Source organism: Coregonus clupeaformis, chromosome 16 (genome assembly GCF_020615455.1).
Source record: "Coregonus clupeaformis isolate EN_2021a chromosome 16, ASM2061545v1, whole genome shotgun sequence".
Classification (NCBI taxonomy): Eukaryota; Metazoa; Chordata; class Actinopteri; order Salmoniformes; family Salmonidae; genus Coregonus; species Coregonus clupeaformis.
Window position 1 is genome coordinate 36,627,006 of NC_059207.1, and position 143,602 is coordinate 36,770,607.

A 143,602-nucleotide genomic window follows, 5' to 3' on the forward strand; every position below is an offset into this window, starting at 1 on the left:
TCTCTGCTGCCAATGACTGGAACGAATTGCAAACATCTCTGAAGCTGGAGACTCTTATGTCCCTCACTAACTTTAAGCATTAGTTGTCAGAGCACCTTACCGATCACTGCACCTGTACACAGCCCATCTGAAATTAGCCCACCCAACTACCTTATCCCCATATTGTTATTTATTTTGCTCATTTGCACCCCAGTATCTCTATTTGCACATCATCTCTTGCACATCTATCATTCCAGTGTTAATACTAATTGTAATTATTTTGCACTATGGCCTATTTATTGCCTTACTTTACATTTACATTTACGTCATTTAGCAGACGCTCTTATCCAGAGCGACTTACAAATTGGTGCATTCACCTTATAGCCAGTGGGATAACCACTTTACAATATGTTATTTTTTTCTTTCTTTGGGGTGGGGTAAGGGGGGGTAGAAGGATTACTGTTATACTATTCCAGGTATTCCTTAAAGAGGTGGGGTTTCAAGTGTCTCCGGAAGGTGGTGAGTGACTCCGCTGTCCTGGTGTCGTAAGGGAGCTTGTTCCACCATTGGGATGCCAGAGCAGCGAACAGTTTTGCCTGGGCTGAGCGGGAACTGTGCTTCCGCAGAGGTAGGGGGACCAGCAGGCCAGAGGTGGATGAACGCAATGCCCTCGTTTGGGTGTAGGGACTGATCAGAGCCTGAAGGTATGGAGGTGCCGTTCCCCTCACAGCTCCGTAGGCAAGCACCATGGTCTTGTATCAGATGCAAGCTTCAACTGGAAGCCAGTGGAGTGTGCGGAGGAGCGGGGTGACGTGAGAGAACTTGGGAAGGTTGAACACCAGACGGGCTGCGGCATTCTGGATGAGTTGTAGGGGTTTAATGGCACAGGCAGGGAGCCCAGCCAACAGCGAGTTGCAGTAATCCAGACAGGAGATGACAGGTGCCTGGATTAGGACCTGTGCCGTTTCCTGTGTAAGGCAGGGTCGTACTCTCCGAATGTTGTAGAGCATGAACCTACAGGATCGGGTCACCGCCTTGATGTTAGCGGAGAACGACAGGGTGTTGTCCAGGGTCATGCCAAGGCTCTTCGCACTCTGGGAGGAGGACACAACAGAGTTGTCAACCGTGAGGGCGAGATCATGGAATGGGCAGTCCTTCCCCGGGAGGAAGAGCAGCTCCGTCTTGCCGAGGTTCAGCTTGAGGTGGTGATCCGTCATCCACACTGATATGTCTGCCAGACATGCAGAGATGCGATTCGCCACCTGGTTATCAGAAGGGGGAAAGGAGAAGATTAGTTGTGTGTCGTCTGCGTAGCAATGATAGGAGAGGCCATGTGGGATATGACAGAGCAAAGTGACTTGGTGTATAGCGAGAATAGGAGAGGGCCTAGAACTGAGCCCTGGGGGACACCAGTGGTGAGAGCACGTGGTGCGGAGACAGATTCTCGCCACGCCACTTGGTAGGAGCGACCGGTCAGGTAGGACGCAATCCAAGAGTGAGCTGCGCCGGAGATGCCCAACTCGGAGAGGGTGGAGAGGAGGATCTGATGGTTCACAGTATCAAAGGCAGCAGACAGGTCTAGAAGGACAAGAGCAGAGGAGAGAGAGTTAGCTTTAGCAGTGCGGAGAGCCTCCGTGACACAGAGAAGAGCAGTCTCAGTTGAATGACCAGTCTGGAAACCTGACTGGTTTGGATCAAGAAGGTCATTCTGAGAGAGATAGCAAGAGAGTTGGCTAAAGACGGCACGCTCAAGAGTTTTGGAGAGAAAAGAAAGAAGGGATACTGGTCTGTAGTGCAACTCTCGCTCTCTTGAAGACAGAAGGGACATAGCCAGCGGTCAAGGATGAGTTGATGAGTGAGGTGAGGTAAGGGAGAAGGTCACCGGAGATGGTCTGGAGAAGAGAGGAGGGGATAGGGTCAAGCGGGCAGGTTGTTGGGCGGCCGGCCGTCACAAGTCGCAAGATTTCATCTGGAGAGAGAGGGGAGAAAGAAGTCAGAGCATAGGGTAGGGCAGTGTGAGCAGGACCAGCAGTGTCATTTGACTTAACAAACGAGGATCGGATGTCGTCAACCTTCTTTTCAAAATGGTTGACGAAGTCATCCACAGAGAGGGAGGAGGGGGAGGATTCAGCAGGGAGGAGAAGGTGGCAAAGGGCTTCCTAGGGTTAGAGGCAGATGCTTGGAATTTAGAGTGGTAGAAAGTGGCTTTAGCAGCAGAAACAGATGAAGAAAATGTAGAGAGGAGGGAGTGAAAAGATGCCAGGTCCGCAGGGAGTCTAGTTTTCCTCCATTTCCGCTCGGCTGCCCGGAGCCCTATTCTGTGAGCTCGCAATAAGTCGTCAAGCCACGGAGCAGGAGGGGAGGACCGAGCCGGCCGGGAGGATAGGGGACATAGAGAGCCAAAGGATGCAGAAAGGGAGGAGAGGAGGGTTGAGGAGGCAGAATCAGGAGATTGGAGGGAGAAGGATTGAGCAGAGGGAAGAGATGATCGGATGGAAGAGGAGAGAGTAGCGGGAGAGAGAGAGTGAAGGTTGCGACGGCGCATTACCATCTGAGTAGGGGCAGAGTGAGTAGTGTTGGAGGAGAGCGAGAGAGAAAAGGATACAAAGTAGTGGTCGGAGACATGGAGGGGAGTTGCAGTGAGATTAGTAGAAGAACAGCATCTAGTAAAGATGAGGTCAAGCGTATTGCCTGCCTTGTGAGTAGGTGGGGACGGTGAGAGGGTGAGGTCAAAAGAGGAGAGGAGTGGAAAGAAGGAGGCAGAGAGAAATGAGTCAAAGGTAGACGTAGGGAGCGGGGCCTCCCTCACTTACGTTTCACTGAAACACCCAAATATAACTCTCCCAACTTCCACCTCAGAAACTATAATTGTTGTAACAGTGGTTCAATGTTTTCTAGGAATAGACTAACTTAGTTTATTCAGCTAGCTAACTTGGTACAGTATTCTTCCGTGAAAACCGTCCAGGGCACCTAGTCATATGACGCCACAGCCAATTAGCATGCCGGGCTCCAACAACACGGTTTAGCACCAATACTCGGCCACAACAAACCACCAGTGTGTCAACACTTTGCTTTACTTCCATAACTTGCTACATTTGCACACACTGTATATATATTTTCTGTGGTATTTTTGACTTTATGTTTTGTTTTACCCATATGTAACTGTGTTGTTGTTTTTGTCGCTCTGCTTTGCTTTATCTTGGCCAGGTCGCAGTTGTAAATGAGAACTTGTTCTCAACTGGCTTACCTTGTTAAATAAAGGTGAAATAAAATACCTAAATTACTAACGTTTTCTTTTGGTTTTTATGGAAAGTTTTCTTAACGTTCTCGGAACAATTTGAGAACATGACTTAGAACCATGAGGAAACCTGTACGAAACGTTATGCTGAAGTACTGAAATTCCCACAGAATAACATTGTTTCTTAACATTCTCTCAACTATTTGAGAACATTCCCAATGTCAAACCAGTTGGAGAACGTTCCTTGAACTTTGCCAAAATTGTAACCATGTTTAAACTTTTCGGAAACGTTCTGTTAAAGTAATGAAATACGAAGAAAATGAAGTTTTTTTGTCAAGTTCCTTAAATGTGCTGAGAATGTTCCAAAGCCAAGCAACTATCCTGCACCATTCCCAGAATGTTGTGGGAAGGTTGTATGCAAAATAACCATAGGACAACCACGCTCTCTCCAAGCTCTAAGAAACATATGGCTCTTAGAACATTATGTGTTAGCTGGGGATGTTCTTCTTGTAGATCAAATATGTTACAAGTTCCTTGATGACAACGCCTCAAATTTCACATACATATTTCAAACACAATTATTAATGGATTGGAGCACACAACCATCTTTGGATTTACTGACAAAAAATGATGCCATCCAGTTCCAACAGCAAGAGCCTTCAAAGTTTAACAGTATGAGGAGATGACAGATGAATATAAAACTAGACAGAGACATTGTATGATCATGTACATCTGTCCTGCAGCCTCTTATAGATACCTACAGTGAGGGAAAAAAGTATTTGATCCCCTGCTGATTTTGTACGTTTGCCCACTGACAAAGACATGATCAGTCTATAATTTTAATGGTAGGTTTATTTGAACAGTGAGAGACAGAATAACAACAAAGAAATCCAGAAAAACGCATGTCAAAAATGTTATAAATTGATTTGCATTTTAATGAGGGAAATAAGTATTTGACCCCCTCTAAATCAGAACGATTTCTGGCTCCCAGGGGTCTTTTATACAGGTAACGAGCTGAGATTAGGAGCACACTCTTAAAAGGAGTGCTCCTAATCTCAGCTTGTTACCTGTATAAAAGACACCTGTCCACAGAAGCAATCAATCAATCAGATTCCAAACTCACCACCATGGCCAAGACCAAAGAGCTCTCCAAGGATGTCAGGGACAAGATTGTAGACCTACACAAGGCTGGAATGGGCTACAAGACCATCGCCAAGCAGCTTGGCGAGAAGGTGACAACAGTTGGTGCGATTATTCGCAAATGGAAGAAACACAAAAGAACTGTCAATCTCCCTCGGCCTGGGGCTCCATGCAAGATCTCACCTCGTTGAGTTGCAATGATCATGAGAACGGTGAGGAATCAGCCCAGAACTACACGGGAGGATCTTGTCAATGATCTCAAGGCAGCTGGGACCATAGTCACCAAGAAAACAATTGGTAACACACTACGCCGTGAAGGACTGAAATCCTGCAGCGCCCGCAAGGTCCCCCCTGCTCAAGAAAGCACATATACATGCCCGTCTGAAGTTTGCCAATGAACATCTGAATGATTCAGAGGAGAACTGGGTGAAAGTGTTGTGGTCAGATGAGACCAAAATGGAGCTCTTTGGCATCAACTCAACTCGCCGTGTTTGGAGGAGGAGGAATGCTGCCTATGACCCCAAGAACACCATCCCCACCGTCAAACATGGAGGTGGAAACATTATGCTTTGGGGGTGTTTTTCTGCTAAGGGGACAGGACAACTTCACCGCATCAAAGGGACGATGGACGGGGCCATGTACCGTCAAATCTTGGGTGAGAACCTCCTTCCCTCAGCCAGGGCATTGAAAATGGGTCGTGGATGGGTATTCCAGCATGACAATGACCCAAAACACACGGCCAAGGTAACAAAGGAGTGGCTCGAGAAGAAGCACATTAAGGTCCTGGAGTGGCCTAGCCAGTCTCCAGACCTTAATTCCATAGAAAATCTGTGGAAGGAGCTGAAGGTTCGAGTTGCCAAACGTCAGCCTCGAGACCTTAATGACTTGGAGAAGATCTGCAAAGAGGAGTGGGACAAAATCCCTCCTGAGATGTGTGCAAACCTGGTGGCCAACTACAAGAAACGTCTGACCTCTGTGATTGCCAACAAGGGTTTTGCCACCAAGTACTAAGTCATGTTTTGCAGAGGGGTCAAATACTTATTTCCCTCATTAAAATGCAAAAATCAATTCATAACATTTTTGACATGCGTTTTTCTGGATTTTGTTGTTGTTATTCTGTCTCTCACTGTTCAAATAAACCTACCATTAAAATTATAGACTGATCATTTCTTTGTCAGTGGGCAAACGTACAAAATCAGCAGGGGATCAAATACTTTTTCCCCTCACTGTAGGTCTTCACATTTACACAGGAAGGTGACAGTCTAGTCATCCCTTTGAACTGAGGATGAAACCTTATTGAAGCTGATGAAGTGTGTTAGCACACCAGCCAATCGTCCACCCACACACAAAAACATTTCAGGTAGAAAAAAGACAGGCTTGATGCATCAGTGGTTCAAGTGAGTTCAAGGCTCACATGGGCAGACAGATGGAGGATGCTCAATGTTGATTTATTTTGATAACCAACATTTTCATGTCAGATAATATTCAACAGGTTAGAAATACAGGAGCCAAAACAGTGAATATCTCATTCTCTGTGAACCAATCACTTTAACTAAGTTTACCTTTTCTATCCATTATAAAGGAATTTAAAAAGCATCATGACACATGTTCCATGTAGCTTATGTAATGACATCTATGGGGAAGGAAAGGGTCATTATTGTTGTCATACTGTTCTATACCCACCTAAACTTAGCATACGCGTCAGACACACAGAATGCCACATCGATTGATGTCTGGGGGCCAGCAGTGAGTGTAAAGTGACAGCAGACTGGCACAGGGCAATTGCGTGACGCTGAAGTGGTGTAATGGTCAAGCCAGCGGTCAAGTCCATCTCTGAATTGCTGTAATGAAGTCGGGTCTAATTATTTTGGCTGATGGAACTCTGCCCCTAAACAGGACTCTAATTATGGCCCTGCTGCAGCTCCCTGACTGCTGTGCTATGTCACGCCCTGGGATACGGAGGGATGATACCACACACACACACACACACACACACACAAACATCCCCGGGGCTATGCTCATCTGGTATTATGCTATAACTGACTGTGGGGGAATTATGCTCTAGTAGTTATCATCTAAAATTACAACCCTCCATGTCTCCTTCGGACCAAGGACAAACTATTTTAGATGTTGACAAACTAACTCGAGCGATTTAGAGCTTGGTTTCACACATCTTTATCATGTTTTATCATATTGATGTGTTTTAGTGTCTTTATTGTCTTACTCTAAACACCAGGAGCAATATTTTTCCAATTAAAATTCCCATTATATCTGTATCTTCAAAGTAACATTTACACCACATCCTTGTCAGTGAAGTATTCCCCAGGTTACTATCAACTCTAAACATATGTTGTGTTATCTGAACACAGTGTAATTAGCTTCACATCAATACACCATTATTTAAGCTGTCATGTCCCCACATCCCAGAGGGAACTGGTGGGCCATCATTAAGTAAACACTACAGATATATTTTAGTAGCTTGAGGTCTTAATGTTTTCTCAAAAATTCTATACAAGGCAATACATGTTTCCCACTGAATTTGTTTTTTGCACTCTCTGCACTACCAGAAATCTATGCCAGAAAATGATATGGTAAAAGACTCACCGCAATGCATAATTTATATGGTGCACTGCATTGTAAAAGAGAAGATTGAGAACATTAAGCCCGGAGGAACAAGATTGCATTGTTGTTCACTTGAAAAGTGTGATGACAACACAAATAGCAGCATGTAGAAACTGTTGCATTTGTCAAGGTAGATACGTGTTGTCTCAAGATTCAAATAACTTTTTAGACAAGAGATTAATTTATTTTATATAAAGCAACACTGATGTGTATAACAGCAGAGATGGAACAGGTTCTCAGATATTGAAATCATATATTCCCTGTTTGATTCACTAAAGCACATTTAGTCGTAAGATTATTCATAATCTACTAAGCATTTACTCCATGAACGCTGTGCGTGACCCTGACAAAGCGCTCATATCACTGTTTCCCAGCTACCTAGCTGGAGGGCTGGACTGTGAGGTCGCTATCAGACACTCCTGCCTACAGGGGGCTCTCTATTTTGTCTATGTGATGGTCCAATTTTCCCAGGACCAGAGGGGCAATGTGAATAACCCAGCTAGCACATTTGGTTCCTTGGAAGTTGTGGGAATGTCCGTTTTTTGGTTTCCCATTGGTTCTGGGAATGAAGCCATACGTTTCCTGACCGGTAAAATTGAGAGTTTTTTTTAACGTTCTGAGAACGGAAGTGAACATTTTGCCTGTTCTGGGAACGCACATTTTTAGGTTGCAGGGAGGTTCTGAGAACATTTTACTATGGTTCCCTGAAAGTTTTCCTGTGAGGTTTTATTAACATTCTGAGAGCAGAAATTATAGGTTATTTGAAAGTAATTAAATAATGTTCTGAGAACATGTTTCAATAAGACTTTTAATAACACAACTAGCTTAGTTTGGGTTAACTGTTTCAAACATGTATTTTTTATTGTGGTACGGCGTCAGTGAGATTCAAACCATGATCTTCTGTTGTCTATCCATGGAATTAGTACACTGCACCACCAGGATGGCGCTAGCATGAATTTTTAAAAACTCATACAAAGCTGTTAATTTTTGTCTATTCAAACGGACCACATTTCAAAGGAAACAAGCATTCATTAAGATCAGGTGTGGCCAATTAGTGGGTGCAGCCAACACACCTGAACACACTTAACAAGATAGAGAATTGACAGAGTTTTGGTGACACTGAGAACAGAATGTAGTACGTTTTTAAATAACATTCTTAAAACATGATTTAAATGTTACTAATGTTTTCTTTGGTTTTTATGGAGGGTTTTCTTAATGTTCTGAGAACATGAGGAAACCTGCAGAAAATGTTATGCTGAAATACTGAAATTCCCACAGAACATTGATTCTTAGCATTCTCTGAACAATTTGAGAACATTATTTTAAATAGAACCATGAGGAAACCTGTAGGAAACGTTATGCTGAAATACTGAAATTCCCACCTCAGAATGTTATGTGCTAGCTGGGTATCCTGCACCATTCCCAGAACGTTGTGGGAAGGTTGTATGCAAAATAACCATAGGACAACCACGCTCTCACCAAGCACTAAGAAACATATGGTTCTCAGAACATTATGTACTAGCTGGGAATATAGTATTTTTCAGGGAAGGAAGACAATTACCCTCTATCAACGACAACTACATTAATGATTTATCAGAGGGTAAAGGTTGTGCAGTAGTTATTCTCTGTGTGTATTGCAAAATCTACCCTTCCCTCTCTGCTTTATGTGCCATCCTGGTCATCGCTGTGCGTGACCAGAGAGATGACAATCCATTGCAGGGAGAATCAGTCAGACAACCGTAGTCACAACCAGATGAACCTTCATACACAATGTCATCAAAGCTTTTGTACAAGTTACCTGGTGTGCTTCTGTTTCTAATCTCCCTGAACAAACCACACTGTAGAGGGTAAAAATAACATTGATGTCATTCTGCTACCTGATTAGAATCATCAGGTAACCTGAATAGACTGTCTGCCTCTGCCCTTCTCTGCTTTCTCTTCTCAGACCGTGTATCCACTTTATTGACCTGTGCAGAGTCATCAACCACAGCTCTTATTGCACGGACACTGGACGGATATTCAAATAGTTTGTAGTCTGTTAAACACTCTCTGAGACAGAGCCATGGTAAACACGAGCAACATCTTCTAAGAAGTGGATGGCCTTTAATTATTTATTTTTATCACCATTCATTGAAAAAGTCAACTTCTCGTATCACAATTCATAAATTGACTAAAGGGCTATTGATCTGAGGCGATATGTCATTTTATAGACCACAGTGTTCTGGACAAGATTGACCCTGCAGAGTTTAGTTTATTCTGAGGCAATTTGATGAAAACAGACATACAGCATGGGAGTGGATCGTACAAATGTAATGTACCTCAGTAAGTACGTACACTGAGTGTACAAAACATTAGGAACACCTTCTCTTTCCATGACATAGACTGACCAGGTGAATCCAGGTGAAAGCTATGATCCCTAATTGATGTCACCTGTTAAATCCACTTCAATCAGTGTAGGTGAAGGGGAAGAGACAGGTTAAAGAAATATTTTTAAGCCTTGAGACATGAATTGTGTGTGTGTGCCATTCAGAGGGTGAATGGGCAAGAAAAAGTATTGAAGTGCCTATTAACGGGGTGTGGTAGTAGGTTCCAGGCGCAACGGTTTGGGTGTGTCAAGAACTGCAACGCTGCTGGGTTTTTCACGCTCAACAGTTTCCCGTGTGTATCAAGAATGGTCCACCACCCAGAGGACACTCAGTCAACTTGACACAACTGTGGGAAGCATTGGAGTGAACATCGGCCAGCATCCCTGTGGAACGCTTTTAACACCTGTAGAGTCCATGCCACGACGAATTGAGGCTGTTCTGAGGGCAAAGGGGGGTGCAACTCAATATTAGGAAGGTATTCCTAATGTTTGGTACACTCAATGTATTTTTCATATCAGCGAGAAATAAGAATAAAAAAAGGTTAAATTACTACACACACCTTTTATAGGGTTAGGGTTAGTGTTCCCACATGGCCATATCTCCACGTTACAGTGCTTGTTTTAACGGAAGACAGAGGCGACCACCTGTGCTACTTATACCGTGGCTACACCTTGAGGTAGTTGTCAGATCATAGATGATTATACTGTACATGTTCATAGCATAGTACATAGTCATGACTCATGTCTTTCATGAGCATATGAAAAGAAGTCAAACCAACAGATGGTAACTGGGAGGGCTTTTGCAACAGTTCACCTAACATGACTCTTGATAGGCTTCCAGACCTCCAGCTACTGCATCTGTCACTTCCTGTTGTTTGTGCAAATACGATTAAGAAGCTCTGTTGAAATAACAATCAAAGCTGTTCAGGGATCACCTCCCACCCCTACACAGTTGAACAAGAGTCTTTGTCACTAAACATGAAATGGTGCACAGGCTCATTTAATCCATGTTAGACATTCATTTTCATATGATGACAGCACGTCACATTGAATTGGCCATCATTGTTATCTGAAATTATGATCGAATATGGTTATCTAATATAACATCCTTTGCTTTGAGGCTTGTACTCAAATATAGATTTCTGTGCATAAATTCAGCCTTCAGGACCATGCCTCAGGACTACCTGGCCTGACGACTCCTGGCTGTCCCCGTCCCCAGTCCACCTGGTCGTGCTGCTGATCCAGTTTCTGCTGTTCTGCCTGCGGCTATGGAACCCTGACCTGTTCACCGGACCTGCTACCTTATCCCGGACCTGCTGTTTCGACTCTCTCTCTCTCATGAGGTGCTGACCTGTTGCACCCTCTATGACCACTGTGATTATTATTTGTCCCTTTTGGTCATCTATGAACATTTGAACATCTTGAAGAACGATCTAGCATTGATTGCCATATATTCTTATCTCCACCGGCACAGCCAGAAGAGGACTGCTCACCCCACAGAGCCTGGTTCCTCTAGGTTTCTCCCTTGGTTCCTGCCTTTTCTAGGGAGTTTTTCCTAGCCGCCGTGCTTCCACATCTGCATTGCTTGATCTCTGGGGTTTTAGGCTCGGTTTCTGTATAAGCACTTTGTGATAACTGCTGTTGTAAAAAGGGCTCTATAAATACATTTGATTGATTGATTGATTGATTGATTGATTGAACGTGAAAAACCAAGCAGTGTTGCAGTTCTTGACACAAACAAGTACGCCTGGCACTTACTACCATACCTTGTTCAAAGGCACTTCAATATTTAGTCTTGCCCATTCACCCTCTGAATGCCACACATACACAATCCATTGTCTCAAGGCTTAAAAATCCTTATTTAACCTGTCTCCCCCCCTTCATCTATCACTGATTGAAGGGGCTTTAACAAGTGATATTAATAAGGGATCATAGCTTTCACCTGGATTCACCTGGTCAGTCTGTCATGGAAAGAGCAGGTGTTCCTAATGTTTTGAACACTCAGTGTACGTTCCTTATGTTTCCAAAACCGTACCGCAAGCGATGCTTGTTTTGAGCAAGTGTCGGGGCTCTTAGCAAAAGTCCTCGGGGAAGAAGATACCTTCATCAATAGGCGCTAAAGGTAGCATCTATGAATGGGCTAATGTAAACAATGCATGGGAAGAGGATGCAGAGAAGGCTACACTAAAAGCACTACAAAATCACAAAATACTGAATATAAAAGCACTAACTAACCAATAACAGCACTGTCACTATCACAATATGTGGACCTACACGTGATAGATCTATTGATTTTATGAAAAGACAGATACTGACATGAGTGTTTCCTAGCCTACCTTTTTTTGTGATCCACTTGAGCTGTACCAACTTGTTTTTCAGATGTGATACGGCACCGCCACTTAGTGGTAGGCCTCGCCTACTTCCATTCCAGTTCAGGGACAGTTCAGGGCATTGCTCAGGAGTTGTACAGACTAAAGAAGGAAGAGGGCATGAGTGCGGACGTTTTGATTGCGACAAAATTGTATGTTTATGTTTTAACTCCTGATCTGAAAAGGCAGTATCCTTCTTTCTATTTCCATTTGGTTGCAACGTAGGCTAATTATAGTGAGTCGAGAGGAGCTAACAGACTGATTTACACGCTCGTTGCAAGTTGACAACAGTGTATCTGAATTGGCAAGTGTCATCATTGTAGCATTTCTCAATATGAAATGAAACAATGTACCGGCTGCCAATGTAACAGAACAATGCAACAGTTTTAGCAAGCTATTTAAAGTAAAGATGAACGCTCGCAGCAGTGTAAGACAAGTAATACCTAACACCAAGTTAGCCATTGATTTTAATTTAACTAGTCAAGTCAGTTAAGAACAAATTCTTACACCTTTCTTTGGCCTACACCGGCCAAACCCGGACGACGCTGGGACAATTGTGCGCCGCCCTATGGGACCCCCATCACGGCCGGTTGTGGGACAGCCTGGAATCGAAGCAAGGGGTCTGTAGTGACGCCTCAATCACTGAGATGCAGTGCCTTAGACCGCTGCGCTACTCGGGAGCCCAGGTAAGGGCTTGAGTGTGCTAGAATGGGCATGGTAGGGTTAGAATATAATCTATATAGGCTTTGTCTTATTTGAAATGAACTGCCCATGGCAATTATGGGATTATGTAGCCAATAGACATAGTCCAATATTGTTATTGCATCAATCAACCCAGTATATAGAATAATGTTGTCATATCAGTATTGAAAAAAGCTTTTGGGAGGGTTTGGTGATACACAAATTACAAAAAAATGTACCATTCAATTTATTGAACTTATGTGGTATGTTGTTATGAAATAATGTTTGTCCCCCCAGTTCAAAAAGAGCCCACCAAAGGTCCCATACAAAGCCATTGCACTGGCCACCTTCCTCTTCTTGATTGACTCTCTTTTGATCACCATTGGAGCCCTCCTATTGGCAGGATACTTTGAAGTCACAGTGAGTATGAATGTTGAGAGTCCATCTGTACATTCCTGTCATGTTTCACAACAGCACAACAAATAGATTTCACATACTTAGCTTTGACACATTCCAATGTGTTTCTTAGATCTAGATTTTTTTCCGGACTGTGCCCGTTCTCATCATTGAAATCCTGGTTTTCCTTCCAGGATTCTATCACATGCGGATAGCTTACTATGCATCGAAGGGCTACTGTGGTTACTCTTATGACATATCCCAGACTTTGATGACTGAGCCACTCCTAGCTGAGGCAACTCCTTTGTTATTTTCATATAACATTGTTGAATACAGTAAACAGACTGGGATCCAGGTTAGTCTTAAAGCAGATATCCCTTTGATGTTTATGTTCATCATGTAATGTCCATTCACTTTTTGTTCTTTGACTGGATTACCACCATTGTTCATTATGAATGACTACTATATTTAGATCAGATAGGTTTGTGTTATTGTTGCTAACAAAGAACATGCACATTTTTATTTACTTTATTTAATTTTTTGTATTAACCCATCCAGCTTTTTTGCTACATATGCATACATTTTACATATCACACTTTACATATACATTTTACATACATGGTACTTTTATATACAGTGATCACATAACAATAATACATAACCGAACATGAGCTCCTTAATCCCACCTCTCAGCCACTCTCAGCCCATCCCACCTATCACTGTAGACCACCCTCGATTTTTAGTTGACTGATCAATTACAAATGTGATTCTAGGATGCATTTTTTTAAATATTTTTTTAATGATTTTAAGTTTGAGGTATACAGCAAATTGTGTTCATGTATTCCAATAGTTATGGCCTCATGTGTAGGTATACCCACGCATATCTATAAAAGGGAAGGACATCATTTCTTTGCTGATCAAATACATAGCTGTGCTGTAAGGGTTTAATTTTATTGTCCAACTGAAAGCCCAAGACCAGATCAGTGTAACCATAAATAAATATACTCTCACTCTGCTTGGTACCCCCAACAGAACTTGAAAACTTGAAATGTCACTTGTGCTTTCCTGGAGGGTTCCTGGTAGGAGTATCTTAAGTGATTAATGCCAATCCTTTGATCTCCATATGGTGTGCTGCTAGGCCTGTGAGAGTCAAGAAGGAAAAGTAGTCACGCAATAATACAGAGCTCAAAGTGTCTGGTGTAGTTTTCTACTGGCAGAGTTTGAGAGGCATTGTCACTTGCAATGAAGTCAGTAGTGTATCCATATATTCAATGGAAAGGCATTTGTGGTTGTGCACCAGCTCCAATAAAGACTGTATCATGAACAACTGTCTCCACTTGTGTGTCAACTCACGCCCCCCTGTGGTGTGCCAACGTTTACTTTGTGGGTAAAAAAACAAACCCAATATTCTACAGACAACCATTGATGTTGTCTGAACCAAAAATGTAAGATCTGTGAGTGTGAGAGCTGTTACTTATTTGATATTTTTTGGGTCAATGGTGCTACTGGTAGTGTAGTTACAAGTCTACTGAAGTTTTGCCTAAATCAACTGGGTAGGGAGTTGCTACTAGGGCAGGTCTAGGATCAGTTTACCCCAACCACTCCAGACCCCAAACAAAGCAAAGTTCACAGACATTACATGGAGTTCTTTACGGGAAACGCTGTTGCATTTATTCAAAATTTATCCCACTCCCATATTGATTGGCAAAAATGTGTGGTGAAAGTATTTTGTTGTAACTTTGTGTGACAAAGTAGCCTATTTTCTCCCAGTAATAACGGCTTTATTGATAATTGAATATACACGGAAAGACACATGGAGAAGAACAAAAGCTTAATGCAAGGACTTTTTGATAACATTTTGACCCTTTAAAAAATGTATAACGTGGATATGCAACATTACATTGCCATTGTCTATGGACGTGTTCCGTTGCATAACATTTGTCTTTTTTCAGGGACCCCGACACGTCCTCTATACGTTGGACGTTCCAACGAAAATGCGCTTTTGTATGGAGCGCTCAAACTGAGTGCATGTGGTAGGGAGGAGAAAGATACGAGGAAGGGACGAAACCGCGAGGAACGTAGTAGATGAATATACGACTATACTCTGTCTACACACTCCATCATTGCAGTGGGGGAACTGAGGGGTACACATCATTTTGGTTTTTTTTGAGTAACGTATAACTTAAATGTGCTTTATGGATTCGGAGAGTATTTTTCTACTGCTCCTTTTTACAACACTTTGGGTAACTTTGGACAAAGCAACACGAAGAAGAGCAATATAAAAGTATGCTCGGAAACTTTGAAAGGATTCTAAACCCATCTAGGTACTTCTTACGTTTTTCTCTTATCTTTATATGGGATTTATAACCTGAGAATTGAATGAGATAGTGCTACAGCTAAATCTACTAGTAGCGTTTCCTACAACTTCCCTGGTTGTGTTTAGCAACAATTATGCAGCGCGCGTGAAAGTCTGTCTGCCACCCTTTTATAAAATATGCGACCACCTGCCTTTGTCGAACACCTGCATTTTTAAGGCAATCTTATCAAACTTTAGAATAACTAATGAAAGCCCAAATACGTCAACCTGCGTGCAAAAAAAAAGCAAAGGACCTGATGGACTGATTCTATTCTGGTCAAGTCAGAGAAGTGCCTCAAGCAAGGTAAAGGGACTTTAAATCGGGCGCATCCTACATGTGAATAACGGCCTATGTGAGTTACACATGGGGTCGACTTTTAATGCACATGTAAATAGGGGCCATTCACTTATAATAGACTATTATATTAAATGTTTTTATTTCACAAACACACAATTCCTCATTCTAGTTTTAGTCGAGACAAAAATTATGCCGTTGTAGGCTATACTTTTGTCTCCTGTATTTAAGCGACCATGGAAACAGTCTGACAAGCAGAATGTCCCCTGTAGTGCATTGTGTTGACGTCCGTTCTTGTTGATTATTTAGCTCGTGACATGTTTATTTATCCACTGGTAATTAATTACAGGTTGATGATTTCTTTAGCGTGCGTTAGCATTTACTGTAAGTGAACGTTTAGAACCAGCCAGATTATTCATAGCCTTCAGTAAATTAAGATGAATTAATACATTACATCAATGCATACTGAGAACAATGGTCAATCAATCACAGCAGAATGGTAATTTTTTATTGAGGTTGGGTCGCTTTCCTATCAGTCCAGGTGACTGCACATCAGACAAAAGAGGCACCTGTTTTTGCCTGATATGGAGACTACGACATGGGTCATCGTTGTAAACAAACCATCTAGTTACTCTAATTGAGCTCTAAAGTAACAATTACAGAAATGTTTTCTGATAGTTGATTTCATTCCCATTCTTTACTTATTTATTGCATTCAGATATCAGCCTGACTGCTACACATTATCTTTTTCATTATGTTTGGAAACGGATCAATCAGAACAGCATCTGCTACTAAACCCTCACATCGCAATTGGAGGTCCCATCCCCCAACGTGGATGAAGGCAAAAACCCAACAAAATATGATGCATATTTTCTTACTTCATACTCTGAATGAGTCGCCAGTTCAATCCACACATGGTTATTGAGAGTGACTTCATTCTGAAAGACCATGCATTGTGTCTTTCATTTCTTCTGCTTGACATGGGTATGAGTTTGATACTGGATATCCTCACTTGGAGCACTGTTGGCACTGTGGCGCTTCATGAGTCATCATGACACAAGGGCATCATTGATGCAAAAAAGTTTAGTTCTCTACTATGGCACTTATTTCATGATGTAGTAACGTTTCCATTATAACATAGTGATGGGGTATTGTTATTGCTAATTGTGTAGATTTAAATTGCTTACTCAGGGTTTTGACCATTGTGACCGAAGTCCAACTGTAAAGCTCAGTTCATCCATGGGCCTTAGTGATTTACCAGACTCTGTGGTTCAATGTTCTGCACACTTGTTTAGAGAAGGTCTAACTTTTTACACTGTTTTAAAATTACTTATTTAGTATTGAGGTGTAATAAAGTTTTGGTTTCTTGCATGGATTTGAATCAAAACCGCTTTATAGTTTTTAGGAAAACCTAAAGGAGATTAGAGACAGGGAGCAAAGAAAGACCATTGTATAGACAGCCATTTCCATCTGCATTGTTGTTGGCAACTCTGAATGTGTTCCTCAGTCTTAGACGGTAAGAGTTGACCTGGTTAGGTACAAATGAACCTCCAGAATCAAATGGGTTCTTTAGTGTTATTTTAGCTTTCTTTGGATCAACCAAGACATTGGGGTAGCATCTTGATTTTGTCTCTCACCTTCTAACAAAGCTGACGTGGTCATTGCGTGTGAAGTATTCTAGCTCAGGTGCAGCAGTCAGCTATCTATGCCTTGAGACACTTTCTGTTCACCTCAGTTCAGTGTCTGTAAGCAGCTTTATGTCCCCAAGGTTTGGCCTGAATTAGGGTTTGCCTGGTCACCAGAGGTCATGGGGTGGGACAAACCACTAAAGGGCTGGTGGCTTTAAAGGAGGATGTCAGTACACAACATATAGACATAATGGGTCTCAACTGATGCCAGGCTGATCCACTTCTCCACTGAGGGTTTTATAGGCTTGATAAGAAACACACTTCTGGAGAGGCAAAATAGCACATTCCAAATGAAGTATTTCACTGTACTTGTGCATGTGACAATACAACTTGAAGTTGAACTTGATATCAGAGTGGAAATGGTGGAACCTTCAGACCTTTTCAGAAGTAGGAAATGTTTCCTCCAATGTCTCTTTTTCAGTTACATCTTGAAATAAGAGTTTGGTCACAGTAATCCCTCATTGGGTCAGTAAAGTTTAGATTGTTGGCCTAAACCCTTTTCTTCTATGAATTAGTCTTGTGGCCTGTTCTGAGGCCATGGCCCAAGCAGGATTAACCAGGATTACTAAGAAAGTAATACAGCTGCTTATCAGTTCCATCTCTGTCACCACCATCACTGATGGGCCTTGGCCGCTAGGCCGAAATGATTTTCTTAGCATGTATTGCCAGATGAGTGAAAGTAGAGAGTAAGACAGATGGATAGTGTCAAGTTGATTTTTCATGAGTTTGAGGTACACATTCACAATTTAGTCTGGGTGTGATTCTAGCTGCAAAGCTGTGATCTCAATGGAAATCCTTTTGGTCTGAACTTCACCTTCTTTTTACAGGTCTGCTTTCAGTGGGCTCACTACTGGCCTGGCCTGGGGGGGATTATTTCCCTCCACGTTTCCACCTCTTCACCTCTTAATGCAGGGCTCTTCAAACTGTGTTGCATCCTACCTGCTGGTATGAGATCTGTCTTGGCCCTGTTCATTGTCTGCTCCCTTAGCTCTACTGCAAGTGTGTGCCGCGCACGCTGTGCCACATTTGGATGGGATAAACCGTCCATGTTATTTATAATGCGATCAAAATGGCAAGCATCCCTGTAAACAGAAGGATCTAGAGGGTTAGGGTATAGTATTTGCTGACATGATTACAACTCTTTACTGAGGAGTAGACACAACAGTCTTGATAGATTATATATTTTATGTATGATGGCTCTCTCACAGGTGATGGATGGAAGGGGAGAGGTTTGGTATAGTGCATCTGTCAGCTGGATCAAAGACTGTCAGTCTGCTAGGGCAAGCAGTGCCAAATAAGAAATGCACCAACTGTTTGTACAAGCATATCCAGGACAGTGTGCTGCTGACAGATGCCCTTTAACTTTATTTCTAATTTGATTACACTATTAAGGTTGGGAGCGGCAGTACTGGATTAGACTAGGTGTTCACAAGGGTGCAGTTCTAGGTAATTTGTCTCATTGAAGTCCACTAAGAGATGCAACTAGTCTTAACGAGGTTAAAAATCCTTACACTGTCATTACAAAGGAACATTTAAAATGTAAGTGTGTATTAGTCTACTGCATTGATTGCCAGACTTATGGGAGCAAAGACCCAGACTATACGAGTGTCTGTGGTTGTGTATCAGCTTACTCAGTTTGACAGAACGGTCCGGATCACCCTCAATGGCTTCTTAGACTAGCTCCCCAGACCCCTTGTTCATCTGCTCCCTGTATTGGCAGAGCTGCATTTGTCTGCTGTTCAGGACTGTGTAAGAGGGGCTTAGCTACCACTCATTCCCAACCCTCTAAACTAAAGTCAGGTTCTAGTCATAGGAACTTAAGTTACTGTTGGGTAATAAGGACATCATCCAAAAGTAGACATCTAATCCAATAATTCATAATAATTGACTAGGTGTATTTGTATGAAACCAGCTACTCAAAAAACTAAAAGAAAAACTATTGTTGAGCAGCTCCCATAATTGCAATGATGTCTCTTGACAATATGCTTTCAGAAAGAACACTGAGTCCTCTGTTTAGTTTAAAATAGTGCGATAGTCATTGTAAATGCACCCAATTTTATTTTCTATTATGATAGGAAAGGCACTTTACATTATGCAAGATTGTGTACTGTGCATCAGCAGATGACTAGCCCTGTCATTTTACATACATACTATAAGTGACCTATGTAACCCCTCATTACTACATACGATGTATGTAGCATCTTGAGCTAAACTTGTAGGCCTCATTTGTTTGCATTTAGATTAAAGGACTTTGTGCCTTGTTCTGTTGCCATGGGAAACAGGTCATACCTGAAGCCACAGAATAGTGGTGGGGGCTGTCCTCTGTCTCTCCTGTCTACACCTGTAGACTTTGACCCCTAAAGGCTCTCTCTGCAGGGTCGGTAGTCTGGACACTCCCCTGTCAACGGCTCTCTCACAGCTCTGCCCTATTCACTATACCTGAGGTGAAACCACATACAGTTGCAGTCGGAAGTTTACATACACCTTAGCCAAATACATTTAAACTCAGTTTTCACAATTCCTGACATTTAATCCTAGTTAAGATTCCATGTTTTAGGTCAGTTAGGATCACCACTTTCTTTTAAGAATGTGAAATGTCAGAATAATAGTAGAGAGAATGATTTATTTCAGCTTTTATTTCTTTCATCACATTCCCAGTGGGTCAGAAGTTTACATACACTCAATTAGTATTTGGTAGCATTGCCTTTAAATTGTTTAACTTGAGTCAAACGTTTCGGGTAGCCTTCCACAAGCTTCCCACAATAAAATGGGTGAATTTTGACCCATTCCTCCTGACAGAGCTGGTGTAACTGAGTCAGGTTTGTAGGCCTCCATGCTCGCACACGCTTTTTCAGTTCTGCCCACAAATGTTCTATAGGATTGAGGTCAGGGCTTTGTGATGGTCACTCCAATACCTTGACTTTGTTGTCCTTAAGCCATTTTGCCACAACTTTAGAAGTATGCTTGGGGTCATTGTCCATTTGGAAGACCCATTTGCGACCAAGCTTTAACTTCCTGACTGATGTCTTGAGATGTTGCTTCAATATATCCACATAATTTTCCTTCCTCATGATGCCATCTATTTTGTGAAGTGCACCAGTCCCTCCTGCAGCAAAGCACCCCCACAGCATGGTGCTGCCACCCCTGTGCTTCACGGTTGGGATGGTGTTCTTCAGCTTGCAAGTCTCCCCCTTTTCCTCCAAACATAACGATGGTCATTATGGCCAAACAGTTATATTTTTGTTTCATCAGACCAGAGGACATTTCTCCAAAAAGTATGATCTTTGTCCCCATGTGCAGTTGCAAACCGTAGTCTGGCTTTTTTATGGTGGTTTTGGAGCAGTGGCTTCTTCCTTGCTGAGCGGCTTTTCAGGTTATGTCGATATAGGACTCGTTTTACTGTGGATATAGATACTTTTGTACCTGTTTCCTCCAGCATCTTCACAAGGTTCTTTGCTGTTGTTCTGGGATTGATTTGCACTTTTCGCACCAAAGTACGTTCATCTCTAGGAGACAGAATGCGTCTCCTTCCTGAGTGGTATGACGGCTGCGTGGTCCCATGGTGTTTATACTTGCGTACTATTGTTTGTACAGATGAACGTGGTACCTTCAGGCGTTTGGAAATTGCTCCCAAGGATGAACCAGACTTGTGGAGGTCTATAATTTTTTTTCTGAGGTCTTAGCTTATTTCTTTTGATTTTCCCATGATGTCAAGCAAAGAGGCACTGATTTTGAAGGTAGGCCTTGAAATACATCCACAGGTACACCTCCAATTGACTCAAATGATGTCAATTAGCCTATCAGAAGCTTCTAAAGCCATGACATCATTTTCTGGAATTTGCCAAGCTGTTTAAAGCATAGTCAACTGAGTGTATGTAAACTTCTGACCCACTGGAATTGTGATACAGTGAATTATAAGTGAAATAATCTGTCTGTAAACAATTGTTGGAAAAATAACTTGTGTCATGCACAAAGTAAGTGTCCTAACTGACTTGCCAAAACTATAGTTTGTTAACAAGAAATTTGTGGAGTGGTTGAAAAAGTTTTAATGACTCGAACCTAAGTGTATGTAAACTTCCGACTTCAACTGTACTTGTTGCAAAGCACCAACTATAAGTCTGGAGAAACTCTGGAGAATTTGGCAGGTGATATTAGTGCCTATAGGTGATAAGAGTGTAGAAAGAGCTATCCAAAATAAACATTTTAGCAGTCAAATTAGAATTCCCTCAATAGCAGCAGCATGAGATGAGAGGAGGTTGGTTGGCTGGGTGCTCGTTTGGATGCCATGTGGCTGGATGATGAATAACTGCTACATAGGAAGACCATTTCTACCTCAGAGAATGATGCAGTGCTGTGCAATCAGTTCCAGTGACAAGCAATAGTGTGTTTCTGTCACTTTGCAGGGATGATGACACAATAGCTAGTGCACTGAGAAGGAAAAAAACTGAATGGCACGGGGATTGTTCTATTTCATTTGGCATTTCATGCGTAAGACAGGAACCAGAGGACATCATTATTGCTTCCATCTCCGTCCTTTCAAAAACATTTTGTGAAATAATTGTTGTTGCCCCTTTTCCAATCATAGAGGAGAGACTTTTGTTTTGGTTATGACATAGCCTATGTAGCCATTTCTGCTACTCTTGTATAATAACGTCATTAATACCTTGCCCCCAAATCAGTGATGAATATCACACTGATTAAACAAACTCAGGACAGATGCCATACCCATATCAGCCAAGTGCAAATTATAACAATATCCTTATACCTATTCTTCTCAGATCTGTTTACTATGTCAGATTACTCCTATGAGACCAAAGGCTCTATTTTAACAAACCTAATGCAATGGTAAATCATAGCGCTGGCGGTACCGTTATAGGTTCGGGGGTGTTTCAGAAATACTTGTGCTATTTTACAACCGCGAAAGAGCTGGGTTTTGATTAATAAACAAGTTGTGGGTGTGTCAAGGATTGGCTCTTCACTGGGCAATCAGAACGTCCTCCATGGCTAAATATGTGGTTGTCAATTGTATCAATGCCTACGTGCAAGGAAGATTCTCAAAAACATCAGCCATTGATACAGCATTATAGGAAGACTGAATAGTTTGGAGTGTGTCTTTGGTAATCGAGTGAGTGGCGCTCTTTGAAAATGGGGATGGATAGCCTACTTCAGGGTTAAGCAGCTAGATTCAGCCGCGGGCCAATTTTTTTTTTTCTGAGTGGATATCACGACTCAGGATATGACACAGATGCAGACACAGGAGGTGGATAGTACAGTTCTCAGAATATTTATTATACAAGGGGACAGGCCAAGGCAGGTCGAGGGCAGGCAGAGGTCAGTAATCCAGGGCAGAGTCAATAAGGTACAGAACGGCAGGCAGGCTCAGGGTCAGGGCAGGCAGAATGGTCAGAACCAGGAAGACAAGAAAACAGCAACTAGAAAGACTCGAAAACGGGAAAACACACTGCTAAGACTTGACGGGACAAGATTAACTGGCAACAGACAAATAGAAAACACTGGTATAAATACACAGGGGATAATGGGGACAAATGGGAGACACCTGGTGGGTGGTGGAGACAAGCACAATACAGGTGAAACAGATCAGGGCGTGACAGTGGATGGTCGGGGGGCAAACATAATTATAATAATTTGTACACTGCCAATTGACCACAACTAATCTCAAAAAGAGATTGTATTTGAAAATAACAATCATTTCATACCTTGATTACATTGAGACACGATCACATATCTCTTTTTTTTATTCGTGGGAATACTTGGGGACAGATTTCCCAAAATTACACTCATTTTTAGCTGAATTCCTGGTGATTTTAGTCTTTTTTGACCAAAAAACTAAAAATAAATCACTTGCGGGCTGGTTTTGGCCCGCGGGCTGCCTATTGCCAACCCCTGGCCTACTTGAACAAGCGAAATTCAGATATGTGAATTGTGAGGGCAAAAACCTCCAAGCAGTAGACCATTTAAAACCCCTTTATTCATAGGGTACTTTTGGCTAATGGCCAGGATAAAAAGACTCACCTATGCGATACTGCTAAACCAGCATTGATTAAGGGGAGGGTAGGCTATGCTTGGTTTTTAATCAAATTAAACGAAATGGGGGGAAACCTATATATTTTTTATGTTTCTAAAAACGAGATTCACTGGCACAAAAGGCATATCTCTCCTTCAATGGGCACTGTGTGTCATGGCTGGATAGGCCAAGGACACACCTCAAATATTGCCACCCCTCCCATCTCAGCGCAGGGAAATTGCCAAACCTGGCGTTAGGGCTGGAAAATGCCAGTGGGCCAGTTTTTATATGATGAAATTGCAAATTAACGTGCGACACTTGCGCCTCCTTAGCACCAGCCGAAAATAGAGCCCCAAATTTGTCACGTGAGTTGAGTTGGAATATCTGTTGTTAGCTTTCCAAAAATAGCCTCCTTATATTAGTGTAATTAACTTACACTAGTGATAAGCTGGTATTAGTGGCTCTGAATAAAGTGTGTGGGAGAATACAGTGTGTGTGTGTGTGTGTGTGTGTGTGGGGGGGGTCATTCCATTATTGTCTAAGAAAGGGAAAGGAGAAAACTTAAATTGTAGATGATTTTAAGCTGTAGGTTGCAACCTTAACACATCTCGGGCCAGACAGTGCAGCACAGATTCAGTTTTCCGAGCTTTATTGACCCTTTATATTGTCAGGCTCTAAACATTTTTCTTTCTAGGAAATTGATTATTGAGCAGTCTGGTTACAGTAATATCCGGTTCACATTCAGTGGATCGGAGCAATACTGCACAATGTCAATGAAATTATTTTCAAAAACTGTGGACGATCATTTTTTACATTGAAACTCAAGAGGAGAGATTAATTGAAAGTGCATTGAAGACTAGACTGGGGTTGGGATGATGAGATAGAGCCAGTCAGTAAACAGAGATGTCCCTGGTGTTTTCCTCTTGCATGTGTCACCTGTCTATAGCTGTTAGCCCAGTTAGCATGAGACGAGACCTACAGTATGAGCTGAACCAATCAGAGGCAGAAGATAAATCTATTTGACCGTATCAGTGACAGGGACACACACGCACACACACACACACACAGGGCATGATGTCCACCAGTGGTGGTCAGTGCCGTTTAAGATGAGGGAGGACAATTTTTTTTTTCATGAGCATGGCCTTATTTCTATTACAGCATATTGGATGACTGTCATTCATATTCCATTCACCCAGTTCAATGTAACAGCGATAGGTTTAGGCTACTACATGATACTTGAATTTTCCCTATACCCACCATGAGGTTGCTACAACCTAGCCTATGAATGAAAGTTTACAACGTAGATGCACACAGGTTGAGAGAGAAATTTGAGGTGACGGACAGTGACACATTCAATACCGCCTTGCACACTCGTCTGCATCTAGCAGATATAGGGCGTAATTATTAGTCCAACAGTTGCAAACAATAGTTTATTTTGGACAAATTCAGGTATGTTCATCCCTGTTTTGTTCTGTTTGCTTCTGTTTAAGAAACGTTTTTCAACAGAATCGCGTAAACACAGGTCACTTTCATGGCAGCCACGTTGTATTCCTTCTCGCATCTATGCGCTCTCCTCCTTTCACCTTGTCCCTTCACTTGTGGACTTCAATGCACAACACATTAGCTGTATGTGACCAGGCGAAAAACCTTTCCAAGCCAAACCATATCATAATTGTTACACATAGCCTACATCGTTGTCACCATATAAGCTAAAGTAACATCATAGTCAACATAATAGAACTAACGCGTTAGTAAACCCACTACAATCATGCAGTAACGTTACGGTGTACAGTCAGTAAGCAGTTACACCGGCGGGCCCTGGTGGCAATACATTTGTAAAAGCTTACCTTGACTTGGAAGAGTTCCAGTGTTGTGTTGGATAGTCATAGCCAGCTAGCAAACATATCATTCCTCTGTTTGAGCAGGGTGTTTGAGTAGGCTAAACTAGCAAGCTGCATTTGCTAGCTAAGTAAGTGAAACTGAAAGTGAAAACAAGTGATGAAATCTCTGTCTCTATCTCTCTCTTGCTTCTCCTTCATTTTGGAAGAAATTAATTTGTTCAAAAATGTTCAACTATTGTCTTTCTCTCTCTTTGAGTCAACTACTCACCACATTTTATGCACTGCAGCACTAGCTAGCTGTAGCATATGCTTTCAGTACTAGATTCATTCTCTGATCCTTTGATTGGGTGGACAACATGTCAGTTCATGCTGCAAGAACTCTGATAGGTTGGAGGACGTCCTCCGGAAGATGTCATAATTACTATGTAAGTCTATAGAAGGGGGTGAGAACCATGAGCCTCCTAGGTTTTGTATTGAAGTCAATGTAACCAGAGGAGGACGGAAGCTAGCTGTCCTCCGGCTACACCATGGTGCTACCCTACAGAGTGCTGTTGAGGCTACTGTAGACCTTCATTGCAAAATAGTGTGTTTTAATCAATTATTTGGTGACGTGATTATATTTAGTATAGTTTTGTTTGAAAAGGATAACACTTTAAATGTTGTAAAACATTTATTTTTATGAAATTCACTGAGGGGGATGGTCCTCCCCTTCCTCCTGTGAGGAGCCTCCACTGATGTCCACTCAGAGGAAATATTTCCCCTCCCAATGCTAGTTTGAATAAGCATGTTTTCCTTAATCCAAATCCCAACCACAGATCAGACATCACATTTTGCAGTGTGCAAAGATTATTTACAGGATACAGTCAGTTATCAAGCCGTCAACAGACTGGACTGCAGTTTGATGTAGGGATTATGAAATACTTTAGGTTTGATGTTAACTTGGACGATTACCTTGGTCTTGTCTGATGCCAGATGCATTGGGAAGGTCCTTGTACAGTATTGAAGGCTGTGTGTTACTGTATGTCAGATGTTTGAATTGAATGTGTGTGTTTCTGTGTTTTCAGGTTGGGAGATGTGTGAAGGAGTGTGAGGGACGGCCATGGGATTGGAGAGACTGTGGCTTCTGGGTGTCACCACTGTTGTTGCCCTCTGTCTGCTTCGTAAGTATCATACTGTACATCTGGGAAGATTTGCTATGCTCATCCAATTTTTTTTGGTTTCTCTTCTTACACCTGCCTTGCTCTCCTAGCTACCCAAGTAATTAACTTCATAGATTCATATTACAATGGTACAACAATGTAGTTAAGTTATACAGTGTAAAAACGTATCATATAAAATTTACCTCTAGAGAAAACCTCTCTTCCAATTCACTATCTGCCTCTCACCATTTTTGTGTCTCTGCATCCTTTTCTAGTCTTAACTACCAATGTATTTTCCTCTGTAGTTTATACCACTCTCTTTAGATTCATTGTTCACATGGACGCCTATGTAATAGCAAAGAGTCCTAGCCCTTGGCTCTCATTTACTGGCTAGTGGAATTTTCTGAATGTACTCCCTAGAACATATGATTCACAGCATCATCACAGCATCATACTCTGTCTCTGACATCTGCCACTATATACACGTGGCCTGGATTGGGGAAAGTGATGAGGAGGGGTCTGGGGTTCTAGACACAAGTGTGTACAAGGGAATGGGGTGAAATCCTACTCTAAAAAAATATATCTACGGCTGCGGATTTAGATCAATCTGGGATTTATACTGGCCCCATCCCAAAGGCACGCTTCTAGGGGGAGGGGAGTTTTGTGGAGCGCAGGCCATGTGTGGACCCCAGGGGGTGGCGGACTGGGAGGGAGTGGTGAGGGGCCTGCTGCCCTGTCGTCTATCAGAGAGTGTCCCCCTTTGAGATTAGTGCTTAATCACTAGGCCAGACGAGGTGCAGAGACAACACAACACTGCCAGGCACCCGGTTGCAGGCACAGGCGCACAGGCTCTCAGGCTCTGGCCCAGGTGTTGTTAATGGAATTGAAGCATGTTTACAGAGTGGCAGTCCTACGGTCTTGTCACCAAATGGAGTGTCATTGTTTTACATGGCCTCTGTATGTCTGCTTTAAATGAAGCATACTCTGAAGATTAACACAGTCATTGGAAATATGCAGGCTGACATCCAACTCATAAATATTTATTGACATTTAAATGTGTTTATGCTATCTACTCTAATCTCTTCTCCCTTACTGCTTGTTAGTTTCTCAATGTAAAGAGGTCCTTCCAGTTGTTCTCTATCCTTGCCTTTTGGGTCTAGCTTGTCTTTGTCCTCCCCTTCCCTCTCATGAAGGAGCCAAGCTGTTGCTGGCTGCTAAACAGTTTTATCATCGGTTCTCGGCCCTGCAATAAATAAAGTGAATATTTACTCTTCCTGGAATGTGTAACCAGATATTCCACTGAATGCATTTCGGAAAAAACTCAGCATGTATCTGGCTCTGCATGAGACTCAAACCTATGTGGAACAGATCCACATAGTTTGAGGATGTTCCGGAGCTCTTAAATATTGATTGATGTTGTGGGTGTTGACTGTTGACCGTTCAGGCATCAACATGTTTTACTGCAGATTCACCAGTTATGCTCAGCCTTCCGCCATGATATTACTGTTACCTGTGTGCTTTCTCCTCAGGTACGTCCCAGGGTGTGGAGGCGGTGGTCCGAGCCAGGGTTGGGGGGACTGCAGAGCTAGGTTGCAGTCTTACCCCCCCTTCTACAGGAGCCACCACCCCAAACTTGTTCCCACTGCACGTGGTGGAGTGGGTTCGTCTGGGTTACAATGTTCCCATCCTCATCAAATTCGGAGTGTACGCGCCACGCCTGCATCCCAACTACAAGGGTGAGTCCTCTTGTCTCAGATCTATGTCTTATCACTGCTTCTTTCAAATTACGCAATGCATAGGAAATACACTGTGGTAATTGCATGGCTAAACATTTGAACCTGTTGGTTCTCACTTTGAGTCCTGGTGCAATTGAATCTTTTGTCCTGTTGGTTTATTGGGAGCCATTTGCCTGCATACAACACCCCAGTGCCGTCTCTACATTCCTCAGTGTTTTTAACGGTGCATCGAATGGGAGAAGGACAAAGGAGAGTTTAACCTCAAGACAAGGACCTGAAAAAGACTGACTATAACTGAAGAGATTCTGTGCAATAAGGTCACATTATCTTAAAACAACTTTCAATTACCTTCCTTTGATCCTTTCTTTCCCCTCATGAGTAGCTGGCTGGGAATGTGCTTTAAGTACAGCTGTTTTGTTTTGAGTGGGGGTGGGGAAGGGGGCTACACTGGTATTTATGAATGCTGTGGGGTTTCAGTGGTGAGAATACCCCAAATAGGTAATCCACCCAAACAAGAGCCCTGTAATTACGCTGTGTGTGTGGTAGGGCAGCCATAGTGCCGGGGCAGGAGACTGGGACTGGGACAGGGCCTGGGCGAGGACGGAAATATGTTAATGGCTTCAGTCAGGGGGGTGGGATGACAGACGGGGCTGTGTGTGGGTGTGTGCACGTGCATGTGTGTGTGTTTGTGTGTGCATGCTTGTGTGTGTGTGTGTGTGAGAGTGTGGGGGGGGTAGAGTAAAAGAGAGTAAGGTTAAATTGAGGCAGGCTTGGGTGGGGTGGGGGCTGGTGGTCCCAGTAAATACGTTTTTTATTGGTATTCAGAGGGGTGACCCAGTAAAGAAGTTGCTTTGCTGTAAGGAGAATGAATGAAGTGTATGGAATAATAGAGTTTTCTTGCCTAGAGTACCATAATCCAGTCATTGTCTCTCAGAGAACAAAAGACAAACGGCTATATCACATCCACCCCTTCCTCTGACGAGCCCACGCCAATACTTGTGCCTCCAAAATCCCATATTCTCTCATCTAGGTCACTGAATCTGTCAGGAAGCCTTTCAAGTCCACCTACAGTTGGTTTTCACTTAAAAACTATCAGTAGATGATTTCACCTATCACACTAAAGATCAAATGGACCCTGGTATTCACTGGACACCAACCAGGCTCTGACCATTCAGGAATGGCCTGAAGAGCACTGGCCAACAGATGTCTGGCTGTCTGTCTGATCCACCCATAGACCCCAGTGTTATTGTTTTAAGGCAATCATGTGATGCACCATAACCCAGAATTCATCACTGAGGCTATGGGGGTAAAAACAACAGAAAAGTAACAACAACAATCTAACGGTTTGTTAGAAATAAAAAAGGACTTGGTTTTGATGAGGGATATTCTCCCTCTCTGTGTGTCTGGGGTCTGCTTAACCCCTGTCTGCCTCATATCCTCTCAGCTCCCCTCCTTCTGGAGGCAGATGGCAACATGTGAAGCGTATCAGCACTGCGTATCTAATGTATTCTACCATCAAATTAAAATGTATGGGGGATTTCATATTGAACCCCAGCCCCACCTCACTAGACAGTATGAAACACAACCACTTCCTGATCTTTGTCTCTAGATGTCTATGTTCAGGGACAAACAAGCACAACTTCTTAGTCATAGGAAGAAATGCCTCACTTTTTTTCAACCTTATTTAGAGCCTATAAGACTGCTCTGTCACCTCTGTCTCTCATGTACAATCTTGCACTGACGCCATCCGCCAGTCTAGTAGTGTCTCATGAAAGAATGAGAGGAAGCGTTATCTTGGATGGGGGCATAATAAAGTAATATGTTTAATCTCTAATTGTTCAGATAGGATATCAGGTGTATTTCAGATTACAGTGAGTGCTTGAGGAGTGCGTTCTGTGTCTGTGTCTGTGCCACAGAGTAATGCCCTTCTGTTGACCCCATTAGAGGCCAATCGCTCTGAAACAGACAGATTACTTGTGCAGGCTGCTGTGCAAATATTTTATTTCTGGAGAGAATCAGAAACCATTTTGAAGGAGGCTGCCCAGTGCCACATCCTTCTTCCTCCATGTCTCTTTTCTAAACAAGCCCTGGAGGGCTGAACATCAATCACCTGACAACACAGAGGAAGAGACAAATAAAAAGTGACTGAAATACTGAAGTGCAGTCAATTGACTGGTGAAGTCTGTTCGAGTTGTGCTTTTTGAGGAAATTTGTTAGTCCAGGCTGGCCTGTGAGTCTCCCTGCACTGGCCACGCTGTCAGGGGCACTTACTCTAAAAAGGGTAGATCAAATGTGTCCTCTCTGCTGAAGTAAATTAGTGGAGACGGTATGGAGGGCACACCCTCCTCGGGGTAGAACGACAGCAGCAAAACCCCAGACTCAGCCCAGCAGGCCCCCATCATTCTGTCTCAGTGTGAGCCCTGAACACTGGGGGAGTCATGGCCTTGTTTCGCCCTTATACAAATACACACATTAAAGAACCTCAATTAATCAGCCTTGTTCCTCCACCCATCTTTTAGTTGGAATTGACATTTTCCGTTGGTCAACAACGCCTTACTAAACATGACCGTATTTCACCAACTCAGCCAGGAGATCGCCAAACAGAGAGGTGGCAGCTGAGCCTGACCCACATGATCCAGCAGCAATCTGTATTTCTGCTAAAACTGGACCAGGGAGATGTTTGCCAAACAGTGACACAATATGAGAAGAATGCAGGCTAGACCCGTGGATCTCATGTTCTCCAGCTCTGAGGTTCTCCGTCAGGACAAAGGCTCTGTTACTTAATCTCACAGCGCTGTAGGTGTGTCCCATGGGCCCGGAATCAGAGCAGGGGAATGAGCTCAGGCTCAGTATTGTGCTGCCTGGGAGCTTTTGTGTGAAATCCTTCTCTAAGGCCCAAGCACTGCCTGGGAGGTTCTACCTTATCCCAGACCTGTCCCAGACCTGGCTTGAGTTTCACACAGGAGAAGAGAGGAGCTTTGGTTGAGCCAGGCGTCTGTTACCTACAGATATAGGATCTTAATTTGACCAGTTTCTCACAGCAGGAAAATAATCATACATCAACAGGAAATGTGCATTTTTGTTTGGATTATAATAAACATTTTTGTAGGGGTTGATACAGTTTTAGATAGGGCAAATCAAGTCTGAAATGTTAAAGTGGAAATTACAGACTTTAGAAGTCTTTTTAAACCTCAAATACACTACAAGTTTGCATTTCCTGCAACCACAGGGTGATCAAATTGAGATACAACACCTGTACTGTTGGAAGAATAGTTTACAACAAGGATAGGGTTGTAAGTTAGGTTTAACCACTGAAAGGCTTGATTCATTATGTAGTATGCAAGTAAAGAGATTTAAACTGATGCATCAAGTTAGTTTGTAAGTAAAGAGGTTTAAGCTGATGCATCATGTTAGTATGCAAGTCAAGCGGTTTAAACCGTTGGTTCCCTTTCTGTCGGTCACTCTGTATAACATACAGTACTATGGAGAGTGAACAACCAATCCTATTCACCTGAAGCAAACTGAAATCTCGCCCAATGGATGCCGAGCCTGCCCTCGGAAGCCCCGCCTTCCTGGCTATAATACCGGGGCTCGCATCCATTTCCTCAATTCTTCAGCTTGCCTGAAGAAAGAACGTGTCACGTAATTTACAAACTTTTCAAGCACACGAAGGCTACGAGATTCGGCTCCGACTTACGTGTCTGTTACATTTTAGTCATTTAGCAGACGCTCTTATCCAGAGCGACTTACATGAGCAATTAGGGTTAAGTGCCTTGCTTAAGGGCACATCGACAGATTTTTCACCTAGTCGGCTCAGGGATTAGAACCAGCGACCTTTCGGTTACTGGCACAACGCTCTTACCCACTAAGCTACCTGTTAGTGGAGAGAGACTACTCGTCCCGTAGATGTTGCGAGTTTTGGGTCTTGGCATTGGTTTTTGTGTTTGCTAAAAGCTAACTACTTTCTGCTCTGCTTGTGTAGCTAATGCTTCCTGGCTTGAGTAAGATGGCCAGTGGTAAGAGTAAGTTCAAAAAGGCTAGCCAGCTGAGTTTGAACCTCCGACCGTGCCCTGGGGCATGTGGTTTCACAAAGAAAATTAAAGATCTCCACGTGCTATCAGTACACCCTTCCTGTTTGGAGTTCACGCCTGGTGACTCCAAAGTGAGGTTACGTCCTAATGCAGTTGGTCCCAAGGTTAGGCCTGTGTCCGGTGCGTGCTTTACACCCGTATATTGATAGGAACAAGGATGTCTGTGTTGTGACCAGCTTTTTGTCTGTTTTGCTAATCCAGCTCGGTGTATGGTGCTTTCTAAGCAGCGTCTTTCTCGTTGGATTGTGGAAGCTATCTCCCTGGCGTGTGACAAAAAAGGACAACGGTTGCCTAGCGGTGTGTGTGCTCACTCTACTAGGGTTGAGGCGGCTTCTTGGGCATTGTTCAGGGGCATGACAATTGGTGATATCTTTGCTGCAGCCAGTTTGTGAAGTTTATCACTTGAATGTAACTGCACAGTGTGGCTCATTGGGTTCTTAAGGCGAGGTCCGGGAGTGGGTGTTAGGCAGCACGCAGGTTGCACATTTATCCAGGTTACCACAGATCCCCTGTAGGTTTGAGCTTTGGGCTGCCGTGGTTCGTCGATGAGGCGGCATGCGATTGCGCATTATCATGTCACAGCAGGTGCCCTGTTGTTTTGGACTTGCGGGTCCTTGTACGAGTTCAGACTTTTCAGGCTCACAAGGTAAGTATTGTTCTTGGAACCATGGGATCTATGGACTTGGACCACAATGGTCGATGTTACGCAGGGTTCTGTCCGGGTTACCACAGTTTCCCTGTGGGTTTGAGCCTTGGGCTGCCTTGAAGGGCGACAACGCTCAGAGTGCGCATTATCAGGGTTACCACCGTTTCCTGTGGGTTTGAGCCTTGGGCAGCCATGGCAGTGCGTGAGTACACAGTTTCCAGGTTACTGCAGGTTCTGACATTTCAGGCTCGTAAGGTATTGTTCTTGGAACCGTGGGGTCTATGGACTTGGGCTGCAGTGGCAACATGTCAGTGTGCATTGGCAAGTTGCAGCAGGTTCTGGTTCCCTATATGGGGCTCTGACAGTTCAGACTTCTCGGCTTCTGTAACCCCTTTTTGGAGCCGGTGGAACCTGTTTGTGCTTGGGCTGCCGTGGGCCTCCTAGATTGGTACCATCTGAGCCGGCTTGGGGCGTGATTGTATGTCCCTATAGTATTTTATACAGAGTGACCGACTGAAAGGGAATGTACAGTTATGAGTATAACTACTGTTCCCTGAAGGAGGGGACGAGGTATAACATATTTTGAAGAGCGGTATTGAATTAAGGAAATGGATGCGAGCCCCGGTATTATAGCCAGGAATGCGGGGCTTCCGAGGTCGGGCTCTGCATCCATTGGCCCATTAGTCGTTCAGTTTTTGGCATTCTTTTTTAAAAATCCTATGTTTGTTGTGTAGTAAATATTTCAGCTTTTAATTTCATTGTTTTTTATTTGTTTGTTTTTTCCTGTGAAGCACATTGCGTTGCATTCCATGTCTGACATGTGCTGTATAAATAAAACTTGATTTGATTTGCACGAATGAGCAGAAAAAATTCTGCATTTACCAGTACATCATGAATGGAATACAAAAGGGCTTATGAAAAAACTCACACATGCATGAACACATGCACATGGTCATTTCTAAGTCATATGTTAGAATGTTTCAAATACAGTGTCATTAAAAACAGGTATTGGTACATTGGCCCACTTCCATGCTTTGTCACAGATTTGAATGCAGTAGACCATGGTTGACTTGTTGCTTCTAAATTGCTTGTTCTCTGATTCAGGCATGGAGGGCCATGCTATAGTTGGCCAAGTTGGCTGAGGCTGAGGTTTGGATGTGTCACTCACTGCTGCAGTGGCTTGACCATGTGATCAGAACGTGCTTGCTGGTGCAAGGGTTAAAACAGCCGGACAGCGAGAGAGGGACTGAGTTAACTGTAATCTATCGCTTGACAAAGAGCTATTCATAAGAGGGTTAAACTGATTAGGGGAGAGGAGGATTGAAGAGAGAAATTTTGGGGGGAAGGGAGGGGTGGGCTGTCAGGGGCTGGGGGCCGGTCCCAGACTTATGATTGTATTCAAATCAAAACACATCCCACAATGCACCTCTGCCCGTCTCCCTTAAACACATACGGAACGGACAAAGAAAAACAAAACTGAGGCCTCTGTAAACAGAATGATCTGTCTTCCTCCATAGGTGCCACTGTTAATTGTAGCATATTAAATTATGTATATCCCCGTGCATTACAACATGTAATTACGCGCCAGTGGGAACCACCGCTGCAACAATCACATGTCCATTCCATTTCCTCCGAACAATAGAACATTATCCCAGAGATTTAACTCTTGAGAGGCTGCATGGACCACAATGAACAACATCTGCCACACACAATCACTGCATCGGAAGTGTTGACTTCCATATGTGTGACACCCAGCTTGAATGGAATTATGTGGGTAAAATTAATACAATTTTAACACCAGTTTCAATAAAGTAAGCATGGGAGCACAGAATGATTTTAAACACAATGCAGTACACCACAGAGAGCCTCATTGTATATTAAAACTCCAGGCCATGGTTACATAAAAACTGTTGTCAGAGTACAGGCTAGCCAGTTCTCTGGCAGTGAGCGGTGCAGCTGAGAAAGAGCTGAGTGATTTTTAACCTGCCACCCACTGGGGGAGAACCTGACTCTGGCTAATGTGAAGAGGGTGGTGTGTCTTAGAGGGGCACGCTGAACTGAACGGGTGGATTAGAGTTTCCATTTTGCACCCTTCACTGCACACCAGCCAGACCTGTCAGAATAGCAGCTCGTTGTACGGTAGACTGAAGTCGTCATGTGATATCTGGGGGTGGAAAAACAGTGAGGAGAATAGACAGGAAAAAGGAGCAGCTATTGTTTCTCTGTCTCTGTGCTCCATAGAGACTAGTGTATAGGAGGATCTTTGGACATTGTGCTAATGCAGACCAAGTGGGAGTGATGAATGTGTTTGCTGGAGTGTTGCAGACTCACTGTGGTCAGTGAGGTCTCACTCATTGGTAGTACTCGGTGGATTATCGATCCAAATACCTTCCATAACCTCTCCATAATCTCTCATTGTATTCCGTGTAGAATGCAGCGATGAGCCGTTTACACATTTTTGTCAATACTTGGATTGGAAAATGTCCACAGCTTTAATATGGAACATTATTTTGAATAATGTGGTAGTGACCCGTCTGTCCATTTTAACAAAAGCAATCATTCACAGGGCACATATTTATTTGTATTTTTTCCTATTTGGGTTTTTATGAATGGAAGCAATTTTGCTTTTTGGACACCATCCATGTCTAGAAAAGTAATTAAAATAAAACTGCACTTATCACTATGTCAAGTGCTATTGTCTGACCACAGATTCAAATGAAAACATGCTTTTATCTCTCTGGCTCTCTTTTATCTCTCACACTGTCTCCATTTCCCACTGCTGGATCGGTCACAAGCCATTTACCCATTATTTAAATCCAAACATGTTTTCTTCCGTGTGTAATTTTTTGAATCACAGGCACAAACCCACCCCCTGTGATTGGCCCTCCCTTCCAAGTGTTTTTACCCTCGTCGCTCCCCGTTTCTACAGCAACTGAATTCAAATCCAAACTCCCAGCCCGGGGTATTCTTGGTTTCATCACTATGGTAATCTGAGAGAATTACGAGGGGTGGTGTGGGGGGGTTGCCGTCCCTTTGTAGTGATGGACAGGCAGGAGGGGAGCAAGAAAGGGTTAAGTGTTCGATGGTCAAACTAGAAATTCCCCAGTGGTGAGCCAGTTGGCACTGCACACTCAAGGTTTTGAAAATCAACACTTATGCGTGTGCACGCTCACGCTTGCATGTACAGTATTTAGATGTATTTGGCCATTGGGAATTCCTTGGTTTATGTTTGATTCTTAATCATCCTTAGAGGTGCTGGCAATCTTAATGAGCTTAAAATGTCCCTCAGTATTTAGCCACAAAGGCATTAGGTGTGAGAGTGTGTGTGAAGTGTTGCACGTGAAAGTGTTTTTTCTCCAGTGCAATGGGTGTAGAGTTCATTCCATTGCTGTTTGGGAAAAAGTCTGTATAGGAAATAGGCAGCTCAGGGAGGATCCCTCCCTTTGAGATAACAGCCAATGCATGAAGTCTTTGATATACCTGTTATCATTTCAGCACACATTTCCTCTCTCTGAGTGTCCTATCAGCTCTCCTAATAACACTGACCTGGGATCAGAGGTAACTTTTTATGTAAGCACAAACTGAGCGCCGCCCAGTAAGGATTGTGTCTGTGTTTAAGCATGTCAGACAATCATTACCTCTGCAAGCATACCTTACTATTAACCAAAGCAACAGCCCCTCTCAGGAATGTGGGGTTAATTGTTACTCATTGTAATCCCTTTTTAAACACAGTGTGGTGCTTCACCCTGAAGCCTCAAGGCTGTAGGTGCATTTTGCTTAATTAATCACAAGGCTACCTCTGGCCACTGCTGTCTGAAGGGAAAACATCCTGGACAGCTGAATAGTCACTATTGTGTTTTCCTCTGATGTTTTTTTGCCATAATTTCAAGGTTGAAGTAAATTCAATAAATCTTCTCTGTCATTCAACACCCTGGAGAGATGACCTCAGGAGCTGAAGTACAAGATTTTGTGGTGAAAAGTTTTAATGATAAGGGTGCTACTCTGTCTCTATTCTCATGGTTATTCAATGAACAGACTAGGTTTCAAATATGAGCTTTTTACACATTGTGGTGTCTCATTGGATTTAGTGTACAAGGTGCCTATAGTCTTTAATCCAGTTTCTGCAGGCTGTAGAATTGCACTGGTTATCTACTACAATTGCTTACTACAGAGGCTTATAAAGCCTAAGCATTTATCAGACCTCATCATATTCCTTGTCAGAGGGTTAATTGGTCTAACTTTTTCCACCTTGAAAAATATGTATATTTCCTATGTTTAAAATCCATGGGCTTTCTCCTCTGCTCATTTAAAGCTCCAAACATTATTACCTTAGAATTACATTTATGAGTAACTCATTGGTTACGTTTGTTTTGTTCTGAGGGGATGCATGAGGTTTCTCAATGGCTGCTCTGTTTATTTTCAAACTGCTTGGCTGTTGCCTGCTAAGAGCATGTGTTTTCCCCTGATTCACTATACACATCCTCCTATCATTTAAATCCCTGCATTTGGGGAAAAATAGTTCATTGAGAGACTGAATAAAAGGAGGGGGTGGGGAAAGACGGGTAGCTTAGTACCCTGAAAACCAGGCTTCAGTCACCAGGCAACCAAAAGATCACGTTTCAAAGCCCGACAAGGAGTTGTAAGAAGTAGAAAGAAAAAGAGAGGGGCGGGGTGTGGAAGGGGGGTAGGAGGGGATCGGAGAGAGAGGACTTCATAAAGTGTGTCTGTCTTCCACTTTCCACAGTGTCTCTCTCTGCCATATGCTCCTCCATGATAAACAAAAACAGGTGGTACATTTCATAACAAATCTTCAGATTCCGGTGGAATCCGGTGACATTTTAACATTGATAAGAGCTTCTCTCTTGTGTTGATGTGTTGATCATGGTACCAAACTGCCTTTACCCTTTTTAATCTATTCTCTTCATGACTCTTCGTATTGTAAACAATGGGAAGTCTAAATAATATAGTAAATCTTCCTCAACTAAAATCTTGCTCTGCTTGTCACAATTGAATCATGTGTTTGTACTTCCCTAACACAAGGTCTCTGGCTTCTCTTTAAATTACATTCTCTGCTTGTGTCACGCTCTGGCTCCGGGACTGTGTATTTTGAGCCAGGGTGTGTTCATTTGGTTGTGTTGTATTTGGTTGTGTTTCATTGTTTGGTCGTGTGACTCCCAATCAGTGGTAACGAGTGTCAGCTGTCGGCTCGTTATCTCTGATTGGGAGCCATATTTAAACTGTCAGTGTTCACCTTAGTGTTGTGGGTTTTTGTTCCTTGTCAGTCATTGTAACGGAGGACTTCACGTTTCGTCATTGTTTGTTGTTTTCGTGTGTCGGCTTTAATTTAATAAAGTCATGTTCACCTTCAACGCTGCGCATTGGTCCTCCTCATTAGACGATCGTGACAGAGGCTCTGCTGCCAGGGTGCCAGAACCGGCTGGTAACCCAACACACATTGAAATGGAGTTAGGTTAGTGGAGGAATGGCGTAGGGAATTCTGGGCCATCTCGGCCCAGGGAACGTACCTTGACCACTCCTCCGGCCGGTCCTGGCAGTATGTTCTGAGAAACCTACCCACATCCTGGTTTACGCGTTCCACCTGCCCATTACTCTCCGGGTGGTAACCCGAGGTGAGGCTCACCGAGACCCAGTCCAGGAGGCGAAGGAGATCTGTGAGGGATCTCCCTGGCGATGGCTCCTGGACACGCTGCTTGGTCCCATCTTGGTGGGTTTTTCTGTCACGATCGTCTAACAGAGTGGACCAAGGCGCAGCGTTGAAAGTGAACATATCCTTTATTCATACAGATCACACGATCAAAACAATAAACGATAACGTGACGTCTACGGTTTGACACGAACCGAAATGAAGAAAAACCCACCAAGATGGGACCAAGCAGCGTGTCCAGGAGCCGTCGCCAGGGAGATCCCTCACAGATCTCCTTCGCCTCCTGGACTGGGTCAAGCCGAGTGAGGAGGAGAAGGGCTTGACACTATGGCAGAAGGGCGAGAGGCTGGTGAGGGATATGGAGACCTGGTCCACGGGTAGGAGAGACGCCCCGAAAATTTTTAGGGGGGGGCTCATGACGTCGGACCAGCAGGAGGCCGCGATAGAGCGGCCCAGTGGGTTGCCGGAGAAGGCCGCCGGGTTACGGGGGCCACTGGTCGAAGAGGGGATGGAGGAAGTAGAGGCACGGCGAGAGGTACTGGCGTGTGTTGCCAGTCCGGTCCGGCCCGTTCCAGATCCCGGTGTAGGACCAGTGGTGTGTGTCCCCAGTACAGTCCGGCCCATCCAAGCTTCCCGCACCAAGCCAGTGGTGTGCGTCGTCAGCCCGGCTCTGCCCGTGCCTGCTCTCCGCATCAAGCCTGTGGTGCGTCTCGTCAGCCCGGCTCTGCCCGTTCCTGCTCTCCGCACCAGGTCTGTGGTGCACGTCGCCAGCCCAGTCCGGCCCATTCCTGCTACTCGCAACAAGCCAAGGGTGCGAGTCGTCAGCCGGATTCAGCCCATTCCTGCTACTCGCACCAAGCCAAGGGTGCGAGTCGTCAGCCGGATTCAGCCCATTCCTGCTACTCGCACCAAGCCAAGGGTGCGAGTCGTCAGCTGGATTCAGCCCATTCCTGCTACTCGCACCAAGCCAAGGGTGCGAGTCGTCAGCCGGATTCAGCCCATTCCTGCTACTCGCACCAAGCCAGGGATGCGAGTCTTCAGCCTGGTGAGGCCTGTTCCGGCCCACGCACCATGCAAAGGGTGCGTATCGTCTGCCAGGTCCGGTCCATTCCTGCCTCACGCGCCAAGCCAGGGGTGCGCGGTCGGCAGTCCTGATCCAGCTAACTGGGTCAGATCGGACTGGGGACACTGCGGGGGGATTGTAGTAGGGTGGTGGTCAAGCCCGAGCCGGAGCCGCCTCCGAGGAGCAATACCCACCCAGCCCTTCCCTATTTGGGGTGTAGGCGCGGTCGGAGTCCGCGCCTTTAGGGGGTACTGTCACGCTCTGGCTCCGGGACTGTGTATTTTGAGCCAGGGTGTGTTCATTTGGTTGTGTTGTATTTGGTTGTGTTTCATTGTTTGGTCGTGTGACTCCCAATCAGTGGTAACGAGTGTCAGCTGTCGGCTCGTTATCTCTGATTGGGAGCCATATTTAAACTGTCAGTGTTCACCTTAGTGTTGTGGGTTTTTGTTCCTTGTCAGTCATTGTAACGGAGGACTTCACGTTTCGTCATTGTTTGTTGTTTTCGTGTGTCGGCTTTAATTTAATAAAGTCATGTTCACCTTCAACGCTGCGCATTGGTCCTCCTCATTAGACGATCGTGACAGCTTGCCATTTTTCTCATTCCATATATTCCATTCAGTAGACCGAAAAGCCCTGATTCCTAAACCCTTTGGGGAATTGATGTAATGTATAATTTATTATTTGATACTAACTGCTAACTTTATGGGACAGTATAGTTGATGTCATCTTGAACCTAGCTGAAAACCCATGAGGTTTGACTTTGACTGTGGCCTTTTGTGACACTGGATGCCTGTGTCCTCTGCTTGGTAAGCCCCCTGTCTGCATGTGCTGACTATGCTAGTCTGGTTGTATGTTCTGACCCTGGGGGCTCTCTGTCTCTCTCTGTGCCCAGGCCGTGTGTCTCTGACCCGGGGGGCCTCGCTGCTGGTGGCAGGGCTGAGCCTGGAGGACGAGGGCTGGTTCGAGTGTCGCATCCTGCTCCTGGACCGCACCACAGACGAGTTCCGCAATGGCACCTGGACCTTCCTTTCCATCACAGGTGCAGCTCAGTGGGTCTCTGTGGCAGTCAGAGGAACTGGACCTTACAGGACAAGACATCCTCTAGCTGCTCACGACCACCAGTGTTTTCCCTTTAGAATATCCTCAACATGGGGCTGGAGCATGACAGTCCCTCTCCTGTTGATCTTCAAATGGAGTCTTATTGCAGTATATGAGCTGTTGTTGCATAATGCTCAGTGTTTTAAACAGTGCTTGCGACACGTCTCATCTTTGTCTGGGCTCGCTATTCACTGTGGGATGACGTTGACACAGGACTGTCTGTTAGGAGCCACAGGGGACGTAGACACAGTGCATGTGACCTCACCAGGATAGTGGAGGCTAAAGGGAAAACAATGTTTCGTGTTCAAGTGTTTCTCTTGTCCTGCGTCATTCTCTCCTCCTACTGTCACTCTCTCCTTATCTCCTTTTCCTATTCTGTTTTCCCATTCACACACTTATCTAAACACATGCCACTCCAATTTACTATCTACTTCCAATCCTCTCTTTCTTTCCATTTGTCCATCAAACAGGATATCACCAGGGCAAGTATTGTGTTAAATCCATGTAATGCACCTGGTTACTCAACATGTTTGGGTGATCAGAGGCCATGTAGCTTACAGATGTAGCAGTAACATAATTAATAGTTTCCCATTAGTTAACTAATTGTTACACAGTAGTTAATTAACTAGCTAGATAATTGTGTTACATTTGTTTAAAGATCATCTAATTTTCCCCCTACAGCCCCACCTGTATTTATCAAGACTCCACCTACCTTTGTGGAAGTCCTGCTAGGGGACTCCCTGACCCTCAGCTGTGGTGCCCATGGTAACCCTCGACCAACTGTTATCTGGCATAAAGATGAGACCCCAATTGAGAAACATGAAAAGATGGTGGTATGTAAAAAAGCTTCTGTTTGCTGTTGTTGGATGAAGTTGTTGGTCATGATTCAAAGCATCTGCAATCTCTTTCTCTCTCCCTCGCTCTCACAGGTGCTCAATGGCACCTTATCTTTGGCCCCCGTCACCAGAGAGACATCAGGAATGTATAAATGTCATGTGTCCAACTCGGAGGGGAATCTGACCCATACTACCCAGCTGCAGGTCAAAGGTCAGTCTGACTATCTTCTAACCATCTGGGAGAGGCAGGCAGGTCCTCTGCTGACTCCTCATAAGCCCAATCAGCTCAGTTCACTCATCTTAAGGGTCTCCAATGTATTAACCCCTAAAGGTTCATACATTAGACCTTAAAACCTCAGGCCTGGCCGAGAAGACAAACCATTTAGTTTACTAACCATTTAGCTTACGGAGTGGCTGCGGATACATATTTTCTGGACCCCACTTCCCAACAGCTAAAGGTCCCGAAGCTTCTGCGCATGTACAGGATTCTCTACTTTACTCATAGTCTCTGCTCTACTCATAGAGAACAGGTTACTCTGACAAATGTATGCACTCACTAACTGTAAGTTGCTCTGGATAAGAGCGTCTGCTAAATGACGCAAATGTAAAAATGTAAATGGTGGTCGTTTAATAAAGTTAGATCAAAGCTGAATCAATGTCTGCAAGATCACATAATGATAGTATTCTACATTACTGAACCGAATATAATATCGTAGTACACTGAATGTACAAAACATTCCTAACATTAGGAACACCAGGATTCAGTACCCCTGTCTTTCTCACCACTGTGTGTCTCTCATTGGAGAGGAGCCTGGAGAAAGGGAGAAAGAGCCTACTCTGACCACACAAAGCGGACTGTCTCCACCTAGTGTGCTTGCCTGTAGCCTACACTTCCATTTTTTCTACATAATTTCTGCAACTCCAAGATTTAAATTGTTTACATTTTAGTCATTTTAGCAGACGCTCTTATCCAGAGCGACTTACAGTTAGTGAGTGCATACATTTTCATACAGGCCCCCCGTGGGAAACAAACCCACAACCCTGGCATTGCAAGCGCCATGCTCTACCAACTGAGCTACACGTATTAGCAAGTACATACACTGAGTGTACAAAACATTAGGAATACCTTCCTAATATTGAGTTGCACTCCCTTTTGCCCTCAGAACAGCCTCAATTCGTAGGGGCATGAACTCTACAAAGTATCGAAAGCGTTCCACAGGGGTTGTCCTTTGAATGCTGGACCAATCTTGATACACACGGGAAACTGTTGAGCGTTGCAGTTCCTGACACACACAAACCATCTACTACCATACCCCGTTCAAGGCACTTGCTCATTCACCGTCTGAATGGCACACATACACAATCCATGTCTCAATTGTTGTCTCTTCTCCTTCTTCTACACTGATTGAAGTGGATTTAACAAGTAACATCGATAAGGGATCATAGCATTCACCTGGTCAGTCTATGTCATTGAAAGAGCAGGTGTTCCTAATGTTTTGTACACTCAGTGTATAACGTTACTGTAAGACAAAAAACACCACCTCATTTCTGATGAGATTTTAGGATGATTGTGCGAATGGTCAAATGTTTTGGTCATGTGGCCAAAACTCAACAACGCTCGCCACTAGGCAAAATATGTGCTTTGATTGAAACTAAACACATGTAGGCTATGCTACATTTTGTTAACACCATCTGGTCAAAAGTTCACTAACTGTACATCATTCAAAACAACACTGTAGGCTACTTCGAAACAACACTGTATAAATCCTCCAATGTCGCCCTTCCGCATATGCGGTGGAAGGTGGCAGAGCAATAGCGGTGTTTGTCAGACCAGGAGACATCCCGAAAATTGGTCTTCTCACTAAAACATCTGTAGCATCCGAACGGTTTTGCCTACACACTAATATGACCATTCTATAATTTGCTCTACGACCCCCACAAGTGTCACGGAACTCGTCTAAAAGTCACCCATACAAATGAATGGACGTATGTATGGAGGGGTTCGATCCCAGGCTGTGTCACAACCGGCCGTGACCGGGAGTCCCATAGGGTGGCACACAATTGGCCCAGCGTCGTCCAGGTTAGAGAAGGGTTTGGCCGGGGGGGGCTTTACTTGGCTCATCACGCTCTAGCGACTCCTTGTGGCGGGCCAGGCGCCTGCAGGCTTACTTCAGTCGTCAGTTGAACGGTGTTTCCTCTGACACATTGGTGCATCTGGCTTCCGGGTTAAGCAGGCGGGTGTTAAGAAGCGCGGTTTGCCGGGTCATGTTTCGGAGGATTCATGACACGACCTCGCCTCTCCCGAGCCCATTGGGTAGTTGCAGCAATGAGACAAAATCGAAATTGGGGAGAAAAAGGGGGTAAAAAAAGAAAGAAATATCTATATAAAAAAAAATATATATATATATATATCCTGAGCTTATACAGTGCATTCGGAAAATATTCAGACCCCTTGACTTTTTCCACATTTTGTTACGTTACAGCCTTATTCTAAAATGGATTACATAATTTTTTTTATTTAGGTCAGTTAATACGGAACATTTCAAGAACTTTGAAAGTTTCTTCAAGTGCAGTCGCAAAAACCATCAAGCGCTATGATGAAACTGGCTCACAGGAATGGAAGACCCAGTTACCTCTGCTGCAAAGGATAAGTTCATTAGAGTTACCAGCATCAGAAATTGCAGCCCAAATAAATGCTTCACAGAGTTCAAGTCACAGCCACGTCTCAACATCAATTGTTCAGAGGGGACTGTGTGAATCAGGCCTTCATGGTCGAATTGCTGCAAAGAAACCACGACTAAAGGACACCAATAAGAAGAAGAGACCTGCTTGGTCCAAGAAACACAAGCAATGGACATTAGACCGGTGGAAATGTGTCCTTTGGTCTGGAGTTCAAATTGGAGATTTTTGGTTCCAACCGCCGTGTCTTTCTGAGATACGGTGTGGGTGAACGGATGATCTCTGCATGTGTAGTTCCCACCGTAAAGCATGGAGGAGGAGGTGTTATGGTGTTGGGGTGATTTGATGGTGACACTGTCTGTGATTTATTTAGAATTCAAGGCACACTTAACCAGCATGGCTACCACAGCATTCTGCAGCGATACACCATCCCATCTTGTTTGGGCTTAGTGGGTCTATCATTTGTTTTTCAACAGGGCAATGACCCAACACACCTCCAGGCTGTGTAAGGGCTATTTGACCAAGAAGGAGAGTGATCGAGTGCTGCATCAGATGACCTGGCCTCCACAATCCCCCGACCTCAACCCAATTGAGATGGTTTGGGATGAGTTGGACGGCAGGGTGAAGGAAAAGCAGCCAACAAGTGCTCAGCATATGTGGGAACTCCTTCAAGACTGTTGGAAAAGCATTCCAGGTGAAGCTGGTTGAGAGAATGCCAAGAGTGTGCAAAGCTGTCATGAAGGCAAAGGGTGGCTACTTTGAAGAATCTAAAATATAAAATATGTTTTGATTTGTTTAACACTTTTTTGGTTACTACATGATTCCATATGTGTTATTTTGTAGTTTTGATGTCTACACTATTATTCTACAATGTAGAAAATAGTAAAAATAAAGAAAAACCCTTGAATGAGTAGATGTGTCCAAACTTTTGACTGGTACTGTTGTCACGACTTCCGCCGAGGCTGCCTCTCCTCCTTGTTCGGGCAGGCTTCAGCGTTCGTCGTCACCGGCTTACTAGCCACTGCCGCTCCATATATCATCATTCCATTTGTCTTGTCTTGTTAATTAAACACACCTGGTTCTTATCCCCTCATTAGTCCATGTATAAGTGTTCCCTCTGCCCCCCTTGTCCTTGTGGGTGATTGTTGTTTCGTGAGAGTAATGTAGCTCGTTGGAGCTACTCGTACATTGTTATTTCCAGGGTAGATATTTCCCCTGTGCCTGTTATTGTTGGAGCTACCGTTACCTTGTATTGCTAGGGTAGATTTTCCCCTGTGCCTGTTTCGTTTGTCGCTATCCAGCGCTATTTGTGTACGATGGAATAAACTCTGCATTCTGTGATTACCCTTCTGCGCCTGACTCCTTCTATCACACTCATCACAACTGTGATATATATATATATATATATATATATATATATATATATATATATATATATATATATATTCCTTATGACTGATGTTTTTACTGTCTTTTTTGCTATTTATGAATGTGTTATTCAGTGTGTGTCTATGGGCTATAGAGGTAAAGGCCAAATGCAATATTCTATCAAATAATTTGTACATATTTATTTTGATACCTAAAGGTGTCCTAAAATTCAAAATCAAATATCGAAATGATCCATGGTAGGACCTTCTTAAAACAATTCCATATGGCAGCTTAGAATTTCTTTCACCGGTAAAACTTGAAAAATTATCATCGACGATTGACAGTGAGAAATATGAAAGGAGGGTGACCACAAAAATGTGTGCGTAAATTAGAGGTAAAGAAACACGTGCACAGAAAGTGATTGGGATATGTTGTTGAACGTTGCGTATAGGAATGCCATGAATAGGGCCTACGTGATTCCTTGTTGAAAATGTCAGAGTGGCATGTTTGTTCTACAAAGCATATTTCTTTCTGAACATTCCAAAACGTTGCGTCCTGCTGAATGCGCCCCTGGGGAAAAGGGTTCCGGATCTGCAGCCTCTGCCTTTAGTTTAAAAGAAAGCCAACATAAAGGACATATATTTTCTGGGAAAATAGTATTTTACCTGGATGCTTAACTTGAACAATCTTCTCTTCTCTTGTCCTGCTCAAGTTTAAAGATAGTATTATTGCAAAAAGTATACAGATTTCATATTCTTGCTGTCTGAGTGCAGATCAGGTCCCGTATCCACAAAGCATCTCAGAGTAGGATTGCTGATCTAGGATCTGTCAATATAATCTTATTCATTATGATCTAAAAGGCTAAACTGATCCTAGATCAGCACTTTTACTCTGAGATGCTTTGTGGATACAGGCCCAGAGCTACTGTCACACTTTGATCTAGTGGTGTATGGTCTGTAAATGCACTCCCCTTTTACTTCAAATCCTCAGATGTTATTTGGCATCCACATACCTGTATCATTATGGTTTATCAGTATGACTCACTTGTTTTACAACCAGTGAAAAGCAGTATGCAGTAACTTAAACTCTCCCAACTTCAAAATAGGTCCTCCACTCATCATCATCGCCCCAGAGGACACCACCCTCAACATATCCCAGGATGCAGTTCTGCAGTGCCAAGCTGAGGCCTATCCCTCCAACCTCACCTATGAGTGGTGGAAACAGGGACAGAATGTCTACCATATAGAGTGAGTTGACTTCGACACATTGTAAACACACAAACTACATTAGAAACACACACAAACTTCAGTAGAAACACAAACTTCAACACAAACACACACAGAAACACAAACTACAGTAAAAACACAAACACAAACGTCAACACAAACACATGCAGAAACACAAACTACAGTAGAAACACAAACACAAACGACAGTAGAAACACAAACTACAACACAAACACACACACAGAATCATAAACTACAGTAGAAACACAAATACAAACTACAGTAGAAACACGAACACAAACTAAAGTAGAAACACAAACACAAACTACAGTAGAAACACAAACACAAACTACAGTAGAAACACAAACTACAGTAGCTACTGGGATCAGTGGCGGTCAGTGCAGTTGAAGATGAGGGAGGACAATGTTGTTGTTGTTCATGAGCATGGCCTTATTTCTATTACAGCATATTGGATGACTGTCATTCATATTCCATTCACCCAGTTCAATGTAACAGCGATAGGTTTAGGCTACTACATGATACTCAAATTTTCCCTATACCCATCATGAGGTTGCTGCAACCTGAATGAAAGTTTACAACGTAGATGCACACAGGTTGAGAGAAAAATGTGAGGTGACAGACACATGGACAGACAGTGACTCATTCAATACTTCCTTGCACACTCTTGCATCTAGCTGATCTAGGGTGTAATCATTTGTCCAACAGTTGCAAACGAAAGTTTCTATTGGACAAATTCAGGTATGTTTATCCCTGTTTCGTTCCATTTGCTTCCGTTTAAGAAACGTTATTCAAGAGAATTGGCGGAATGAATACACCCCTGATCCCGCGTAAACACAGTTCACTTTCATAGCAGCCACGTTGTATTCCTTCTCGCATCTATGCACTCTTCTCCTCTCACCTTTTCCCTTCACTTGTGGACTTCCTAGCCAAATCATATTATAACCGCTACACACCACCTACATCGTTGTCACCATATATGCTAAAGTAACATCATAGTCAACATAACTAATAGAACTAACGCGTTAGTGAACCCGCTACAATCATGCAGTGACGTTACAGTGTACAGTCAGTAAGCAGTTTAGCACTTACACAGGCGAGCCCCGGTGGCAATAAATTAGTCAAACCAAAAGCTTACCTTGACTTGGAAGAGTTCCAGTGTTGTGTTGGATAGTTATAGCCAGCTAGCTAACATAGCATCCCTCTGTTTGAGCAGGGTGTTTGAGTAGGCTAAACTAGCTAGCTGCATTTGCTAGCTAAGTAAGTGAAACTGAAAAGAAAGATGAAATCTCTCTATCTGTCTCTTGCTTCTCCTTAATTTTGGAAGAAATGAATTTGTTCAAAACTGTTCAACTATTTTCTTTCTCTCTCTTTGAGTCAACAAATCACCATATTCTATGCACTGCAGTGTTAGCTAGCTGTAGCTTATACTTTCAGTACTAGATTCGTTCTCTGATCCTTTGATTGGGTGGACAACAAGTCAGTTTATGCTGCAAGAGCTCTGATAGGTTGGAGGACGTCTTCCGGAAGATGTCATAATTACTCTGTAAGTGTATGGAAGAGGGTGAGAACCATGAGCCTCCTAGGTTTTGTATTGAAGTCAATGTACCCAGAGGAGGACGGAAGCTAGCTGTCCTCCGGCTACACCATGGTGCTACCCTACAGAGTGCTGTTGAGGCTACTGTAGACCTTTATTGCAAAACAGTGTATTTTAATCAATTATTTCATAACGTGAATATATTTAGTATAGTTTTATCTAAAAAGGATGGTCCTCCCCTTCCTCCTCTGAGGAGCCTCCACTGACTGGGATATGTGAGAAGCATACTGTCTTATCATGTGCATCTATCTTTCCAAGCCCATTGCATTGATTCTATGTAATCTCACAAAGCTTTTGGCACTACAATACAAGTTAATTAAATTATTAGTGAGTCAATTATATACCAGTAGTAGCATTGTGACCACAGGTCATTCTTAGACAATGGAGCATATTGCAACTAAGAAGATTCTCAAGGCCAGGTTGCGATGTGTGTGTTTTGTTCTCAGCTATCTCAAGACCCGTGTGAAGATCTTAGTGGACGGCACACTCCTCATCCCTAGTCTTGTCCCAGAGGACACTGGGATTTACACCTGTATACCAACCAATGGGCTGATGACCCCACCCTCTGCCTCAGCACACCTCAAAGTCAAACGTAAGAATTGTGGTTGACTATGGCTATACATGTCTTGATTTCCTGGCCTGTGTGTTATAGTCCATCTCTGGGAGAGTGACTTACTGTATATATTTCCTTTGTCTCTCTTAGACCCTGCCCGGGTGGGCCGGATGCCCAGGGAGACGTATCTACCTACGGGCATGAGAGGAGTCATCTTCTGCCCAGTCCAGGCTGAGCCCCCCATGCTCTTTGTCAACTGGACCAAAGATGGGAACAATTTAAATCTTGACAATGTAGGTATTCACACTTGGCAACATGAATCATAATATATAGAATTCATATCATTGATCTCTTTTGTATTTCATGTTTGTTTTCTCCTTCTGTCTATGTCTGCTCAGGTCCCTGGCTGGATGGTGAACTCCGAGGGTTCAGTGTTTATAGCCACAGCCAATGACGATGCAGTGGGCATGTACACCTGTACTGCCTATAACAGCTATGGAACCATGGGCCAGTCTGAACCCACTAAGGTTATCCTGCAGGTAAGGCTGGTCCCCAGGCCTCTGTTCCCTGGTCATAGAAAACCCTGCTTCCTGTAGGTCTGGATGGACTTCAAACTGTCTCTCCCTCTGCAGGATCCGCCCTCATTCTCTGTGTCCCCTCGTGCTGAGTACCTGCAGGAGGTGGGCCGGGAGCTGGTCATCCCATGTGAGGCAGATGGAGACCCCTCTCCCAATATCACCTGGAGCAAGGTGAGGTGTCCCTGATAGACACAGCTGATGGAACCCCAGAGAGCATAGCCCTCTATCTCTGTCTGTTTACGCTCATCTCTGTTGTTGCTCTAACTCATAGGTTGGTCCCACTCCTCGCTCCACATACACTGTGCTGTCCAACGGCTCCCTCCTCCTGAAGCCTCTCAGAAAAGACCACCAGGGGGGCTGGGAGTGCCTTGCCACCAACCGCGTGGCCACCATCAGCACTGGCACTGTGGTCTTGGTTCTGGGTGAGTGCCCTCTGCATGGAGCAACATGGCAAGACATGCCATTCTGTAGTACATTGGTATACAGGGTATACAGTTCCACTGGTGTATGCTAATTGCCCTCCTCATCTTCCCCCAGGCACCAGCCCTCATGCTCCCTCATTCGTGTCAGTAAGCACTGGGATGAACCAGGCCAATGTGTCCTGGGAACCTGGATTTGATGGAGGATACACCCAGAAATTTACTATCTGGTTAGTAACTCATCTCAATGTTTATCAGAATGACACTGGCCATTCTCTTCTTTGTCATGGTTCTTAAATCTCTGAGTCCCTCCCTCTTGGCCCCAGGGTTAAGCAGGCTTCCAGAGGGAAACATGAGTGGGCATCTCTCCCAGTGCCCACGTCCAAGTCCCACCTGTTGGTGACAGGGCTGCTGGCTGGCACCAGCTACCAGTTCAGTGTCCTGCCTCAGAACAAACTGGGCTCTGGGCCCTTCAGTGAAATCACCTCTGTCAGGACGCAGGGTCAGTAGAAGTTTTAACTGACAAAGCACTCTTTAATTTGTCTGTATTGGACACTGATCAAAATTTTATTGTATGAACAAGTCTGATCTTATCCTGACTCTCCTCCACAGCCCTGCCAACAGATTCACCGACAGTGGTGACCACTTTACCAACTATCGACTCTCCCTTGTTCCTGTCAGCCAATCGGACGGTGCTTGGGATTGTCCTACAGTGGTATGCTCCTGAGTCTCAGGCCACACCCCTCACTGGGTATGTCCTCCAGGCTCGGAGGGACAGAGGCCAATGGGTCATTCTCAACAGCGCTGTGAAGGCCAACCAGAGTGAACTACTGGTACAAGGATTACTGAGGGTGAGAGGCAATTATAATTTTGGACCTTGGCAGAAAGAATGATGACACTATTAGATAAATTAGGTGTAATGAAAAGTACTTTAAAGTACAATAACTGTAATCTTGTCAGCTTCCTGCCTCCTGTTTGTCTCCGGGCCTCTAGAGGTCATCTGTGTTCCCCTCTGCCTTAGTTCTTCCTTGTGTGTCCTAATTAGCTTGATCCAGGTCACCTGTGCCTTGTTTCCCCTTGTGTATTTTAGCTGTGTGTTTTCCCCTTGTTTCTCACTTGGTTATTGAGTCCTGGCTATGTGTCTCCTGCTTTGTTCCACCGTGTCTTTCCAAGTAAGGTTTTCTAAGTTATCTTTAGTTTGTTTTTCTCCCTCGGGGAGTTATTTTGTTTTGCCTCCTGTTTTGTTAATATACCTCTTTCTGAGAAGAACTTTTGTTGGACTATTTTTGAAGTGCAAGGAACCTTTGTTTTTACATTAAATCTACTTGCCTGGAGTATTGCCTTGGGTGTTTCATTTGGGTCCTACTACACCTCCTCTGTGGCTAAGGGGTATTACCCCCAGCTCTCCACATCTGAGACCGGAGTTCAAGCCCAGCATTGTGACAGAATAACCAAGTCAATCATGGACCCAGAAACACTCAGTTCCCAGGACCTGTTGGCGGTGATCACTCGACATGAGGCTTCTTTCCAGCGCCATGAAGCCGTTCTCAGCCGACAAGAGGAGCTGATGGCTAGACATTCTCAACTCCTGGCCGAAATGATGAGTTCCCTTCACCAGCTCTTTGAACGCCTCCTTGGTCCTCTCCCTTCCCCCAGGTCACCTCCCAGTGACGACAGGCCTTCTCGGTTGGCGGAGCCCCGACTACCACCTCCCAAGCCCTTTTCTGGGGATCCAAGCTCTTGCCAGGGTTTCCTCACCCAATGCTCCCTCACCTTCGAGCTCCAACCCTCAAGTTTTCCCACAGACCGTTCCAAGATTGCCTACATCATTACCCTTCTTTCAGACAAGGCGCTCGCCTGGGCCTCTGCGGTGTGGCAGTCCCAGGAGGCCTGTTGTGACTCCCACGCTGCATTTGTAGAAGAGTTCAAGCGGGTGTTCGATCATCCTGTCAGTGGGCGGGGAGGCTTCCAAGCGCCTACTGTCTCTCCGTCAGGGCCCCCGAAGCACGGCAGATTTCGCCATTGATTTTCGGACCATAGCAGCAAGGAGCGGATGGAATGATGAAGCGCTGAGGGTCTGCTTTCAGGGAGGGTTATCTGAGCCCCTTCAAGATGAGTTAGCCACCCGAGAACCAGCTGGAGATCTCGAGTCCCTCATAGCCTTGGCCATCCGCCTGGACAATCGTCTAAGAGAGCGGAGAACGGCTCGCCGCCAGGTGTCTCAGTCCCAAGTTCCTCGGAGCAGTTCTGTTTCTCCTGTTTGGACTCCGTCATTCAGAGCTTCCCGGCTCCTGAACTGGTCCAGGATTCCCCGGAGAGCATGCAGTTAGGCCGTTCCAGGCTTTCTCCCAACGAAAGGGAACGTCGCATGAGGGAGCGTCGGTGCCTCTACTGCGGGGTTGCCGGCCACTTCCGCTCCACTTGCCCCGAGCTTTCGGGAAACGCCAGTCCCCGCCCAGCTACAGGAGGGCTGTGATGGGGAGAATTAGAGCTCCTCCTACTAACGCTGTCCTGGCTATTCCAGCCACTCTGTCCTGGGAGGGCCACCAGCATCGGGTCCAGGCCTGGATGTAACCTTGGCTAAGGAACTTAAGATCCCTACCCAACTACTTCCTCATCCCCAGGCAGTTACAGCCTTAGATGGCAGACCTCTGGAACCAGGAAAGGTTACAGAGGCGACTCAGTCCCTGCGACTTACCATCTCTCAACACCAGCAGGAGGAAACCTTCTATCTCATTGACTCTCCCGAGTATCCTATAATCCTGGGTCACCCTTGGCTATGCAGACATAATCCCCAGATCGACTGGTCTACTGGCACCATTCTAGGCTGGGGTCCCACTTGCCAACTCACATGCATGCGTCAGAGTCCCTCAGCCCCTAGTACCCAGTTTCAAGAGTCTGTTGACGTCTCCCTAGTCCCCAGTGTTTACCATCGGTTCAAGGCTGTGTTCAGCAAGGCCCGGGCTACTTCCTTACCGCCTCATCGCACGTATGACTGTGCCATTGATCTACTCCCTGGGTGCTGCCCTCCTAGAGGTCGGATCTTTTCCTTGTCCTCCCCCGAGCACGCAGCTATGGACACCTACATTAAGGAGTCCTTGGCAGCCGGCCTCATCCATGCCTCTACTTCCCGGCTGGGGCGGGCTTCTTTTTGTTGAAAAGAAGGACGGGGGTCTTAGGCCTTGTATTGATTACCGGGGACTCAACAAGATCACGGTTCGGAATCGATACCCTCTTCCTCTCATGGCCACTGCTTTTGAGCTGCTTCAAGGGGCTTCCATTTTTACTAAACTGGATCTCCGCAATGCTTACCATCTCGTGCGGATCCGGCAAGGTGACGAATGGAAGACGGCGTTCAACACGCCCACGGGGCACTATGAATATCGGGTGATGCCGTTCGGGCTCACCAATGCCCCCGCAGTATTCCAAGCCCTGATTAATGATGTTCTCCGGGATATGCTTAATCTGTTCGTCTTCGTGTACCTGGACGATATCCTCATCTTCTCGAGGTCACTGAAGGAGCATGAGGGGCATGTTAGCCGGGTTCTCCAGAGGCTCCTTGACAATCACCTCTACGTTAAACCTGAGAAGTGTGAATTTCATGTTTCTCAGACTCAGTTTCTCGGGTTTATTGTCACTCCTGGGCACCTAGAGATGGATCCCAAGAAGGTCGAAGCGGTCCACAGCTGGCCCACACCTACCACGGTCAAGGAGGTTCAACGGTTCATTGGCTTTTCTAACTTCTATCGGAAGTTCATCAAGAATTTCAGCTCGGTGGTAGCCCCCTTGACGACGCTTACCAAGGGAGGAGGGACCAAGATTCACTGGGGTCCGGAAGCAGCAGGGGCCTTCGAGGATCTCAAGCGCCGCTTCACGTCTGCTCCGATTCTGGTGACTCCTGACCCAGAAAGACCTTTCGTGGTGGAGGTGGACGCCTCAGAGGTGGGGGGTGGGAGCCGTCCTGTCACAGAGGGGTGAGGATGGGAGATTACACCCTTGTGCCTTCATGTCTCGCCGCCTGTCTGAGGCCGAGCGCAACTACCACGTGGGGGGATCTAGAGTTGCTTGCAGTAAAACTGGCCTTGGAAGAGTGGCGCCATTGGCTTGAGGGGGCTCAGCACCCGTTCCAGGTTCTCACAGACCACAAGAACCTGGAATATCTCCAACAGGCTAAGCGGATGAACCCTCGGCAAGCACGATGGTCCCTTTTCTTTAATCGTTTCCAGTTCATCCTGTCTTACCGACCTGGCACCAAGAACGTCAAGCCGGATGCCCTGTCTCGAGCCTATTCTCCCGAGGTACAAGAGAAGCCCTTGGCATCGATTATTCCAAGGTCTAGGATCGTCGCACCTCTTCAGTGGGAACTAGAAAGAGGGGTACGAGAAGCCCTGGTCCATGAGCCCGATCCAGGCGGTGGTCCTGCCGGTCGCCTGTACGTTCCTCTCTCTGTTCGGGCCCGCGTCTTGCAGTGGGGTCATGAGTCGCCCTTGACATGCCATCCAGGCAGTGCTCGCACACTGGAATTCCCTCCGACGGCGGTTTTGGTGGCCGTCCATCAAGAAGGACGTGCAGGTCTATGTTGAGGCCTGCCCGGTGTGCAACCAGGGAAAGTCGACACGCCAGCGACCCCAGGGACTGCTCCATCCCTTACCTATTCCTCGAAGGCCATGGTCACACCTTTCTCTGGACTTTGTTACGGGACTTCCTCCATCCCAGGGCAACACCGTCATCCTAGTGATCGTTGACCGGTTCTCTAAGGCTGCCCGGTTTATTCCCCTGCCCAAGCTGCCCTCGGCTAAGGAGACTGCTGAGCTCCTCATGAACCATGTCTTCCGGATATTTGGCATTCCCCTGGACGTGGTCTCTGACCGAGGTCCCCAATTCTCGTCCCGGTTTTGGGGGGCCTTCTGCAGGCTTATTGGGGCCACAGCCAGCCTATCGTCGGGGTTCCATCCAGAGTCTAATGGCCAAACGGAACGGATTAATCAGGATCTGGAGACCACCCTGCGGTGTATGGCGGCCAGTAATCCCACGTCTTGGGCCACCTATATCATTTGGGCTGAATATGCCCACAACACCCTCCAGTCTTCAGCCACCGGATTGTCCCCCTTCGAATGCCAGTTCGGTTACAACCTCCATTATTTCCAGAGGAAGAGGCGCAAGTTGGTGTTCCCTCGGCCCAGCGCTTTGTCCAACGCTGTAGGCGGACCTGGAAGAAGGCCAGGTGTATCCTCCTTCGGACCTCCCAGAGATACCAAAGTCAGGCTAATCGACACCGCCGGGACGGCCCCTAGTTTCCGAGCTGGTCAGAGAGTTTGGTTGGCCACTAAGAACCTGCCCCTCCGGGTCGAATCCAAGAAGCTTTCCCAGAGATACATCGGCCCTTTCCGCATAGCTAGAAAGGTTAACCCTGTTTCGTATCGTTTGGTTCTGCCTCGCTCCCTTAGAGTTAACCCCACTTTCCATGTTTCACTCCTTAAACCTGTCTTGTCTTCTCCTTTTGCCCCCCCACGCAGACCCCCGCCACCTCCCAGGATGATTGACGGCCAGCCAGCCTACACAGTCCGCCGGATACTGGACTCCCGGAGGGTCCAGAACTCTCTGCAGTATCTGGTGGACTGGGAGGGCTACGGGCCAGAGGAGCGCTCCTGGGTTCCAGCCAGGGACATCCTGGACCCAGGTTTGATCCGAGATTTTCGCACCCTGGGGCCGGGGTGTTCTGGAAGGAACGTCAGGAGTCGTTCCTAGAGGAGGGGGTCCTGTCAGCTTCCTGCCTCCTGTTTGTCTCCGGGCCTCTAGAGGTCATCTGTGTTCCCCTCTGCCTTAGTTCTTCCTTGTGTGTCCTAATTAGCTTGATCCAGGTCACCTGTGCCTTGTTTCCCCTTGTGTATTTTAGCTGTGTGTTTTCCCCTTGTTTCTCACTTGGTTATTGAGTCCTGGCTATGTGTCTCCTGCTTTGTTCCACCGTGTCTTTCCAAGTAAGGTTTTCTAAGTTATCTTTAGTTTGTTTTTCTCCCTCGGGGGAGTTATTTTGTTTTGCCTCCTGTTTTGTTAATATACCTCTTTCTGAGAAGAACTTTTGTTGGACTATTTTTGAAGTGCAAGGAACCTTTGTTTTTACATTAAATCTACTTGCCTGGAGTATTGCCTTGGGTGTTTCATTTGGGTCCTACTACACCTCCTCTGTGGCTAAGGGGTATTACCCCCAGCTCTCCACATCTGAGACCGGAGTTCAAGCCCAGCATTGTGACAAATCTGAAGGCTATGACCTCCAAGTTTTAATGTGTTTTCAGATATGTTGCCCAGAATTGTGTCTATTGAACACTTGTCCTTCTCCCCTCTCCCCTCTCAGGACTGCATTTATGATCTGAGATTGATGTCTCGCAGTAACAAACTACTGAGTGAGCCCAGTGAGTCTGTCAATGTGAACACCACAGGTTAGTATCATTACTGTACAGCCAGCGCTGATCAACTGTATGATAGAAACACTGGTTAGGTTCATAAAAACAAACCCTAAACAAGATGTAACAGTTATATCAATTGTGCTTGGTAATAGTCATGACTCATGACAGTTGTCATTATGTTGATAAATCTATTACGCTGATTGTTAGCCAAAAGCATGGCTGTCTCTACGGTGTTGTTAGTGCATTACTAACACACTGTGCTTGGTGTGGTTGCAGGGATGGAGATGTACCCTGTCTGGCCAGGCTTCCTGGAGTTTGTCCCTGAGCCCTTATTGGCTGGTGTGTTGGGTGGAGTGTGCTTCCTGTTCCTGGCAATCATCCTCTCCTTGGTGACAGCCTGTGTTATGAGTCACAGAAGAGCCCATCGGCGCAGGAAGAGGAGAGATGGTAAAGACTGCTTTATCCTAACATTTCACTGATATTAAAAGAGAAAGAATTTCAAGCTTTCTATCCCTTGAAGTGTTTTATTAGAGGTTATCTTTAAAGGGCCAATCTGCAGTTGAAACAATAACAAAGGGATGGAAAGCTGAGGGATGGGCCTGGAGAAATGTTACCACTCTTAAATTCATAGACAGAGCTATTGATGCAATGTACTGACCATCCAAGATATCAAAATGATAGTTTTAAGCATATTTTCAGTGTTTGTTTACATTTCTAATGTTTACAAACATTGGAGTAAAACAGGCTTTTATTTTGGATGGGGTTACGACAGTTGAGCTGAGCACATGAGACATACCTGTACAGTACCAGTCAAAAGTTTGGACACACCTACTCATTCAAGGGTTTTTCTTTATTTTTACTATTTTCTACATTGTAGAATAATAGTGAAGACATCAAAACTATGAAGTAACACATATGGAATCATGTAGTAACCAAAGAAGTGTTAAACAAATCAAAAATATATTTTAGATTCTTCAAAGTAGCCACCCTTTGCCTTGATGAAAGCTTTGCACACTCTTGGCATTCTCTCAACCAGCTTCATGAGCAATGCTTTTCCAACAGTCTTGAAGGAGTTCCCACATATGCTGAACACTTGTTGGCTGCTTTTCCTTCACTCTGCTGTCCAACTCATTCCAAACCATCTCAATTGGGTTGAGGTCGGGTGATTGTGGAGGCCAGGTCATCTGATGCAGCACTCCATAACTCTCCTTCTTGGTCAAATAGCCCTTACACAGCCTGGAGGTGTGTTTTTCATCATTGTCCTGTTGAAAAACAAATGATAGTCCCACTAAGCGCAAACCAGATGGGATGGCGTATCGCTGCAGAATGCTGTGGTAGCCATGCTGGTTAAGTGTGCCTTGAATTCTAAATAAATCACAGACAGTGTCACCATCAAATCACCCCCACACCATCACATCTCCTCCTCCATGCTTCACGGTGGGAACTACACATGCGGAGATCATCCGTTCACTGACTCTGCGTCTCACAAAGATACGGCGGTTGGAATCAAAAATCTCAAATTGGACTCATCAGACCAAAGGACAGACTTCCACCGGTCTAATATCCATTGCTTGTGTTTCTTGGCCCAAGCAAGTCTCTTCTTATTATTGGTGTCCTTTAGTAGTGGTTTCTTTGCAGTAATTCGACCATGAAGGCCTGATTCTCGCAGTCTCCTCTGAACAGTTGATGTTGAGATGTGTCTGTTACTTGAACTCTGTGAAGCATTTATTTGGTCTGTAATCTGAGGTGCAGTTAACTCTAATGAACTTATCCTCTCATCAGAGGTAACTCTGGGTCTTCCTTTCCTGTGGTGGTCCTCATGAGAGCCAGTTTCATCATAGTGCTTGATGGTTTTTGCGACTGCACTTGAAGAAACTTTCAAAGTTCTTGAAATGTTCCATATTGACTGACCTTCATGTCAATAGGGCTATCTTCTGTATACCACCCCTACCTTATCACAACACAACTGATTGGCTCAAACGCATTAAGAAGGAAATACATTCCTAAAAATTAACTTTTAAGAAGGCACACCTGTTAATTGAAATGCATTCCAGGTGACTACCTCATGAAGCTGGTTGAGAGAATGCCAAGAGTGTGCAAAGCTGTCATCAAGGCAAAGGGTGGCTACTTTGAAGAATCTCAAATATAAAATATATTTTGATTTGTTTAATTAGTCAATGAGTATATACAATTAATGTATGTCCAAAAACAGATGTAGCAACTGTGGATTGCTCCTTTAATAAAGTATTTTCAAAGCCTACTAAGCTGGAGTTCAAAAGCCTTGATGACTGGACCAGCTCTCAGTAACTGTCATGTGGTTCCTTTTCATGTTATGCATGTTAATCTATTTCAGTTGCCAGCATTTTTTTCATCCCATTTTTTTTCATACCTTTGTTTATTTTATATGTGCCATTGTTTGACCTTTTCACCCTCTTCTACCTTTTCAGATCTCCCCTCTGCCTTCCAGAAGAGTCCTTCTCCAGAGTAAGTGCCCATAATTACCAGCATATTTCCCTCATTGCATTGGCTGTTTTCTAACCAACCCATTTTCCATTCTTATGTGCCCTTTTTTGAGAATCATTGCATATTAATGTGTATTTATCTGCTACTCATAACAGTAAGCATAGCAATTTGTAGCCACTGAATGCATACATATTGTTATTTTACATATTGTTATTTTAAGCTTGAGACAATAATGGAATAATGTAATAACCTGTCCTCTTCTGTTCAACTGAACTCATCACTCCTCCTATGACTCTTCTATTTTCCTCAGAGCTCGCTCGCCTTCTGACAGCCCCGACAGCGTTCTGAAGATGAAGCTGTGTCCTCCCCTGTCTTTCTTCCCCAACTCCTCATCTTCCCAGTCTGACCGTTCCTCCTTTGATAAAGGCAGCCGTGGAGAGTACCAGGACCAGCGCAGTCAGCTCCTTTCCAGCTCCTCTCCCCCACCCCACTACACCATCTTTGAGAGCCACCTGGGGGGTAAGGCCCCCTCACCCTCTGCTCTGGAGTCCATCTCAAGAGGCCCAGATGGACGTTTCATTGTCCAGCCCCTGCTAGAGGGGTCTACTCTTTCCAACATTAAGAATAACGTGAAAACAGTCTTCCTACAAACCCAAACCAATGGGGGAGGTAGCGGCACAGGGAGCAACCAGACATCTTTCAGAGACTCTCTAAAGTCCAGCAGTCTGATCTCTGAGAAGGGGGAGAGAAAGGACTCCCTCCTCACAGTGGAGGTTACAGACCTCAGCAAGCCCCCTGCTTCCCCGGGTAGAGTGAGGGCCATGGCCAGGAACTTCTCCCGTCATGGCTGCTTCTACTCTGATGACGAGCAGGGCATCTCAGAGGCTCTGCTGGAGAGAGCCAGCTTCTACTCCGACAGCAGTGAGAAGAGAGCCTGTGACTCCCTGAAAAGAAACCATGCTGGGCACCCAGAGGACATCTTCGCCAGCCTGGGCAGGAGAGCCAGACTGCTGGAGAGGAACAGGCATCACCAAGCAGGCTACCATCCCATGGGGAGAGAGAGCCAGCTGACCAACGCCAGCACACTGGTCTCACAGATTGATACAAGTGAACAAGAGCGGGATAACCTCAGCAAGTGTCTGCAGTTGGCTAAAGAGAGGGAGGAGATGGAGAGGGAGCTGGAGAACTATACCGCCAGCCAGAGGGCAAGGGAGCAGGAGAAAGGTGGGCCTGAGAAGGCAGCAAACCCTAACAGGGAACTGGGCAGTTCAGGGGCTGAGGATCCTATATGGAAGCCACAAAACATTACCTTACGTCCCAAAGCTCACCGGGCTTCCGGGCAGACCCATCAGCTGTCGGACTATAGGAGGGCCTGCTACTTTGGGAACACCAGCAGCCCAATGGACCGGCTCCCTTCCTCCTATATCCAATGGGACATCAGCCCAGTCACATCCATCAACAGCCTAATCCCAGTGCAGAGCCCCTTAGAGAGCACCACACCAAGGTTCCAACATCCTCACCAATGTCACGTTGGGCCGGCCATGGAGGACTCGCTACCTGAGGACTGCTCACGCTCCCCAGTCACTCAATGCACCTCTCTATCTCTGCTCTCCCCTACCTCAGAAAGCCCACCTATTGGTCGAGGAACAGCCAGAGGCAGACCCAGGTCGAGGAGTCCTGACAGAACTGTAGAAAGAGAGCAGGACACGTATCATAGAAGGTCTATGGTTGAGGAAGGCTGGAGGGAAAAGAAGCAGCCAGGGGGAGGTGCCTTAAAACCAAGATCGTCCTTTGCTTATGGTACACAGCATCTGGAGCCAGCAGCTGAAAGTGTCAGATCTGTTTCAGCAGATCAAGTAAGGGCCACAAGTCCTGGTCAGCCTTACCCAGACACTGCATCATATAGTCTTTCTGAGAAAACAGAAACAATAGATTACCTTAGGGAGAGAGTTTATCAGAGTCCTTCTAGTTATTCTACTTTGCCCTATGAGCTCCACAAAGCAGGGGCCAAAGGGAAAGTAAGAGATGATAAGATTGGGGATGACCCTCGGAGTTCACTGTTATACCCTGAGCAGGAGAGAGAGGGTGACAGGACACGCTCCAGAAGGAGTGATAGGGCTCTTTTTAGTGACAGCCCCAGTCGTATTTCTCCCTTAACTCTTCTCGAAGAGTGTGATAGTGACCAGTCCCAGTTCTCTGTTGCCAGAGTCTCAGAGTCTTTCAAGAATAAGCCGACAAACCAGGCTCCCAAAATGTCCCCACTGCAGACAAGTGCAATTCTGGAGTATTTGAGCCTCCCGGGTTTCATTGAGATGAGTGTGGACGACCCTGGGGATGAATCTGAACTCACAGACACTACTTGCCAAAGCGTAGAGCCACAGACAGAGACTTCTCTGGAAGGTAAGCCAGACGTGGTTCCAAAAAACTGGGAAGTTCATGTGCAGGAGAACCTTGAGACAAGTTCATGCCCCAAAAAAGTTTCTTTTTTAGAAAACAGGCACTCTGTTGGTCCAGCAGCAACTTCAGAAGCAGTTGAAAAGCCAGCCTATAGATACTCTCTGCAAGTGGAAGCAAGAGATTCAAGCCACAAAGCTGGGATTCCAGACCAGTCAACAAAACAATCACCTGCTTCAGAACTCACAGGGCATTATCGTCACAACCATGAGCAGTCACAACCACTTATTAGTCAAAAGACCACAGCCTCAGAGAGACCACTATCGAGAATGGGTTTAAGTCCAGCCCAGACGTTGGTTAGTGCAGCTAAAAGCATGGCAGACGTTGTGTCAAAACACACTGACACTTTTGCAGGTAAACCAGAGTCAGCTTCAGAACAATCCCAAAGACTTCATTCTCAGGGCAACAGGACTAATAAAATAGCCTCCAAGATCCATCAACCCCATGCACCGTTCATGAAGAAGTCTCTGAGCATCGGCCCCTGCAGAACACTCTCAGGCATGGGACAGCCTCGTCCATTTCTGAAGAAATCCATCAGCTTAGGGTCACAGAAATGGGAGCATTTTGAAAGCCCAAGGACTTATGTCTCAGAGAAATGTTACTGGGATGAGTTCCCAAACCCAGACGTCCGGGTCAAGTCCTATAGTTTAGGACGCACCCCTGCATCCTCCTTCTCCAGGCCAGGCCCCTCGTGGCGAGAAGGGGTCCCTTTTAGACGGCCAAGTGTAAGCAGCTTGGAAAGGCCTAGGTATGCTGAAAAATCATTGGAGAGGCCTCAGTATGACAGATCCTTAGCCAGCTCTTCCTATACCTACCTCAGCTCCTCCATGTACCCACCAAGGCAACCCCCAGGCTCTGCTAGACGAGACCTATCTGATCCACGTAGACAGGCCACTGCTTATCCTGATGCATCCAGGTCGCCTATCACATATCAGGATGCCCTGAGGTCTGTACAGCACAGATATGTCCCTATGGATTCCTCAATACCCCAGTACCCACCCAGACCAGACCAGTACCCACCCAGACCAGGCATGAGGGGGGACTACCCCAGACCGATCGAGTCCAAGAGGGGCCCACCGAGGCCCAACCTGCCCCGGATGTATAGCTGGCCCTCACCCTACCATGGTGGCCCTTTCCCACCCAGAGATGTAGACAGTTATAGACAGGCAGAGAGAGGGACAGGTAAGGGGGCAGGAGCTGAGGTAGAGATGAGAGACAACAGGGAAGGAGGGAGGGCCAGTTATGCCAGCCAGAGCAGTGGCAGAGGTAGCGTTGGCCTCCTCCGCCAGTCCCTCTCTATCACTCCCACCCTTCTCAGCTCCCCAGAGACAACTGAGGATAGTGAGACACAGAGACACAGAGCTGAGATGGATCTACGTGAGTGGAGAAAAAAAAGGTGAAACTACCGCACCAATCCAACATCACACAGAGATGTCTTCACAGCCAAAGAAATTCAGGATATTGCAAATATGTCATTGATATACTGTTAAATTATTGTTATTGTCCTGTGTATGTCTGACTTTGACCACTTGTTTTGTGTGTCTGTCAATAGAAGGAACACATCAGTAGATGAGAGTTATGAGTGGGATTCCGCTGATGTCTGTGTGGACTCGGAAGTCCTGGCGGCCATGAAGCCACAGGCAGGGGTAGGGAAGGGCAGGGGGGAGGGCAGGCATGATCGACCCCGTTCCGCGGCTGGCCTCCAGGACCTCCACAGGAAAGGTAAGAGAATTGTATGTTATTATTCACCACACTGAATGTATCATATCATGTTTGAATTCATTTGTGCCTTTTGTTGTGGTTGTGGTGATGTGAGTTGTACCCATGACTCTCCCATTCCATGCTGTTCCTCTCCCCGCCCCTCAGGCCCGCCTCCCACAGTCAGGCCACGAGTTTCCAACCCACCTCGCTGCCAATACAGCCGCTCCCTAAGTGAGGCGCGCTTCAACGCACTCCGCCTAGAGTATCAGGAGTACAGGCGTGCTCAGGAAACCTCCTGCACCAGTGATCCCTGCCTCCCCCCTGACACAGACTCTGACTCCAACTCAGCGCTCCTCTAACCGCCTGCCCACCCTGGTCCGTTCCTCTCTGCCTGCTACTGCTACCCCCTCACCTTCTCTTTGACCTCTCACTGTCTGCCTTTGTCCCTGACAGTCTTCATCCCTCTGTTGTGAAATTGTGCACTCACTTTTTCCTTTAATTTTAAAACTCTTTGTCTTTTTAAGCAAAGCACCAATTTATACTAGCTAATGGAATGATAATCTTACAGTATTTTGATGTTTGTCTTTCTAAATGTTATATTGTTTGTCCTGGGAATGTATTTAACGGTGTGCTGTATTCTATCATTTTGTGTTTCAGATATTTCAAACAAAGGAAGCAAATAGATTCTCAGATGCACAGAATACAGCACTGTGGTCCTCGATATATGCTGGATATATTTATTGAAGCTTTGTGATACCGCGACACCTAATTTTTATATGTACAAAATCCATATCCTCAACAGTTCAATTGGATCATCTTTGGACAGAACACTGTCAAAAGTATAACCAACTGAAAGACAGGATATGCTGCTTGATCATATGGAGCACAACGTACACAACAATTGCCACAGATATTGATACCTGTGTTGTGTGCCATCATTATTGACACAGAATAATACTTGGCCCTGTTTGAAGCCTGTTATGAGATGCTGGATATTTATATTTCTTGTGTTTTGTGTAATCAACACAAACAGTATTTTGCATTTAGAGCCACCAATCCTCTAGGTAAATGGCTTGTGCTTTGAGTGAGTGAGCCTTCATCTTTGTATTGCATCGTTACAGTGGGTAGCTCATCATTACCTGAGTAGAAAACTTTTTTTTTTTTTTAAATTAATTTCCCAATTACAATCTTGTCACAGGTGAATCTCCCTCATTTATGTGTTTGTAATCATCCTCAGTTTTCTCAGCAGAGTATTTCAGACTAACAGGAAAGTGTTGAGTGATTGCTTGTAAGAGTTAACAGTGTCAATGTGTTCATGTACTGTAGCCCTAGACAATTAAATCTTGTATTTTTGGTACCATAAAAACTCAACATCTTAATCCTCGATCATATGAAAAAGAATTCACGCTGACATTTCTTGACTTTAAAAATATCTTCTGTTGTTCATGACAGGGAAAAGTTCTGTATCATCTTTGCTTTACCTTTGTCAAAAATACGGTAGTTCACCGTTCACAAATATGGTTAAACAGATTCCCAAATTAAGCATATATTAAATTATTGGAGATCAAGAATAACAATATGGCTTGAGATTAAGTACTGTATATATTTTAATAATCTACATCTTTCTTTTTTTATATTTTGTACTACAAGCATAATTGAGCATTATTGTATATTTATTAACATGACTTTTGATATGCAACAATGTTTACATGCAAGTTCACATCATTGATGTGAAAACCACACTGTGAATATACTCCATTAAGATGAATTATATGTTGGAATAAGACGTCTCCATTTATTGTTGTACATTTTCTGCACAAAATTGTGTCCTGACTTTTGTTATGTAATGACAAAACTGTACTTTTGTACTTTATACTGGAACTGTTTTACAGTAACCAAAAAAGAAAAAAGGAAGGAAAAGTAAAAAGGAAGGAATTGAAGCCTGTATTATAATTCAGGAGCAGCTGTAAATCTGTACATTTGGAGTACATAAACATGTTTTTGTTTTGTACCAACTGGGTTGAAAAAAAATAATCTGCTCATTTGGTTGTTCTTATTATAATTTGTATATGTTTGTATTGAATAAATTGTTTTATTCTGAATGTACCAGAATGTGACATGATTTGACATGGACGTATTGAACAGGGTCCTGAACTATCCAGTTTACACTCATGTTCATTTTATTGGTCACAGTTAGTGAGGTGGAACTCAGATTGAATCATTCAGACTTTACACCTTTACTTTATTCACAGACAACACACTCGGTTCAAAACTGAGGGATGCATAATTTGTGATGATAATGCTGTGTCCTACTGCACCACTCTTCTTAGACGGGATCTCAGCACAGCTTGTGCCTTCTTCTGCCTCTCTGCTATGCTGGAGTTTAGGCTCTGTTTGATGGCTGGCAAGACTACTCTTTCTCTCATGCCAATCGGGGCTGGGGGTCTTCAGAAGGCAAAAATAATATGTTTATTTTAAGTAATACCATGGGGCACATTAATAACACTATAAATAGCATGACTGACGTACAGTCTTTTTGGCAGCGACTTGAGAGGTAGTTTTGGAAACATTCCAATGTCTTTGTTTCTGAAAGAAATAATTCAATAAGAAGACTATTTTAGGATATGAGATGAGTTTTTCCAAACATTTTGATAAATTGTGTAGACTATTTCACCTGTCTGCGTCAGAGAGGTAGGCCTTGGTCAGTGTGTAAGCCTCCTGGGACATTTTCTTGTTGTTGACTATTATGTCTTTGAGGATGGCCTTCATGCGTAACAGCTGAAACACAAGTTGAGAGAAGAGAGTTTTAACATTCTGAGATTAAATGTGACATGGCGTTCTTACATTCTGACATGGAATGAGTGCAGAACATGATACAGTAGGATCATCTCTGTAGCCTACCTCCTGGGACTGCAAGTTGTTGTTTTTACAGAGCTGTCTGATGATGACCTTACACTCCTGCAGGGTGGGGGCGCGGGGGGAGTGAGATGGACCACCATCAATCCGCAGGGGAAGCAAGGATGTGATCAACCCCCCTTTTGATTCTGCATTTAAATCTGAGCTTAAAAGCTTAGATGTGCATGCTGTATCTACTCTGCATGCCAGTGTGCAGGAAAATAAAGAGAACGTTCAATCAACACTTCCACCAAAGTGTTTTATTATTAATGATATGTAAGATAGAAAGATGTTATATACAGTTGAAGTCGGAAGTTTACATACACTTAAGTTGGAGTCATTAAAACTTGTTTTTCAACCACTCCACAAATTTATTGTTAACAAACTATAGTTTTGGCAAGTCGGTTAGAACATCTACTTTGTGCATGACACATGTAATTTTTCCAACAATTGTTTACAGACAGATTATTTCACTTATAATTCACTGTATCACAATTCCACTAAGTTGACTGTGCCTTTAAACACCTTGGAAAATTCCAGAAAATGATGTCATGGCTTTAGAAGCTTCTGATAGGCTAATTGACATCAAACTCAGTGCCTCTTTGCTTGACATCATGGGAAAATCAAAATAAATCAGCCAAGGCCTCAGAATTTTTTTTTGTAGGCCTCCACAAGTCTGGTTCATCCTTGGGAGCAATTTCCAAACGCCTGAAGGTACCACGTTCATCTGTACAAACAATAGTATGCAAGTAAAAACACCATGGGACCACGCAGCCGTCATACCGCTCAGGAAGGAGACGCGTTCTGTCTCCTAGAGATGAACGTACTTTGGTGCGAAAGGTGCAAATCAATCCCAGAACAACAGCAAAGGACCTTGTGAAGATGCTGGAGGAAACGGGTACAAAAGTATCTATATCCACAGTAAAACAAGTCCTATATCGACAACCTGAAAGGCCACTCAGCAAGGAAGAAGCCACTGCTCCAAAACCGCCATAAAAAAGACAGACTACGGTTTGCAACTGCACATGGGTACAAAGATTGTACTTTTTGGAGAAATGGTCTGATGAAACAAAAATAGAACTGTTTGGCCATAATGACCATCATTATGTTTGGAGGAAAAAGGGGGTGCCTTGCAAGCCGAAGAACATCATCCCAACCGTGAAGCACGGGGGTGGCAGCATCATGCTGTGGGGGTGCTTTGCTGCAGGAGGGACTGGTGCACTTCACAAAATAGATGGCATCATGAGGAAGGAAAAGTATGTGGATATATTGAAGCAACATCTCAGGAATCAGTCAGGAAGTTAAAGCTTGGTCGCAAATGGGTCTTCCAAATGGACAATGACCCCAAGCATACTTCCAAAGTTGTGGCAAAATGGCTTTAGGACAACAAAGTCAAGGTATTGGAGTGGCCATCACAAAGCCCTGACCTCAATCCTATAGAAAATCTGTGGGCAGAACTGAAAAAGCGTGTGCGAGCATGGAGGCCTACAAACCTGACTCAGTTACACCAGCTCTGTCAGGAGGAATGGGCCAATATTCACCCAACTTATTGTTGGAAGCTTGTGGAAGGCTACCCGAAACATTTGACCCAAGTTAAACAATTTAAAGGCAATGCTACCAAATACTAATTGAGTGTATGTAAACTTCTGACCCACTGGGAATGTGATGAAAGAAATAAAAGCTGAAATAAATCATTCTCTCTACTATTATTCTGACATTTCACATTCTTAAAATAAAGTGGTGATCCTAACTGACCTAAGACAAGGAATTTTTACTAGGATTAAATGTCAGGAATTGTGAAAAACTGAGTTGAAATGTATTTGGCTAAGGTGTATGTAAACTTCCGACTTCAACTGTAGGTGCTAAGTGTGATGATTACCTTAGATTTGCTGATGGAGATGGTAGACCATGCAGAGGATAGCTGGTCTGCTCCATGTAGCTGGGCTGTTGTGTTTGAGATCTGCATCTTGGAGATACTAAACCACAAGGGGGAAAGGGACATGAGCGAACACACAATTTGTTCCCCAATAACATGATGGCGTGGGAGGAAAAAACCTACAGAAGAAAATATCAGGCATAGGCCTACTCATACCTTCAGATTGTTGTGGGTCCATTATCGATTGATAGTGTAGTTCTGCAAATTGAATAAATCAATTAGTAGGCCTGTAACAACACTATTTAATAATACAGTAGCCTACTAGGCTACTCATGATGCATTTAACTTTATACCTTTATTTTCACGTTTTAGTTCTTCGATTTCCTCATGCAGTTTGCTCAGTGTTTCTCTGTGCTGTTTTTGTAGGAATAAAACATCATTCTTCAATGATGCCACTCGTGTAATGTCAGAATCCATGGTGCATTGAAAAGTTAAACTTTCTGAGTCCATAATTTGTGGAGGATTGGGTGGCCAGTCACGGGGTAATTGTCGGGGATAACGGGCCTCGTCAAGACAACCGAGATGGGAAAGGTGGGGCAGGTTCCGGACAGGTGGGAGACGGCTATTTTTTGAAATGATATTAGAAAATGCAACACGTTTTATATCACCTAGATATAAACAGTACCGGCACTAAACAATAACTACCAGCACCTATTTCAGTCCAAGCCCAGCACTGGGTAAAATTAGGGTACATATCTCTTAGCAGCATGGTAGCCTAAGTTTATAGCACCAAGAGCCACACATGGGAGAGGACCATGATCATGAAAAAATACGTAACTTTTCAGATAGGCCAATAAGTCCTGATTAGGCTGTTCATGCTTACATGTATCTTAAACAAACATTTAACTTTCCAAAGACTGGACTCAGTGCACTGCTCGACTTACTTCCTGATGTCTCACTTTTGCCTCCCTTCAACAACACAGTCGTTACCATAGCAACCGACAGTCAGTCTCTATATCCTAATAAATTACAAGAGGTGGGGCTATGTCATAAACCCTCATAGGTCCAGAATGGAGTGAAAATGGCAGCCATATTGGTCAGGGTGAAATCCAAATCAGTCTAATTGGAATTAATGGCAGTAGAGGCATAACCCTGATTGTACTTATTTACATATGCAGGAAAATAAAAGTAAGGCATGATATCAGAAATTGTGTAATAGAATTATTGTCAACCTAAAATATTGTCATCTAATTATAAATACAGTTTATATGGGTTTTATACACATTTTCGGTATAAATCGCCTCTAAATTATATGTAAACAGACCAATGTCTCAATTTTTGTTTTCTTGGAAAACGACATGCTATTATATGATACAATATCATTACTTGTTGCATCTACAACTTCCAAGTCCTATCATCAACTGATTTCAGCCAGTCTATTGCTGTGTCTGCATTGTTTGAATGGAATGCTGGCATGTTGGCAGTTAATTTGAAAAATTTATGGAATCTGTCGTAGTAAATATAAACTGTTATAGATTGATCTGAATATATGTTGTGTAAGATGTTGTGCAAGACCTATTAGGGTCAGGAGCTTGTTTTCAATAAATGCTGTTCCTATGCAAGAACAATGGACAGAGGACCATATCTTGTCACCAGGTGGCCAAGGACAACACCCACGCCACAGGCCACAATCACTTGTTGCTCCCCACGAGTTTCCCTTGAGACACACACACACACACACACACACACACACACACATCTCACTGTGGACGCACACTCATTCTCAACTCCCCTGTCTACTGGTCGGGTGCCAAGGGCTGAGGACTCTGCCGTGCACCAATGGGGCATCTGCTCTGGACAGAGCAGACCCGCCTCCTACGCCTCGGGAACCAATCAAGGGACTAGAAGAAGGACCCCTTCCTTTATGTTACATTGTATAAGTAATGCTGTAAACTCTGTTTATCCATCCTTCTCAGCTGACACAGAGTGCTATATGATTAGGTCCATGCATGTTAATTAGCAGGATCCCATGCATGTTAGCTAACAGTAACAGCTATCTCTGTTTTAATAAACTGCCTTTTGCTTAAGCAAATTCCTCTCTGTCTAGCGTCGTTGGTTTTGTACTTCCTCTCCAATTATGTGTTCACCAACAAATTGGTAGCAGAGGATGGTTTCTAATTCGATCTAAAGAGTTGGTGCGAGAGGAAAAGGCAAATCATCGATCTAAAAACAGACGGAAGAGTGACCTGTAATCCAGGAGACATCAACTATTCGTCTTGCCTCAGGAACCTGATCAGAGCGCTCTTCTAAAAAGGTATGCAGAGCCTGTTAAAACGAAATCTTGCATATTGTATTATAGACCAATACCAAATTTTGATCAGAAGTACTGAGTGTGAGTATGAATACTTGTTAAATAATTTTCCATCCTAATGAATGAAGGCATAAGTGAGATATCTGGTACTGTGATTTATACTGTAAAATTACAAATAAGTTAACACAGTTAAAAAGTCCTATTTAGATAGGTTGTGAGTTTCCACATTTAAAAGGTCCTATTTAGATAGGTTGTGTGGGGAGTGTGTAGTCACACAAATAAGTTAACACAGTTAAAAAGTCCTATTTAGATAGGTTGTGAGTTTCCACATTTAAAAGGTCCTATTTAGATAGATTGTGTGGGGAGTGTGTAGTCACACAAATAAGTTAACACAGTTAAAAAGTCCTATTTTGATAGGTTGTGAGTTTCCACATTTAAAAGGTCCTATTTAGATAGGTTGTGTGGGGAGTGTGTAGTCACACAAATAAGTTTACACATTTAAAAGGTCCTATTTTTAGATAGGTTGTGTGGGGGATGTGTTTTTGACGTATGAGTGGATAAGATTTGACCCATCATTAGGTGGGGGAGAATCACCGAAATTGACCAGAGGTACTAAATTCCCGGGGATGCCAGTTATCTCTGTGATTTCACACTTAAAACGTTCCATATAAATGGTTGTGTGAAAGGTACAATTAAGCTGAGACTAAGTCCTTCCTAGTGATCGAGTTGTCTAAAAAAAAACATTTGATAGGGATCCAGTTGCTTCTGTGACTTCACATAAGTATAAGGTTGTGTGAAGGGTAGCAGTCGAACTGAGACTATGTTTTAGGACGCTCTGGTAACCTAAATTTTTTAAGGTATTGAATTCTAATTGGCAGTTTTGTTTTGCTGTGTTTATATTTTAACGTGTCTGTGTTATATCTTAAACGTGTAATGGATGATGGGAAGTTATAGTGAGACTTATGAGACTGAACACCAATCTGTGGAATTGAGTGAATTTGACCTAGGCTTTCAGGAACCAGGGATTGGGGAGACTGATATTGGATCTGTGCATATTCTTGAACAAGAACTGAGACAATTGAAGCGTGTTGTGTGCTGTGTGTGGAAATTACTGCATTGGTGTATGTGATAGGAATTCTGATTTTTATGATAATGATTGCATTACACATAATATAAACAATCAGCCTCTTTATATACGAGGGTGTCGTACATGAGATAAGTTTGTATTGATACCGATAATACATCCTTGGAAATAAAACACCAGGGACGGGATAAGTGTATAAAGATAGGGAAAGCAAGATGGCAGGGCCAAACATAACTATACCCAAATTTAATGAATACCTAGAACAACGAATGACAGACAGAGCAGGGGGAAAAGAAAAGTATAAGAAAGTTAAGAAAGTGTGGGAGGAGGTAAAGTTAAGATGGACACAGGCAGGTTACCTTAGAGGGGGACCTCCTTCAGAGGAAGAACTCAAGATTATGAAGAAAGGACTAGAGGTGGCAGTTGAGAAAGCCGAGGAAGAGCTGAGAATAGGGACATGGGCAATAGTGGAGAGCAGGAGGGTGCAACCAAAGAAAACAGATACGATGTGTGTGGCCACTGAAGCAGCTTCCCCAGAGGCCAGTACCAGCACCACTCCTGGCCCCACCTCACTATACAGCCTAAAAGGCACCATGACTTTTGGCCCACAACCACAACCATGGCCTCAGCAGGGCACCCCATTAGGTCCTCCAAGAGGAGGGAACTACCTGTGTTACAATTGTGGAGGAGCTGGACATTTTAGGCGTGATTGTAAGGAACACCCACAATTTAACCATCAACCCCAATGGAGGGGAAGAGGCAGAGGTACACCACAATGGAGAGGTAGAGGAAGGGGAGGAACCCCACAACAACCATAAACCCACCTGTCTGAACTCCAGGTGCCCGTAGGCGTGATCCTCATCCAATACTACTACCACCGACATCACAGATTGAACTCAACCAAGGCGATATAGCACAGTTACAGAGCTCAGCAGCACCCTATGAACACTCAGTCTGGGCCCAGGAGGGGGCGGCAGAGGACAGGACGAACTCTGGAGGTGCCATGATGGAAGATTTGTTGCACCAGCTAGACTCTGCCCTGAACTGTTGCGTGAGAAGACCCTCCAAAAGGTCTCACACATCTGGTGGCACCCTCACATGACAGAAACTGTAGACAGGTTTTCAAAATGGGTAGAGGCAATTCCTACAGAAACTACAGAAAAAGAGGATGCTAGGTCAGTCATTAAGTGGCTACAAACTGAATTAATACCCAGGTACGGTATACCAAGGCAGATAAGATCTGACAACCACACATTTTAGCAAAAAACACCTGAAAAAGGTGGAGGTAAGATTCGGAATCATGCACGGATTCGGTTCAGTAACATCCTCAGTCCCAGGGACTCGTGGAACGCGCCAACCTAGCCAAGGGAGGGAGGTCATATGCCCGCCCTTGATGTACAACAGATAGAAATGACTGATTATGTGAAGAAATTGACGGATTTTTCTGCAGCACTCTCTTCTCAGGTGCAGAAGGCCCAAGAGGGGGAGCTGTCGGAAAGTACGCTGCCACTGAAGGTAAAGGTGGGAGACTGGGTGAGGGTAAAAGTCCACAAGAGAAAGTGGCTGGAACCCAGGTGGACTGGACCGTACGAAGTGAAGGAGGTTACTTCACACTCAGTCCAGGTCAGAGGTAAATCAGGCGCACCCTGGCACCATCTAACTCATTGCACACCAGCCCCCACTCCTTCTAGATCACTGACAGAAGTCAGGGCTGATTTGAGCAGCCAAAACCAAAATTTGACACCAAAATGAAGATGAAATAGAATTTGAACAACAGCTTTGATGTATTTAATCGTGCACTAGAGGGGGACTAACATTGTTTAATTAACTAGCCATATAATTAGCATGCTAGTTTTGTTTTCTTTCCTTCATTATTGTTTTTCTTTTAAGACTGATTCAACTATGCTTAATGCCAACATAATTAATGAATCACGTCTAGTAGACGTGAAGAGGGGGATTTGTCGTAGTAAATATAAACTGTTATAGATTGATCTGAATATATGTTGTGTAAGATGTTGTGCAAGACCTATTAGGGTCAGGAGCTTGTTTTCAATAAATGCTGTTCCTATGCAAGAACAATGGACAGAGGACCATATCTTGTCACCAGGTGGCCAAGGACAACACCCACGCCACAGGCCACAATCACTTGTTGCTCCCCACGAGTTTCCCTTGAGACACACACACACACACACACACACACACACATCTCACTGTGGACGCACACTCATTCTCAACTCCCCTGTCTACTGGTCGGGTGCCAAGGGCTGAGGACTCTGCCGTGCACCAATGGGGCATCTGCTCTGGACAGAGCAGACCCGCCTCCTACGCCTCGGGAACCAATCAAGGGACTAGAAGAAGGACCCCTTCCTTTATGTTACATTGTATAAGTAATGCTGTAAACTCTGTTTATCCATCCTTCTCAGCTGACACTAATAGAGTGCTATATGATTAGGTCCATGCATGTTAATTAGCAGGATCCCATGCATGTTAGCTAACAGTAACAGCTATCTCTGTTTTAATAAACTGCCTTTTGCTTAAGCAAATTCCTCTCTGTCTAGCGTCGTTGGTTTTGTACTTCCTCTCCAATTATGTGTTCACCAACAAATCATTCCTCTAAAACTGTCTGGACAGCTAGCTAACACCTCAGGAGGCTGAAGAAATGTGGCTTGGCACCTAAAACCTACACAAACTTTTACAGATGCACAATTGAGAACATCCTGTCGGGCTGTATCACCGCCTGGTACGGCAACTGCACTGCCCGCAACCGCAGGGCTCTCCAGAGGGTGGTGCGGTCTGCCCAAAGCATTACCGGGGGCAAACTACCCGCCCTCCAGGGTACCTACAGCACCCGATGTCACAGGAAGGCCAAAAAGATCATCAAGGACATCAACCACCCGAGCCACTGCCTGTTCACCCCGCTATCAACCAGAAGGCGAGGTCAGTACAGGTGCATCAAAACATGGACCGAGAGACTGAAAAACAGCTTCTATCTCAAGGCCATCAGACTGTTAGATATGACTTGTTAGATATTACTGCACTGTCGGAGCTAGAAGCACAAGCATTTCGCTACACCCGTAATAACATCTGCTAAACACGTGTATGTGACCAATACAACTTGATTTGAACAAACATACAGCGCAGATACATTCTTCAAATTCATTATTTTACACAATATCTTGTCACAGCACTGGCAAACCATGGTTGACCAATTCCCTGACCTTTATCCCATCATAAGAAGGTTCATGTCCATTCTAGTATTCTAATTCCTAATTATATTGTAGACCAGACACATAGCTCAAGACATCCACACATGATTGCATAAATATTGTGTGCAGCCTACATTTGAATAGCAGTGGAGGCTGCTGAGGGGAAAATGGCTCATAATAATGGCTGGAATGGAGAAATGGAATGGTATCAAAAACATGGTTTTCATGGGTTTGATACCATTCCATTCACTCCATTCCGACCATTATACTCCATTACAGCCATTATTATAAGCAGTTCTCAGCAGCCTCCACTGTTGAATAGTTTATTTCCAAAACGCCATATAGACCAATTTTTCATGTTTTTTCATCAGAAATAAATGCTTATGGGTAGCTAGCTACCTTTATGTGTCTGTAAAATATTACTGTTCTCAGATTTTTTATTAATAGATCTTAGACCGTTTTGGGGAGTAGTGAACTACATACAGTGGGGGAAAAAAGTATTTAGTCAGCCACCAATTGTGCAATTTCTCCCACTTAAAAAGATGAGAGAGGCCTGTAATTTTCATCATAGGTACACGTCAACTATGACAGACAAATTGAGAAACATTGTAGGATTTTTTATGAATTTATTAGCAAATTATGGTGGAAAATAAATATTTGGTCACCTACAAACAAGCAAGATTTCTGGCTCTCACAGACCTGTAACTTCTTCTTTAAGAGGCTCCTCTGTCCTCCACTCGTTACCTGTATTAATGGCACCTGTTTGAACTTGTTATCAGTAATTTCATAAGTTCTTTAAACAAAAAATGCTAATTTCTGAAACTGCATATAAAGCATTTGAGTGAAACTTTTCATTTTCAGTTCTTAGATTGAACGCAATTAGCTAAAACAAAATTTGACATTTATTTTTATTTAGAATATGACCAGCTTTATGTATAAACAGTCCACAATATTTTACTTAACATTTTTACACACTTATGAAAGTAAAGCAGAAAGGCAAAAATAAAATAAACTATGACAAAATAAAATAAACAATAGCGCAACAAAACACTTGTACAACTAGATTATTGACCACATGAAAAAAAGGTTGAATCCTAACACAAGTTGAGATTACTTGTGTGAAGTATTCCATCCCAAATGATTTCAATCAGATTCTCACAATCTTGAGGATCAGGGGGAAAAACTCATGCACAGACAACACACATAACTGTCACATAACTCAAGTTAAGTAATCACAAAGTACAAATAAAAATTGTCATTCAGTCAGATACATTTGAGTGAAATGATTTAATTTATGAAATTACCAATGCATTGTGGACAGAGGATGAGTCTACATCTACAATGGCGTCCAACTATTTTTTGTCAATAAAAAAAAAGAAGAGAAAATAATGTTCTTCTATTTGTCCAACATAGGAAAAATGTGAATAACGTACATTGCAAAACTATGAGACACTTTACATTTCTCATGGTTTTCCATTAATTACTTTCATAACAATGAGTGCCTCAATCACTGGCCATGTTTATGTAAAATATTTGTTATTTTTTTACTACTGACGAACCAATCTTACTTTAAATGGGAAACCTATTGACTTCCAAGTTCAGAACTGCACAACTGTTAGACTAAATAAAATGCAACAGTGCCTTGCATACACATCAAAAGAAAAAACAAGTTTACCACACCAGGGACAGCCAGTTAACAAATAATGGTCAATTTCAATTGAGAAATCAATGTCTAAAATTCAGTGTCTGTTTAACCTTGGTGCCTTTCAGGTTTAACTGATAAAATGTCCAATTATAATCACATGGCAGGCAAGTCACCAAGTTCACTCAAATGATTGCTGTTCAGTGGGCATTTAACACTTCAAACCAATGGCCCAATACTACTGCCACACTGTGGAAAGCCTAAACTTCCAAACTTAACCTTTGTCAAGCCATGACTTAAAACACTGTCATACACTAAGTTGAGTCTCACACCATATCTGATCATTCAATAAACCAGGTGTAGACCTAAACCGTACAGCAGTTCTTAAAATAACGCCCCATATATTACCAGTTTCTCTTGCTTTACATGTAAGGGTCAAGTCCTTAATGCCATTTACATGCAAATTCCTAAAAGCCAAGCTTCAGTGGTGAAAATACGAATCAAGTATTGAATCTCTGCCATTGTAAAAGGAAGCTTTCATGCACTCAAGCACCCACAATCAAGAAATAAGTGTGTCCATTTGTGTTAATGTTGATTATTGAAAGCAGAGTATTTGCAGAGAATATATCCATTTGGTACAGTTTTTGGATCACATATCTGTAGGTGTGTGTTTGAAACGAGGTCAATAGACGTGCTCATAGAGAAGCATGGATGTAAGAGAAAGAAGCGGCCGGGCTGGTTACATTAAGGTGTGTATGCAGGAGGCGGCTGGAACTGGTTGGCAATGTCATAATCAGCAGGATATGTTTCACTGCTCTCCTCCATCTCTGAGAGAAGCTCTAGAGCCTGTTCCTCCTCCTCTGTGGGGTAGTGGCGCAGCAGGTTTGCAGCTGTGGCCAGAATGGAGGCTCCACCAGCCCCCGCCACCAGGTAGAAGCTAATGGCAAAAGTGACGTAGATGAGCGAGCCGTGGTACTTCTTGTGCTGCTGCTGTAGCGACAAGATAAGCTCTGAGGCCCAGTAGCAGAACCCAATCACTGTGGCACACTGCAGCACTAAAACCATACAAAGAAAGAGCAGGCAGGGGAAAAAGGAAAGGGGTTATTTCATTTCCATTGTTTCTATTAGGGCCGGGATAATACCAGTATTGCGATACTCATTAGTATCGTGGCAAGGAAACAAAACACAAAGCGGATTTAACTTCTTTAGGAAAACAACCCTAATGTTGGAAACAAACATCAATATGTCATCCAGAGTCACATTTATACATTTTCCAAGCTATAGCACACAATATTTACATACAGCAGGTTTTTAAAGGCCCAAAGAGTTAGGTCTGCTTTGTGTTTTCATGTTTGACATGGGGGGGGAAATATTGCCATACTGGTATCGTACCAGCCCTAGTTTATACTTTGCCTTTAAATTGTTGTCACACTTTAGCTGAATAGCTAATTTCCTCTCTTGTCCACAACCCAAACCCATTCATACCTGTGAGAATGTGGGCAAATGCGTATCTGCGGGTGATCTTGAGGGCAGGGTGCTTGGGTCCAAAGACATCCAACAGGAAAGCTGTCAGGCTGCACAGGATGCCCAGGAAGCAGAAGGCAGCAATGACCCTTAGCAGCAAGATGGTCTGGGAGTTCACACAGTAATCTGAAGAAGAAGTTGGTGATAGGTAACACAAACCACAGGTCGTATGTGCTTTGAGACACTGTTGGCAAAATCATGACTTACCCTCCAGGAGTTTTGGGTCAATGTATCCCAGGACGTCAGCCACTCCAAGCTCCTGCTTGGGACACGTCCCTCCATGAACTCGGACCCAAGCTGGTTCGGCCAAGGCCGTACATAGAGCCGTGATGGAGAGTGCTCCGGGGAGGGCAGATGCCAGGCTTCGCTCTGGCTGCTTGGGCAGTGCGGTACCCCCTCTCCTTCGCCGGCTTCCGGGGACAGTGGTACCCGGTGGTGCATACATAGTCATCCAATTCCCACTTGGTCGTCAACCAGGACTCAGTGCCTGATTTATAGCTATGATAAGTCAGTCTTCAAATGACAAACAGTTTTTGTTTTGACAAAGCGCCCTTCTGTCTGTGAAGTGATCAGTTAACTTCACTAAAACCGATAGTGTAGGTCAACTGGTAACAATATGTGTCAAATAAATAGGTTTAAGTTGTTGATTCACAATGCGTAATCTCTCAGCTAAATTACTCAAAAATAGACCGATAATTTTCAGTCTAGTTAGCTAGGGGCGGCAGGTAGCTTAGTGGTTAAGAGCGTTGTGCCAGTAACCGAAAGGTCGCTGGTTCTAATCCCCGAGCCGACTAGGTGAAAAATCTGTCGATGTGCCCTTGAGCAAGGCACTTAACCCTAATTGCTCCTGTAAGTCGCTCTGGATAAGAGCGTCTGCGTAAATGTAAATACAAAGCTCAGACCTCGACGTATGCCTGTTGTTAGCAGCAGAAGCTAGGTAGTTAGCAGTAGCCAAACAGCTAGCTAGCAGTCTAAAATCCTAGTTGATTTACTTCAAACAAACAATAACGTGAACTGACACGCATAATAGACCAAATCTAAAGACATGATACTCACAATCTGGCCCAAATGAATACTTATACTAACGATTTTACGCTAAAAACAGAAGGCAGCCAATTAGCTAGCTAGCTAGCTTTCTTCCTGTAAAATTGTTTCCTTGTTCATCATCACTTCTTCTTTTTAGATTTGTTACACCAGACCAAGGTACTTTTGTGGTTATTACCGCCACCTACTGGGATATTATGCAGCTACACTTTCGCCATTTGGTACAACGTGTCCAAAAAACACGTGCAATGCTCATAATGTACTGATGGGGGCGGTAATGAGCCAGATGGACTTTAGATTGGCAGCGCTTAACTACGGAGAGGAAGAAAAAGTAGGACGTTGAGGTTAGAGTAATTTTGGCAAAGCTTTAGTTGCGAAATTTATTTACAAAAACCATATAACAACCTCGTATTTGAAGTGGATATTAGCTGTCTTCCTTGTTTATGTGTGTATTACGTTTGCATTATCCTCTTGGAGATACGGTTTTGTTGATATCATAGCTACGACTAGCTTGGTGTTTTGGTAGCAGCACATTGTGCTTTATCAGTTGCCAATAACAAGTCACTAGCTAGATAGCAGCTTGCTAGCAATGAACGACACTTTGGCCCTTCTACAGAAATTCAATGCGCATCCAGATTCCCGCTGTTGGTATGTTGCATGGAACCCTAAAGGCACATTGCTGGCATCATGCGGTGGTGACCGAGCCATTCGGATATGGGGAAGGGAAGGTAAATATGCCAAATCCACTGTGTGAAATGAACCTTATCAGCAGCATGTGCCCGCGGAAACCCAAAAAAAATTATAAGGGTGCAATTTGGGGCGTTCCTGCATGTGGCCATTCCTGCATCTGCAGGCACCTCTCTTTATACTTCTATTGGTCAATTTTTGAAGATGCAAAATGACTAAGGTCGACGATGGATTGATTGGGCTACATTGATGCGCGTCACATGAAAACAAACATGTCTGAATACAGTGTTTGATGGTCTACATAACGAAGAAATCAGTACAATTTATCGTATTGGACGTGGAGGAAATTAGAAGAGTAGGGGGAGTCGGAGGAGAAATGTCGTCCCTAGACAAGGCAAGAACTAGATGTTTGTCAGGAAAAGTGCAGTACAGTCGTGGTCAAAAGTTTTGAGAATGACACATATTAATTTTCACAAAGTCTGCTGCCTCAGTTTTTATGATGGCAATTTGCATATACTCCAGAATGTTATATAGAGTGATCAGATGAATTGCAATTAATTGCAAAGTCCCTCTTTGCCATGAAAATGAACTTAATCCCAAAAAAAACTTTTCCACTGCATTTCAGCCCTGCCACAAAAGGACCAGCTGACATAATGTCAGTGATTCTCTCGTTAACACAGGTGAGTGTTGACGAGGACAAGGCTGGAGATCACTCTGTTATGCTGATTGAGTTAGAATAACAGACTGGATGCTTTAAAAGGAGAGTGGTGCTTGAAATCATTGTTCTTCCTCTGTTAACCATGGTTACCTGCAAGGAAAAACGTGCCGTCATCATTGCTTTGCACAAAAAGGGCTTTACAGGCAAGGATATTGCTGCTAGTAAGATTGCAGCTAAATCAACCATTTAACTGATCATCAAGAACTTCAAGGAGAGAGGTTAAATTGTTGTGAAGAAGGCTTCAGGGCACCAAATAAAGTCCAGCAAGCGCCAGGACCGTCTCCTAAAGTTGATTCAGCTGCGGGATCGGGGCACCACCAATGCTGAGCTTGCTCAGGAATGGCAGCAGGCAGGTGTGAGTACATCTACACGCACAGTGAGGCAAAGACTTTTGGAGGATGGCCTGGTGTCAAGAAGGGCAGCGAGGAAGCAACTTCTCTCCAGGAAAAACATCAGGGACAGACTGATATTCTGCAAAAGGTTCAGGGATTGGACTGCTGAGGACTGGGGTAAAGTAATTTTCTCTGATGAATCCCCTTTCCGTTTGTTTGGGGCATCCGGAAAAAAGCTTGTCCGGAGAAGACAAGGTGAGCGCTACCATCAGTCCTGTGTCATGCCAACAGTAAAGCATCCTGAGACCATTCATGTGTGGGGTTGCTTCTCAGCCAAGGGAGTGGGCTCACTCACAATTTTGCTTATGAACACAGCCATAAAGAATGGTACCAACACATCCTCCGAGAGCAACTTCTCCCAACCATCCAAGAACAGTTTGGTGACGAACAATGCCTTTTCCAGCATGATAGAGCACCTTGCCATAAGGCAAAAACTCCAAGCATTGATTATGCAAGAATGGGCTGCCATCAGTCAGGATGTGGCCCAGAAGTTAATTGACAGCATGCCAGGGTGGATTGCAGAGGTCTTGAAAAAGAAGGGTCAACACTGCAAATATTGACTCTTTGCATAAACTTAATGTAATTGTCAATAAAAGCATTTGACACTTATGGAATGCTTGTAATTATACTTCAGTATACCATAGTAACATCTGACAAAAATATCTAAAAACATTGAAGCAGCAAACTTTGTGAAGACCAATACTTGTGTCATTCTCAAAAGTTTTGACCACGACTGTACTATCATGATGAGGAGAGTTATACTTGGAATACGGAGGAGGAATGGAGGGGAAAATGAGAGGCAGAGGAGGTCTAAGAGCGAGAGGGAGGAAAAGGGTGAGCTTGAGTCAGTTAAAAATGGCAGAATAAAGGGAGATGGTTTGTTAAAGAAGAATGGTAGAACGTGTAAACAGTGAGTTGAAGACAGGAGGAGAAATGCAAGTGAATGAGGGCGACGTATCGGAGATGGTAGGTGTGGTGAAGCTCTCGGAGCCCTCGGTTTGCACCGAGGGTCAGGATAAAGATGAGTCTGTAACAGTAGGAGTGAAGTTTTTGGAAAAAGTGGACCCTTGCCTTTTGGCTGATCCATTTGTGGTTTCAGGGTGGGTGAAAACAGAGTTGGGTGCTGTGAAATCGGTGAGGGTAACCAGAAGTGGTCTTGTGATAATTGTTTGTGTTTCTGCTGGTCAGAGGGAGCAGGCGCTCTGTGTTAAACGAATGGGGGCAAGAGATGTGAATTGTTTTTGCTCTCAAGAAAAATGTGCCATTGAAAGGCGTGATTACTGGGGTAGCGGTAAATGTGAAAGCTGACCAACTGAAGGGGAAGATTCCCGGTGTTTGTGATGCTCGTCGTTTGGTGCGACGCAGACAGGCTGGCATGAGTGGAGACACAGAAGAGTCATTGTTTGTTCTTTTGAGTTTTGTTGTTGAGTCTCTGCCCGACAAAGTGATGTTAGGATATATAAGTTATCCGGTACAAGCTTTTGTGCCGAATACATTACGTTGTTTCAGGTGTCAAGCTTATGGGCATGTGGCAGCAGTGTGTAGGAGGGAGCTGTGAGAAGTGTGCAGAAGGGTATGAGACAAAGGAATGTGTAGCATTGGGAAAAGTAGTGGTATTTGTTAATTGTAGGGGTGCCCATGGGGCTGGGGATCCGAAATGTCCGGTGCGAGAGAGGCAGGTTGAGGTTTCCAGGGCTAGAATAGTGCAGAAGTTGTCATATGCTGAGGCAGTGAAGAAAGTAGAGGAAGATGGTCAAGGGGGAGGGATCCTGAGAGGAATGGTGTGAGTAGTAGAGATGTACTAGTACAGAGGGATAAACCAACAAGTGATATATATTTCAGTAAGATTTGATTTTTAGTTATCAACTGTACTGCAGGGATGGAACGTACGTCGCAGAAAATAGAGGTTGTGGTGGCAGCTGCAGAGAGGTATTTGGGTGTGCGAGACTTAACATCAGAAGAGTTACAGGGTGTGTTATGTGGTGGTGTCCCATCCCTTCATTGGCCTGAAGTAGGAATAAATATATTTAAATAGTGGAGTATGGTAGTTATTATTATTATTATTATTATTATTATTATTATTATTGTTTTTAAAGCAAAGTATAAGGGAGTTATACTCCAGTCTAGTAGGTGGCAGTAACGCAACATTTATTGGCTGTCAACCGCCGTTAAACCTCCCCAAAGAAGAAGAAGACGCACAATGCAGAAATCGTTCCGCCATTTCCTGGTTGCTAAAATTCTAATAGTTCGCCTAATTGAAGTTTGTGAAAAACAAGCAGTCATTGTGTAGAGAGTCATTGTACCATCTAAACCTCTTTGAAATATATATTTACATAACCAAAAATATTGTATTTTCAACTGTTTGAAGCTGGTATACAAAACCAAAAGTAAAAGATGCAAAAACGAAACTTAAGCACGGGATGCATAGAAATAGCGCCCATTTAACAAATCTACCGCTTCTTAGACTTGCTTTCAATGAGAATGAAAGATCTATAACTCACATTTCTATGTGAATTTGGTCGGGTCGAACAAAAAGTTACATTCTAGCTCAGGGGCGGTGTGTTCATTAGGGCGATATGGGCGACGCACTGCCAAACGGGAAAAGGAAGGGATTTTTTTTCTAATCAATTATATCACGGCAACAGTAGTTATCAGTGTTCTAATCTAGACGTCTGATCTGCCACTAAATGTCCAATCAGGCTAAAGTCGTGCTTCAAATGGCCCCGCCCCTTTTGGGGCGATTTCAGTCAGGTTGAAAATCGCCCAGGGGTCTCTCATAGACTATCATGTAAAATCTTTTTTTTTCAAATATCAGAGCTTTCAATACAATCTCTATGGGTTTCTGAGGGCTTGCACTTACGCGCTTTCGTCATACGTAACATAACCATGAACGTAACTAAGAAAAGACCGGGTAGCAGCGTCAATCAATTCCCGTACTACTATCAACATGGCTAGCGTTCAGTGCAACTCGATTGTCTCTTTGAAAGAAGTTCACATCAAAGACCATTCAAAACGAGCTACTGGAGTGTATGCTAGCGGTCATGAGGGAACATATTGTGGAGGAGGTGAAGTCGGCGAACTTCGTAGCTATCCAAGCTGACGAGACCACGGACGTTTCTACACAGACACAGCTGGTGCTTGTGCTGAGGTACATAGATAGCAACCACAAAGTGCAGGAGCGCTTTTTTGAGTTCCTTCCCATCTCGGAATCAACCTCAGTCTCAATCGCCAGTGTGCTTTTGGAGAGACTGAACGGTCTTTTTGCCGACGACGTGAAAGTCAAACTGTGGTGCACTGGCACTGTACCAGGTTCTCATGAGCTACAACCTCCAGGAGACGTTCTCTGAGACTGTGACTCTGTTGAACATCCTCATAACTACTCCCATGACAACAGCTGAAGCTGAGAGATGTTTCTCAACTTTGACACGAGTTAAGACATTCCTGCGAAATTCAATGGGCCAGGAACGTCTGAATGCACTGGCCATGCTTTCCATGGAGAGGGAACTAGTCCTCGGCATGCCTGATTTCAATGAGAAAGTCATTGACCGCTTTGCTGCATTGAAAGAGAGAAGAGAACAGTTTCAGTACAAGTAATGTAGCCTCTCTCTCTCTTTGTCCCTCCCTGTCTGTCTCTTTAACACACACACGCCCAAATCAGTTCACAGTTGATGTTGTTTAAAATAGTTATTTTTCATTAAAAAAAAAGTTAAAAAAATAAAATAATCTGTTCATGTTCATTTTTACAAATCTATACAATTGGCCAGAATATGGTTGTTCATATTTACAAATCTATACAATTGGCCAGAATATGGTTGTTCATTTTTACAAAGCCATACAGATAGCTGTGTTTACCTTTTCTATAAATTATTTTCAAATTCTGTTTTCAGGCAAAATGTCTATCACTGTTCATTTTCACAAATCTATACAAGAGGGCAGAATATGGAAGTCTATAAAAATTTCTTATTACCAATAACTTGCATCAATGTTTTCAGTAGCCTCTATCAAAAGCTCCTGCTTGCTTGTTGTGAATTATGCTCAGGTGCACATATTTCCAATTCAACCATGAAGCAAAAAATGTGGTAAAAGCTCTTGTTGATCCTGCAATCTGAACAAATACCAAGATGCTGTATTTTCAGCTGATATTTCATTTGTTTATGGAAATGCATATTGTTTATGCAGTGTTGAGGAATGTGAAAGAACACCCTTGATTATTTTTACTGTGATAACTTATTTTGCTTTTGTAAGCCAACACTTTTGAGATCAGTCAATAAATGCTTCTGGCATTGACTTATATGCTGCCCCTGTCTTCATGTTGTTGCTGGACATATCTTTTTTTAAATGTGTGTAGGTCACCTAAATCATCAGAAAAATTGCCCCCCCCTGAGAATTTTTTCAGGAGCCGCCACTGTTCTAGCTTTAAGTTAGGGACAGGCGGGAGGCCAGGGCCCTCCAGTACAGTAGATGGCATTAATGCACAATAATGTTGAATGCCAGCCGCTGATTAACCCACAGAAGAAGGGGCGGGGGCAACAACAGTATCTAGCTAGCCATACACCAGTGGACAGTGTGCTAGCTTAGCTATCTAGTCCTTAGGAAGACTGGTACACAGCAGGTTGGAGCGACAGTGTGCTAGCTAACTAGCAGGCTAGCTAGCACACGGAGCAACACAGTGTGCTAGCTAGCTAACTAACTAGCTAGCTAGCACAAGGTGTCACTAACTATCAAACTAGCTAGTACACTAACCTCCAGTCTGCCTAATGAATTTATTTAAATTGAGTGATTTCCTTATATGAACTGTAACTCAGTAAAATCTTTGAAATTGTTGCATGTTGCCTTTATATTTTTGTTAGGTGTAGCTTACTGTGCACACTGTGTTGCTAACTAGCAAGCTACACTGAACAAAAATATACATTTTTACATTTTAGTCATTTAGCAGACGCTCTTATCCAGAGCGACTTACAGGAGCAATTAGGTGCAACATTTTCAAATATTTTACTGGGTTACAGTTCATATAAGGAAATCAGTCAATTGAAATAACTTCACTAGGCCCTAATTTATGGATTTCACATGACTGGGAATACAGATATGCATTTGTTGGTCACAGATGCCTTAAAAAAAGGTAGGGGCTTGGATCAGAAAACCAGTTAGTATCTGGTGTGAGCACCATTTGCCTCATGCGGCGAGACACATCTCCTTCGCATAGAGTTGATCAGGCTTTTGGTGGCCTGTGGAATGTTGTCCCACTCCTCTTCAATGGCTGTGCGGAGTTGCTGGATATTGGTGGGAACTGAAACATGCTGTCGAACCAGAGCATCCCAAACATGCTCAATGGATGACATGTCTGGTGTGTATGCAGGCCATGGAAGAACTGGGACATTTTCAGCTTCCAGGAATTGTGTACAGATCCTTGTGACATGGGGCCGTGCATTATCATGCTGAAACATGAGGCGATGGCGGCGGATGAATGGCACGACAATGGGCCTCAGGATTTCATCACGGTATCTCTGTGCATTCAAATTGCCATGGATAAAATGCAGTTGTGTTCGCTGTATGTAGCTTATACCTGCCCATACCATAACCCCACCGCCAGCAAGGGGCACTCTGTTAACAACGTTGACATCAGCAAACCGCTCGCCCACACGAGGCCATACACGCTGTCTGCCATCTGCCCGGTACAGTTGAAACCGGGATTTATCCGTGAAGAGCACACTTCTCCAGCGTGCCAGTGGCCATCGAAAGTGAGCATTTGCCCACTGAAGTCGGTTATGACGCCGAGCTGCAGTCAGGTCAAACCATGGTGAGGAGGACAAGCGCGCAGATGAGCTTCCCTGACACAGTTTCTCAGGGAAGCTAGGTGAAGAAGCTGTATGTGGAGGTCCTGGGCCTGCGTGGCTACACTTGGTTTGCAGTTGTGAGACCAGTTGGACGTACTGCCAAATTCTCTAAAACGACGTTGGAGGTGGCTTATGGTAGATAAATGAACATTACATTCTCTGGAAACCGCTCTGGTGGACATTCCTGCATGCCAATTGCACGCTCTCTCAAAACTTGATACATCTGTAGCATTGTGTTATGTGACAAAACTGCACATTTTAGAGTGGCCTTTTATTGTGCCCAGCACAAGATGCACCTGTGTAATGATCATGCTGTTTAATCAGCTTCTTGATATGCCACACCTGTCAGGTGGATGGATTATTTTGGCAGAGGAGAAATGCTCACTAACAGGGATGTAAAGAAATTTGTGCACAAGATATGAGAGAAATACACTTTTTGTGCGTATGGAAATGTATGTTGTTCAGTCTAGTTAGCACACAGTGTCGCCGGAATTTCATGCAGGAACCAATGGGATGCTCGAGGGGATGCAGGAATGCCCACATGCAGGACCGCCCCAAATTGCGGGTTGCAGTAGCACACTACTGGAAAAAATGACCCCCATTTGATTATCTGTGTAGGTGACTCTTGGGAATGCAAGACCGTGCTCCAGGATGGACACCAGAGAACTGTCAGAAAGGTGGCATGGTCCCCATGTGGGAACTACCTGGCCTCAGCCAGCTTTGATGCCACAACCTGCATCTGGAAAAAGAAGAATGATGATTTTGAGGTGAGGGGACTGTTCTTCTCAACCTCCGACAATGGTCTCTGTGAACAGCTTACTACTGTATATGCATTTATGACGATGATGGTAAGATATGGCCCTAATTGAGAGCATCACACTGTCTCTGTTTCTTTCAGTGCTTGACTGTGTTGGAAGGACATGAGAATGAGGTCAAATGTGTGGCCTGGGCCCCATCCGGTAACCTGCTGGCCACATGTAGCAGAGACAAGAGCGTCTGGATCTGGGAAGGTTAGTGCTGCATCAATATAGAAATACAAACTCATTTTATTCCTATCACATTACTTGTTTCACATAACATTCAACTGTTGTCTCTCAGTATGTAGTTTTGAATAGTCTCTCACCATCTCTTTCTGTCTTTATCAGTGGATGAGGAGGATGAGTATGAGTGTGTGAGTGTGGTAAACTCTCATACACAGGATGTCAAGCATGTTGTCTGGCACCCAACACAGGAGGTACTGCCTACATATGCTGTTTCATTCCTTATACTAATAGCAACATTATATAATCTCATGACACCCCAATGCTATTGCAAGGCTTCTCTGGACTAATCGTTTCAGTATTCTGTGCTCTGCATTCACTGTCTACCCCCACTAAAGCTAACTGATGTTCTCTACGCAGCTCCTCGCCTCATGTAGCTACGACAACAATGTGTGTGTCTATAAAGAAGAGGATGATGACTGGGAGTGCAGGGCGACCCTGGAAGGACACACCTCTACTGTCTGGGGTTTGACCTTTGACCCAAGTGGCCAGAGACTGGCCTCCTGCAGTGATGACTGTACTGTGAAGATCTGGAAAGAATGTCAGCCTGGAGGTAGTCAGGGTGAGAAAGATACACACAATGCTCCATAGATGCATAAATGTATAGATGGTGTGGGGAAAAGGAAGGTAAGGATAAATCCCCCCCTTTTTTTCTTTACAGAAGGCACAGACACGGCTTGGAAATGTGTTTGTACCCTTTCAGGGTTTCATGGACGGACAGTGTATGATATTGCATGGTGAGCATCCTCCTCTTTATATAAATATATATTTTAATCACTTTACATATTTAAAAATGCAGCCACAGATCCACCAAGTCAGTACTCTTTTGTTGTTCTAAGGTGTCCGCTGACCGGTGCCCTGGCGACTGCATGTGGTGATGACGGAGTGCGTGTGTTTAAGGAGGATGAGAAGGCTGACCCAGACCAGCCTGTTTTCTCCCTGTCTGCCCATGTACCTAAGGCCCACACCCAGGATGTCAACTGTATCGCCTGGCACCCCAAGGAGGCTGGGCTCCTTGTCTCCTGCAGTGACAACGGGGAAATAGCAGTCTGGAACTACCAGTCTGGAGTCTGAGAACATGTACAGTATGATGGGCCAGTTAGGACTTCCAGATCCAGTGTCGAATTTACCTTGTACTGTCGAGGGTGGCAACAGCACTGAAATAGTCATGCATGATGTTTATATTATTAATTCCTCTTGCAGTAACCTGTTTTAATGAGGTTAGAGTGGTTATGATTTTATATGATACTGCTACAGGGCGGCAGGTAGCTTAGTGGTTAAGAGCGTTATGCCAGTAACCAAAGGTCGCTGGTTCTAATCCCCGAGCCGACTAGGTGAAAAATCTGCCGATGTGCCCTTGAGCAAGGCACTTAACCCTAATTGCTCCTGTAAGTCGCTCTGGATAACAGCGTCTGCTAAATGACTAAAATGTAAAATGTCTAACATTCCTGCCTGTGCACTTGTTTTGTGCTTCAAAAATGAATGTAGGCCCTAAATGTGTTACATTATAACTTGTGAGCTACATGTCATAATTATGTATTTGATTAACAATACAATTTACACATTCCAATGGTGTTTTTGTAATATCAAGAAAATAAAATTGTCATGTGAAACGTTATAGATATTTAATCAAGGGATTCAGCACACTTATGTCTAGATGCTAGCTAAATGTTTCCAGAAACCTTAAGGGGAAGAAAGTGTCTTCGCTTTCACATTTTTTATAAATAAGGTCCTCATTATATTAATTTAAAGTCAAAGTCTGGTCAATGTAGATTATTTTTATTGGAAAACAGTCATGACAGCACAAAGGTATGTTACGTTAAAATCAGTCTGATCCATTAATCACACTTGATTGCATACAGGGTTGAGAGTAACTGAATATTTTTTTATAATCAGTTATGGTTGCCAGCAAAACTATTGTAATCAGATTAGATACTTTTAAAATCAGAATGGATGTTTGCTTAAAAAAAATACATTGAGACTGTTCTCAATCACATTCAACTTAGTGTTGAAAAAAGGCGCAAGCTTGTGCCACCTCAGCGAGTCTGACCAAGTCAGAGGCCACTATGACACACCAAATGTGTTTGATGGATCCTTTGTCTTTTGACTTAAGGGGAAAGTAATCAGATTGCATTATTGAGTTTGGTAATCCAATAGGTGCGTTACTGATGACAATATTTGGACAGGTAACTAGTATCTAACAGATTACATTTAGAAATTAACCTTCCCAACCCTGATTGCAGAGTTGTTGAAACAGTTACAGTAGACAAATTGAGACTCTTTGATACACTATGACTTGTTCACTAAAAAAGTAAGCAGACTCATGTACACTTCAAACCTTTTGGTTGACTTCTCTAATTAGGTACTATATACACACACACATTACTATCCTCGACTGGGGCACATTCACATTTAAACCAAATTGTAAAAACAATTGTAGACTTACAAAAAGGTCTGACCATTACCTCGAGCACAATAGAATATAACAGTCCAAAGAGAGATTCAGACTATAAACGTGACTCAATGCCTTATCTACACTGAACAAAAACATAAACGCAACATGTAAAGTGTTGGTCCCATGAGCTGAAATAAAATGATCCCAGAAATGTTCCATACACACAAAATGCTTATTTCTCTCAAATATTGTGCACAAATTTGTTTACATCCCTGTTGGTGAGAATTTCTCCTTTGCCAAGATAATCCATCTACCTGATAGGTGTGGCATATCAAGAAGCTGATTAAATGTGCAGTTGTCACACAACACAATGCCACAGATGTCTCAAGTTCTGAGGGAGCATGCAATTGGCATGCTGACTGCAGAAATGTCCACCAGAGCTGTTGGCAGAGAATTTAATGTTAATTTCCCTACCGTAAGCCGCCTCCAACTGGCCTCACAACCGCAGACCATGTGTATGGCATCGTGTGGGCAAGCGGTTTGCTGATGTAAACATTGTGAACAGAGTGCCCCATGGTGGGGGTGGGGGTTATGGTATGGGCAGGCATAAGCTATGGACAACGAACATTGGCAATTTGAATGCACAAAAACACCACAACGAGATCCTGAGGCCCATTTTTGTTTGTTTGATATCTGTAGCCAACAGATGCATATCTGTATTCCCAGTAATGTGAAATCCTTAAATTAGGGCCTAATGAATTTATTTCAATTGACTGATTTCCTCATATGAACTGTAACTCTGTAAAATCGTTGAAATTGTTGCGTTTATATATATTTTCAGTATAAAACAAAACAAACAACCCCTGCTGATCCCAGCATGAATTGAGAAATGACTTGTCGTCATCTATTGATGCCTGACTAGTCTGAATCACTGTCTCCATCGCTGTCTGCCTCCTTCACATCCACGCTGAATTTATACTCCTGATCACAGCCCATGTAGGCATCACTCATGAAGTACAGTGTGTAGTTGTGAACGCCCAGCACTGGTGCAACAAAGTCCAGCTTCACCTGCAATGGGAGAAAGGGGCACAGAGAGTGAGGCCAAGCAATGCTGACAGAGGGTATTCACCTTTAAGATTACTTTTGGGCTTTCAGATGCTAGATCAATTACGTGCTAGCCTACATGTAGGCGACTGTCAAAATATGCAGATGCCTGCATGTATTGGCTCCATAAGGTCCAGTTGGGGTGCATAGTCACTTTAACTCTACCCACATGTACGTATTACTTCAACTACCTCAACTAGCCGGTGCCCCCGCACATTGACTCTGCACCGGTACCCCCCTGTATATAGCCTCCCTACTGTTATTTTATTTTACTTCTGCTCTTTTTTTCTCAACACTTTTTTGTTGTTTTATTTTACTTTTTTATTAAAAATAAATGCACTGTTGGTTATTTCACTGTAATGTCTGCACCTGTTGTATTCGGGGGGCATGTGGCCAATAAAATTTGATTTGATTTAAACTGACCTTGGCCTTCTGCTGCAGTGTCAGCCTCTTAATGGAGATCAGGCTGTTGGACTTGGGGTCTCCAATCACCACCCACCAGCCCTCCTCACGTTTCTGAAACAACAACACAGTCAAAGGTTAAACATGGTCATTGTTGAGTTTGTGCTTTTTGAATGAATCAGTAAAGGAGTTCTGACAAGCTGGTAGTGATGATCCATACCTGGGGGAAGAGTGGGGCAATAACAGGCCCAGTCACCTCCTCTTCTCTCTCCAACTGGACCAGGACCAGCACTGGACCTCCACTGTGAGCACAAAGATATGATCAGACACCTTCACTTACTCTGCTTCTCTCTCATTTTCAATGTTCCATAGATTCAATGGGCAGTAGTAGTAAGTAGCAAACACCTCATTAACAACCTCCTAAGCAAAGATACATTTTCTTGTGTTACTAATCTCTCTATATTCTGTCAACCTATTTCCTCACAATTATTCCCCTCTACCTCTAACAGCCCCATTTAAATCACCTCTTGATGTTCTCCTTCTCTGCCACCTCGTAGGACAGTTCAATGTTGGGGTAGCGGTTACAGAAGCGAGCCACGTCTGCTATCTGGGTGTCTGAGAGCTGCAGCAGCCCACTACGATCCTCATCCTCCATCTCCATGATGTCAAAGATACTCTCCACACCCTGAGAAATACAACTAGAGATCAGCTTCAAGATCCACACCAAAGCAAGATGGCCATGATCCCTTGTCTGGTAAATGGAAGTGTTTCAAATGAATAGAGTAACAGGCAGTCGTGGATGTGTTACCTTGTCCGTGCAGCGTTTGATGTGCTCAGAGGTAAAGTAGGGCAGCTGTTTGAGGTAGGAGTCCTTGGACCACATGGCCTGGGTGACCATCTGAGCCAGCTCCATAGCAGCCAGTGCAGGGCTCAGCCAGCCGTTACTGGACAGCACATCTACACAGGCCTGGATCAGACGCACAGCCTGGACAGGACACACAACCATACATAGATTTTAAACACTAGCACACCTCAATCTGACCCACTACTTTCTGAACTCTTCAACACTAGGTCATACTACAGTCTTTCTGCTATACAGAGTCCATTTATCACAGCTTAGATTGCACCAAAGTATCTATTAATTTCTCATTCACCTTGCTGAGGATCTCCTCTGTGTCTGACTGGAGCTCAGCGCTCAGCTGCATCCTGGACAAGTGAGCCTGCAGCAGCAGGTTGGTCTTCACATGGGGATCGTTGAACTTGGGGTTGTTCAGTTTGTGGGGCACCTTCTGGGCCAGCTGAAAACACAACATATACAAGTTGATTAATGACAATGTCATAGAATGTTTCCAGATAAGTATTTGTGAGCAATGAATTCACACGTTCCATTGCTTCCAGTTCTACATGGGTATTTGGGTGGGGTAATAAGTCTGCAAAAGTGCATCTTATGAATATTGATGTGCATTAGTATGTTTACCTGTCTGAGCAGGTTGTCCTCATGGTGTCTGATGGGGATGTTCTTGTACTCAGCAGCATTGGAGATGATCTCAATCAATCCACGGATCTTGGTCTTGGCGTTCAGGGACATACTGAACAACTCTGATACGAACATAAATAAAATGTCAGTAACTCAACAAGTTATATACTGTATAATGTATGTATTCTATTTTAACATTTGTTTAGTCTATGGGGTGGTTCACAGTTTAGGTGATGTGACTGATACAGCCATATTTAGTGACAGTGGGATGTTGGTTGTGGTAGTTCTCACCGATGGTGGTGTAGTTGATATAGTAGTAGGCAGCGATCATGCCCAAGTTAAGAGGTGCCACATCCATCTCATCCTCGATGCTGATGCACTTGGACTGCTCCAGGTCATGCAGGGTGTTCTCTACCAGTTCTGACAGGTGGTCGGACAGATGACGGTGAGACATGCCTGGATGGGAGAGATGGAGAGCAGCACTTTAACATAAGACTCCAAGACAAAAACACTATAGGTCTGGATAAATATTACATGTCTAGAGTGTCAACAGTTGAGAGCATTGCCAGTGCTGTAGGTGTGCCTGTCTCACCTTGCAGGTTGTAGTAGTTGGGGTTCTGGGTCATGCGACGGTACAGGAAGGTCCAGGTCAGGTAGTCCACCGCGTCCTGTTTGTTTTCCACCGTCTTGGTGACGATCTCAGCGTTGAAGTGGTCGTGCATGCAGTGGTCCAGGTGAGATTCCACTGGCAGGGGCTCATACAGAAACTTCTTGAAGAAATCCTACATTTGAGAAAAAGAGAGTAGGTTATAAATGACAGAATAATGGAGTGACAGAGAAAAAGGGACAGTGAAAATGGAGAGAAAAGGAGGATATTGCTGACGTACCTTTTTGGAACCCTGACACATGATGACACAGCGTCCCTCATCGTCCTGCAGGGGCCGGTTGGCCTTGCCCACCATCTGGAGCACATCGTAGATAGGGTAGTCCACATAGCTGGGGACAGAGAGGACATGGTCACTAACACAGTCAAACTGAGGCAGGAGGGGGGGTCTGAGTGATATAGATTAGATATAAAACAGTGTTACTTACGCATGGATTTTGCCATTGTAGTACTGGGTGTCCATGATAACAACCAGGTGAGCAGATATGTTTGTGCCCCAGCAGAGGGAGCGTGAAGCCACTACAACCTGGACTGCACCTGCAGGCAGAGAGGACCAGACACAGCATGTCATTTAACAATCACCCTCTATACTTTCTCTAACTAGGTACTGTATCAGCAGGTCTAAGGGAGTGGCCAGTTGTACCGGAGTTGAATAGCTGCTCCACGATCCTGCGTTCTGTAGTTGACAGGCCCTCGTGCAGGTAGCCCACCCCATTGGCCAGCGTCTCCTTCAGGGTGCCGTCTGTCACCTTCTCCAGGAAGGGAGCCAGGTCCTTCTCAGTGCAGTGCAGGAACCTACAGGGAGACATCTGTTACTGCTCTGAGACCTCATGTTACAACATCTACCAACACTGTATACATAAAGAGTTTTGACTCCTTGAACCACTCAGAAAGATTAAAATGTGTTAAGGTTATGGGTCAGACCTCTGAGGGACCACGTCAGCAGCACAGAAGGTGAGGATGTCGATGGCGGTGAGGCGGGTCTGACGGCGGGACGGGACGAACACGACAGCCGGTTTAGAGGGGGAGTGCTTCATGATGGCGTGGTACACTGGCTTGGCCATGGACAGCAAGCGAGTCTGGGTGTGACTCACATTGAAGCCCTGAGAGAGGAGAGAGGCATTACAATGAAGTTAAATTGAGCAGATATGATATTATCCAGCCAGACAATAACATATTTTATGAAAAAAACCTTATTGGTGTTTTATTTGGCTAAGAGCAGGTTGATGATGATGTAACAGGTTGAGAGGACATTACAGTCATGGTACTGACCTGGATGTGCAGCTCCAGAGGGACAGGCCTGACATTGGGGTGGAAGTTAAAGGTTGCAGTGGTGCTGCATCCCAGCCAGTGGGCCACGTCTTTGGCATTGGACAGGGAGGAGCTGAGGGCCACGATGCGGATGGGACGCTCAATCTGAGACGAGATGTACCTCATCCTGGAGCAGATCACTTCCAACACAGGCTACAAGAAAGACGGAGAGTATGAATATCAATGTATTTTACTTCACATGTCAAACAAGTATTGTATAGTTGCTATCTAATCAAAGCACTAGGCAGGTGGATATATGGTTTATCAGTTTGGATCGTGGCCTTACTCCGTTCTCTCCTCCAATGAGGTGAGTCTCGTCCACGATGAAGAGGCTGACGTTCTGGACGTTCTTCCTCTGCTTCCAGCGGCGCGACAGGATGTCCCATTTGTCCGGGGTGCTGACAATGATGTCACCCTTCCCCAGCAGCTTCAGGTCAGTGCTAGTCTCTCCCGTCAGCAACACCACCTTCTTATTCAGAGCATCCTGGAACTTCTGGTGCCAGTCAACAAACACCTGGACACACACGAGTGATGTTAAACGGGGTGGAAGGAATGGGTCATATTAGTGTGAACAATCAAAAGTCAGATGAAAACAACATTATGTTAAAGTTGAAAACACTCCATATTGATAACCCTGTACCTGTTCAGCCAGGGCCTCCATGGGTGTGATGTAGACACAACGTCCCTCTGCGTTGTGCAGCAGCATCCTCAGGATGGCAAATTCAGCACAGATGGTCTTCCCACTGCCGGTGGGGGCTCCCACAAACACGTTGTCGTCACTGTTGTACACAGCGTTGAACACTGGACGAACACAGAGAATAGCACACATTATATTACTCACAATGTAAGCACAAAAGGTATAGAGGCATGTGCCTGATTGAAGTCATTGAATGGGCCACATTGGTCTTAGAGGTGAGATGGGTGCAGTGAGAAACTGTTAGCCCAAATGGTGACACTTCAGAGTCTCAGAGTGCATCTTACCCTGTGTCTGGATGGGGTTGAAGAAGGGAAACTTGTTCTGGTAGAGGGTCTCGAAGGCGGCATTACGAAGGGCGGTCACAGGCAGGGGCTGCAGGTCCAGCAGCTCAGTGGGAGGGGGGTACTTCTCTGGCAGGATCAGGTGGCGGAAAGACACCGGCAGCTGGGTCTCACAGGCTGAGAGGGAGAGACGTGCAGAGGAGAGGGATACATTTTCAATGGACATCCTCCTAAACTCTATATTTGCTTATACATTTTGAATCGACTAAGTTACTAATAAGAGCTAGCCAGAGGTGTCACACTCACACAGCCAGTGGTCCGAGGCCACGCGGATGAAATACTGCGGGGGCAGGGGCTCGAACACGGGCACGAAGAAGGTGACCAGGTGCTCGTCCTGGGCGTACTTGGCCTTGAGCAGGAAGTACTCGTGGTGTAGGATGACCTCACTGTCCACATCCTCCACCAGGATCCAGAAGGCCTCCGATGAGCCATGCACCTTTATGGGCCACAGAGAGCGGGGTTAAGGGTGTATGTGTTGGTGTGTTATAGTAAGAAAAACCCAATTTAATCTGAGCCATGTAACAGCTATAAACTAATAGCCTGAAGGTACTATACAGATCCACTGACCTTGTCATCCCACTGGAAGTCTGGTGTGATGGTGAGCTCCACCTTCAGTGTGGAGCGGGTGATGGGCTGCAGGTGAACGGCCAGGTCCAGTTTGGGGAACTGGTGCACGTACTTATGGATGGTCTTCCCCATCTTGGGCATGCGGATCAACTCACCTGAGGGACAGAAGGACTTTCAATGACAACTTCAACAACCGGGGATGAATCAATGAGCATGTAGTGTTAGTGGGTCCAGGTCCGAGGTGGGGCATTTGGGGTGCACTGCAGAGCAGACTCACCAATCTCATTGTGGTTGAGGTCATAGAGGCGCTCGAAGGGGAAGTTCTTCTTCTCAATCTTCTTGATGACTTCCTCTGGGAGCTTCCTGAACTGACGCAGAGGAGACATGGACTGCCACCTGTGTAGGAGAGGGACACATTCACACAGGGAAGGCCAGAGGAACATCACATTTCATTCTAGCCTCGTTATGTATACTGAACAAAAATATAAACGCAACATGTTAAGTCTTGGTCCCATGTTTCATGAGCTGAGATAAAAGATCCCAGAAATTTTCCATATGCACAAAAACGTTATTTCTCTCAAATTTTGTGCGCAAATTTCTTTACATCCCTGTTAGTGAGCATTTCTCCTTTGCCAAGATAATCCATCCACCTGACATGTGTGCTGGGGACAATAAAAGGCCACTCTAAAATGTGCAGTTTTGTCACACAACACCACAGATGTCTCAAGTTGAGGGGGCGTGCAACTGGCATGCTGACTGTAGGAATGTCCACCAGAGCTGTTACCAGATAATTGAATGTTCATTTCTCTACCATAAGCCACCTCCAATGTTGTTTGATAGAATTTGGCAGTACATCCAACCGGCCTCACAACCGCAGACCACATGTAACCACGCCAGCCCAGGATCTCAACATTCGGCTTCTTCACCTGCGGGATTGTCTGAGACCAGCCACCCGGACAGCTGATGAAACTGAGGAGTATTTCTGTCTGTAATAAAGCCCTTTTGTGGGGAAAAGCTCATTCCGATTGGCTGGGCCTGGCTTCCAAGTGGGTGGGCCTATGCCCTCCCAGGCCCACCCATGGCTGTGCCCCTGCCCAGTCATGTGAAATCCATAGATTAGAGCCTAATGATTTCATTTCAATTGACTGATTTTACTTATATGAACTGTAACTCAGTAAAATCGTTGAAATTGTTGCGTTTATATTTTTGTTCAGTATAATTTACTAGGACTGGTGACTAAGGTCTTCATCAGTGAAAATTAGGAATAAACAGCAATGGTTAACTTACATCCTCTTGTCAATCATCTTGCAGAGGTTCATGGTCTTGTCTGTGAGCTGGGCCCATCCCCTGCTCAGGACAATCTCAAAGATGGCTCGCATCAGTCTTCCAGCACTCTGAGGAAGGACACAGTTAACAGTCAGATGCTGGTAACATACTTAAAACATCTCTCTAATCAAACAAACAAATGGAAATAGCCTTGCCTGCGTCACATAGACCATGTCAGCCATCAGAGCAAAGCCCTCCAGTTTGAGCTGAGAGATGTAAGCCTGGAGCAGCACGTTGATCTGTAATAAGAACACACATCTCAGAACTGGCTCATAGCAACAGGACTCTAGCAATACATACTGCAGTGGTGTACCATATCATTGATCAGTGTACAGTGTCAACATTGACACATGTAGTAGTATACCTTGGCGCTGGGCTCCTCAATGCTCTCCTTCACTGGAATGGGAACTCTCTCCAGCAGCTTCTGCAGCTCCAGCTTCTCTTCCTGAAATAAGACCCCACGTGAGCATTCATGTATCTGTAGCATTTTACTGTAGATCAGTTGCTGGTTTGGTGTAGACCTGACCAAAACCATTCAGTAACATTTGTGGCCTTTTGTCATTAAATATAGTATTCCAGAGTAGGGATGGGCATTTGAAATGATTTCACCTTTTTTTCCTGGCTATCCAGACAGTCAAAATACATGTTTTAATAAAAAAAAAAAAAAAAAAAAGATATTCAAACATCAATGGTGACTTGCTCGCGCGACTTGAGATGGCCGGTGTGCTGCACTCTACTTACATTTACGCCATTTAGCAGACGCTCTTATCCAGAGCCACTTACAAATTGGTACTTGTTTCAGCAGAAGTGTGAGGGAGGGGCAAAAGAGGAGCAGGTGTGTGTGACAGTCTGTGTGGCACAGTGGGAGAGAGAGAAAGTAGCCAAACTGACTCGCACTAGTTAGATAGATAACCTATGGCAGCAACAAGTTTGTCTATCATACCATCTGATAGTGCCTGTCTTGGCTGCATCAAATCATTGTAAAGAAGCTAGCTAGCTACAGTAGCCAGTTAAGTTAGCCACCTAGCTAGCTTCTTTATAACGATTTGAGTGGCGCAGTGGTCTAAGGCACTGCATCGCAGTGCTAACTGTGCCACTAGAGATCCTGGTTCGAATCCAGGCTCTGTCGCAGCCGGCCGCGACCGGGAGACCCATGGGGCGGCGCACAATTGGCCCAGCGTCGTCCAGGGTAGGGGAGGGAATGGCCGGCAGGGATGTAGCTCAGTTGATAGAGCATGGCGTTTGCAACGCCAGGGTTGTGGGTTCGTTTCCCACGGTTGGCCAGTATAAAAATATATGTATTCACTAACTGTAAGTCGCTCTGGATAAGAGCGTCTGCTAAATGACTAAAATGTAAATGTAAATTTGATGCAGTCAAAACAGGCCCTACCAAATGGTATGATAGATAATCTATGGCAGCAACAAGTTTTTCTAACTAGCTAACGTAGCAGGGCTAGCTAATTGAGGCTTTTTTGCTGCGCTCCCCGTCCTTGTCTACAACTCCATTCATATGAAACAACAGCCTACCTGTTGGTTGATCATTGTAGCCTACTCCTTCTCATTTAGCCAACTTAATTCTGTAATTTTATTTCCATTTTGCATTGATTAGAAATCTCCCACTTCACTTGCTACACATGGAGCCTCTGACTGCAGCAGCGCTTTAATTGACCCACAATAACAACAAGCTACACGTGTGTAGGCTACTGGTGAATCTTTATGGGATGCACTCATACAAACTGTCATGAAACTGCTGTTTTATTAAAATGTTGAATGTAATGGTTTATCCTTGTAGGCTCTGTAGCAATGTCACATTATAATTGTATTTAATTTTAGACAAAGCCCTTTCATTGCTAAAGTAGGCCTATATTTTTTTATATCTCTCAAAAGTTAATACTCTCCAAAGTAATCGAATACTAACGTCCATTTAGATATTTGAATAACCGTGCCCATCCCTATTCTACAGTGCTGTATACCTCTCTGACAGTGATGTTCCTAAACTCAGAGGAGAGGGAGAAGACGCGGAAAAGCTCGATCTCACTGAGGGTGGGCTTCAGCAGCTGGTTGTACGTCTGGATGGAGTCATGGGTGATGTAGAAGTGACTGGCGATGCGACCCAGGTCCGTCACCTTCAGGGAGGGATGAGAAAAGTTTGCCCCATAAACAAAAATAATCTATCATGAATATCAATAGCATAATCTTTGTCTTTACCATCTTAGAATCTTGAAGAGATCTCAATAGGTCAGTGTCATTGCATTGCTCCCACTGGACAGAGTGCATGTGTAGAGTGGTGTGTACCTGGAAGGCGCCAGTCCGCTTGTCGTACTTGACCAGGCTGTTCTTGTCCAGCACGTTGGCTGCAGTGTGGATCAGGTTCATCCTGCGGCGCTCCAGCAGGGGGTCTGAGCTGCGGTCGTCATGGGAGACCCCGTACAGGGTGGGGTTACGGAGCATACGCACGTACAGGTAGGTGTAGCCCAGCCAGTTCACTGCGTCCTGATGAGGAGCCAACAAGAGAGGAGTGAGACCACTACAGCAGCAAGGGTTTGAATGTTAGCACTAATGGTTCTAGCTGACCAGTCTCTGTACAGGTAGTCTCAGCAGCACACTACAGCATGTCTATCGTTATTAGTGGTGAGTTGTGGGCGGTGTTGTAAATCCAGTTATACGCTCACCTTAGCATTCTGCACGTTGCCCAGCACTATCTCAGCGTTGAGCATGTCTGGCAGCTTGGACACCATCTGGCTCTCGATGGGCAGCTGCTGGTTGAGCAGAGACAGGTAGTACTGCAGCTCCCCGTGGGATGTGATCAGGATGCCCTCTCCCTTGGTGTCGTACTGAGGACGCCCAGCTCGACCAAGCATCTGAACACAGCACAGAACACAGAGGTGTCATTCAAACTCACAAAGCTAACAAACAGAGTGAGGATTATTTAGCAAATATAATATTCTGCTACAGTGAAGTCTAGCCCTGTGTATGCATCTCAGTAGTCTAATCCAGACAGTGCAGACTAACCTGTAGAATGTCCAGGGCTCCCAGCTCTGTCCATCTGCCTTTTTCTGGGCTGTACACCTGGGTGCCTTTGATGATGACAGTATGTGCAGGCAGATTCACACCCCAGGCCAATGTGGCTGTGGACACCAGCACCTGAAACAGACAGAGCCCTTTCAGTGAGATCGGTCCAGTGACATTGTAACAATAGCTCTGACTGTATTAAAGGAAAGAGGTTAGTAGAGATTTAGAAGAGACTAACCTGGATGTGGCGATCAGCAAAGAGATCTTCCACCAAGGTACGGTCCACTCTGGTCATACCAGCATGATGGATGGCGAAACCGTAGGGCAGCAAGTCCTTCAGCTCAAGGTTCTGGGGGAAGTGAGATGAAAAAAATGAATGTAATGTTCAGTTGTTTTTTAGGTGTAATATGCAGAAATCGCTCCACCATTTCCTGGTTGCCAAAATTCTAATAGTTCGACTAATTTCCGTTTGTGACAAAACAAGTGTAGAGAATCATTGCACCATCTAAACCGCTGTGAAATATATTTTCAATGACCAAAAAATATTGTATGTTCAGCTGTTTGAAGCTGGTGTACAAAACCGAAAGTAAAAGACGTAAAAACGAAACTTAAGAACGGGAAGCATAGAAATAGTGCACATAGAACAGATCTACGGCTTCTTAGACTTGCTTTCAATGAGAATGACAGATCTATAACTCACATTTCTATATGAATTTGGTCAGGTTGCCCAAAAAGTTACATATTGCAGCTTTAATAATCAGATTATTGTAAGATTTGGTTTTTAATCCAACTGCCTACTCACAGATTCGAGACAGATGTGTATAGACATTCAACAGGCTTTGGTAGCTAAAATTAGTCCCCACGTCAGGTGAACTCACCTTGCACTGCTCTGCCTCAGTCCTGAGGACCTCAGTTGAGGCTGAGCCCTCCCTCAGGAACAGCCCCAGGGTGTCTTTCTCTAGACACATGTCCCTGATGGCCCGGGCAGTCTTCCCGGTCTCCTTCCTGGAGTGGACAAACACCAGCACCTGACAAACACGGACACAAGTTAGCACAAGAATATTAGATTGTGTGGAACGTTCTGTCTGTTGATATTTCTCATCTTATAGACATTGGGATTTTCCAGATCTCATGTTTTGTGTTGGCGGCAATGCGGAGTCAGATGATGGTTAAAGAACACTAGGCTGAGTTGGCCTCACCTGGTTCTTCCCAGCATGCTCCATGATCTTCTCATAGACAATCTCATTCATGATCTGGAAGCGCTTGATGGCCTTCTTCTCAGTGATGCCCACATATGTCTGCTCCAGGGGCACTGGACGGAAACTGGAAGACAGAAAATACTATCAGTCATACTTGTGCTTACAATCCAACTGCTCACAAAACCTGTTCATCTGAAGTAGGATGAGTGTGTGGAGAGATTGATCCTCCTTCCTGAGCCCTGGCTGACCTGTTGTCGAAGTAGAAGAGTCCCTTGGCGGGGTCTACTCGCAGGCAGGTGGCCACGTCCTCGTAGTTGGGCAGGGTGGCACTGAGACCCAGCAGACGCACGTCCTCCTGGGTCAGCTCCACGTTGCGGATGGTCCTGGCCACCAGAGACTCCAGGACTGGCCCACGGTCGTCATGCAGCAGATGGATCTCATCCTGACCATCAGACACACACTCAGTCACATACTGTTCTTACACCCAATGAGTTTATAACTACAGTTTAAAAAATAATGTCAAATAACGTAAATGCTAAATAGTAATGGGATGTTTGACTAAAGGGTCTTGAAGGGTCTTGCATAAAGTCCATAAGAAGACCATTTGAGTTTGAGAGCGTGTTTGTACTTACAATGATGATGAGGCGCACTAGCTGGGTGTAGGTGCGCTCGCCTCCTTTGCGTGTGATGATGTCCCATTTCTCTGGGGTGCAGACGATGACCTGGGTGGCGTTTATCTCCTCTTTACACAGCTGATGGTCTCCTGTCAGTTCAGACACTGTGATGCCATAACTGGCCAGACGCTGGGTGGGAGAGAGAAATGCAAAACACAAATCAGAAAACAGGACAGAATTCCATATTATACAAACACATCTCTCTTGGCAATTCAAGTCCGTGACAGTATATAACACTGAGTTCTGACCCCCAAAAAAGGACAACAAGTCTCACCTTACTAAAGCTGCCCACCATCTCCTGTACCAGCGAGCGCATAGGAGCCACATAGATGATCTTGAAGTCGTCCAAGTTGATGGTTCCATCCAGGTTGATGTGCTTGCCGATCTCCCTTAGCATAGCCATGAGGGCCACGTTGGTCTTACCTGCTCCCTAGAGGCACCCAGGGGAATAGACAGAGGTAGAAAATACACAGGGATAAGTTAGAAAACAAAACATTTCAACAATGGCACATTTGAACATATGTAACATGACAAGAGTGCTGAGCAGAGAGCTATTATAGTTGACCGTGGTTTATTTACTAACCGTAGGAGCGCACACCAGCAGGTTCTCATCGGTCTCCATAGCAGTCTTGAACAGCTTGCTCTGAATGCGGTTCAGGGTTTTGAACCCTTCGAAACCTGCCTGGGCATACTTGGGCAGCTTCTCGATTGTCACCAGCACCTAATAACACAGACAATCAATTGAGGCTTGGCTGACAGTTCTTGAAAATAAGACCATTCACTTGCTAGAAGCGTCAGTACTGACTACAGTAAAAAAAAAATAATACGCATACAGAGGCTCACACACACCTCATCGTCAGCGAAGGGCTTGGGCTTGAGTGCAGGAACGTGCACCTCCTCGTAGCCTTTGCGCTGCTTGCGGAAGGAGCCATCTGGCAGCTGGCACCTCTTGTTGGCCATGAAGTGGCTTCCCTGGGTGAAGGCCAGGTCCTCCAGGTCCAGCAGCTGTTTAGGGGTCATGGACTGAGGGGTGGGGTAAATGGTACAAGTTAGTATTTATTTAGCATCAATATATTCATATTGAATGTGTGTCATTGCAACGTGTGTAATATGTTTATAGTTTATGTGCAAATCGTCTGTGGACTACACAGTGGGTAGACGGGCTATATTCATGTGTGCATTATTCATGTTCCTCCTCACCTCTCCATGGTCGATGTCCATAGACTCCAAGTCATTGTCCACGCGAGACTTCCTCACTCTCTCCCTGCGAGATCGCTCTTCCTGAAGACATGAACACCAGCCATTGTTTGAGACCAAGGGAACCAACATTAAATGTTTAGGTGATCATTTTTCTGTTTATTTATTTCAGTCTGTTCCAATACGTCTATAGTACAGTATAGAAATAATGATTTATCCAGTGACTAATTCAACAATGAAGATCGTGTCTTACCCTAATAATATCCTCCTTCTCAGTCTCCTGCAGCTGATAAAGAACTTTGGACAAGTCTGGATCTGCCTCCATCTTTCCTATGATCTTCTCCTTCTCTGCTTCGCTCTGAGCACTTGCCAACATGGTACAGTACTGGACTGTGAGGGAGCAGAGAAATTAATCAGTGACCTCTCAATTTTGGCAATGCAAGCTGTTATAGTCTCCCTCTAATGTTAACTTAATGTACATTAGTTGTGGAAATGACAGGTACTCACTCATGCGACGATGCTGACGAAGGATTTTGATGAAGTCAAAGGTGTTGAATCCCAACAGTAAGACCAGTTGATTCTCACATTCTCTGTCATCACTGGCAGTCTGTGGAATACAGAGACAGTCAGTCAGAGACCAAGGCAACCACATAGACACAGGCAGACATACTGAAACAATTAGACACACAAACACACACCTTGAGGATCTCCAGAACCTCATCTGCTTTCTTCTGAGATATTATGGCATCGTCGTAGAAACGGCTGAGCTGACGCTGGAGCCAGAAGGCATCGATGTCACGAGGATGCAGCTCCTTCTTCTTGGCTGTCATCACATCACCTGTCACACCAAGCTACAGGATACATGTTTATTAGTGCAAAGGTTAAACTAAAATGACTAAAATGTTAAAAGACACATTGTAGTTTAGTATAAACAGACGTGTGTTGTCGTGTGAACGAGGGGTCTTACATTGGCTGTCAGAGTGCAGCCCAAGTCTGCTTCCTCTCCTTCACTCTCTTCATCTGAGCCGTCATCTCGCACCTCCCCAAACTGGTCCTCATCACCCTCCTCCTCATCAGATTCAAACTGGACATTCACTCCGTATGTTTCGTCAATGTTGTCATCTGTGTGTTGAAACATTGATTCATTTTATTGCATAATAGTAGTCGCCAGAAATGAATGCATGATCCAGTTGAGTGAACATAATGTAAACATTCCTTCATCATTGTGTTTGTTTCCTTACCCATGTTCTGGAGCTCTTTGTCACCCCCGTAGTCACTGATCTTCTTGCCCAGATTGACCAGCACGTGGTAGCGTGTGTCATCTGCAGGCCCTAGTAACTGCTCCACTTCACGCCGTCTCTCCTTGTCCCTCATCTTGTCATTCTTCAGTACAGCCAGCACCTCGTCAGCCGCTCCACACAGGATATCTCTCGGCTGCAGAGTTACAGAAATACAGCACAGGCATATTCAAGTCATTGATTTGACTAGAACATTGTTAATTCCACCATTATATACAGTTGAAGTCGGAAGTTTACATACACCTTAGCCAAATACATTTAAACTCAGTTTTTCACAATTCCTGACATTTAAACCTAGTAAAAATTCCCTGTCTTAGTTCAGTTAGGATCACCACTTTATTTTAAGAATGTGAAATGTCAGAATACATTCCCAGTGGGTCAGAAGTTTACATACACTCAATTAGTATTTGGTAGCATTGCCTTTAAATTGTTTAACTTGGGTCAAACATTTCGGGTAGCCTTCCACAAGCTTCCCACAATAAGTTGGGTGAATTTTGGCCCATTCCTCCTGACAGAGCTGGTGAAACTGAGTCAGGTTTGTAGGCCTCCTTGCTCGCACACACTTTTTCAGTTCTGCCCACAAATGTTCTATAGGATTGAGGTCAGGGCTTTGTGATGGCCACTCCAATTGTTGTCCTATAGACACTTTTGTACCCGTTTCCTCCAGCATCTTCACAAGGTCCTTTGCTGTTGTTCTGGGATTGATTTGCACTTTTCGCACCAAAGTATGTTAATCTCTAGGAGACAGAACGCGTCTCCTTCCTGAGCGATATGACGGCTGCGTGGTCCCATGGTGTTTATACTTGCGTACTATTGTTTGTACAGATGAACGTGGTACCTTCAGGTGTTTGGAAATTGCTCCCAAGGATGAACCAGACTTGTGGAGGTCTACACATTTTTTTCTGAGGTCTTGGTTGATTTATTTTGATTTTCCCATGATGTCAAGCAAAGAGGCACTGAGTTTGAAGGTAGGCCTTGAAATACATCCACAGGTACACCTCCAATTGACTCAAATTATGTCAATTAGCCTATCAGAAGCTTCTAAAGCCATGACATCATTTTCTGGAATTTTCCAAGCTGTTTAAAGGCACAGTCAACTTAGTGTATGTAAACTTCTGACCCATTGGAATTGTGATACAGTGAATTACAAGTGAAATAATCTGTCTGAAACAATTGTTGGAAAAACGACTTGTGTCATGCACAAAGTAGATGTCCTAACCGACTTGCCAAAACTATAGTTTGTTAACAAGATATTTGTGGAGTGGTTGAAAAACAAGTTTTAATGACTCCAACATAAGTGTATGTAAACTTCCGACTTCAACTGTATGGTCTGCATAATGTTCTTCATTATTTTCAAATCAATGACCCTTGAGACAGACACATAATTGCACAAGTGTCTTAACAGTTGTTTCTCTGACCTGATCTCCCAGGGCAGCCTGGATGAAGCTGAGAAGGACCTCGTAGGTCTCCCTGGTCTCCTTGGTCTTAGGCTTGTACACAATGCCCACCATCTCATCAATGCCCTCTGACAGGAGGGTGAAGCCCTTCATCTTGTTCATGTCGTGCCTGTCCTCATCTCTCTTTCTCCTCCTGCACAGTTCAAAAGACAAAGGTGGAGGGAAGAGCCATACATGGGTTAGTCAGTCAAGAAGTGTTTCAGACATGCACCAGAAAATAGACATGAAGAGGCACTTGTACTTACTTTGCCCGTCTCTCCTCCAGCATTGAAGGTTTGGTCCTCTGGGACTTGTCACCCATCTTGGTTCCCACCAACTTCCCCACCAGGGACAGCACCTCTCCTGTGGGCTCATCACGCCTTGTGCGGTCAATGAGCGAACGGTCTGCTTGTAAGACCAAGTTGGAGTTCTAGTATTGGACAATAGACAAAGTTAAAAGGAGGAAGGGTACTGCAATGTAAACTTGCCTTCACCAAGTCATTCTTATGCTGGCTAGTTATACACTTACTGAGGCACAAAAACAACTTCAACTTGTTTTAAGGAATTCATGTTTGCCAACATTGGACAAACTGGCTAACTAACGGACTGGCTGGCTAGCTTCTCGCTAACTAGCTAGTAACCAAGCGCGACTAGTTAGTAACCAGTAACTTGGTCAGTTTTAGTAGTTGCAATACTGTGTCCAGCCACGTTAGCATAACGGTAATACGTTAGCTAACTAGCGAACTACTTAGCGCAAGAAAACAATACAGCATGAGGGAAAAACCAAGTAGCTAGCTAACATTAGCTTAGTTCAATTTCATACTTACCGCTTTGTACTCATACTGCAAGCTACGTGCAGTAACATCCGCCATGATTGCTTGAATGAAAGTTTACGCACTTTTGTGGTTCAACACTGAGAATTTACAGTGTGTCACGGGAAGAACTAGCTAAAGTTAGTTGGCTGAAAGTTAACTAGCGAATTTCTAGAGCAGTTGGCTAGTTTCACAGCCAATGTTGGTGTGCTTGGATCAAGAAATAAAGGTAAGCGGAAATCCTTTGTATCAATATATACACTTAGCGATACGTTATGTAGTTTTTGTTAGTAAAAGCGTTGACCATACGTTTCTGCAAACACGCTCGCTCCAACAACAAGCGGCGCTTCAGTCACTACTTCCGCTTCCGTCCGTGTCGTAGGTCAAATTCGAGATTCTATTCTTTGTACAGTGCCCTCTATCGACTCGACGAAGCATCATCGCTCTGGCCAACTTTATTATTGAAAATATTTGGTTTTCTAGAATCTAAACTAATAGTGAGTGTAGCGTCCCCATATGTTAGTGCTGCCTCTGCTAAGAAATACATTATTTTATTGCACAGCCGGTAGTGCACTTGCCCCACGAACATAGGGTCCCCGGTTCGAAACCCCAACTCAGACCGTTCCTCCTCAACCACAACTGACTGTATTATTAGCCCGGCTGGGCTTTGATGACAATTATATAATGGCAAGAGGTCATTTGGTTTGTGAATACTGCCCAACAAAGGCATAGCTAATAATTGGGCTGCTGAGCCATTCTTTTTTTTAAATGGTTATGAAATTGCTCCATTCCCCTTGTGTCTGTACATACTGCAATATACTGTAGCTGTAGTGTATAGCCTGATCTCTAATCTCTATTGCATAGCCTAGAAATCTGTGTAGCACTTGGGTAATAAAAAAAAAATCAAATTAAATGGTGGATAGTATTTTAAATCTATATGTAGGCTAGTGTGTGTATCATATTCTGGACCTTTTCCATTCCTAAATACTTCCTGTACGGCAGATCACATCAGGCCAAATCAGTGTCAAATTATCTGGACGCACACACTAGGCTACATATAGATTTAAAATACTGTACTATCCAGTGGTATCCACCATTTAATTATTATCCTATAATTTTTTATCACCCAAGTGCCGCACATAAACACATTATGTTTCTATCATTGTAATCTAGAGTTTATGGTAACCTTGATCAAGTGAATGAAAGACTAGAATAATAAAGATTTTCTGAGGATTACAATTGTATTGTATGTGCCTACGTAAACCATGATGGAGGGTATTCATCTATTATTTATTCAAACTACGTATCAAGTTGACGATTCTAAATTAACTGACATGTCAACTTTTTTACTGCACTGTATTTTCTTGCTGGTAAATGTGTACTAAGCTTATTACCACAACAGCAAATGGGTTGGTAATGTCATTTTATTTTGAATAAAAAATTCAATTACAAATGTCTTTGCTCTAGCATGATCTGTAAACTAGATACATAAAAAAATGTAAACAATTAATTACATGATAAATAGATTATCAACATTACATAGTAATCAACTTCAATGAGGCTGGGTACTGTGCAGTAAACACGTGTATAAAGAAACAAAGTCGGGACTTGGTATGTACAAATGCTGAAAATTACACGTTTTTCAACACAGGTTGAAGGCAGGGGTCATCTCAGGTCCGTTCGAACCTCACAGGATGACATAGGTGAAGAGAGCCATGACGGATGGGGACGGTTACAAACCAGGCGATGAAGATATTCCTGATCAGATGCCAGTCAACAGCCTTCCTGGAGCGCAGCCATCCAACAGCAACCACAGAGCCCACCTGAGTGCACACAATAAAAACAACTTTACTCAACACTATGCACAGGTTCACACTGGTTTCTACTAGCTCACACTGGTCAATTCATGAATTAATTTTTACTTATTTACGTGTCATGCGTTATGGTATTATAAGACACTAATTTTCCAAATTATTCAATAACAGTGGTATAGCGCTCTAGCCAGTTTCTCGTTGTCAGGCTCAGAATTTGCCAGACTCATCTATACAGTTAAACTTGAATTACCTTGCAGTGAGTTGTGCTGACAGGAAGACCAATATTGGAGGCCACTACCATTGTGAGCGCTGAGGACAGCTCAATGCTGAATCCACTAGAGGGAGCAAGTAAGATTCGCAATAATTATATACTGTGTAATAAGATACAAGAGCACATTGAATTATATTCATACTGAATAAACATTGGGAGTTTGAACAATGTGGATGAACGCAATGCCCTCGTTTGGGTGTAGGGACTGATCAGAGCCTGAAGGTATGGAGGTGCCGTTCCCCTCACAGCTCCGTAGGCAAGCACCATGGTCTTGTAGCAGATGCAAGCTTCAACTGGAAGCCAGTGGAGTGTGCGGAGGAGCGGGGTGACGTGAGAGAACTTGGGAAGGTTGAACACCAGACGGGCTGCGGCGTTCTGGATGAGTTGTAGGGGTTTAATGGCAGAGGCAGGGAGCCCAGCCAACAGCGAGTTGCAGTAATCCAGACGGGAGATGACAAGTGCCTGGATTAGGACCTGTGCCGCTTCCTGTGTAAGGCAGGGTCGTACTCTGCGAATGTTGTAGAGCATGAACCTACAGGATCGGGTCACCGCCTTGATGTTAGCGGAGAACGACAGGGTGTTGTCCAGGGTCACGCCAAGGCTCTTTGCACTCTGGGAGGAGGACACAATGGAGTTGTCAACCGTGATGGCAAAATCATGGAACGGGCAGTCCTTCCCCGGGAGGAAGAGCAGCTCCGTCTTGCCGAGGTTCAGCTTGAGGTGGTGATCCGTCATCCACACTGATATGTCTGCCAGACATGCACAGATGCGATTCGCCACCTGGTTATCAGAAGGGGGAAAGGAGAAGATTAATTGTGTGTCGTCTGCGTAGCAATGATAGGAGAGGCCATGTGAGGATATGACAGAGCCAAGTGACTTGGCGTATAGCGAGAATAGGAGAGGGCCTAGAACTGAGCCCTGGGGGACACCAGTGGTGAGAGCACGTGGTGCGGAGACAGATTCTCGCCACGCCACCTGGTAGGAGCGACCTGTCAGGTGGGACGCAATCCAAGAGTGAGCCGCGTCGGAGATGCCCAACTCGGAGAGGGTGGAGAGGAGGATCTGATGGTTCACAGTATCAAAGGCAGCAGATAGGTCTAGAAGGACGAGAGCAGAGGAGAGAGAGTTAGCTTTAGCAGTGCGGAGAGCCTCCGTGACACAGAGAAGAGCAGTCTCAGTTGAATGACCAGTCTTGAAACCTGACTGGTTTGGATCAAGAAGGTCATTCTGAGAGAGATAGCAAGAGAGTTGGCTAAAGACGGCACGCTCAAGAGTTTTGGAGAGAAAATAATGAAGGGATACTGGTCTGTAGTTGTTGACGTAATGCATTGTAAGACTTGTCATAAGCATTTAGATTTTTTATTTTATTCAACTCTTATTTTGTCACCCTAATACTGTGATGTCATCATCTCATAATTATCATGTCTGAGCAAGTCACGATTGCGGGATAGTCCCTATTGCAGCATATCACGACAGTCATTTACATACCAATATGTAGTAGCTCCATCCATTTGACCCCGTGATGAACTTTGGTTACCATGGAGAAATCAATTGTTGCACCCACAATACAGTGGGTTCCAGATATAGAGAGCTTTAAAAATGAAGCGGTCAGTTGCCACACAGCAGAACCTGTAGAACACAAGCATTAACAAAGTCTTAATTTGTTGCCCTTATAAGGATATCAACAAATGCCATTGAGACCTCTTAAATCAACATAGCATGCAATACGTTTCTGAACTCCCAACATTGATCATCATATAAGCACTCACCAAACATGGCACTGATGGAGCCTGCCATCAGCACGTGTCCGGAGCTATAGTACATGTTCACGTCGATGATGCCCTTGCAAATGGTCTCACTGACTTTGGCCCCCAGCAGCATGGAGTTTACTGTCTCAAAGACAGTGGCCAGGATGCAGGCCTCTCGTAGGGTGACCACGCCAGAGCCCACCGCCGTGCCAAATGAGTTGGCCACATCATTGGCCCCCACAGAGAAGGCCAGGATGAAGGCAATGACAAAGCCCAGGATCAGTAGCCACAGGTAACCTAACATATCGCTCGAATAGTCCACGGTGGCTGCTGCCAGAGATGCTATACTGGTAGATTCCATTGCAAAGAATGTGTGTATTTGAATCTCAAAACAAAATAACTTAACAATTATTTACGAGATAATATGATTAATAAATAATGAGGTATATTGCTTCCTTGAGATTCAATAAATAAGCGTTTCAGGTATCCTGCCTCAAATCAAAGAATATAGCTATTTTCTTACTCCTTTCCGAGCTCTGGTCAATAAGAGGCTTTTTTTTGTGTCATTTTGCAGATGCTCTTAGATGTGCAGAAGATGATGTGCAAATAGAGATACTGGGGTGCAAATTAGCAAAATAAATAACAATGTAAATAACAATATGGGAATGAGGTAGTTGGGTGGGCTAATTACAGATGGGCTGTGTACAGGTGCAGTGATCGGTAAGCTGCTCTGACAACTGATGCTTAAAGTTAGTGAGGGAGATAAGTGTCTCCAGCTTCAGAGATTTTTGCAGTTCATTCCAGTCATTTGCAGAAGAGAACTGGAAGGAATGGCGGCCAAAGGAGGTGTTGGCTTTGGGGATGACCAGTGAGACATACCTGCTGGAACACATACTACGGGTGGGTGTTGCTATGGTGACCAATGATCTAAGAAAAGGCGTGGATTTGCCTAGAAGTGATTTATAGATGACCTGGAGCCAGTGGGTTTGGCGACGAATATGTAGTGAGGACCAGCCAACGAGAGCGTACAGGTCACAATGGTGGGTAGTATATGGGGCTTTGGTGACAAAACGGATGGCACTGTGATAGACTACATCCAATTTGCTGAGTAGAGTGTTGGAAGCTATTTTGACAGAGTCGAAAGCCTTGGCCATGTCGATGAAGACGGCTGCACAGTACTGTCTTTTATCGATTGCGGTTATTATATCGTTTAGGACCTTGAGCGTGGCTGAGGTGCACCCATGACCAGCTCGGAAACCAGATTGCATAGCAGAGAAGGTACGGTGGAATTCGAAATGGTCGGTGATTTCTTTGTTAACTTGGATTTCAAATACTTTCGAAAGGCAGGGCAGGATGGATATAGGTCTGTAACAGTTTGGATCTAGAGTGTCACCCCCTTTGAAGAGGGGGATGACCGCGGCAGCTTTCCAATCTCTGGGGATCTCAGACGATACGAAAGAGAGGTTGAACAGGCTAGTAATAGGGCTTGCGACAATTTCGGTGGCAAATTTGAGAAAGAAAGGGTTCAGATTGTCTAGCCCAGCTGATTTGTAGGGGTACAGATTTTGCAGCTCTTTCAGGACATCAGCTATCTGAATTTGGGTGAAGGAGAAGCGGGGGAGGGGCATGGGCAAGTTGCAGTGGAGGGTGCAGAGCTGGTGGCCGGGGTAGGGGTAGCCAGGTGGAAAGCATGGCCAGCCGTAGCAAAATGCTTATTGAAATTCTCGATTATCGTAGATTTATCGGTGGTGACAGTGTTTCCTAGCCTCAGTGCAGTGGGCAGCTGGGAGGAGGTGCTCTTGTTCTCCATGGACTTTACAGTGTCCCAAAACTTTTTGGAGTTAGTGCTACGGAATGCAAATTTCTGTTTGAAAAAGCTAGCCTTTGCTTTCCTAACTGATTGTGTATATTGGTTCCTGACTTCCCTGAAAAGTTGAATATCGCGGGGGCTGTTCGATGCTAATGCAGTACGCCACAGGATGTTTTTGTGCTGGACAAGGGCAGTTAAGTCTGGGGTGAACCAGGGGCTATATCTGTTCTTAGTTCAGATTTTTTTGAATGGGGCATGCTTATTTAAGGAGAGGAAATCTCTTTTGAAGAACATCCATGCATCCTCTACTGACGGAATGAGGTCAATATCCATCCAGGATACCCGGGCCAGGTCAATTAGAAAGGCCTGCTTGCTGAAGTGTTTTAGGGAGCGTTTGACAGTGATGAGGGGTGGTCGTTTGACCGCGGACCCATTACGGACGCAGGCAATGAGGCAGTGATCGCTGAGATCCTGGTTGAAGACAGCGGAGATGTATTTAGAGGGTAAATTAGTCAGGATGATATCTATGAGGGTGCCCATGTTTACGGATTTAGGGTTGTACCTGGTAGGTTCCTTGATAATTTGCGTGAGATTGAGGGCATCTAGTTTAGATTGTAGGACGGCCGGGGTGTTAAGCATGTCCCAGTTTAGGTCACCAAGCAGTACGAACTCTGACGATAGATGGGGGGCAAGCAATTCACATATGGTGTCCAGTGCACAACTGGGGTCTGAGGGGGTCTGTAGCAAGCGGCAACAGTGAGAGACTTATTTCTGGAAAGGTGGATTTTTAGAAGTAGAAGCTGTCACGGTTTCGGCCGAGGCTGCTCCTCCTCCTGGTTCGGGCAGGCTTCGGCGGTCGTCGTCCCCGGAGTACTAGCTGCCACCGATCTATGTTTCATGTTCGTTTGGTTTTGTCTTGATGTTGTACACCTGTGTCTTGTTAGTCCTCGTTAGTGTCCTATTTAGTTCTCGTTGTGTGTGTTTGTCTTTGTGTGTGATTGCTCTTCTGTTTTGTGTTGGAGCTACGTACTTCCCTCCAGTGTTTTGGAGAGGTTTTTCGCACATGTTAGTGCGCCGTTTGTTTGACGCCTGTGTGCGCCGTTATTTCGCCTTCGGGCTTATTGTGCTTGTTTTCTACGTGAATATTGCACTAAAGTCTTTTGGACTGAGCTTCTGCGTCCTGCGCTTGATTCATGCACCACACCCACCTTCAGCACCCCTTGACAGAATCACACACCAAAATGGAATTAGCAGGATCAGCAGTTACACCTGAGTCGCTCGAGGAGCATGTTCGCGGCCAAGATGACCAGATACGACAACTGGGGACCGCTCTACAGGACGTCATCAACACCCTGCACCGATGGGAGGCCAGCGGGGTACCCACACCTCCACCTACCCTGCCAACCCCATCGGCCGGTCCACCAGTCCCAGGTCCGGAACCCAGGGGGATTCGGCTCTCGCTCCCGAGGGCGTATGACGGAACAGCTGCCGGGTGTCAGGGGTTCCTCTTGCAGGTGGAGCTCTACCTGGCCACTGTACACCCGGTGCCCTCGGGACACGAGAGCGTTTCCGCCCTCATCTCCTGTCTCACGGGCAAGGCGTTGGAGTGGGCTAATGCCGAGTGGAGGAAGATGGACGCCAACACCATCTCCTACGCCGAGTTCTCCCGCCGCTTCAAGGCCGTGTTCGACCATCCACCTGAGGGCAAAGCGGCGGGGGAGCGTCTAGTCCACCTGAGACAGGGGAGGAGGAGCGCACAGGCGTTTGCTCTAGAGTTCCGGACTCTAGCGGCGGACGCAGGGTGGAATGAACGGGCCCTCATCGACCATTTTCGATGTAGCCTACGGGAGGACGTTCAACGTGAGTTGGCCTGCAGGGATACCCATCTCACCTTCGACCAGTTGGTCGATATGTCCATCCGTCTGGACACCCTGCTGGCCACCCGTGGACGCCCCGAGGGGGTCCGTCCATTCCGCCCTCCGGCACCTCCGAGCCGAGCCCTATGGAGCTCGGGGTGCCGGCGCTAGAGAAAGGAGGAGGAGGAGCCCGAGGGGGCCTGTCTCCTGCACCAAGTGCGGTCGTGGAGGGCACACTGCGGCCAGGTGCTGGGGAGGGTTCTCCGGGGAGAAGACAACAGGCCACGCACTGGGGGCCTCCCAGGTGAGTAGACGTCCCACTTACCCAGAGCTTTCTGTTGCGCACTTTTGTATACCTGTGTGTTTTCCACAGGTTGCACCTCATTCCCAGCATAAGGCGTTAGTAGATTCAGTCGCAGCTGGGAATTTTGTTGATCGGAAGTTTTGTTTAGATTTAGGGATCCCTCTCCTACCTGTTGACAAACCTTTTCCCGTTCATGCCTTAGATAGCCGCCCGTTGGGGTCGGGGTTGATTAGGGAGATCACAGCACCACTTAGGATGTGTGCGCAGGGGGGTCATGAAGAGACTATACAGCTGTATCTGATCGACTCTCCTGCGTACCCAGTGGTGCTGGGAATTCCCTGGTTAAGCACCCATAACCCTGCTATTTCGTGGCAACAGAGGGCTCTCGATGGGTGGTCTGCTCAGTGCGAGGGGCGATGTCTGGGTGTTTCCGTGGGGGCGACTTTGGTGGAGAGTCCAAACCAAGTGCCCGCACTGCACCTTCCGCCTGAATATGGGGATTTAGCTCTCGTGTTTAGTAAAACTAGGGCGACGCAGTTGCCTCCTCATAGACAGGGGGATTGTGCGATTGATCTCCAGGCAGGAGCAGCGCTCCCACGGAGCCACGTGTATCCTTTGTCTCAAGAGGAGAGAAAAGCTATGGAGACTTACATAGCCGAATCTTTGAGACAGGGATACATTCGGCCCTCCACTTCTCCCGCCTCCTCGAGTTTCTTTTTTGTGAAGAAGAAAGATGGAGGGTTGCGCCCGTGCATTGATTACCGTGGTCTCAATCAGATTACTGTGAAATACAGTTATCCACTCCCTCTGATTGCGACCATGACAGAGTCATTGCATGGAGCGCGGTTTTTCACAAAATTGGATCTCAGGAGCGCGTATAACTTGGTGCGCATTAGGGAGGGCGACGAATGGAAGACAGCGTTTAGTACCACGTCAGGTCATTTCGAATATCTCGTCATGCCATATGGGTTGATGAATGCTCCATCAGTCTTCCAATCCTTCATAGATGACATTTTCTGGGATATGCAGGGACAAGGGGTGGTCGTGTACATTGATGACATTCTGGTGTACTCGTCTACCCGAGCCGAGCATATAACCCTGGTGCGTCGTGTATTGAGGAGGCTGTTGGAGCACGACCTATATGTCAAGGCAGAGAAATGTCTGTTCTTCCAGGAGTCGGTCTCCTTTTTGGGTTATCGGTTGTCCGCGTCAGGGGTGAGAATGGAGGTGGATCGTGTGTCCGCTGTGCGTAATTGGCAAACTCCAACCACTGTAAAAGAGGTGCAGCAGTTCTTGGGCTTTGCGAATTACTACCGGAGGTTTATCCGGGGTTTTGGACAGGTGGCAGCTCCCATCACGTCCCTTCTGAAAGGGGGTCCAGTGCGCCTGCAGTGGTCAGCTGATGCGGACAGGGCCTTTAGGAGACTGAAGGACCTGTTTACGTCGGCTCCGGTGCTGGCGCATCCGGATCCCGCATTACCCTTTCAGGTTGAGGTAGACGCGTCTGAGGCTGGTATAGGGGCCGTTCTCTCTCAACGGTCCGGCACGCCACCTAAACTCCGCCCCTGTGCTTTTTACTCAAAAAAAGCTCAGCCCGGCGGAGCGTAACTATGATGTTGGGGACAGGGAGCTGTTAGCTGTAGTTCAAGCCCTTAAGGTGTGGAGGCATTGGCTTGAGGGGGCTCAACACCCTTTCCTCATTTTGACTGACCATTGGAACCTGGAGTACATCCGGGCAGCGAGGAGACTGAACCCTCGCCAGGCTCGATGGAGTATGTTTCTCACCAGGTTCGTATTTAAAATCACGTACATCCCTGGGTCCCAGAATGGTAAGGCAGATGCGCTGTCCCGGCGGTATGACACGGAGGAGAGGTCCGTTGAGCCTACTCCCATACTACCGGAGTCTTGCCTTGTGGCACCGGTGGTGTGGGAGGTCGATGCCGAAATCGAGCGAAGCGTATGCGTACCGACCCCAGCCCTCCACAGTGTCCTGAGGGTCGGAAGTACGTTCCGCTCGAGATTCGGGATCGACTCATTTACTGGGCTCACACGTCACCCTCCTCTGGACATCCGGGTATTGGCCGGACAGTGCATTGCCTTAGCACTAAATACTGGTGGCCCACTTTGGCTAGGGATGTGAGGGTTTATGTCTCCTCCTGCTCGGTGTGCGCCCAGTGTAAGGCGCCCCGACATCTGCCCAGGGGTAAGTTACAACCCCTGCCCGTTCCACAACGACCATGGTCCCACCTCTCGGTGGATTTTGTGACAGACCTTCCCCTCTCTCAGGGGAATACCACCATCCTGGTCGTTGTGGACCGGTTCTCTAAGGCCTGTCGTCTTCTCCCTATGTCGGGTCTTCCTACTGCCCTACAGACCGCTGAGGCCCTATTTACCCACGTCTTCCGGCATTACGGGGTACCCGAGGATATAGTGTCTGATCGAGGCCCCCAGTTTACCTCCCGTGTTTGGAGAGCGTTCATGGAGCGTTTGGGGGTCTCGGTTAGCCTTACCTCAGGGTACCACCCGGAGAGTAACGGGCAGGTAGAACGTGTCAACCAGGATGTGGGTAGGTTTCTGAGGTCGTATTGCCAGGGCCGGCCGGAGGAGTGGGCACGGTACATTCCCTGGGCCGAGATGGCCCAGAACTCTCTCCGCCACTCCTCTACCAACCTAACCCCCTTCCAATGTGTGTTAGGTTACCAGCCGGTTCTGGCACCTTGGCAGCAGAGCCAGATCGAGGCCCTGCGGTGGATGATTGGATGAGGCGCTCGGAAGAGACGTGGAACGCTGCCCACGTCCACCTGCAGCGGGCCGTCCTTCGTCACAAGGCGAGCGCCGATCTCCACCGCAGTGAGGGGCCGGTGTACGCACCCGGAGATCGAGTCTGGCTCTCTACCAGAAACCTACCCCTCCGCCTGCCCTGCCGGAAGCTGGGTCGGCGGTTTGTGGGGCCCTTTAAAGTCCTGAGAAGATTGAACGAGGTGTGTTATAGGTTACATCTACCTGTTGAGTATAAGAATATTAACCCCTCGTTCCATGTGTCTCTTCTCAGGCCGGTGGTAGCTGGTCCACTCCAGGACAATGAGATAGGGGAGACTCCTCCGCCCCCACTGGACATCGAGGGGGCTCCGGCGTACACCGTTCGGTCCATCTTGGACTCAAGACGCCGGATGGGGGGTCTCCAGTATCTCATGGAGTGGGAGGGGTACGGCCCAGAGGAGCGGTGCTGGGTGCCGCGGAGGGACATCCTAGACCCATCTCTCCTGTCGGAGTTCCACCGGGACCATCCCGCGCGCCCTGCTCCGCGTCCTCCTGGTCGTCCCCGAGGTCGGGGTCGGCGCACGGCTGGAGCCGCGCGTCAAGGGGGGGGTACTGTCACGGTTTCGGCCGAGGCTGCTCCTCCTCCTGGTTCGGGCAGGCTTCGGCGGTCGTCGTCCCCGGAGTACTAGCTGCCACCGATCTATGTTTCATGTTCGTTTGGTTTTGTCTTGATGTTGTACACCTGTGTCTTGTTAGTCCTCGTTAGTGTCCTATTTAGTTCTCGTTGTGTGTGTTTGTCTTTGTGTGTGATTGCTCTTCTGTTTTGTGTTGGAGCTACGTACTTCCCTCCAGTGTTTTGGAGAGGTTTTTCGCACATGTTAGTGCGCCGTTTGTTTGACGCCTGTGTGCGCCGTTATTTCGCCTTCGGGCTTATTGTGCTTGTTTTCTACGTGAATATTGCACTAAAGTCTTTTGGACTGAGCTTCTGCGTCCTGCGCTTGATTCATGCACCACACCCACCTTCAGCACCCCTTGACAGAAGCTCAAACTGTTTGGGCACAGACCTGGATATCTCTACAGTAGATTGCAACTCCGCCCACTTTGGCAGTTCTATCTAGATGGAAAATGTTGTAGTTCGGGATGGACATTTCTGAATTTTTGGTGGCCTTCCTAAGCCAAGATTCAGACACTGCTAGAACATCAGGGTTGGCAGAGTGTGCTCAAACTTGGGGAATAACTCAAACTTGGGGAGGAGGCTTCTGATGTTAACATGCAAGAAACCAAGGCTTTTACGGTTACAGAAGTCAACAAATGATAGCGCCTGGGGGGTAGGAGTGATACTGGGGGCTACAGGGCCTGGGTTAACCTCTACATCACCAGAGGAACAGAGGAGGAATAGAATAAGGATACGGCTAAAGGCTTTAAGAACTGGTCTTCTAGTGCGTTGGGTACAGAGAATAAAAGGGGCAGATTTCCGGGCGTTGTAGAATAGATTCAGGGCATTATGTACAGACAAGGATATGGAAGGATATGAGTACAGTGGAGGTACACCTAAGCATTGGGTAACTATGAAAGAGATAGCATCACTGGAGGTACCAATTGAGCCGGTCTCCGCATGTAAGGGGGGTGGGACAAAGGAGCTCTCTGAGGCTGGTTGAGCGGGACTGGGGGCTCTACAGTGAAATTGTATAATAAGAACTAACCCAAACAGCAATAGGCTAGGCATATTGACATGGGAGAGAGGCATAACGCAATCACAGGTGTTATTCGAGAGGGCTAAGACAACAACTGGTAATGGCGACGAAAGTTTGGGCTGAGGCTAAACAGATAAACAGGATGGGGTACCGTGTAAAGGAACAGTCCAGCAGCCATTAGCTGTGTAGCTGAGTGATCATAAGGTCCAGTGAACAGTAATAAGTAAGTCCGGGAGCAGTTCGTAGGTGGTTGATGATGTACAATGTTCTGCAAAAAATAATAAATAAATAAAGACTTATCCACCACACTGAATCAGAAGATCAAAACCATTGTTTCATTTCAGCATTTAACAGTAATTACATACTTGAACTGACATGAAAATATTAGACCAGGAGTTAACAGACAGGACCAAAACAGTCACTATGGATCCATAATGTTACAGCATGTCTATTATTAAAGTAAATTGATACAACTTGTGTGGGGTCAAATTAACAACCATTGTATGTGTGAAAACTGTTTCTAATATTTTTACATTTGATAGTAACCCATTCTCTCCACCATGCTCACTGGGGCAGTCTCTGTCAAAGCTGACCTATTGACTTTTTTATTAGTGAACTGTTTGTGCTTTTTTTTTTTTACAGTGATCATTAATTTGTGAAGCAAGAACACATCCAATAATTGGTGGATTAATCATGGCGTGAATGATTACCCTAAGAACTATATGTTTTTGTATTTCAATTTGAGAGATGGCACTTCACAAATCATGTATGATGATAGATCGATTTAAATGTCTATCTCTGAAGTAATACAGTATAAAAGCAGTTTTTCAGTAGGCCTATATACAAGTTGTCAGTGAATCATACACTTGCATAAAAGTATATATAGCCTATATACAGTACTTCAAGAATAAAACAAGGCAACAGTAAACATGTCGTCCCCCACGAATGATGCAGCGCCCCCCGCTTGGGCCAATAAGTGTAATTTTGTAAATTACGGATCTCTATGGTAAGACGCATCATTCAGGGCCAGTGGTGTCTGAGATATTGTGTGGGTTAGCTAGATTCCTATCCCTGAGCATGTGTGCCAAATTTCATCACTCTGAGTCAAACAGATCAAGAGATATAAACATGTGCCCATAATAGCGCCACCGTGTGGTCAATGTGAATGTTTTTTCAGTGTTTGCAGCATGTGTACCAAATTTTGTTAGAATACAAATATCCTTGATTGATTTATATGCAATTATGTGCCAGACCACGCCCATGTGAATGTTTATTGGTCAGTGTTGTTTGAGGTACTAGTCTGGAAAGTATTGCGTTGAGAGAACTTTGTCCATAGATGCCACATATCAAGTTTCGTGCAGATCGGTCATTCGGTGCCAGAGGAGTAGCATTTGAAGTGTTTTTCAAGAAATTCTAAATGTCAGAAAATCCATCATAGCGTACTTTATGGGTCCTTGAGGCAAATTTGTTCCTTTTGAGGAGAGGGACCACTGTACCGAATTTCATTACCTAAGATCAAATGGGATGAAGGGCGTGACCTTTCAAAGTTAGCATTTTCAATCTCTTGTTATAGCTCCACCATCTGGCCAATCAGTGTAATTTTTTAAATGCCGGATCTCTATGGCAAGACTCATCATTCACTTAAGTTTCGTCAAAATCAGGCCAGTGCTGTCCGTGACAATTTGTGCTAGGCGATTAGTGCTTTTTGAGGTCGTTTCGGTTTTGGTTCGATTATTTAAAAAATATCACAGTTTTCGATTTCGTTTTCAATAATGTATTTTTAACATTAAATGCACTATGAATTATGTGGGTTGAATGCTGTAACAACACAGAATAAAACAATTAATACAATTCCCATGATGGTAATGACTGCCCATTACTGCTTATCACTTATCAACCATAATTTATTCACATGACTTTACTTTAATAAAATATTTCAGTTGTTGTGTATATTACATTTGTTTTATTTGATGACTTTATTATTTCATTCCAAGTCATCATCTCATCTCTATAGAGCTGCTGCCTATACTGTCTGACAAAATCACTGTTTTAGTAGTTCTTCAAAGTAAATAAGTCATACTTTTATGACTGCTGAATACCAACTATCAATCACTTAGCTCATGTATTTTCAGGTAGAGATACCTCGCAAAGCAACTGCTCTCTATCTCTCTCGATCGCGCATACTTCTATCTCTTTTCTCTCTCGGTCTGTCTGCGCCACACTAACCTAACGTAGCAGGCGTAAAAGAAACATAGAGGCCGAAAAAGTAGGCGCGCAATGGATTATGGTCATTTTGTTCATTAGCAAGTTTTCTGTGCTAAACTATGTAGAATATTCGCAAAAACTACATTTAAGAACATAGAAATAGCGCACATAGAACATATCTACCGCTTCTTAGACTTGCTTTCAATGAGAATGACATATCTATAATTCACTTTTCTATGTGAATTTGGTCGCGTCGCCCAAAAAGTTACATATTGCAGCTTTAAGGTTCTATAAATAACCGAAAGGGTTCTATATGGAACCAATTTTGGTTCAGTGATGAAGAAGGACAGCTGATTACATAGACTTATTCAGATGTTTATAATAATGGACCAACAATAAAAAGGTGGAAGGCGTCAAGCGCAACTCAGTCACGCGCAACTCAGGATAGCCTTGGGAAAGTGCGCTAGAAGACGCTACGCGTGTACGACTGTGCGGAGAACGAACGAGGGCCATGGAGAGTGGAGGGCAACAAGTATTTTTTAAGCCTACTCACTAATAATGGTCCGCTGCTCCCGTTACAATAAGTAGCCCTCAATAAGTAGCCCTAGGTGAAATTGAAGACTGCGTCTAGCCTGTGTGTCAAAGAAAGCATCCACGGTATAACTTGTCCACGTAATCTACAGTCATTGGAGGAGAGTTCTATATCAAGTGGCGCGGCCAGCGTTGTTTTGTTAAATTGCTTGTGGGCTTATATATTTGTTCGGCAGTGGGTGTAAAGGCTCATGCGCAAGCACTTTCAGTTCTAATCATAAAACTGTAGCTGCCAGAGACAAGGCTTAATATTTAGGTTTACAGGAAACCTCAAAGGCCAAGTGCACTCAAAAACATGATTTTCCTGTGTTTTATATAAACTCAGCAAAAAAAGAAACGTCCTCTCACTGTCAACTGCGTTAATTTCAGCAAACTTAACGTGTAAATATTTGTATTAACATGACAAGATTCAACAACTGAGGCATAAACTGAACAAGTTCCACAGACATGTGACTAACATAAATTGAATAATGTGTCCCTGAACAAAGGGGGGGGTCAAAATCAAAAGTAACAATCAGTATCTGGTGTGGCCACCAGCTGCATTAAGTACTGCAGTGCGTCTCCTCCTCATGGACTGCACCAGATTTGCCAGTTCTTGCTGTGAGATGCTACCCCACTCTTCCACCAAGGCACCTGCAAGTTCCCGGACATTTCTGGGGGGAATGGCCCTAACCCTCACCCTCCGATCCAACAGGTCCCAGACGTGCTCAATGGGATTGAGATCCGGGCTCTTCGCTGGCCATGGCAGAACACTGACATTCCTGTCTTGCAGGAAATCACGCACAGAACGAGCAGTATGGCTGGTGGCATTGTCATGCTGGAGGGTCATGTTAGGATGAGCCTGCAGGAAGGGTACCACATGAGGGAGGAGGATGTCTTCCCTGTAACGCACAGCGTTGAGATTGCCTGCAATGACAACAAGCTCAGTCCGATGATGCTGTGACACACCGCCCCAGACCATGACAGACTTTTTGCCAGTCCTGTCTGGTCCAGCGACGGTGGGTTTGTGCCCACAGGCGACGTTGTTGCCGGTGATGTCTGGTGAGGACCTGCCTTACAACAGGCCTACAAGCCCTCAGTCCAGCCTCTCTCAGCCAATTGCGGACAGTCTGAGCACTGATGGAGGGATTGTGCGTTCCTGGTGTAACTCGGGCAGTTGTTGTTGCCATCCTGTACTTGTCCTGCAGGTGTGATGTTCGGATGTACCAATCCTGTGCAGATGTTGTTACACGTGGTCTGCCACTGCGAGGACGATCAGCTGTCTGTCCTGTCTCCCTGTAGCACTGTCTTAGGCGTTTTACAGTACGGACATAGCAATTTATGGCCCTGGCCACATCTGCAGTCCTCATGCCTCCTTTGCAGCATGCCTAAGGCACGTTCACACAGATGAGCAGGGACACTGGGCATCTTTCTTTTGGTGTTTTTCAGAGTCAGTAGAAAGGCCTCTTTAGTGTCCTAAGTTTTCATAACTGTGACCTTAATTGCCTACCGTCTGTAAGCTGTTAGTGTCTTAACGACCGTTCCACAGGTACATGTTCATTAATTGTTTATGGTTCATTGAACAAGCATGAGAAACAGTGTTTAAACCCTTTACAATGAAGATCTGTGAAGTTATTTGGATTTGGAAAGACAGGGTCCTGAAAAAGGGACGTTTCTTTTTTTGCTGAGTTTATATTTCCACACTAGGAGTTTGGAATCATTTTACCCTTCCCTATTCTTGAAGTAATGTACAGCTACGCACATCTTACAGTGTATGTGCAAGTGTTTATGATTAGTTAATGAACCAAAATGAACTAGTCTATAAGAAAAACAATAGTTATACACTCTAAAAAGAAAAGGTTCCTGGAGTATCCTTTATGGGTTCTTCAAATTGAAACTGTGGGGGAACCCTTATAAGTTATTTGAAGAACCCTTTTAATGGATCCTCAAATAACCTTTTGAAGACCATTTTGGGGTTACTTTTTGAACTACCCCCCCTCTCCTATTATTATTATTATTATTATTAATACGCATAACAATAACAACAATAACACAATATTTTAGTTGTCAGAGTTTTTATGATTTTAGTGTGCAAAGCAGATTTTAAAAATCTAAATATGAGGTAAACTCCCAGCAGAGCCCGAAGTCCAATGCATATATCCTCTGGCATGTTGATGTTAATGTATTGATGTTCTCCGTATCCATAGCCAGAATGATTTTGCAGTGCATGGTGATTGAACAGAATTCCCGTTATATTCATCAGAGGTGTAGGGAGGGTGAAGTCTGTGAATCCCAAAAAACTGTCATTATACACATGATTAACAAAACAGTATTCATACCTTGGTTTTTGTGGTAAATGTGAATGAAGTACAGGAACCTTGTCCATAATGTAGAGGCCTATGGTATTTCCATTGAAGAGGCAAGGGAGGAGGATGGTACATGTGATCTGCACAACATACCAATACCAATTGACATACCATTGTATGCCTCCTCGCCAATATACCTGCACACAGACACAAAAGTGAGCAATTCAGTCATCTGCACCCAATACAGCTAGCCTTCAACATATTCTTATAGCCTACATATTCTTACCTCTTTGTTGATTGATATCCATTGAATTGTGTCCATTTTCTGTTTTAGAAAGATTTGATAAATATGAAAAGATATATGGTATCATCATAAAAATATATACATTTAGATCATACAAGAGACAAACCTTACCTTAAATTGAGGATATCTTTAACTGTTTCAGTTAAGTGACTGCACCTGCTGTCCTTTAAAATTCAAATCCAAATGTTTCAGTTGGGCAGTTAGGTTCCTGCAAGAACCCCCACGAACTAAGGAGGTTCCTCGATGAAACCCACTTTCCAGAAATAAGTCTCTCACTGTTGCCGCTTGATACAGACCCCCTTCAGCCCCCAGCTGTGCCCTGGACACCATATGTGAATTGATTGCCCCCCATCTATCCTCAGAGTTCGTACTGCTTGGTGACCTAAACTGGGATATGCTTAACACCCCGGACATCCTACAATCTAAACTAGATGACCTCAATCTCACACAAATTATCAAGGAACCTACCAGGTACAACCCTAAATCCGTAAAACATGGGCACCCTCATATATATCATCCTGAATAATTTACCCTCTAAATACACCTCCGCTGTCTTCAACCAGGATCTCAGCGATCACTGCCTCATTGCCTGCGTCCGTAATGGGTCCGCGGTCAAACGACCACCCCTCATCACTGTCAAACGCTCCCTAAAACACTTCAGCGAGCAGGCCTTTCTAATTGACCTGGCCCGGGTATCCTGGATGAATATTGACCTCATTCTGTCAGTAGAGGATACCTGGTTGTTCTTTAAAAGTGCTTTCCTCTCCATCTTAAATAAGCATGTCCCATTCAAAAAAATCTGAACTAAGAACAGATATAGCCCCTGGTTCACCCCAGACTTGACTGCCCTTGACCAGCACAAAAACATCCTGTGGCGTACTGCATTAGCATCGAACAGCCCCCGCGATATGCAACTTTTCAGGAAAGTCAGGAACCAATATACACAATCAGTTAGGAAAGCAAAGGCTAGCTTTTTCAAACAGAAATCTGCATCCTGTAGCACTAACTCCAAAAGGTTTTGGGACACTGTAAAGTCCATAGAGAATAAGAGCACCTCCTCCCAGCTGCCCACTGCACTGAGGCTAGGAAACACTGTCACCACCGATAAATCTACGATAAACGAGAATTTCAACAAGCATTTTGTTACGGCTGGCCATGCTTTCCACCTAGCTACCCCTACCCCGGCCACCAGCTCTGCACCCTCCCCTGTAACTTGCCAATGCCCTTTCGACTCTGTCAATCACCGCATTCTTATTGGCAGACTAAATAGCCTTGGTTTCTCAAATGACTGCCTCACCTGGTTCACCAACTACTTCTCAGATAGAGTTCAATGTGTCAAATCGGAGGGCCCGTTGTCTGGACCTCTGGCAGTCTCTATGGGTGTTCCACAGGGTTCAATTCTCGGGCAGACTCTATTCTCTGTGTATATCAATGATGTCGCTCTTGCTGCTGGTGACTCTCAGATCCACCTCTACGCAGACGACACCATTTTGTATACATCTGGCCCTTCATTGGACACTGTGTAAACAAACCTCCAAACGAGCTTCAATGCCATACAACACTCCTTCCGTAGCCTCCAATTGCTCTTAAACACTAGTAAAACTAAATGCATGCTCTTCAATCGAACGCTGCTTGCACCCGCCCGCCCGACTAGAATCACTACTCTCGGTGGGTCTGACTTAGAATATGTGGACAACTACAAATACCTAGGTGTCTGGTTAGACCGTAAACTCTCCTTCCAGAATCACATTAAGCATCTCCAATCCAAATTAAAATCTAGAATCGGCTTCCTATTTCGCAAACAAAGCCTCCTTCACTCATTCTGCCAAACATGCCCTCGTAAAACTGACTATCCTACCGATCCTTGACTTTGGCGATGTCATTTACAAAATAGCCTCCAACACTCTACTCAGCAAATTGGATGTAGTCTATCACAGTACCATCCGTTTTGTCACCAAAGCCCCATATACTACCCACCATTGTGACCTGTACACTCTCGTTGGCTGGCCCTCACTACATATTCGTCGCCAAACCCACTGGCTCCAGGTCATCTATAAATCACTGCTAAGCAAATCCCTGCCTTATCTTAGCTCATTGGTCACCATAGCAACACCCACCCGTAGTATGCGCTCCAGCAGGTATTTCTCACTGGTCATCCCCAAAGCCAACACCTCCTTTGGCTGCCATTCCTTCCAGTTCTCTGCTGCCAATGACTCGAACGAACTGCAAAAAATCTCTGAAGCTTGAGACTCGTATCTCCCTCACTAACTTTAAACATCAGTTGTCAGAGCAGCTTACTGATCACTGCACCTGTACACAGCCCATCTGTAATTAGCCCACCCAACTACCTCATCCCCATATTGTTATTTATTTTGCTCATTTGCACCCCAGTATCTCTATTTGCACATCATCTTCTGCACATCTATCACTCCAGTGTTAATACTAAATTGTAATTATTTTTGCACTATGGCCTATTTATTGCTTTACCTCCATAACTTACTACATTTGCACATTTAGATTTTCTATTTTCCTATTGCGTTATTGACTGTACATTTTTGTTTATCCCATATGTAACTCTGTGTTGTTGTTGTTTTTATCGCACTGCTTTGCTTTATCTTGGCCAGGTCGCAGTTGTAAATGAGAACTTGTTCTCAACTGGCCTACCTGGTTAAATAAAGGTGAAATAAAAATAAATAAACTTCCTATGGGGTTCTTGGAAGAACCTTTTGGGGGCAATTTTCACTGCCAAGAACCCTAAGGTTCTTCAAAGAACTTTGAGGATCTTAGAAGAACCCTTGTTGAACCCCTAATTTTTAGAGGGTAGGTAGCCTATAATATAGTATTCCTGCACATTAATATTACATGGTCAAACTTTTCAGTGTCTATGGTAGTGATCAACCTCCAATTTCTATTATTCACAATTTCTGTGAAATTCACATAGGAAGTCAGCAGAATTTACCAGGTTTGAAATGCAACATTGCCCTCAAAACTGCTGATGACTTTCCTTTAAACCACTCATAATTTGGTGCTCTGTGGTGTTGTAAGTTGTGGTAGTTGAAATGCACGTGATCTTAACCTTTTAGTCGGCATTTATGTGATCCACTTGCCCCATGGATGGAACTTTTTGACCCCTGAAAAGCATTTGGAGGTGGGCCAGGAAGACAGCTGATGATTCTCTAACTGAATTTCCAATAACCTTGTCATTTTTCTATTTCTACTGCACGTGAATTTTCAATTAAAGTGATAAACACATTGAGAATACACTGAAGACACAAGAATGTGAACAAGTGTGTGACAATTTTGGAAAGCTTGGTCATCTTTTGTGTGAAAACATGTAGGGATGTATTTAGCCCCCTTTACACAATACATCATCAAACACAGATTACAGTGGGAAGATTACAAGAGATTACATTTGTACAAGTTTTAGAAGTCATACATTTCATTGCTGAGGCTAATAATATTATCAATGGAATTTGAATGAGTTAATGCCATAAGGGCGAACTGTTAAACAGATTAAGATACTATGTATAATCTTGTGGCTAGTTAAAGGATTCATGTCACTGCACTTTTCAAATAAGTGGATCAAGCAATGGCTCCTGGGACTCTGTAAAGGTGTATGTAGCGTTCCAATTAATATGTGATCCAATATATATTTTGAAACCACTCTAATACGAACCTCATGTGTTTTTTATATTAATCTTTGGCTAAAGACAAAGCTCTGACTTTCAGCATGTTTGTTTCTGCTATGTTCTGTGATGCATGGTTGTCCTCAACCATAATCACAACTATTTTGTTGTGTATACTGTATATGTTGTAGCTGGCTTCAGGCTCTTGATACTTGTAAAAAAAAATGCGTCATCCTCTAAACATATGCTAAAAGAGTATACTAAAAGTACCTAAAAGAAAGATGTGTGATTTAGAGTCAACAGTGAAAAGATCTGAATGATATTCCACATTTCCTCCAGTCTCTCTGCTGGTAGGCTTTCCGCATGTGTCAGACTTGTTTCGGTCTGTTTTCTTTTGGTCATTTGAGAAACTTCAGCATCACATAATGTTGTCTCTGTTTTCATTACAACACCAAATTCTTCATTTGGGAAAATGTGGGGTAAAACAGGAAGAGTGTTGTTTGAAGTGTTTCACCCACACATACAGTGGCTTGCGAAAGTATTCACCCCACTTGGAATTTTTCCTATTTTGTTGCCTTACAACCTGGAATTAAAATTGATTTTTGGGGGGTTTGTATAATTTGATTTACACAACATGCCTACCACTTTGAAGATGCTAAATAATTTTTTTTGTGATACAAACAAGAAATAAGACAACAAAACAGAAAACCTGAGCGTGCATAACTATTCACCCCCCCAAAGTCAATAGAGCCACCTTTTGCAGCAATTACAGCTGCAAGTCTCTTTGGGTATGTCTCTATAAGCTTGGCACATCTAGCCACTGGGATTTTTGCCCATTCTTCAAGGCAAAACTGCTCCAGCTCCTTCAAGTTGGATGGGTTCCGCTGGTGTACAGCAATCTTTAAGTCATATCACAGATTCAATTGGATTGTGGTCTGGGCTTTGACTAGGCCATTCCAAGACATTTAAATGTTTCCCCTTAAACCACTCGAGTGTTGCTTTAGCAGTATGCTTAGGGTCATTGTCCTGCTGGAAGGTGAACCTCCGTCCCAGTCTCAAATCTCTGGAAGACTGAAACAGGTTTCCGTCAAGAATTTCCCTGTATTTAGCGCCATCCATCATGCCTTCAATTCTGACCAGTTTCCCAGTCCCTGCCGATGGATGAAAAACATCCCCACAGCATGATGCTGCCACCACCATGCTTCACTGTGGGGATGATGTTCTCGGGGTGATGAGAGGTGTTGGGTTTGCGCCAGACATAGCGTTTTCCTTGATGGCCAAAAAGCTCAATTTTAGTCTCATCTGACCAGAGGATCCTTCTTCCATATGTTTGGGGAGTTTCCCACATGGCTTTTGGCGAACGCCAAACGTGTTTGCTTATTTTTTCTTTAAGCAATGGCTTTTTTCTGGCCACTCTTCCGTAAAGCCCAGCTCTGTGGAGTGTACGGCTTAAAGTGGTCCTATGGACAGATACTCCAATCTCCACTGTGGAGCTTTGAAGCTCCTTCAGGGTTATCTTTGGTCTCTTTGTTGCCTCTCTGATTAATGCTCTCCTTGCCTGGTCCGTGAGTTTTGGTGGGCGGCCCTCTCTTGGCAGGTTTGTTGTGGTGGCATATTCTTTAATTTTTTAGTAATGGATTTAATGGTGCTCTGTGGGATGTTAAAGTCTGATATATTTTTTTATAACCCAACCCTGATCTGTACTTCTCCACAACTTTGTCCCCGACCTGTTTGGAGAGCTCCTTGGTCTTCATGGTGCCGCTTGCTTGGTGGTGCCCCTTGCTTAGTGGTGTTGCAGGCTCTGGGGCCTTTCAGAACAGGTGTATATATACTGAGATAATGTGACAGATCATGTGACACTTAGATTGCACACAGGTGTACTTTATTTAACTAATTATGCGACTTCTGAAGGTAATTGGTTGCACCAGATCTTATTTAGGGGCTTCATAGTAAAGGGGGTGAATACACATGCACGCACCACTTTTCCGTTATTTATTTGTTCAAATTTTTTGAAACAAGTAATTTTTTTCATTTCACTCCACCAATTTGGACTATTTTGTGTTTGTCCATTACATGAAATCCAAATAAAAATCCAGTTAAATTACAGGATGTAATGCAACAAAATAGGAAAAACGCCAAGGGGGATGAATACTTTTGCAAGGCACTGTATCCGCAGTTATTTCTCTGGCTGTACAACTGTCTCATTACACTAGCTGGCACAGCATTCTCCAGAATGAAAAAAAAAGAAAATGAAAAAAAAAAAAAACACTTTTGGAAATCATCTCTCAACCAATTGTTTAATATTTTATTGAATTAGCACATTAGTTCTTCATTCAGGACAAGTTTTTCAGGCAACTTACTGTGTAATCAAATAATTACATTGCATCTTTAATTAGTACTTTCAAACAAATAATTAGATGAATGTACCTTTGTATGGCTTTAGTCAAGTTGGTGGCATTGTTGTTGAAAATCATAAGGATGTGCCATCTTGGTCTTAAAGAAATGTATGTTTTTTTCCTTTGAGGTATGAGAAATAACTTTGTGATAAAGGTAACTTGGTGTGAGAGAACCAAACCCCCAACATATTAAGCCTTTCTTTTCCCAGGCTGGGGCTTTACACTGACCATACAGGATGTACAGTAGAGCATCTTCCCACAGTAATTGTTAGTTGTGCTCTAAAAGCGTGGTTTCTCATTTCTGTTTTGTAGGATCATACATACACACAATTTGAAGTATGTACAATACTGCCAACCATTATTGGTTGATCACATAATAAGCAGAATGGATCTTTCACAATGAACTGGACAGGCTGATGTTGAAATACTTTACAAACAGCCTCCTCTAAAACACAGTTAGATCTTGTTCTTCATAACTAAGAAATACTTGTGGGAGAGAGTGTGATGGAAAGTGTAAACATAGGAAACCTGAAAATACAAGTTGTAACAAGGCTGAGAAAGATACAGTGCTATTAAGAATGAGATCTCTTTCGTGAGAAAAACATTGCAGTTGAGAATTCAGAGGACCCTACATAATGCAGATATTGTTACAAGAAAGGTCTCAGTATAACGATTGTATGAACTTCAAAAAGTACATTTAAAAAGAAAATGTCAAATATTTGTATTGCCATTATGCTTTCCTAAAGCATTCCATAGTTGTATTGTGCATATGATGTTGAATAATGCCTGATAAACTTTACATTTTACACTCATTTATTCTTATTGTCTATCTTCTTGAAAATCGGATAGTGCTTGATTTGGAAACAGAGGAATGGGCCTTTCATATTTTCAATTACAAGGGGTTAGACACCAAAATTGTTTACTAAACATACACTGCTGTAGCAAGGTCATGTGTCAAGTATTCCTTTATTCCTAATACTGTTACTAAACATACCCTGCAGTAGCAAGGTCATGTGTCAAGTATTTGTTGATGCTTAATAGTGTTACATAAGTTCAAACAATAAAGATAGTGAGAAGTCTGGACAGGGGATGTTAGGAGATATACTGCATGAGGTTAACAGCTAGTTTGGTTAGCTTTAAAGGTTTGTATTTAGTTGTTGTGAGAGAATGCTAAGATTGTATGGAATGCACTTGTTTCAGATATTTCTACACAAATTCCCTTCAAATCCTCTAGATGACATTCATGTCTCCCTACGGGGGTCAGCTCTCACTAAGCCCAATCAAAGCTCTTCTCTGTCCTGGCACCCAAATGGTTGAACGAGAGTCCCTGGCCTTCTTCCAAAAAAATTCTGAAACCCTACCTCTTTACAGAGTATCTTAAAGGCCCAGTGCAGTCAAAATTACGTTTTTCCTGTGTTTTATATGCTGGAAAAAAATACAAACACATGTCAAGTCTTGGTCCCATGTTTCATGAGCTGAAATAAAAGATCCCAGAAATGTTCCATATTAACAAAAAGCTAATTTCTCTAAAGTTTTGTGGACACATTTGTTTACATCCGTGTTAGTGAGCATTTCTCCTTTGCCAAGATAATCCATCCACCTGACAGGTATCAAGAAGCTGATTGAACAGCATGATCATTACATAGGTGCACCTTGTGCTGGGGACAATAAAAGGCCACTCTAAAATGTGCAGTTTTGCCACACAACAGATGAACATGGTACCTTCAGGTGTTTGGAAATTGCTCCCAAGGATGAAGCAGACTTGTGGAGGTCTACAACATTTCTTCTGAGGTCTTGGCTGATTTATTTTGATGTCAAGCAAAGAGGCACTGAGTTTGAAGGTAGGCCTTGAAATACATCCACAGGTACACCTCCAATTGACTCAAATTATGTCAATTAGCCTATCAGAAGCTTCTAAAGCCATGACATCATTTTCTGGAATTTTCCAAGCTGTTTAAAGGCACAGTCAACTTAGTGTATGTAAACTTCTGACCCACTGGAATTGTGATACAGTGAATTATAAGTGAAATAATCTGTCTGTAAACAATTGTTGGAAAAATTACTTACCTAAGTTTATGTAAACCTCCGACTTCAACTGTACTTATTGCGCTTCGCCGAGCAGCACAGAGCTGTTGTGAAGGAAGTTGTAAAGGAAGTGAGTTTGTGTTTATACAGGACCTCCCGCCCTCACATACCGTCAACCAATCATGTCAATGCGGAGCTATACGGAGCCCTCCACATTGCTACAACATTTGAAAGGCCCATGGCGATGTGGTACAGAGTTCAATTTGGTCTCTGCGTGCCTCCAAAGGCTCCATAATTGCTTCACAACCAGTGGCGACCCGTCATTTTGAGCCCCACATTTTATTTTATTTTTGGGGCTTGCCTGTTTTGCATGTTATTTTGGAATTAATACGTGTCACATTTCAGTTTGCAAACAATGTAAAAAATATATATATCATTGAGTTAATAAAGCCGCATACAAACATGGTCTCTTTTTTGTTTTCTTGAGTAAGACAGCTCCAAAATGCAGGTGTTTCAGCCTAGATCAGTGCTTTCTGTGGTGGTGGGGCAAGCCAGCAGAAAATACGTAGCGTTGCGCCGTGATTGGCTCAGTGTTTTGTCACTCATGGGGACACTACGTCACCGCCAAGTCTAAGGGTAGACTTTGAAAATTCAAGCCCCTTGGGTTCTGCCATAGAGTTACGTTAGAAGTGCCCTTCCAAGAAGCCTCAAGGTCATTGGCCACAGATAAAATGACGTCAAATCACATTATATGTACAGTAGCTTTGATTGGACTGATCATGTCAACATCTTACTTTCAAAATCTTAGCTAGCAGTCATCATCATGAATCAAGTCGACAGCCTACTGGCAAATCTTTTTTAATCCTTGTCATGTTGTCACGTTCGTCGAATGACGGGACAGACCAAGGCGCAGCGTGATATACGTACAATTTTATTTACACTGAATAAACACCACGACAAAACAATAAACGTCCAAGGTAGTACACAAAACAAACCTTACACGGAACAAGATCCCACAACTACACAGTGCCAATAGGCTGCCTAAGTATGGTCCCCAATCAGAGACAACGAGCGACAGCTGCCTCTGATTGGGAACCACACCGGCCAACATAGAAATACACATACTAAAACCCACATAGAAAATACTACATAACAAAGAATATACACACCCTGACTCAACATATACGAGTCCCCTGAGTCAGGGCGTGACAGTACCCCCCCCCAAAGGTGCGGACTCCGACCGCACAACACAAACATAACAGGGTAGGGGCCGGGTGGGCATTCCGCCTCGGAGGCGGATCCGGCTCGGGGCGTGACGACCTCTCACTCTCCGCCTCCCTGTTGCGCCTCTGGTCTGGTCTGGACCTTGGCGCGCTGCTTCCCCTCTCCTTCCTCCCACGATACGCCAGTCCCTGTCTGGACCCTGGTGTGGGAGACCCCGACCCTGGAGAGGGGCTGACGTCATGGTCCGGACTGAAGCCGCTGACCGGAGCTGGACTGGACCCCGGTGGAGCGGACTGCTCTGGCTCCGGAGTGGAGCAGCTGACCGGAGCTGGATCAGGCACCGGTGGAGCGGACTGCTCTGGCTCCGGAGTGGAGCAGCTGACCGGTGCCGGACCAGGCACCGGTGGAACGGGCACGGGCCGTGCCGGACTGGACAAACACACCACTGGTCTGGTGCGAGGAGCAGGCACGGGCCGGACCTGACTAGGAACACGCACCACTGGCATGGTGCGAGGGGCAGGAACGGGTCGGGCCGGACTGGCGACGCGCACCACTGGCTTTGTGCGAGAAGCAGGAACGGGCCGGGCTGGCGACGCGCACCACTGGCTTGGTGCGAGGAGCAGGAACAGGCCGGGCCGGACTGGCGACGCGCACCACTGGCTTGGTGCGAGGAGCAGGAACAGGCCGGGCCGGACTGGCGACGCGCACCACTGGCTTGGTGCGAGGAGCAGGAACAGGCCGGGCTGGACTGGCGACGCGCACCACTGACTTGGTGCGAGGAGCAGGAACAGGCCGGGCCGGGCTGTGGAGGCGGACTGGAGGTCTGGAGCAGAGAGCTGGCACAACCCGTCCTGGCTGGATGCCTACTTCCGCACAGTATGTGTGAGGCATCAGCACAGTACGCACTGGGCTGTGCACGCACACTGGCGATACAGTTCGTAGAACTGGCGCAGGATATGCGGGACCGAGGAGGCTTATTGGAGACCAGGAGCGTTGAGCCGGCACACCCCGTCCTGGCTGGATGCCCATCTTCTCACGGCACGTGCGTGGTGCAAGCACAGGACGTACAGGACTGTGCCGGCGCACTGGCGACACAGTACGTAGCTCCGCATAACACGGAGCCTGCCCAGTCATACGCTTCCTCACGTGAGTACGGGGAGTTGGCTCTGCTCTGACACTAGGCTCCGCCAACCACCCCGTGTGCCCCCCCAAAAATGTTTATTGGGGCTGCTTCTCGGGCTTCCTCCTCGACCGGCCTCCTCCGTGTTGCCGTTGCTCCTCTCCTGCCTGGGCATTTACCTTAGCCCATGGTCCTCTCCCCGCAAATATCTCTTCCCATGACCACAAATTGCCCACCTGTGACATGGCTACTCGCTCCGCCTGGGCACGCTGCTTGGTCCTCGTTTGGTGGGATCTTCTGTCACGTTCGTCGATTGACGGGACAGACCAAGGCGCAGCGTGATATACGTACAATTTTATTTACACTGAATAAACACCACGACAAAACAATAAACGAAATGAAACGTGAAGTCCAAGGTAGTACACAAAACAAACCTTACACGGAACAAGATCCCACAACTACACAGTGCCAATAGGCTGCCTAAGTATGGTCCCCAATCAGAGACAACGAGCGAAAGCTGCCTCTGATTGGGAACCACACCGGCCAACATAGAAATACACATACTAGAACCCACATAGAAAATACTACATAACAAAGAATATACACACCCTGACTCAACATATACGAGTCCCCTGAGTCAGGGCATGACACATAAAGAGAAATAATGAAGAGAAATTATAGCTAAAACGTATCGGTGCTCATCGGCCATTGGATATAAACATTACACAACAAGTTGGAAATCACAAATTCAACAATGAGTGGTTTGGAAGGAATTGATGTCAGTGGCTAACTGCAAGCATTACAACTGGGAAGTCGGGAATAAAAAAGCTCCGACTGGGAAAATACGTTTTGAACAGTCATCCTACTCGAAATTGTAAATCCGGCCTCTTTCTCTTTCTTTGATGACAAAATTTCCCCACGAAAGCCGTGCCACCTTCTTGTTCAAGTGTCCCCTGTAGCTCAGTTGGTAGAGCCTGGCGCTTGCAACGCCAGGGTTGTGGGTTTGTTTACCACGGGAGGCCAGTATGAAAATGTATGCACTCACTAACTGTAAGTCGCTCTGGATAAGAGTGTCTGCTAAATGACTAAAATGTAAATGTAAAGTGAGCACAGCACAACAAGGTGAGTCCAAAAATTTATTTTATGCTGCTGCATAAATTATGTAATATGCCAGGGAGATATGTATACTGTAGCTAAGAAAGTAATACTAAGTGTATGTTTTTGTAGTAAGCTGTGCCTCACCCTAATAATTTGGTCAATTTTCCACTCATAATTTAGCCTACTGTTCTGACTTGGTGGTGCACATGTAGCCTATAGCCTATTTTAGAGAAATGTCATCATCAAATATTTGAAGAGCTTTCATTTTCTGCTTATATGCCCCCTTTATTTATCGTATGGTTCTGACTTGGTGTACAGGGAGAATACTGTAAGAACGGCCCATGTTCTGAATTCTGTCACTGTACATTTCAAAAGTGCTGAACAAATAGTTATATTGACTACATCCATCCTAGCTCGCTCATTAATGTCTTAATCGTAATTATGGATTGCCTCTTATACGCTCATCGTCCCCTTATGCCATAGTTTGTACATCTCAATTGTCAGTAGAAACCACATTTGGTTAAGCAAGTCAGCCATATCAGATATGTTTTTTTTAAAGGCAGTAAAGGAGGCTGAATTAACTGTTTAGCTGCCAGGCAAGGCTCCGCTGATAGCCATGTGTAGCAGTGGTAAGGTTTTGGGACTGCTGTTGGGACTCTGATGTTGGGACAGCTTTAAGTAGGCCCTAACAGTTTGTGGGCACCGTTTGTCACTGTTATAGTGCAATTAATGTATTGTTTAGTGTTGTGTTGTGTAGTGGCTTGCTGGCATGCATCTAAAACAATTTTTTTTGTTTGCCCCACCAAGATTTACATGCTAAAATCGCCACTGGTCACAACATCCATACAGTGCCTCCGACCATATTTTCGGATCAAGAATAAATTGGCTCTTAATACGCGCTCCTCCGATCAGCGGCTCCGGAGACGTGCTCCGACCAGCAACTGTCGATCATGTGCGCGAGGGAAAATAGATCATGCTGCAGGCAGCATAGAGAAGAAAAAACATGCTTAGAACTGATAATTGATCACATGGTGCAAGAATGAATGCAAGTAATTGATTATTGAATGTTATGCGTGCTCTGGGCATTACTGACTCAAATGAATGAAATTATTCGAACGATTCGTTCTTTTGACTGAACGACTCGAAAAGATCAGAGTCAGTAAGAAGAGCCGATATTCCCATCACTACTTTTAATCAGCAGGTTTGTATGGGCCGGAGTTTCAGCTTTACATGGTGACATCACCATGCGGTAAATTTGTAAATAGACCAATAACATAGAAAATTCCAAACCTCTCTGCAAATAACAGCTAGTTTTCAGTGTTCCCTTCCCCACTCAGACTACTCCCAAACAGTCTAGCAAAATTCTTGCTTGAGAATTTTTTTTTGTTGCTAAAAATCTATTTTTGCCCATTTTAATGTAGTTGCATGATTTGATATTGATATAACATTGATATAAAAACTTTGGTGCAGAATAAAAGCAGATCAGAGCAACTCCTGATTCTTGTCAGCTGATTCATGAGTACCTTTGCATTGGATTGCTATTATACGGTATTGCCACAAACAACGTTTTTGTAAATGCCCCCACATTGCAATCCATTCTGAAATGCAGTTAATTCGGTCATTTTAGAGTGATTCTCTTTTTACATTAATCTGACAAATTATTTTACAATATATATATATATTTTTTACTGGAAACAAACCTAAAGTCTATTCCGTCAATAGTGGTTAACTTGTCCGTTTTTCCAGTTTACACCTCTGTACATGTATAATACTGCAAGACATGTAGATATAGAGTTCAAAGGCTTCATTTATGGAAAATGATTCAGAGCATCATATCATTTCATTTGTTAAACAAGATAGAACATGCAAATAAGCAACTGAAAAAAATTTGGTTCTGAAGCCAGGGCCAATATTAGCCCTGCCCTTCCTAATCCATTTCCCTCCCTCCTTCTCTCCCTCCCTCCCTTTCTCCCTTCCCTTGCCAAACAGGATCTGTAGGATCTTTGTGAATAATTTTCTCAGGAGACAGGAATGCTTGAACACAAGCCTGCTGGGACATGCTCCCAACATTCCCTAAATCTCCCAGAAAAAAGCCCCTACTGAGGACGAAGTATTCACCTTTCTTTAGTTTTAAACCCAGGAGGGATAGGGATTCAAACCCCCCTAAACGCTGCCATGACTCAATCACCAAAAGGTATATAAATGTCCCCCTTTCTGCAAAGAATCAAGTGCTGAATGCCATAATGCTTCCATCTTGTGACTTGGTGTACGTGTACACTATAAAGGATGTAACCCAGACACACAGTGACTCACCACTGAAATTAAGCTGTCTGGAACGCTCCCTTGAATGTCTACAGAAGTAGTATTCACATGAGAATCTGACTTCTTTACTGAGACGTGGAAGTGACACATAACCAACCTTTCTGACCTTGTCTTCTTTAAAGCAAGGTCATAAAGCATACCTGTATTTGTAATTGTAAGTCAGTGGAACTTACATTTTTTAAAAGTATGTACAACAATCACAGTCATAGACTCCAGGGAGGTAATTGTATTGAATTGAATTTATATAATGCATTTGATCAGTTTTCAAAGCATTCCATATTTTTCAAAGTACATAATGTAAAAATTGCACACACAAAATGTTTTCATAAATCACCAGGTTGCTTTTCATACAAGAATATTGTTAGTTTAAGTTGTACGTTTTATTTAATAAAGCTACAACTTGTAATATCCAGTCACAAATAGGTTTTTCTTTTTGAGTTGTCCTTTTTGAGTTGTTTTCATACAAAAACATGAAGTTACTGTATTTAACAGATTTTTTTGTACAGTAGATTAGCACAGTAGATCATTTAGTAGACTGAAAATAGGATCCAGGTTCGTTAAAAACATACAGTATAAATACACAATCATGAAAGTTGTGGCATCTTCACCGCATGAAATATGACACATTTATTAAAATATAATGGCCATCTATTTCAGAGATAGATATGCTATTAAAAAGTCTGGGACAGAAATGAAGAGAAATAAAGACCACATCACTGCAACATTTTCTTGTTCCTTGAAATTGGACCAATAACCCCCCTTTCCACAAACAGGGCATAGACTCATAGAGATGCACTCAATGGTTCAACCATAGAGTAGGTAAGTATTCCTGCATTCCTGTTCTCTAGTCTACCCTCTCTCAATAACTGTGTTTCCTTGGTGCTTTCATTCGTTGAAAAGCATGGACCTGCTGTTGTTTTGCATAAAATGCTACTCAAAGTTAATTATTTCTCCAGGAAAGGTCTCTGTAGTTTTATTTGACTGACCAGAAGCTGGAGGTGGGAGTGGTGGTACTTGGATACTCTTTGGGAGCTCGGCTTGGGCTGTGGCTGGGGGAGTGAGTGACACTTGGGCTGCTGGGTGGTGAGGATGTAGACGAGGAGCACGAGGAGGATTTAGATTTGATCTCAAGCCACTTCTCTCCCAAGGCCTTGGCAAAGTGGTCATCCACAGAGACGCTGATGGAGAGCTGGCGGGAGCTGGCCCTTTGGTAGTCCATCCCCAGGCTTCTCTTGAAATGCTCCTCCACCACATGGTCATAGCTGTGCTTAGATAACACTGCAATGGAGAGAACACCAAACAAAGGTCAGAGGCATAATTCTTAACAAGTCTGCAATATAACAACAGCATTGTAGCGCTACAGTTTTTATTGAGATAAAGGAGAATGATACTGACCTGTGGATGAGTGGCTGCTGCGGAACTCAGATCTGCAGGTGGGCTTTCTTGTGGAGGAGACACAGGTGATCACAGAAGGACGCATCTGAAAGAGGCAAAATAATTGTTACATTTCAAAAAGTGTTTAAACATTATAAGATTCTGTACAGAACAATGTCATCGAAATCCTCACTCCCCCCAGAACAATAGGATTAACATGTCAACGTAAACATAGCACATTTCGCCATCACTAACTTTTTCTTGAAGGTTCTATTTGGTTATAGGATGGGGCCTGAAAGCTGTTCACCCTCATCAGGTTGGCACAAACAGGTCAAAGAAAGAGATGTCTGTTTAGTCATGTTGAGGACATTCCTCCCACCATTGCTTACATTTTCTCCCCGAATCTGGCTGGATTGCATATCTTGGACAAGCAGAGGCCTGTAAAGGCTCTTGGGAATAGACTGTGCTTGAGTGTTTATAATCACCACAGAGATCTCAGAGATACACTATATATACAAAAGTATGTGGACACCCCTTCAGATTAGTTGATTCAGCTATTTCAGCCACACCTGTTGCTGACAGATGTATAAAATCGAGCACACAGCCATGCAATCTCTATAGACAAACATTGGCAGTAGAATGGCCTTACTGAAGAGCTCAGTGACTTTCAACGTGGCACCGTCATAGGATGCCACCTTTCCAACAAGTCAGTTCGTCAAACATCTGCCCTGCTAGAGCTGCCCCGGTCCACTGTAAGTGCTGTTATTGTGAAGTGGGAACGTCTAGGAGCAACAATGGCTCAGCCGCAAAGTGGTAGGCCACACAAGCTCACAGAATGGGACCGTCAAGTGCTGAAGTGCGTAGCGTGTAAAAATAATCTGTCCTCGTTTGCAACACTCATGACCGAGTTCCAAACTGCCTCTGGAAGCAACGTCAGCACAATAACTGTTCGTCGGGAGCTTCATGAAATGGGTTTCCATGGCCGAGCAGCCGCACACAAGCCTAAGATCCCCATGTCATGCGCAATGCCAAGCGTCGGCTGGAGTAGTGAAAAGCTCCATGCCATTGGACTCGAGCAGTGGAAACGCGTTCTCTAGATTGATGGATCACGCTTCACCATCTGGCAGTCCGATGGACGAATCTGGGTTTGGCTGTTTTTCATGATTTGGGCTTGGCCACTTAGTTTCAGTGAAGGGAAATCTTAACGCTACAGTATACAATTACATTCTAGACGATTCTGTGCTTCCAACTTTGTGGCAAAAGTTTGGGGATGGCCCTATCATGTTTCAGCATGACAACGCCCCCATGCACAAAGCGAGGTCGATACAGAAATGGTTTGTCGAGATCGGTGTGGAAGAACTTAACTGGCCTGCACAGAGCCCTGATCTCAACCCCATCAAACACCTTTAGGTTTGAATTGGAACGCCGACTGCGAGCCAGGCCTAATCGCCCAACATCAATGCCCGTCCTCACTAATGATCTTGTGGCTGAATGGAAGCAAGTCCCCTCAGCAATGTTCCAACATCTAGTGGAACGCCTTCCCAGAAGAGTGGAGGCTGTTATAGCAGCAAAGGGGGGGCCAACTCCATATTAATGCCCATGATTTTGGAATGAGATGTTCGACGAGCAGGTGTCCACATACTTTTGGTCATGTAGTGTATGTAGGCTCTGACTGTCTAGGGCTACACTGAGAGATTACTGACACACATACATGACTGAGACAAACCAGAAAACCTATCCTTCATGTTGTTAGCACCTGGACCCACTATTATAATTGTTCCTCGTGAAATTACCTGTATCTGATTGGTGGCTGTAGTGCTTTTGGTTTTCTTCTCTGTCCTCTCAGGCTCTTTCCTTGGTTTCTTAATTAGGTCCAGTGGTTCATCCATAGGTGGTGTGGGATACACATGATGGGGCAGATGACCTGTGGGGCTGGGGGTTGGGCTCCAGGAGGATGTGGGGCTGGGTGTTGGGCTCCAGGAGGATGTGGGGCTCTGGGGAACACTAAACACAGCTGGCCTCTGAGCACTTCTCATGTTGCTTTTGCTCTGTGCCCTCTCTCGCCTGAAACACAAAATCACATGCTGAAACATGGAATCACACACTGGACATGGAGTTATAAAACCAGTGGTTGTTAATTATGATGTTATAGAGGGGGATTAAGGCATGGGCAGGTTTCACAAACCTTTCTTCCAATGTTAAGCCACGCTCAGAGCTGTGTTTGCGCTTGACTGGATGCACTGGTGGTACTCGAACTCTCTCATTGGTCATATGCCTGTATCTATCTTCACTTCTTAGGTTGGGCTGACCTACAAGAGGAAAGATCAAGCACATATAAAGCTAATGGTTACTATTTGAAATAATATACACTATACTTAGTGGCAAAGATATTGGCACAGATAAGGATGTCTTACACCTAACTAACCTACTGAACAGACATTAGGTGTGGCAATGAGTAAATAGGTGACAGGTTGTTTTGATCCGTGGAACTGTGACATATGGTTTATCACCTGTATGAGTGGTTCGTGGCCGTGGGAAAGCTTTCATGCCACCGTTAATTTTAAACTCTGTTAAGCTGTGGAACTAGACATACCAGATTGGTGAGTGTTACAAATCTTCTTGATTCAATGTTAACGGTAAATTTTGTTTTTCTACATACAGTGATGACACCTATTTTATTTACATATCTAAGAGAGGAAGATTAGTTCAAAATGTGGATTGAGCTGGACAAACTTAACACTTCAATTTCTAATGCCTTGATTGAAGTATCTCTTATTTCTGAGAGAACGAATGTCTCACAACCGTCATTACAATACACACATCAAACAGAAGTGTTCTCCTCATTGTGAGAAACTAACAGAAACACATCAACAGTTGCTAACATTCTTTGTGTTATTTACATTACATTTTAGTCATTTACAGTGCCTTGCAAAAGTATTCATCCCCCTTGGCGTTTTTCCTATTTTGTTGCATTACAACCTGTAATTTAAATGGATTTTTATTTGGATTTCATGTATGGACATACACAAAATAGTCCAAATTGGTGAAGTGAAATGAAAAAAATTACTTGTTTCAAAAAATTCAAATAAATAAATAAAGGAAAAGTGGTGCATGCATATGTATTCACCCCCTTTGCTATGAAGCCCCTAAATAAGATCTGGTGCAATCTATTACCTTCAGAAGTCACATAATTAGTTAAATAAAGTCCATCTGTGTGCAATCTAAGTGTCACATGATCTGTCACATGATCTCAGTATATATACACCTGTTCTGAAAGGCCCCAAGAGTCTAAAAAACCACTAAGCAAGGGGCACCACCAAGCAAGCGGCACCATGAAGACCAAGGAGCTCTCCAAACAGGTCAGGGACAAAGTTGTGGAGAAGTACAGATCAGGGTTGGGTTATAAAAAATGATCAGAAACTTTGAACATCCCACGGAGCACCATTAAATCCATTGTTAAAAAATGGAAAGAATATGACACCACAACAAACCTGCCAAGAGAGGGCCCCCCACCAACACTCATGGACCAGGCAAGGAGGGCATTAATCAGTATCTGTCCATAGGACCACTTTAAGCCATACACTCCACAGAGCTTGGCTTTATGGAAGAGTGGCCAGAAAAAAGCCATTGCTTAAAGACAAAAATAAGCAAACATGTTTGGTGTTCGCCAAAGGGCATGTGGAAGACTCTCCAAACATATGGAAGAAGGTACTCTGGTCAGATGAGACTAAAATTGAGCTTTTTGGCCATCAAGGAAAACGCTATGTCATCACCCCGAGAACACCATCCCCACAGTGAAGCATGGTGGTGGCAGCATCATGCTGTGGGGTTGTTTTTCATCGGAAGGGACTGGGAAACTGGTCAGAATTGAAGGCATGATG

General features: G+C 44.4%; 6 protein-coding genes and 1 long non-coding RNA gene across 9 annotated transcripts in view; 3 read left to right on the forward strand and 4 right to left on the reverse strand.

Annotated features, from left to right (window-relative positions):
* Positions 1–12,355: 12,355 nt before the first annotated feature.
* LOC121584158 lies at positions 12,356–13,371 on the forward strand. The gene is made up of 3 exons (XR_006003667.1): positions 12,356–12,399; positions 12,692–12,814; positions 12,985–13,371. It is a non-coding gene; the product is annotated as an uncharacterized LOC121584158 (long non-coding RNA).
* Positions 13,372–14,810: 1,439 nt separating this feature from the next.
* On the forward strand, positions 14,811–64,835 carry igsf9b (immunoglobulin superfamily, member 9b). The gene is made up of 22 exons (XM_041900931.2): positions 14,811–15,114; positions 26,060–26,155; positions 27,664–27,870; positions 40,228–40,374; positions 41,115–41,266; positions 41,363–41,480; positions 46,422–46,563; positions 48,604–48,749; positions 48,861–49,003; positions 49,109–49,249; positions 49,343–49,459; positions 49,560–49,710; positions 49,826–49,937; positions 50,034–50,209; positions 50,320–50,558; positions 56,060–56,144; positions 56,388–56,558; positions 58,559–58,595; positions 58,885–62,424; positions 62,581–62,750; positions 62,895–63,104; positions 63,387–64,835. The coding sequence occupies exons 2-21, from the start codon at positions 26,095–26,097 to the stop codon at positions 63,086–63,088; spliced, it is 6,249 nt and encodes a 2,082-aa protein (XP_041756865.1). The 5' UTR covers positions 14,811–15,114; positions 26,060–26,094; the 3' UTR covers positions 63,089–63,104; positions 63,387–64,835.
* An 83-nt stretch (positions 64,836–64,918) lies between these two features.
* LOC121584801 (coiled-coil domain-containing protein 74A-like) lies at positions 64,919–65,793 on the reverse strand. Its single transcript, XM_041900932.2, has 4 exons — positions 65,631–65,793; positions 65,404–65,507; positions 65,259–65,315; positions 64,919–65,174 (listed from the first exon to the last, which is right to left on the reverse strand). The coding sequence occupies exons 2-4, from the start codon at positions 65,496–65,498 to the stop codon at positions 65,039–65,041; spliced, it is 288 nt and encodes a 95-aa protein (XP_041756866.1). The 5' UTR covers positions 65,499–65,507; positions 65,631–65,793; the 3' UTR covers positions 64,919–65,038.
* Positions 65,794–74,806: 9,013 nt separating this feature from the next.
* On the reverse strand, positions 74,807–78,449 carry LOC121584798 (transmembrane protein 127). Of its 2 annotated transcripts, XM_041900930.2 has the most exons (4): positions 78,324–78,449; positions 77,475–77,754; positions 77,229–77,393; positions 74,807–76,798 (listed from the first exon to the last, which is right to left on the reverse strand). In XM_041900930.2, exons 2-4 carry the CDS (start codon positions 77,716–77,718, stop codon positions 76,488–76,490), a joined length of 720 nt encoding a protein of 239 aa, XP_041756864.1. In that variant the 5' UTR covers positions 77,719–77,754; positions 78,324–78,449; the 3' UTR covers positions 74,807–76,487. The 2 variants fall into 2 exon arrangements, with proteins under 2 accessions (XP_041756864.1, XP_041756863.1); XM_041900929.2 differs by lacking the exon at positions 78,324–78,449 and having other exon boundaries at positions 77,475–78,053.
* Positions 78,450–78,622: 173 nt separating this feature from the next.
* On the forward strand, positions 78,623–88,310 carry LOC121584797 (probable cytosolic iron-sulfur protein assembly protein ciao1-B). The gene is made up of 7 exons (XM_041900928.2): positions 78,623–79,039; positions 86,561–86,709; positions 86,841–86,952; positions 87,088–87,176; positions 87,343–87,544; positions 87,644–87,719; positions 87,822–88,310. The coding sequence occupies exons 1-7, from the start codon at positions 78,901–78,903 to the stop codon at positions 88,054–88,056; spliced, it is 1,002 nt and encodes a 333-aa protein (XP_041756862.1). The 5' UTR covers positions 78,623–78,900; the 3' UTR covers positions 88,057–88,310.
* Positions 88,311–90,290: 1,980 nt separating this feature from the next.
* On the reverse strand, positions 90,291–107,249 carry LOC121584796 (U5 small nuclear ribonucleoprotein 200 kDa helicase). The gene is made up of 44 exons (XM_041900927.1): positions 106,910–107,249; positions 106,349–106,512; positions 106,065–106,236; positions 104,590–104,782; positions 104,316–104,470; positions 104,047–104,199; positions 103,856–103,955; positions 103,602–103,738; positions 103,352–103,432; positions 103,001–103,174; positions 102,735–102,872; positions 102,426–102,581; positions 102,110–102,280; positions 101,726–101,919; positions 101,478–101,601; positions 101,157–101,306; positions 100,517–100,627; positions 100,279–100,410; positions 99,939–100,127; positions 99,562–99,759; positions 99,240–99,392; positions 97,631–97,711; positions 97,422–97,505; positions 97,228–97,334; positions 96,218–96,336; positions 95,941–96,095; positions 95,620–95,809; positions 95,317–95,490; positions 94,976–95,136; positions 94,622–94,849; positions 94,297–94,488; positions 93,949–94,127; positions 93,668–93,819; positions 93,453–93,561; positions 93,248–93,356; positions 92,953–93,142; positions 92,652–92,816; positions 92,361–92,482; positions 92,038–92,181; positions 91,692–91,868; positions 91,408–91,568; positions 91,104–91,185; positions 90,905–90,997; positions 90,291–90,445 (listed from the first exon to the last, which is right to left on the reverse strand). The coding sequence occupies exons 1-44, from the start codon at positions 106,952–106,954 to the stop codon at positions 90,296–90,298; spliced, it is 6,414 nt and encodes a 2,137-aa protein (XP_041756861.1). The 5' UTR covers positions 106,955–107,249; the 3' UTR covers positions 90,291–90,295.
* Positions 107,250–138,609: 31,360 nt separating this feature from the next.
* LOC121584157 (transcription cofactor vestigial-like protein 4) overlaps positions 138,610–143,602 on the reverse strand; it is a 7,111-nt gene continuing 2,118 nt past the window's right edge. For both annotated transcript variants that reach the window (XM_041899995.1, XM_041899996.2), the window contains 4 exons: positions 141,907–142,030; positions 141,515–141,785; positions 139,743–139,827; positions 138,610–139,625 (listed from right to left, as the gene is read on the reverse strand). In XM_041899995.1, the coding sequence (XP_041755929.1) occupies positions 139,321–139,625; positions 139,743–139,827; positions 141,515–141,785; positions 141,907–142,030 (785 nt within the window). In that variant the 3' untranslated portion in view covers positions 138,610–139,320. The remainder of the gene's footprint in view (positions 139,626–139,742; positions 139,828–141,514; positions 141,786–141,906; positions 142,031–143,602) is intronic.

Coding starts and splice junctions, on each gene's coding strand:
- LOC121584797 (XM_041900928.2), top strand. CDS start 78,901: ATGAACGACACTTTGGCCCTTCTACAGAAATTCAATGCGCATCCAGAT. Junction 87,177..87,342: donor TCTGGCACCCAACACAGGAG/GTACTGCCTACA, acceptor TTCTCTACGCAG/CTCCTCGCCTCATGTAGCTA. Junction 87,720..87,821: donor ACAGTGTATGATATTGCATG/GTGAGCATCCTC, acceptor TGTTGTTCTAAG/GTGTCCGCTGACCGGTGCCC.
- igsf9b (XM_041900931.2), top strand. CDS start 26,095: ATGGGATTGGAGAGACTGTGGCTTCTGGGTGTCACCACTGTTGTTGCC. Junction 41,481..46,421: donor TACCCAGCTGCAGGTCAAAG/GTCAGTCTGACT, acceptor ACTTCAAAATAG/GTCCTCCACTCATCATCATC. Junction 58,596..58,884: donor CAGAAGAGTCCTTCTCCAGA/GTAAGTGCCCAT, acceptor TATTTTCCTCAG/AGCTCGCTCGCCTTCTGACA.
- LOC121584796 (XM_041900927.1), bottom strand. CDS start 106,954: ATGGCGGATGTTACTGCACGTAGCTTGCAGTATGAGTACAAAGCG. Junction 100,411..100,516: donor TTGCTGATCGCCACATCCAG/GTTAGTCTCTTC, acceptor TGTCTGTTTCAG/GTGCTGGTGTCCACAGCCAC. Junction 91,569..91,691: donor TCAAACGCTGCACGGACAAG/GTAACACATCCA, acceptor TGTATTTCTCAG/GGTGTGGAGAGTATCTTTGA.
- LOC121584798 (XM_041900930.2), bottom strand. CDS start 77,718: ATGACTATGTATGCACCACCGGGTACCACTGTCCCCGGAAGCCGGCGA. Junction 77,394..77,474: donor TGACCCAAAACTCCTGGAGG/GTAAGTCATGAT, acceptor CTTCTTCTTCAG/ATTACTGTGTGAACTCCCAG. Junction 76,799..77,228: donor ATTTGCCCACATTCTCACAG/GTATGAATGGGT, acceptor GTATGGTTTTAG/TGCTGCAGTGTGCCACAGTG.
- LOC121584801 (XM_041900932.2), bottom strand. CDS start 65,498: ATGAAGGCCATCCTCAAAGACATAATAGTCAACAACAAGAAAATGTCC. Junction 65,316..65,403: donor TACCTCTCTGACGCAGACAG/GTGAAATAGTCT, acceptor TATTTCTTTCAG/AAACAAAGACATTGGAATGT. Junction 65,175..65,258: donor AAGTCGCTGCCAAAAAGACT/GTACGTCAGTCA, acceptor TGCCTTCTGAAG/ACCCCCAGCCCCGATTGGCA.